The 111003-nt window shown below is 49.3% G+C and overlaps 2 protein-coding genes and 1 pseudogene across 2 annotated transcripts; all 3 read left to right on the top strand.

Annotated features, from left to right (window-relative positions):
* The first annotated feature begins 7188 nt into the window (after window positions 1-7188).
* On the top strand, window positions 7189-7721 carry LOC142456598 (small ribosomal subunit protein eS19 pseudogene; annotated as a pseudogene).
* Window positions 7722-26334: 18613 nt separating this feature from the next.
* On the top strand, window positions 26335-86341 carry ZC3HAV1 (zinc finger CCCH-type containing, antiviral 1). The gene is made up of 13 exons (XM_075558721.1): window positions 26335-27025; window positions 49748-49883; window positions 54289-54565; window positions 56916-57983; window positions 58408-58503; window positions 60202-60325; window positions 65012-65186; window positions 67518-67638; window positions 68873-68975; window positions 75507-75582; window positions 77740-77870; window positions 78164-78297; window positions 80934-86341. The coding sequence occupies exons 1-13, from the start codon at window positions 26730-26732 to the stop codon at window positions 81212-81214; spliced, it is 3018 nt and encodes a 1005-aa protein (XP_075414836.1). The 5' UTR covers window positions 26335-26729; the 3' UTR covers window positions 81215-86341.
* A 1445-nt stretch (window positions 86342-87786) lies between these two features.
* ZC3HAV1L (ZC3HAV1 like) lies at window positions 87787-95377 on the top strand. Its single transcript, XM_075558720.1, has 4 exons — window positions 87787-88171; window positions 89591-89726; window positions 91095-91353; window positions 91800-95377. The coding sequence occupies exons 1-4, from the start codon at window positions 87792-87794 to the stop codon at window positions 91940-91942; spliced, it is 918 nt and encodes a 305-aa protein (XP_075414835.1). The 5' UTR covers window positions 87787-87791; the 3' UTR covers window positions 91943-95377.
* Window positions 95378-111003: the final 15626 nt, after the last annotated feature.

Here is a 111003-nt window from a genome sequence, read left to right as displayed (position 1 = left end):
CTTACTCTTGAATCCACTTAGCTCAAGCGCAAGAATAGGATTTAAAGACGTCCAGACAACCTCGAGAAAGAAGGAACCCACTGAGGAACTAGCATCTAATGTAATCCCCCGAGTTTATATCTGCAGAGTTGGCATGTTTAAGTCCCATTAAATACCCCCTGAGTAACTCGTATTACTATGCAGACCCAGGTATTGCATAAGATCCTAAAAAGCAGATACAATTTTTTAGATTCTTTTACATCTTCGTCATGCTCAAGACCTCAACCCCCTTCTGTGATTCAATGAATGAGAGTCAATGAATGACTTATTAGCTTGTCAAGGATGTCATACTAACGGAAGTCAAGAGAGCAAACAGTGCATTGCATTGGGTAAACCTGCTGCACAAGACCTCCCCTAAGTGTTGTAGGTTGTTACTTTGAGGACTAAGGAGTGTCTTACCCAAGCCATGATTGTTTCAGTCATATCATATGAATGTGAAAGTTGGACACTGAATAAGGAAGACCTAAGAAGAACCGTTGCATTTGAATTGTGCTGGGGAAGAATGTTGAAAGTACTATGAACTACCAAGAGAATAAACAAATCTGTCTTGAATCAAGTACAACCAGAATACTCCTGAGAAATAAAGATAGTGAGACTTCATCTCACACAATTTGTGCATGTTATCAAGAGAGACCAGTCCCAAGAGAAGGACATCATGTTTCGTAAAGTAGAGGGCCAGTGGAAAAGAGCTCAGTGAGCTCAAGGGTAACAAGAGGATGATACAAGACTAGGTGGTGTTTTCATCTGTTTTACATAGGCCCCCTGTGAGCCAGAACCAACTCAAAATTTCAAAGAATAGCTTGAAAAGACAATAACTGAACTGCAAAGTTAGAAAACCTAAAAGAACATCACAAGCTGAAGGAAGTGAAGAAAGATTCAAGCTCTCATTTGCAATATTAAATTATTCTGTAAGCAAAATGCTGAACAATATAAGAAGCATAAAAAATAACAAATACAAAGTCACTATATCAAAGATAATTGTTCCACTTCTAATCATTTCAAAATGTGAATCTTAAAAGAAGTGCAAGCTGTGCTAGAGGCATTAGCAAAACCCAAGGTTTCAGGAATTAATGGATCACCAACCAAAACAAGTTGATAAAACACTGGAAGCACTCAGTCTATGCCAAGAAATTTGGAAGACAGCTACCTGGCCAACCAACTGGAAGATATCCCTACTTCTGAGTATTCCAAGGAAAAGTGACCCAACAGAATGAGAAAAATACTGAACAACACCAGTAATATGACATGCCAGTATAATTTTGCTGAAGATAATTCAAGAGCTGCACTAGTACATCAACAAAGAGCTCCCAGATATTCAAGCTGGATTCAGAAGAGGATGTGGAACAAGGAATATCATTAGTGATGTCAGGTGGATCTTGATGGAAAGCAGAGGATACCAGAAAGATATTTACTTATGTTTTATTGAGTATGCAAATACATCCAATTGTGTGGATCATAACAAACAGGACAACCTTGAGAAGAATGGGAATTCCAGAATACTTCATTTTGTTCTTGTAGAACCTTGCATGGACCTGGAGGCAATCACTTAAACAAAATAAGGGAATTCAAGGTGGTTTAAAATCAGGAAAGGTGACTCACTCACTCTCTCTCTCTCTCTCTCACTCACTCACCCTCCCACTAAATCACTCACTCACCCTCCCACTAAAAGAAAATAAAAGAAAAAGAAATCAGGAAAGATTTGCTTTGGGGTTTGTACTTTCTCATCATACTTATTCTCTCCGTATGTTAAGCAAATAATCTGGGAAGCTAAACTAAATTAAGACATAAATGACATCAGCATCAGAGGAATGCTCATTTATAACCTGTGATACTTAGATGACACAACCCAGCTTGCTGAAAGTGGGGAGGAATTGAAACACTTATACACCACAGCCTTCAGTATGAATTGCAACTCAAGGTTAAAAAAACACAAAAAATGCCACAATTGAACCAATAGGCAGCAACATGATGATTGTGTTAGTCCGAATTGACTAGAGAATCAAATGTGTAAGAGAGAGCTTTATATCAAAGAGCAAGTTATACATTAAAGCATTCCAACCCAATCCAGATCAAGTCCATAAGTCCGATATTAGCCCATGTGTCTGATATCAATCTATAAATTCCTCTTCAGACTCAGACAACACATGCAATGGCGCTGAATGCAGGAAGATCACAGGCCAGTGGGTAAAAAGACTTGTGGATCCAGTGGCAGTGGAAGAATCTTAGCACTGGTGTGGGTCTTCATGTGGCTCCTCCAGTTCCAGGGCCCTGGCTACATCGGCGTAGCTACATGTGTCTTATCAGCAGGAAGATGAAGCAGAGAGATTTTGTCTGTATCTGGCCTCCAGTGAGCTATTTATCCCTATGGTACTTTCAAATGAGGTCATCAAGCTGTGACCTAATTGACAGGCTAGACTCCACCCCTTTGCAAGATGACACCAGATTATGTAACTACCACAATGATAGAGACAAGTTTGAAGTGGTCAAGGATTTCATTTTACTTGAATCCACAATCAATACTCATTGAAGCAGCGTAGTCTAGAAATAACAAGGCATATTACATTGGATAAATCTGCTACAAAAATTTTCCTTACAGTGTTAGAGAGCAAGATTTCAGTCTGAGGATTGACCAAGGTCACGTGATCCAAGCCATGGTGTTTTCAGTCTCCTCGTATGCATGTGACAGCTCAACAGTAAATAAAGAAGACTGTAGAAAGATTGATGCAATGAATGTTGGTACTGGCAAAGAATGTCAACATCACCATCAATTACTAGAAGGACAAATAAATCTGTCTGGGAAGAAGTACAGCTGGAATGTTCCTTAGAAGCAAGGATCATGAGACATCATGCTTGGTAAAGAATCGGGTCCCCCACCGACTATGATGATCCCAATTATACCTTACAAATCTGGCTAGACCAGAGTATGTACACTGGTACAGATAGGAACTGGAAACACAGGGAATCCAGGACAGATGAACCTTCAGGACCAGTGGTGAGAATGGTGATACTGAGAGGGTAGAGGGAAGGTGGGCAGAAAGGGGGAACCAATTACAAGGATCTACATATAACTTCCTCGCTGGGGGACGGACAACAGAAAAGTGGATGAAGGGAGATGTCAGACAGTGTAAGATATGACAAAATAATAACAGTTTATAAATTATCAAGGGTTTAGGAGGGAGGGAGAGGGAAAATGAGCTGATACCAAGGGCTCAAGTAGAAAGCAAATGTTTTGAGAATGGTGATGGCAACAAATGTACAAATGTGCTTGACACAATGGATGGGTGTATGGATTGTGATAATTGTACGAGTCCCCAATAACGATTTAAAAACAAACAAAAGGCTCTGTGAAAAGAGGCTGAGTGAAAGGAGGATGTGTCTCCGTGAGATGGGGGATTGGCTCAAACATCAATTGGAAAGGACTTGAGGGTAACAGAAGAAGAAAAAATGCAGTTTTTCCCCCAATGGGCGAATCTGCTACACCAGACCTTTCCATTAGTATGTATTTTTCTAACTTTGTTATTAGGACCTAATCCCGCTATCATGCCATTCCATAGCTTAATCATATCCAGCAGTGCTGTACACTCCCTACCACTGGGTATTTGGTTTTTAATACTCCATTGTATCCATTCATCCCATGGTAGCCAGATTCCTTTTACTTTTGTTGACTGCTTTTGAACATTCATGCCCAAGGTCTTGCATGCCCCTATAGCCTCAATTCACTTTGGCCTGGGATGTGCCTAGCCCTACATATTCCTGTGTCTAATTGATTGAGGAATTGGCAACCTTTTTCCACACTGGCTGTACCACTTGACACCACCACCACATCCTCCACTTCCTCTGTGGCCCTTGACCTTGCCTGTTTTTTGTATGACTGCAAGTGCCGTGGGCGGGAAGTCGCCTCCCTCTGGGGTTTGATTTTTGTATCTGGATAACGAATAAGCCAGTGATTTTTTCATTTGCCTCTTGGTGTATCTTCTTTACAGACACGGTTATTCAAACGCTTCTCCCACTCGCCTTTCTTAGGATGGAGTTATAAGAGTTCTTTACCTGCTGGCTACCTTCAGCAGTCAATGTGAAGCCAGTCACTTGCAGATTTCATTCCTGCCAGTCTGCATAAATGTCCTCACTGTTGGGCAGCTGACCTCCCGGAGCCAGTGAGCCAAGAGTGGGCGAGGTCAGGAGACTGTGCTGTTTTTGTGCCTACTTCAGGAAGTCACGCTGTTGTTTCTGTAATATCCTGTCCATTACATGGATCAGCCCTATTTTGTGGGGGAACAGGGACTACCCCAGGCCAAACCCACAACTGTGGCGTCAATTCCAACTCAGCAACCCTGCAAGACAGAGGGCCACTTCCCTCCTGGGTTCCAAGGCTGCCATCTTCCCAGAAGCAGATGGAAACATCTTTCTCCCATGGAGCAGCTGCTGACTTCAAACTGCTGACGTCTTGGTTCGCAGCCCGGCACTTTCCCCATGGCACCACCAGACTTCCTGGAGAGGAATACCCAAGGTATAAAAAGGTGGTAGTAACTTATAAGAAGCCAATGAAAGATTTACTTTTTCTTTTTTAAAAAATTAGGGTTAGTAAACTCTCATTCACACATCCTCCAAGTCAATAGCTCCATCATATTAAGAAGGATGTCGCACTCATGACCACAATCAGTTGCACCCCTTGGTGTTGACATCCCTTTCTCCCACCCTCCTCTTTCCAGCCCCTGGGGTAATTATTGCTTCAGTGACTGTCTTCCTCAATCCTCGCTTCTCTACACAGAAAAATATATGAAACAAGGACATAAATAAATAAGTAAATAACAGTGATCATATGAAACAGTGACAGACTTCAATCTAAGAAAAAGCAAATGACATTAAGCATTCTAGGATAGCTTGAAGATAGGTCCAAAGGGGAATCTAATGGCAAGGTCATAGGCCTGAGAGCCTCTTGATAATGGTCTTTGTCTGATATCAGGGCTGTTCCTATTGCTCTTTGGTGGGCACTGGGGACCCCCCAGGTGGGGGCCCTATAAATGGAGTTTGGACTTCCACTCTCATCCATAGCATTCAGAAAGCCAGGTGTTTAGATTTTAGGCACTGGAACCATTCTCTCCTCTGAACTTAGATCTTAAGAAAAGATTTTCACACTAAATAGAAAAAAAAAAAAAGGTTCTCTGATAATCACCAGTGGTGGGAGGGGAACAGCCCAGGGACGTCTCCAGCTAAAGGTGGACAAGGGACAGGTGAAGAGGAAGGTGATGTAGAAAGAGAGCGGCTGGCTGGACAACTCGGTGGCCAGCGTTGCGTGCTATGTCGTGTTCCGCCCTCATCTAGACACCACTTGACTAAACAGTCAATCATGGTGTTCAAAGGACGCCAAAAGTTGGTCTCCTTCAGAACACACAATATTCCTCTAGTTCTTTTTTATTATTATTTAATATTGCATGTTTATTTAATATACACACAAGATAAAGGCAATTAGACTAGATCCTCTAGTTTTTTTAATGCTTCCTCCCCCCAACCCATTATCATGACCCCAGTTCTACCTTACAAATCCAGCTAGACCAGAGCATGTACACTGGTACAGATAATAGCTCCTGACACACAGAATCCAGGACAGATACACCCCTCTGGAACAGCAATGGGAGTAGTTATACCATGAGGGTAGGGAGAAGGTTGGGGAGAAATGGGGAACCGACTATAATGACTGACATATAATGCCCCCTCCCCAGGGGAATGAACAACTGTAACATAGGTGAAGGCAGACAGCAGGTGGTGTAAGATATGAAAATAAAAATAATTTGTAGTTTATCACAGGCCCATGAAGGTGGGAGGGTGGGGGAGGGAGGTAGAATAGAGAAGCTAATACCAAGGACTCAAACAGAAAGAAAATATTTTGGAAATAATGATGGCAACATATGTACAAATGTGCTTGATACAATTGATGTATGGATTGCTATAAAAGCTGTAAGAGCCCCCCTAAAACGATTTATTTAAAAAGAGAAAGAGAGACTTCATGTTAACCATAAAGAAAGAAAAAATCAGTCTCCTGTGTAAAATGTGTGAGTAGTGAGGAAATCATCTTGGCATCAACAGCCAGCTAAAGCTGTTACATATAGGGACTATACCATACTGCCCACATTTCTTCAAGGTGCATACCAACCAAAAAACCTCCGTAGGCCCGGCTTCCAATGGAGATTATTCCTCTTGTGGGAGTGAGAACCACTCTGCTTACCTATACTGCACAGGGGTTTCTAAGACCTTGTTCACGTTTAAGTTTGGCTCAATCAAAAGTAGTCTGGACAGAGGTAGAAAGGAAGGTGACGGAGACGCATCTGTTCCTGCTGTGCGCTGGGGGCCCTGCCAGAGGTGGCAGGTGGGGTGGTGGGGGATGGGGGAAGCATACTGGTCTGACTGCCTCACAGGGTACAATTAAGGGCTGAAATTGCTATGAAGGATTTACTCAAGTCCGAGAGTAGTGGAACCTGCTGAAGTATTTCTGCAGTTGACACTAAGAGAAGGTTCAGTCTCTGCCCCAAAGTCACCGGGTGTTTTGGTCCCCGCCAAGTTCTCCCTTGGCCTCAGCTTTCAGCAGGAAGCCAGCCCGTGGCTCAGTCTCACCATCCCATAATCTCGGCACTTCCACACTTGTTCTGTCCCATAGTCTCTGTGCCACAGTCTGTTGCCTCTGGCCTCACCCTCTGCAACTTTAGACAGAAATCTGGAATGTGCTTGTGATAGTTAAGGTTTAGTGTGCCAACCTGGCCGATAAACACATGTGGGTTTAATTGAAGGGCAGGTTAATTGAAGGGCGCAGAGAGACACGGCTCAGAGAGCCTCGCCTTTCTGGTTCTCTGGTCTCTTGTTCTCTGATGGTCCGACCAGTGAATGGCTGCCTTTGCTAGCTCTCTGCCTCAGCTGGCAAGGCTCACTTCCACTGAGACATCTGTGAGGAGAACCACATAGACTTACCCCGATGCAGCCCTGGGTGCTGGAGAAGCCACGTGGAGACCCCTGCCAGTGCTGAGATGCTTACACTGCCATTGGATTCAAAGACATTTTACCCACTGCCCTGTGATCCTCCTGTATTCGATGTCATTGTATGTGTTTTGTGAGTTTGAGGAGGATTTTGTAGATCAGTGTTGGACAAATAGTATAAATCAGACTTAGGGGCGCTTTTCCCCTGGCCGGCAGCGCGGAGGCCGCACGATGCCTGGAGTTACTGTAAAAGACGTGAACCAGCAGGAGTTCGTCAGAGCTCTGGCAGCCTTCCTCAAAAAGTCCGGAAAGCTGAAAGTCCCCGAATGGGTAGACACAGTCAAGTTGGCCAAGCATAAAGAGCTTGCTCCCTATGACGAGAACTGGTTCTACACGCGAGCTGCCTCTATAGCACGGCACCTGTACCTTCGGGGTGGCGCTGGGGTCGGCTCCATGACCAAGATCTACGGGGGGCGGCAGAGGAATGGTGTCATGCCCAGCCACTTCAGCCGGGGCTCCAAGAGTGTGGCCCGCTGGGTCCTGCAAGCCCTGGAGGGGCTCAAGATGGTGGAGAAGGACCAAGATGGCGGCCGCAAACTGACACCTCAGGGACAGAGAGATCTGGACAGAATCGCCGGACAGGTGGCAGCTGCCAACAAGAAACATTAGAACAAATGATGCTGGGTTAATAAATTGCCTCGTTCGTAAAAAAAAAAAAAAAATCAGACTTAGGGGCTTGGATGCTTTCCAAGTGTACACTTACCCTATACATAAAACTCTTTCTTATACATCTATGAGTGTCTGTGGATTTGTTTCTCTAGTCTGCCCAGACTAACACAGGCTCTTCCAAAGTTCCTGGCTTATCTCTCTCTGCTGCTGCTTCAAAGATGGTTCATCCATATAACTAGGGGGTGGGTGGGGTGGTGGTAATGAAAACTGACCAATCCCCTCTATTAGTGGTACACACACCCTCTTAGTATAGTCCCACCCAGTTACTTGGTGGTGGTTCAGGTTTGAGTAAATGACCACTACAATGTCCAATTTAATTATGTGAAGTCTTTATTTTGAGGCTAGCCCGGACTGCAGAGGGAACCTTTAAAAGGAGCTGTCCACCTGTACTGCAGCACAGGTTGGTCTTTGGCCATCCCTTTTATATCATTAAGGGAGCAAGCTTAATATAGAAAGAAAAAAAAAAGTTAAAAACTCATATCAAAAAAACCCCTCACCTCTCATATCACTAAGCAGTATTGACAGAAGTAAAATAAGAGTATTTTAAAAAAAAGAAGAAGGTCTTTTCAGGTAAAGTCTTAGGTGCCTTGTTTTATGATGCCAGCCTCCCTGGTGATGGGGGAAAGACTTAAGGGAGAGAGGGATCCAGTTTAAACAAGAATTGGTCTAACCACAATGACAAGCTGACATTCCATTGTGATGATAAAGCACAGATGACAGATTACCATGGCTGGTCCCAGGGAGGAGGAAGTCTTTAGGAGTGAGGAGGCTTTTGTGGCAGTTTAGCTTAGCCTTTAGGTCAATTAAAGAAATGGGGTGACATGAGTTTGTCTATTTGAGATGGGAGTTCAGAGACATGAAGAAATTTCCCTCCAGCACAGGAGTGAGGAGATACAGAGATTTGGCAGGGACATTTGTATATGTGATGCAAACTTCTCAAACATAACCAAACACTTGGAGGAAGCCTGAAGGAAGGAGTCCCTGGGCCTAGGGGCTCGGGACAGGACCATAGTCTCAAGGAACACCAAAATCAGTTGGCGTAACATAGTTCACCTGGGAAACGTTCCACACCCTAATTTGGTGTTGGGGAGTCAGGAGCTGGGGTCTTAAAAGCTCATGAGTAGCCATAAAATGTGTAATATTGACAGAGGGAGAGTAGTGAAAATCAAAAGACTTATGGAAACAATGAGTCCAGTGGACTAATGGACCATGCAAACATCATTCTGTAAAACTCAAAATCATAAAAGCGATCAGGCTTAATTGACTGGATAAAGATAGGTGAGACCTGCCCCCCAACCTCTCCAGACAATGGTCCTTAGTCACTCTTCAGATCTAAAACTGAACTCACACCCATGTTAAATTACTCAACCATTTAAGATCAAAAGGGCAGGGGGGAAAAGACAGGAAAGAAGGTAGTGGCAAACCTACCTGCCTTCAGAGAAAAGAATGCAAATCAAGATCAGTTCAAGGAAAGCTGATGGCAACAGATGTACAAATAAGTTTGATACAATTGATGTATGGAATGTTATAAGAGCTGTAAGAGCCCCCAATAAAAATGATTTTAAAAAATTAGTCCAAGACTGATTCCCACATGTGGTATAACTTAATGCCACAACCTTTTAATACAGTCCCTCATGGTGTGGTGACCCCTCAACCATAAAATTATTTTTGTTGCTACTTCATCACCGTAATTTTGCTACTGTTATGAATCAGATGACCCCTGTGAAAGGGTCATTCAACCCTCAAAGGGGTCTCGACCCACAGGTTGAGAACCGCTGGTCTAGCTGCTTCAGCCTGAGGGGCCAGCTGGATGACTCTGCCTGAGGGTCATTAAGACATCAAGGAAATTGCTTGCACAACAGCAATGCTAATTGTTTTTTCCCCCACCCCACCCCTATGCTAATTGTTTTATCTGACTTTTTTCTGACTCTTATAATGAACATTTATGCTTCATATCTCTTGTGAGGAGAGTAATGGAAAATTATATGATTCCCCTCAAATGGGCATGATGGTGCAAAAATATATAAACTATGTATTTGGAGCACAAGCAGGTCACCGCCAAGACCGCCTGCACTGCTGTGGATCTGCCCACGGCACCACCTTCCAATAAACACTTTCTCTCCAACTCGGAGTGAGTGAACTGCCTCTGCTGCTCCAGGGCATGAACTGGTGAGAGAGCGGTAACAGTGGACGTGGTAGACATTGGACACACCTGCACTTCCCCAGCTTTTTACCAATTCCGACCACAGCTGTCCCTCTTCTGGCGCTCTCCTCCTCTGCAGGGTTCAATAGTCGGTTGCAGTGGCCACACAAAACTCACAGACAGTACTTACAGCTAAGTGGCTAGTAAGGAAATAACTTGGGATTGGGATCAGGATCAGGATCAGGAAGCATTCAGGCAATGTCTCCCTTCTTTCACACAAGCAGGCTCTCTCAGCTCCTCTCAGTTATGTAGGCCCGCTCTCAGCCCCCTCTCCCACCCCAGGTCAGCCTCCTCTCAGCCCTCTGGGACAGGCTCTTCTTGGTGTTGAGTTGGTCACCGTGGCTCTGCTACCGGGGCCCCTTCTGGACCGCTCTCCTCTCCCTGTTATAGCCCCTGACTCCTGTTAGAGCTCTTTCAGGATGTTCCTTGTCTCCTCTCCCTTTCTCTACTTCTCTCTCCTTTGTTCTTTCTGCTTCTTCCTGTTGCTCCTCCTCCTCTTCTTTCTGTCTGCTAAACCTCTGTGGGACCAGCTACATACATGCACAACTTCGTGGCAATTTGAAGGGATGGCCTCACCCCACACACACACCAGTGGGGCCACAAAGTAATCAGTCCATGCTGGGTAGACCATGCACACTTCATTTGTATAGTAGGCAATGGTCACTTCTTTTGCATAATCCATAGTAACTTCATTTGCATGGTCTATTGACCAATGTCTATAAGGTGCCTAGCAGTCCAGGGGAGGCAACAGCCCAGGGCCAGGCAAAACAGTTATATAAACATATAATTTGGTAATTATGTAATGGCTTCTCCATGATGTGATCTGATATGATCAGCCAGTCAGGGTGGGATGCAGCACCTTTAATCAGGGTTGTGAATATCAAGGTGTTTCCTTGGAACATGACCTGAAACACTTGTTATCTTACAAGACGTGACAGGAGAGAGAAGCCAGCAGAGAGGCAGACATGACTATAATCAAACAATAAGAACCAGGGGCAGGCACAATATTTGCCTGCTGAGAACCTCTTAGACTAAGAGAAAGATTGATCCCAAGACATACAAATGGACTCTAAAAGGTTCATGGAAAAATGGAATGAAGGGAAGGAGATGAACCAGGCAAGGTGCAGGGTAGTAACGATGAAACATAAAACATATAACTTTCCTCTAGTTCTTAAATACTTCCTTCCCCCCATTATCATGATCCCAATTCTACCTTGCAAATCTGGCTAGACCAGAGGATGTACATTGGTACAGATAGCAACTGGAAACACAGGGAATCCAGGACAGATGACTCCTCCAGGACCAGTGGTGAGAGTGGTGATGCCTGGAGGGTGGAGAGAATGTGGGGTAGAAAGGGGGAACTGATTACAGGAATCTACGTATAGCCTCCTCCCTGGGGGAGAGACAGCAGAGAAGAAGGCGGGGGAGACGTCGGACAGTGTAATATATGACAAAATAATAATAATAATAATATATGAATGATGAAGGGTTCATGAGGTAGGGGGGAGTGGGGAGGGAGGGGGAAAATGAGCAGCAGATATTAAGGGCTCAAGTAGATGGCAAATGTTTTGAGAATGATGATGGCAACAAATGTACATATGTTCTTGACACCATGGATGTATGTATTTATTGTGATAAGAATTGTACGAGCCCTCGATGAACTGATTTTTAAAATGGAATGAAAAGATAATTGAGGTTTTTTTTCTTCTTTATTTTTTTTTAGATAACTTTTTCCTTTTTCTATGAACTCTTTGGAGTCTCCTTGTGTATGAATCCTGCATTGTGCTGGGTTGTCTAGCGAAACAAACTGAATGACGCTCATATACATATAAGACGGAACGCTATCTCAGGAAGGAACTTTCTATCACGGAGGTTTCCCAGCCCTGTGCACCTCAAGTCTCTGGGTCTGATGCTTGCCAGGGCCCTCTGCAGATGTCCGTAGTTGCAGACTGATGATGCAGCAGGGTGAAACAGGAAGCAGGGAGACGACAGGCCAGTGGGTGCAGCACCAGATGGATCCAAGTTCAGTGGAAACCTGGCAGGGCGCCAACTACTCTCCAGGTTGGAGGCAGACAAAGAGTCCCAGTGAAGGAGGAAGGCGAATGTGATAGTTACATAATCTCGTGTCAACTTAAGGGTATTAAGAGGGAAGGGGTGAAATTTAACCTGTCCATCAGGTCCCAGCTGGATTGGAGGGCGACCAGAGAAATGGCTCTCTGGAGGCTGGCTTCCCTCTCTCCCTGCCTTTCATCATCCTGTTGACAAGCCACACAGAGACTTGCTGAGCCCTGCGAGAGCCCCTCTCTCTGCTTCACCTTCCTACTGACCAGCCACTTGGAGCTACGCAGTCCTGAGAGAGCCCTGCAGATACTTCCACCACCACTGGAGCCACTGGTCTGTGGTCTTCCTGTACATCATTGCATGCGCTATGTGAATCTGAAGAGAGATTCATGCATGAGAATCGGACTTGTGGGCAAATATTGGACTTATGGACTTGATCTGGGCTGGGCTGGGACGTTTTCTTAAAATACAATTATTCTTTGATATAAAGCTCTTTCTTACACACATATGAGTGTCTCTGTATTTGTTTCTCTAGTCAATCTGGTCTAATAGGGAAGTGCCAGAGAGAGACAGAGAAAGACCCAGTTTCTCCCTTATCAATAGGCCACACCCCCTATGGAGACATCATCAGGCTTTGGCCTGATTGACAGGTTGGATTTCACTCCTACACTCTCATACAAATTCAAGTTGACATAAAATCAAACTGCCAAAAAAATTTTTTTTTAAATAAAATAAAATCGAACTGCCACAATGCCCAAGGGATTTTGGACCCACCGATACTGAAAGGTGTTAAAGATCCCTTCCCCATCCCCACCTCCCAGTCACACAGAGAGAAAGCCTTTTCCCTAACCAACACTCTCCATTTGGACTTCCAGCCTCAACTAGCAGGGAAAGAGTTCCTGTTTGCTAAAGTCATGTGCTTACAGCATTTACCTTATAGCAGCCCTAGGTAGCAGACACCTGGCAAGCTAACAAACCCTCTCCGAGAGAACTAGGCCACAGGTAAGGCCTCGGGATTTAGCGGTAGAAGGATCTCTTGAGTTGTTTTTCCAACTAAGGCACATGGCCACACAAAGGAACTCATTTCACCCCTCAAGGATAGCACAGGGTACCACCCCAAGCACCTGCTGCCCACCCCAGGCGCTGGCTCCCCCACCCTGCTGCTCTGTGTACGAATGCACAGCACCTCTGCTCTTGGACCAGTGTCTCTGGAAGAAGGCTGGTAGCCTGCAGGTCTTTTCATTTAGCATCGCTAATTAATGCCTGTCCATTTGTCCTTGGCGAGTGCTGTGTCTCTCCTCCAGCCTGAAGGGAATCCCTCCACCAGTTCCCCCACCTTCATCCCTCTCAGCTCAGTTCTTCCTAGAAAATATTGGTGCTAGGCAGATTCAACCATAGGGCAGCACCTGTGTCTCCTCCTTGTCTGCGCCCTCCCCTGAGGGCTCTTCGGACCATTTGACTCGTGCGCCACCTGGCTTTCACAGCTGCCTGGAACACCTGGTTGGCATGGACTTTGGACATTCCTTTTGACCCAGCCTCCTGATGTGTGTGGACTTCTCCTTTCTGCTTTCTGTGATGCAGCAAGATGACTCATTGCTGTCTCCTGGGGGTGGGGGGTTGTTTTCCTTTCCTGTTGCTGATACAACTGGTTCGGATGACCTCGTAGCACCCAGATGTGCCCCAGCAACGTCAGCTTGGCATGCTCGCCACACTTGATTTTGATGAAACTTTCCCACACACCTGGACCTTCCAGGAAAACAACAGTGGTAAATAAACAGACCAAAGAAAATTGTTTTTAATTCAGCCTCTCGCTAGGTAAATAATGGTTCCCTTTCTTTCTCCCCCATCTTCCCTCTTCTTGTCAATCCTCGCAAACGAGCAGGGGGCAAACTTTGGGGCGAGTTCTTGTTGTGGTTGTTGGTGCTGTTGGGTGCATCCAGCCAGCTCATCCACAGTGACCCCGTGCACAACAGAAGGACACACTGCCCAGTTCTGCATTTCTCACAAGAGTCCTTGTGCCTGAGCCCATGGATGCAGCCACTGTGTCTGCCCATCTCATGGAGGGCCTGCCTCTTTTTTGTTGCCTAATCCGCTTGACCAAGTATGATGTCCTTCTCCAGGGACTGGTCTCTCCTGTCCAAACATGTCCACACTATGTGAGACTAACTCTTGCCCTCTTTGCCTCTAAGGAGCACTCTGGCCTTACATTTTCCAGTAGCAGCAGCCCATGGTACTTTCAATATTCTTCTCCAGCACCACAATTCAAATGCATAGATTCTTCTATGGTCTTCCTTATTATTTCATGTCCATCTTTCTCATGTAGGTGATGCAATGGTGAATACCATGGCTTGGGTCAGGCGCACCTTAGTCCTCAAAGAAACCTCATTGCTCTTTAGTACTCAAAAGAGGTCTTTGCCACAGGCTGACCTAATGTCATATGCCTTTGGATCTCTTGACTGCTGCTTCCACGAGCATTGATTATGGACCCAAGTAAGACAAAATCGTTGGCAACTTCAACCTCTTCTCGATGTATCATGATGTTATCTGCTGGTGTGGTTGTGTTTTGGTCTTCCTTACATTGAGTTGTAACCCATACTGAAGGCTACAATCCTTGATCATCATCAGCAGGTGCTTCCAGTCCTCCTCACTGTCGGCAAGCACAGGTGTGTTATCTGCATGCCACAGGTTATTAACAAGCCTTCCTCCACTCTTGGTGTCGCACCCTTCTTCATATGATCCACCATCCCTGATTAACTTCTCTGCATACAGATTGAACAAGTATAGAAAGAGGACACAACCATGACCACACCCCTCCTGGTTTTAAAGCATGCAGTCCCCTTGTTCTGTCCACACAACTGCCTCTTAATCCACGTACAAGTTCCAAATCAGCACAATCAAGTGCTCTGGAATTCCCATTCTTCTCAAGGTCATCCACAGTTGATGATGGTCCACACAGTTGGATGTCTTGGCATCGTCAATGAAACACAAGCAAACATCTTTCTGGTGTTCTCTGCTTTGAGCCAAGATCCATCTGACATCAGCAATGGTATCCCTTGCTCCACGCCCTCTTTTGAATCCAGCCTGAACTGCTGGCGGTCCCTGTCCATGTGCTGCTGTAACTGTTGTTGGATGATCAGAAGTGAAATTTTACTTGTGTGCTACATCAATGATATTGTTCTATAGTTTGAGCCTTCTGTTGGGACACCTTTCTTTGGAATGGGCACAAATATGGATCTCTTCCAGTCAGTTGGCCAGGTAGCTGTCTTCCAGATTTCCTGGCAGAGATGAGCGAGTGCTTCCAGTGCTTCTTCAGCCTCCTGAAACATTTCAATCTGTATTCCGCCAATTCTTGGAGCCTTGTTTTTGGCTAGCGCATTCAGTGAAGCTGAATGTCTTCCTTCAGCACCCTTGGTTCTTGCTCATATGCTACCTCCTGACATGGTGGGCAATGCCTTGTTCTTTCTGGTAGACCACTCATCTGTCAGTGTGCCGCCGCACTGTGGTGGCGTGTGTGTGGCTGTGATGCTGGCTCTGTCACTGGTATTTCAAGTGCCAGCAGGGTCACCCAGAATGAAGAGGTGTCGGCGGAGCTTCCAGACAGCATAGCCAATGAGGAAGGACTCAGGCTCCCCACTTGGGAGGAAGAAGCTGCTGAAAACCTTGTGCACAGCTTGGAAGCATTTTCAAACTTTAGCCAAGGGGCATCCTCAAAGCTTGGAGAGGGGATGACTCATGATGAGCGAGGTGGGAATGTGTATGGTGCCAAGGCAGTCAGCGGAGCAAAAGATAGATGATTCAGCGAAGCAGAGCGGCTGGAATCGCTGTCAGGCTGGAAGACTCAGCAGAGGATTAAGTATCACAGGTCATCTCAAGGAGCTTCCCTTCGTCAAGAAATGCCCTGGTGAGGAGGACCGTGCTGTCACAAAGAGGTTCGTTCAGTCGTGACTCCCAGGAGCATGGATTGACGGAAGGAAGAGCAGAGACAGTTCTGCCAGCTACAGCAACAAAGTGGCAGAGAGGCTGGTCCCACCTTGGTCACTAAGGGTCAGCAGGGATCCAATTCTTGCAAGTGAATCTAGGCCCCACCTTCCCAAATCCCCACACCTCAACAACAGTCACTTCAGAGTAAAAAACAAACAAACAAACTAACTAACTGAAAAAACCTCCCTCTTGGATCCCAAACACCCAGAGTTAGAGCTCGTCTCACCGTTGGCTATCCCGAGCCAGCTCCAGACATCCCTGGCCACCTGAAGCTGAGTTTGCACATCACCCTGCTTCAGACCAACTAGACTCCCTTTCTCTCTTTCTCCTTTTCTCTCTGGTCTCCTGGGGCCAGGTCACCAGCTAGAAGGACTTGATTCTTTTTCCTCGATTGCTCATGCCATCATCATCCCATCGCCCAGAGTCCAGACGACACAAATCGACTTCCGGTTATCTCATTGTCCCTGTTGGTTGGCTAATTTTCTAGAACAGTTCACAGCACATTCTGATGACAGTTACCCATTTCTTCTAACCAGAAGGAATACGAGTGTAGAGACACCCCAGGCAAGGTCCGGGAGAACTATAGACAGAAAGTCTCCCCGGGGACGTGCAGCACCCTCTCCCCTGCATGGCTGTTCTCGTCAATCCCAGACACCCTAAAGAGAGAGTGCCAAGGGCTAGGACACCCTAGTCATTGGGGCCTCGTTGAACATTCATGGTGGGAGCCTTAATGCGTCGTTAAGATCAGACAGTCAGTGGACAAGTATGGCCCCTTCCTTCCTGAAGTTCATTCACAGGTGTAGTAGGTCTTGGGGAATCCCTACTTGCTTGGTTGCTTTGGAGAACAAGGAACACCTTCATTGCGGAGACTACAAGCCAGCGACAAGCCAAGTCTAGTTGTTCCGTCTCACGGATGGACTGTCGTGAAACTTGGCTCACTGATAGCAATGGGGATGATGAGTGTGTTAGTCAGGGCTGATAGAGAAACAAATCCACAGAAACTCATATGTATAAGAGAGAGTTTTATATAAAAGGTACATGAAGAAAGCATCCCAACCCAGTCCAGTCCAACCCATAAATCTGACATTGCCCCATATGTCCGGTTCCAATCTACAAAGTCCTCTTCAAATTCGCAAAACACATGCAATGACACCGACTACAGAGGGAAAGCCGAATCAGTGAGCATGTAAGCATCTCAGCGCTGGCAGGGGGTCTCCACACAGCTACTCCAGCACCCAGGGCTGCATCGGGGTACGTCCATGTGGCTTCTCCTCAGGGATGTCTCGCAGGATGTGATCCTTGCCAGCTGAGGCAGAGAACTAGCTAAGGCAGCCACACACTGGTCTGACCATCAGAGAACAAGAGACCAGAGAATAAGAAAGGCAGGTTCACCAAGCCATTTATCTCTCCACCCTTCAATGAATCCCACATGTGTTTATTGGCTAGGTTGGTACAATAAACCTTAACTATCACAATAAGACTGATGAAACCAACACCAAGAGATGGCACTCAACAGCAGAAGCCAGGGGGTTAGAATTCGTACGACAGCAGAGTCTGGAGAGCAGGTAAGGGCAGGGACTGGCTCGTGGAGGGTTGTGGAGATGACAAAGAGAGCATGCCTGGCCCCAGGAATAAGACAGACCGTGTCCAATAAAGCACTGCTTCGCAGGGATAAGGAAGGAAGTACAGGGTGGAGGGGTTCAGAAGTTCATGGGAAAACTCCATGAACTTTTCACTTCATTTCTCCATGAACTTCTTGAAGCACCTAGCACAAGAATGAATATGCAGGACAATGAGGATGGTCCCAGGAAAAAGCCACGATTCCTACCCCAGTTCCCATCTCTGAATCAGAACTAGTCAGAGTTCCCGGGGGTATGCTGAAAAAAAGATGGGCTGTCGCATTTCCTCATTCTGAAAAGAAATCTACATCTTTTTAATGACAGAATGCTGGGGAACGGGGATACCTAGGTATTTGAATGACAGCTCTGCCCAGTGTAGACACTGATGCCCAGCGTTCTAAAGCATTGCCATGCCTCTATCATGAGAGTGGGAAGAAATCAAGTCCTGTCCAAAGTACAGTTCACAGTGGAACCATAGTTGACCTAGCAGTCATCTCCCTGCCCCAAAGATTTGCCATTACTTTGATAAAAGTTTATCATTAATTGGGAGTCAATGCATATATCATATCATGCCATAGTTCAATCGTGGTAGGCAGTATTGTACAATTGCTACCACAATCAGTTTTCAAACATTCGTTTTCTTCCTGGATGCCTTGACATCCTCTCCCTTTTATGGCTCCCCTCGCTGTACCCTCCCTCCCAAACCCTTATTCTACTTCCTGTCCCTATAGGTTCATCAATCATGGGTTTCATATACTGAAAAACAAATATCACAACTTCAAGAGGGTGATTCCCAATGACATAACACCTCTGAGATAAACCCTAATGTGAACCAGCCCAAGCCAAACAAAAATACAGAAAATGTTGAAAACCAGATCAGGTCCAGATGCATCAGAGCGGGGATCAACTGACAAGGTTTGAAGTGTTCAAGGCAGGTTCATCCCTTTGATTTTCTCTACTCATCTCTCCAGTGCAGTCTGTTTAGCAGCCACTCTCCTCAGTCGTGGATAGAGGGAGCTCGCCCCAGCTCCTTTCTTATGTAGTTCCTGGGTTGCCATTACTTGACTTAATTCTGTTTCACCCTAAGCTTGTAGGGTGAGCGCTAACGTGGCAAGGACAGCCCAAGGAAGCATCTGAAAGTACACCCATATTGCTCACTTTGGCCAAACGAGTCGTCACAAAGCAACATTGAATTTTAGGGTGTGGCTAGCAACAATTCATCTCCCTGTTAAATAGGTAATGGATGGATGAAGATATGTGGTCTCTATCATGTCTGTTTTCATTAGCCATTGTGCGTCTTGCAGCGACTGAGTTGATCTTGGAGAATGACTGCAAGTTCACGTTCAGCTAAGTCGCAGGCTAGTCATCTCTCGTGTGCCTGCTACAGTAGCTTTCCTACAGCAGGTCAATGCAGCCCCAGGCCTATGGTTTGTGGAAAATGCCTTTTTTCTGTCCCAACCACTAAAGGAAACGAACGGTCCATAATCACATAGAAAGAACCTCGGCGCTGTGTTAACCATTCTCAGGCACAATGGAGCCCTATGAGAACTGGGAGTTTTGGCCACGTTTCATAACTTCGCATCCATCACGACACCTGAGGCAGGAGGAGAAAGAGTTAGAGAGCACGCGCTAGGCTTCATAAGGCCTGTGAGCTCCAGAGAGTAGGAGATACGTTGTACAACGGTTCAGTTTGTCCCTTCACCAAGGGGACTAATGGTAAGCAGCTGCTGGGACATTCACTATGAAGTCAAAGGACATCTGCATCTTGTGTACCTTGCTGAAAAAAAGGATGCACAGACCTGTTAGGTCTCTGGGTTCTGGAGGAAACATGGTACGCACCTAAGAATGCTACTGCTGCCCGTCTAGTGAGCGCAGAAGGCTGAAAACTCTGAGTGTGGCCTGGAGCAGAAAGCAGCTCTGTGGTGGGTCAGGCTGCGACACAAACAGCCCTTCTGCTTGATTCATAAGCCTTAAAATGAGAGTGTTGAGGGGTCAGTGATAGAAAAAAATGTCAAGAGGGATTATAAAAGAATCTCAAGGCAGACACCTGGGACTTGAGGACGAAGGTCATGTCCACCAGGGTAAAGAATTACAGCTTCTGGGCCCTGATAAAGATTCCAAATAAGCGTGGATTCGGAATTGGCCATCATGAGCTTGGCCTTGCTGGACACACCAAGTCCTAAAGGCTTCAGCGTCAGGTCATCATAAAATAGACCCACGACAGCTGGGATGGAGCACATGTGGGACCAGAGGGAGCATGCAAGCTATATGCACAGGTAACCCAAACCTCTGCGCTCCCAGCCTAGATGGATAGCCATACGGGGGGTGCAGCATCTCATATAACCAGCTAGAGAAGAAAGATAATGACCAAACCTGGGTTATGGATGAGCCTCGGTGGCGCAGTGGTTGAGTTGAGCTGCCATCCGCAAAGTCAGCAGTTTGAAACCACCAGCCTCTCTGAGGGTAAAGAGTTAAAGTCTCGGAAAGTGGCAGGGGCAGTTCTCTGCTGTCCTGTAGGGTTGTCGTGAGTTGGCATCAACTCGATGGCAGTGAGATTAGTTTGGGTTCAGGGTTATGGACGGGCCAGCTCAGCATGTGGGGACAAGCTGGAAATGGAATGTGGCTGTAACGGAGCCGCCCCAGTGGCAAAGCTCTGACACACGTGCACTGGAAGGAGATGTGACCCAAAGCCAGAGCAGAGGAGAACTTTTGGGCAGTGATGGCTGATCTGGCTAGCTGATCAGGGGCCTGGAGGGAAAGATGGGAAAATCAGAGACAAGGAGGCAAAGGCAAGCGACTGGAGCGTAATAGTGGACAGTAAGTAGCTAGACGTTGTTTGTGTCCCATGCTAAGGTCGACTGGTGAGCGTCTAGTTGATGGAGGGCCCGACTGGATGGAATAACTTGCTCGTCTATGTTACTCAGCCTTGACAAACCTCACACCCACCACGTAGCTCCCCTGCCAGCCTCCGAGCCCCACCGCCGAGCTCCACTCTTGGAGGGCCCCCATGCCACGTGGCCTGCACTGTGGGCCTGCCAGGAGCTGGGTTGGCACTCGCAGGTCTAGACTGTTACTCTTGATGTAGGGTTTCCTTCCACGCCCACAGGACCGTAACAGGACATGAGGGTCAGAAAGACTGCCTCATCCGCAGGCAAGGGATCCCACAGAACACAGGAGGACCAGATGACTCACTTCACAGAACAGGAAGTAGCATCATAGATCATAGGCTTCGGTAGGGGGGCGGGGATCACGCGGCTCACCACCCAGAAGCTACGGGACAGCGAAAGGGTTGAGCTGATCAGTGGAATGAGCACCTTCAATAAGCACTAGCAAGGTGCCACTTCCACCCAAAGTGGGACTCCAGCCCCGGTCCCCTCAGTTGGGCAGGCAGGCACTTGGTCAGCTGAGCTGTGTCCTCTGACAATGGCTGGGCCCAGGGCTGCTTCGGCCCTTTCCTCCATAGAAATGGGATTGAACCCATGTCAACCCAGGGATTATCCTTCAGCGGATCTTCAAACCCTCACGCAAGATGAGCGATAAACCAGATTTGTCCGCAGTGGAGAATCGTGGCAAGTCAAACTACAGAAAACGAACACTGAAGAAAAACAATGCTCTCCCTTGAAGGAACCCGTCCCGCAGGAGAAAGAATGTGTGCTAACATCAGAACATGGGGACGTCCTTCCAGGAACAAGTTGCAACAGTGCTTGAGTGTTGTCTTAGTTTCACAGGCTTCATTTTGTAGACCCATGTTTGTAGAGATTTCAGGAATTTTCTGATGCCTTCTCTGTATTCTCTGGCTAAGGGTAGAGGTAGCCCATGGTCCATCATCTTTGTTTGACAACTTCCCATTGGCGTGTCAATCTCACATGGCCCGCGCTATCAAGGATCCGCCATGTAAGCACTTTGCGTGTGTGGTTCTTGCCTTCCCTGCAGGATGCGCCACTTTCACTCAACCTCCGGCGGGGACCTCCGTGATGCAAAAATCGCCATGACACTGCATGCTCTTCCTGCCTCTCACAACTCATTTTCATTGCTAATGGCGTAATAAAATAAAAAATACGATCATTTAAAAAAGAAGGAGAAATGGGATTTGCTATCCTTGAGTAGATTCGGACCTTTCCACCCCATGGACCAGGGCATGCGGAGAAAGTCGGCTCCATGGGGTTTTCCACGCTGTGGGCTCTGGGAGTCAATGTCTTTCTTCAGAGGTCCCTCTGGTGCAGTGCTGCTCCTGCCACAACCCTTTGGCTCTTCAGTGTCCGCTGCCCATGGACACCAAACAGTTCCAAGGTTCCCCACAGGTCAGTCTGTCTGTTGTGTATTTCCTTACCACAACATCTTAGTTTTGTTTGGCTGCAGCTTGAGGAAGATTTCATACCTCTGTGGGGTCCTGGTTTACAACTGCCGGCACCAGCACCATGACAGGCCGTATAAAACCAAAGTCTGGGGCAGGCTTAAGCTCTAATTTCAGATTCCTGGGCACTGAGGTAATTCTGTCAGAGAAGGCATCACCTGTCCCAGACTGACCAGTAGGGTGCAGCGACCACCATCCCCAATTGACCAGTCAAGAGAATACGCGCGGAACTACTCGCCCACCACCACTGGACAACGGTGAGGCCAGAAGTTTTCTCCAATAAGTTTACAGAACAGCAACACTGGACTGCCCCCCGTCCCTGGCCCCATAAAAGCCCAGGGAACAAAGAACTTGGGCTAATTCCCTTTTGGACGCTGGGTCCCGCTGCAATGGACAGTGGAGGGGAAAAAGCCCTCGCTCGAGCTAGAAAAATAAAACTCCTTTTGCCGTGTTTGCATCTCAACTGGTCGTAATTCTTTCGTGCGCCCAAGGTGAGCTCGCGTTCCTTTCGCCAATCCAACACCTCAATTCCAAACCATCCCAGCCAAACTGAAGAGCTCTGGCAGTGTAATAGGTTACTCGCTGACTGGGCAAAATCCACGCCTCAAATTGCCTAGCTACCCCAAGGGAGGAAGCAGAGGCTTTCCTCTCAAAAGATGGATAGCCTCGGGCAGTTCTACTGTTTGTCTGTCCTGTAAGGTCGCTCTGAGTGGAAATGAACCCCATAGCAGTGAACTTTTTGAGTTTCTCGGGTGACGGGGTGGCGTAAGCATTGAACTGCGATCTGCAAAGTCAGCAGTTCGAGACCACCAGGCCCTCCTGGGGAATAATGATCGTGTTTTCAACTCCTGTAAAGAGTTATAGTCTGGAAAACTCACAGGGGCAGTTCAACCCTGTCTCATGGGGCCACGATGGGTGCCCATGGACTTGATGACAGTGATTTTGTTTGTTCAGCCAAACTGGATTCCTCGTTCTCTGATGAGCTCCTGTAATTGCTATGACAATATTTAGTCTTTAGGAAGGAAGGAGCCAGCCAGAGTGCAGTACAGCACTGACTAAACACACAACATCCTCTAGTTCTTTGATGCTTCACACCTTCACTATTGTGACCCCAGGTCTACCTGAAAAATCCGGCTAGACCGGAGCATGTACACTGGTACAGATAAGAGCTCCCGACCCATGGAATTCAGGATAGATACCCCCCTCAGGAACAATACTAGGAGAAGCAATACCATGCGGGTAGGGGGAAGGTGGGGAGAGAAAGGGGGAACCGATCTCAATGATCAGTGTATAACCCTCCCCACCAAGGGTGACGAACAACAGAAACATGGGTGAAGTGAGACAGCAGAGACATATGTATATTTCTTGATTCGAAGAGTACTGCTACCAGGGTCTGGTTGGCACAGGCACAGGTTTATTCCAAACAAAACTCACTTCAACAAGTCTCGGCAGTCAGTGGCTGGCTGCAGACAAGTCCTCTCAGCCGTGAGAGTGTCTCCGTCCATTAGGGCGCCTTCAAAAGAACAAAGAAAGGTCCACTCAAAACAGTGGCTTGTGTGGGATCTCCAGGGCCCATGAAATTCAAGGCAGAGATGCCAGCTGACAAGGTCTGCCGACTATCACTGGAGCTCCAAGGGGGGTGTGTCCTCCTGATACCTTTCCTCAAGGGGTACAAGGAAATCCCCAGGGCTTATTAGGACGAAATTTGAAGAAAATTAAAAATGGCACTGGACAGAAAATGATTCTGAGTACATTTTCCCCTCCACCGCCTCAATCCACCTGCCCTTTCTTCAAGGGTAGCAAGAGCTGCCTCATGAGGATTTAATTGGGAAAACTTATTCCTTCCACCCCATGGTCCTGAGCTTGTCCGTTCTGACTTCAATGTGTTCCCCACAGGCAAACATTAGAAAGGACCAGGATGTGAGTCCCTTGAGGCTGTCCAAACTGCTGGCAGAATTCTCAAGGTGGGGGCAGGGTTAGAGATGAAACCATCCTCTATGGAAGTGAATAGACCCAGCACAGCTTCCGCCTTGATGTTTTTGTTTAATAAAGGTTTCCATGAATCTGTGGCCATAGTCTGGGACTTACATTCTTACGGTGGTTTCCTGCCTTTTCAAACACAAATTCCTGATCTGCAAGGATGCCCGCCCCCCCCAGCAAACCTGTTACTTATGTTCAGAAGGATGTATGCCTTCTTGGAAAGGAGGACACTTTTTGCCTTTTTATTCATTTTATTGGGGGCTAATACAACTCTTACCACAATCCATACAACTGTCCATTGTGTCAAGCACATTTGTACATTTGTTGCCATCATCATTCTCAAAACATTTGCTTTCTACTTGAGCCCTTGGTATCAGCTCCTCATCCCCCCCCCTCTCTGCCCCCCTCCCACATGAGCCCTTGATAATTTATAAATTATTATTATTTTGTCATGTCTTACACTGTCCAATGTCTCCCTTCACCCACTTTTCTGTTGTCTGTCCCCCAGGGAGGAGGTTATATGTAGATCCTTGTAATTGGTCCCCTCTTTCTACTCTTCTACCCTCCTGGTATTGCCACTCTCACTACTGGTCCTAAGGGGTTCATCTGTCCTGGATTCCCTGTGTTTCCAGTTCCTATCTGTACCAGGTTTCATCCTCTGGTCTAGCCAGGTTTGTAAGGTAGAATTGGGATCATGATAGTGGTGGTGGTGGGGGGGGAGGAAGCATTTAGGGACTAGAGGAAAGTTATATGTTTCATTGTTGCTACACTGTACCCTGACTGGCTTGTCTACTCCCCAAGACCCTTCTGTAAGAGGATGTTCCCAATCTACACTACCCCCTCATTCACAATGATATGATTTTTTTGTTCTTTGATGCCTGATACCTGATCCCAACCACACCTTTGGATCACACAGGCTGGTGTACTTCTTCCATGTGGACTTGGCTGCTTCTGAGCTAGATGACTGCTTGTTTATCTTTAAGCCTTTAAGACACCAGGCGCTATCTGTTTTGATAGCTGGGTACCATCAGCTTTCTTCACCGCATTTTCTTATGCACCCGCTTTGTCTTTGGGGAAGGTGAGCCTCATGGAATGCCAGTTTAATAGAACAGTGTTCTTACGTTGAGGGAGCCCCAACGTCCATCTGAGACCTTAATACTAAACCTATAAATATATGTACATAGATCTATTTCCCTATCATCATATATAAATATATTTATATATGTACATACCTATATTTAGATCTCTATAAATATCCTTTGCCCCCTAGTTCTTTCCTCTATTTCCTTTTACAGGAAGGAGAACTCTTGGTAAATCTAGTGAACCTAATGGATTGGCTGACAAGGAAAGTCCACGTTCCTGGGAACCTGTCAGACCACAAAATAAACCAGAGGAATCAAAGGACAAGTGTGGTCGCAGCAGTAGCCAGAGGTCCAGGAAGTAGGAGCTGAGCACAGGTTGGCTGGCTTTCTACTGAGGCATGTCTGGTCACCTGAACCCCTATAGACATCCTGTTCCCCAAAGCAGGAGACTTTCCAGAGGGTGACTTAAAAGAACTTCAAAATTGGCAACCAAATCCTATTGTGTTTTAAAGGTTCACTTCTTATCTGATCAATGACCCTATTCAGTGATTTGAGGGAGGTACTAGGAGGAATATCTCTTCCAGTTGCTGAAAGAGGTCAGATCTGAAGTCCTGTGGTGCTGAGATCTGAAGTCCAGAGGTGTCAGCTTAACTTCTACAGTTGGGGGGATGAGTGGGGTGGTGGTAGGAGGATGAAGAGGGGTCTGGGAGCTGTCTTCAGCAATTATAATTACATAAGCAACAAGGGGGTGGGGGGCGGTCCTGCTTGGTGCTTCTAAGAGCAGATGAGAAGGCAAAGTAGGAGGGGAAGAATCTGGGCTCCTTTGCGGTTCGAAACCACCAACAGTTCCGCGGGTGAAAGATGGGGCTTTCTACTCCCCTAGAGTCACAGTCTCAGAAACCCACAGGGGCACCTCTACGCTGTCCTACAGGGTTGACTTGATGGTAGTGAGGGTTTTTTGTTTGTTTGTTTGTTAAGGGACACAGCAGTGTGGGTACATGTACACGTGGGTCCTGGACCCTGCGGGGCACCAGCTGGGGCCCGGGGAAGATTGGGGGAAGCCCCGGCCTGCTGCCGGAGCGCTGCGGGTGCTGGCGACCGCCCCTTCCTCAACCTCAGGCAGGGAGGCGTGACAGCCAGGCGCGCAGCGGTCTTGCGGACTCGCTCCAACCCTGCGGGCCGCGCGCCCCGCTCCAGGGAGGCGCCCCGGGCGGGCGCGCTCATTCCGGGAAGGGCGCGTGGTGGGGAGCGCGCGGACCCGAGTCCCGCGTCACCGCCCCCCCCCCCGACCTCCGCAAGCCCGCACCCCCTCCCCAGCTCATCTCTGTGCGCTCTCCGTGCGGATCCGCCTCGGGGCCGGGTCCTCGCCCCGCCGCGCTCCGCCAGTGGCCACGCGATCTTCCGACCCGAGCGGGGCCCTTGGACCCCCGGACCCCGGGGCGGTATCCGGCCGAGTTGGAAACCGAAAGCGCGGCCAATAGAGAGGCACGCCCCTCCCCGCCCCGCCCGCGGCCCCTGGTAAGTTTCGGTTCCGGACGCTTGCGGGGCCCTAGGACCCGCGGACCCGGCGGCCGCATCCCGCCGAGTGGGAAACCGAAAGCAGGACCGACGGGGAGGCACGCCCCGCCCCGCCCCGCCCGCGGCTCCTGGTAAGTTTCGGTTCCCGGTGCCGCGGCGACAGTCGCGCTCGCTGCAGCCCGGGCTCGGACGTCGCCATGGCGGACCCCAGCGTCTGCAGCTTCCTCACCAAGCGGCTGTGCGCCCACGGGGGCCGCATGGCGCTGGACGCCCTGCTGGGAGAGATCGCGCTGTCGGAGGAGCAGCTCCGCGAGGTGCTGACCGCCGCCGGGCCCGACCGTTTCGTGGTGCTGGACACCGGGGCCATCCGCGACGTCGTGGCCACCACGCGGGCGCGGCTCTGTCGTCGCAAGTTCTGCCAGAGTCCCTGCGAGAACCTGCACCTCTGCAAGCTCAACCTGCTGGGCCGCTGCAACTATTGCCACGCGGATCGGTGAGTGGGGCTGCGGCCGAGGGGGGGAGCGCCGCTGGGGAGGGCACGCGCCTTCACGGGGACCTGCGCCCCACAGCCCAGCTTCCTAGCCCTGCTCTGGCCAGCCGCCGCTCTATCCACCCAGCAAACTCAGTGGCCGCGGAGGCCTTGGCGGGGTTGGATCTCCGGGGCTGGGGGGCGACTGCGCACAGCCCCTCCTCGAAAGCTGAAGGGCTTGAGGTCAGCCCCAGGCCGAGGAAACTGGAGCCAGGGTCGTGGTCGAAGGGAAGGTACTCCCAGTCTCTGAAGTCTCCACTTCTGTCCCTAGACGCTTAACGGTGTTCCCAGCACCCCCGCCGCGCCCCGAACCCAGGCGCCCCCACTTCAGTCTTAGCCTGTGGTCTGCACCTACATCAGGCGCTGGCCCCCACTCGCTGATCGGGGTGACCCTCTCCTGAGTTACTAATGAGATCGTGTCCCCCTCCGGCGGTGCCCCCGCCCACTCCTTGGGACCACTCTCTTAACTGGTCTTCTGAGCTGCGCGCTCACATCCCCGGGAGCCGTGCCGCTTCCACGGGCGCTTTTCTAGGTAATAAGGGGTGTTCCAAGGTGCCGGCGCCCCTTGGGATGCGGAATCCGCCGCAACGCAACTGCGCTCTTTCTCCCTTGGGTCAGCGGTCCCACCTACAAAGATGGCTTCCACCCATAAGTCCGGGTCTAGGCCTTTCCCCTTGGTCCAGGCGGGGGTGGCAGGGCTATCCTGAGCGCCCTGCCAGTCCACCGACCTCCCTCTTCGCCTTTCTCCAGGCAGTGTCATTTGTACTACCTTTCTAAATCCATTCCGTGCATCCTGGAATCACCCCAGTCTGGTGGGTGTCTCCAGCACCCCTTTCACTTCTGAATGAAGGCGAGCGAGCTTGACGGGATCCAGGGTTCCTGCTGGCCCATGCCCATCTGCCATCTAATCCACCCCTGTGACTTCTGCTCAGTTGTGCTTCGCTGACAGTCTCAGGGTCCTTGTTGTTTCTCCCACCCCCCAACACCATCTGTAGGCCCTTGTGTCCAAAATGGTTGCTCTCCAATTGTCTGATCAAGTACTTTGCATCAGCAAAGGCCTTTGGAACATCGCCCACACGTGGTGATAGCATGCATCTTAGAAGGACACTGGACACAGGGAAGGTAGGCTGAAGCCTAGAAAGAAAATGCTTAACTTGAGAATGCAATGACTTTCTGCTCACTTCATATGAAAAAAAGACCAGGGTGAGTGGGGTGCGCTTGGAATGAGCTTCCGTGTTTTAAAGAGGAAGGCATTTAGTAGGTTGTGAGTCAACACTTTAAAATTCTGTTTCTGAGTTGCTGGAATTTAGGTCTATTGAGGGTCGGGTCATCTGAATCCCAGAGTGGAAGAAAGTCCAAAGTGGGAGGACCTAGAAAGGGAAGGGGCAGTGTACCCCAAGCTGAATAGCCATGGGGTTAGAAGTTCTGCTTTGTTGTTTTGTGTTAAATTGTGCTTCTTAGAATTAAAAATAACACGAAAGAAAACAAAAAAAGTTTAATGTGATCCAAGGACATGTCTTCAGCGGGGGAAAAATGGCTTTCCGCTCAATAATTCTGACTCAGTTTGTTTCTTAGCAAGTCCCATTAAGTGCACTCTCCCTGTCTTCCCTGTAGTAGACGCCCTTCCCCAGCCTCTGAGTTTTCTCCCTGGGCCAATGCTGCCCTTCTGATCTCCTGGGCTTGACTGTCCTAAATTGGAACCTCTGGTGGCATTGTACACCCCACAGCTCCACATCCCACCCACTGTTGTGAGCAGACTGCCTCATCTTTCTCCCTCAGAGTGGCTGGTGGGTTCAAACTGCTGACCTTTTGGTTGGCAGCCAGCCCTGTGCTTAATCCACTGCATTACCCATGCTCCTTGTTCTGCAGATGGGACCTATTTTTTGGCCGGAAGTTGAGTTGGAAGTTCAGTTGTTAAAGTTCCCACTTGAGTGACTAAGGTTCATAACCTTGGGGTTCCAGAATCCTCATTAGACCAGTAAGACTGGTCTTTCTTTTTAAAAAATGATTTTGCATTTTGTTTCACATCTCCAAGTCTCTTTAGAACCTTTTCATCTGGTCCCCTTTCGGAGATGCCAGCAATGATAGCCGGAGCCCTTCTGGAGTTCTGTTCTCAACATGTGGAGACTGATGTTTTTGTGGCCCTGAATCTTTGGGCTAATTGTTTCTTCAGGTTTTGGTTTGCTTTGCTTTGCTTTGCTTCCGACCTGGAGAGACCAGTAGTTGCACCTTTGATGGATTCTGGCAAGCTTTTGAGACCTCAGTCATTGACTGTGTCCATTGAGGAGCCCTGGTGGCTTAGTGGTTACACGTTGGCCTGCGATCCACAGGGCAGCGATTCAACATCACCAGCCTCGCAGGCTTTCCACTCCCATAAACAGTTATGTTCTTGGAAACTCATGAGGGCAGTTCTACTCTGCCCAGTGGGGTGGAGTTGCAGTGAATCAGCATCCATGGCAGAGTTTTATGCCAATGGATCACCCAAGTTCTAGGCCTCCAGGCCCATTGACCCAAATCCTCAGTGTTTGGTGGTTTTCTGTTCTTGAGGCGATGGGCTGAACATTCTCTAACAAGTATTCATGACTTTTTGTTCCCCATAAATATGCTTTTTACCCGTTGGATTTTCACTTCTCTTTCCAATCTAGCAAACTCTGAATGAAGAGGGGATGAACTCCCCCTGTGGCTTTACCGTGTGGATGTCACGTGTCACTAACCAAATGGCTAGTTGTGTTTGGTTGTCCTCCCGTCCTCTTATCTGCCCTGCCCACCACGGATTTCTTGAAGGCAGTTCAGAGATCAGTGGTCAGTGTTCGTTGGCAGAAACATTACTAAAAACCCGCTGACTTTGAGACAATTCTGACTCAAAGTGACCCTCCTGGATAGAGTGGGGCCACCCCATGGGAGTGGTTGGTGGGCTACTGAGTGCTTTAACCACTGCACCACCAGGACACTTCTTAACAAGGATGACCTCTAAAAAAGTTACAATATTAACATCATCTAATATTTCAGTTACGGAGCCCTGGTGGCATAGTCTTAACCTAGTTAATGTAGTTATCGGGCTACTAACTACAAAGTCAATGGTTCAGACCCACTAACCAGTAACTACTCCATGAAAGAAAGGAGGCTGTCTTCTCCGGTAAAGGCTCTGGCGTCCAAAGGAGCAGTGTTCTACTCTGTAGGTTGCTATGACTTGAAATCTGCTCAATGCCAGTGGGCTTGGTTTGAAATCCAGTTGTTTAAATTTCCCTGATTGTCTTATAAATCAGATTTGCAGTTTCAAGGAAAAAACTTACACACACATCCTCTGTAATTGCTTCAGTGTGTTGTACGTATAATGCATTTAGAAACTTTGTATCCATTTGTTACACAAAGTATCTGTAGACATTTTCCATCTTTCCTTTTATTATGGTGAGGTTTCTTTTCCCACCCTGATTTGAAACATGAAAATCATCTTTTAACTCATATCATTTTTAACAAAGTGGGTTGTTGGATTGAACATTGCTGTATTTTACAAGCTTATATAGAACACAAGTATCATTTAGTCTATGAATTGCCCCCCTCCTTTTATTTTTAAATGTAAGTTGAGTGATATATTTTAATTTTGTACATTTATTGATCTAGTCATTTTTATTTTGCTTCCATTTTGAGTTGACGAGTTATAATTTTAAAATTCATCAATGTTCAGGTTTACTGTTCATTTCCAGACCACCCCAGTGTAGCGAACATCTTTTTTTTTTTTCACAAACATCTTAATAAATTGAGTCACACAATGTTTTTGGTATCTCGGTGGACATAATAGTTTCACACATTATGTTTTCAGTGCATATAATTTTTACATTTATATTGTAGTTATGAAGTGTGCAGTTACATTAAGAAAAAGCTTGGAGGAAAAAAAAGAAAGAAAACTTTGAAAATATTGTGAAAATGACCACAATGAGACACAGAGACACAAAGAAAGATGGTGTCAATAGACTTGGTCGGTGTAGAGTTGCCCAATCCTCGAGTTTTTATAAAAAGATGCAATATCTGTGAAGCACTGTAAAGTGAAATGCAATAAACAAAGGAATTCTTGATCTCTGGGAGACGTTTTTTTCTTGGCCTCCCCAAACCTCTCTGCCAACAAGGAGAATCCAAATAGTAGTGTAGACACCATACAACAGAGTACAGGCGGCCTGGATATACTGGTTACACATTGGGCTGCTAACTGCCAGGTCAGTGTAAATCTTTTATGGGAGAAATAAGCCTCATAGTTTCCCTTCAGAGCAGCTGGTGGGTTTGAACAGCAGCCCTTGCAGTAACAGCCCGACGCTTAAGCCACTGTACCACCAGAGCACATTGTTCTAGCCTTGGGGGCCAGGAAATGTTTCTTCAAGCATGTTTTAAAATCTTCTCACCTATGTAGCGATTTACAAAGCCTGGTCTTTCAAACCTTGACTGGTAGCAACGTGTGCACTGCCTTTGTGGGTTGCTAGCTCACTGTATCCATTGACCTTCTGATGGGGAAGTGGACACTGCCTTCCAGTTCAGCAACCTCATAGTTACATGTTGACGATAATCCTTTGGCTAGACTTAGAAATTTAGATTGTAGTGCTATTACTTATGACAGCGCCTCTCCAGTCCAGATTTTTGTTTTGTAAACCACAGCTGTTGCGTCAACCCCGACTCATGGGGCACCCAGGTGAGTGAAGGTAGAATTGTGTCCCGTAGGCTCTTCCAGGGCCTGCTTTTGGGGGGAGCAGGCTGCCAGGCCTTTCTTCCACTGCATCTCTGAGCGGACTCAAACCTCCAGCCCCTTTTGCACCACCCAGCGACTCCAGCTCTCTTCTGCAGCCCCTTCTTCTCTGTTGTTTGGGCCGTGCGTGTCAGCTGAGAGCAAGTTGTGCTTCCCTATTGAGTAATTATTTGCTTTGGAGCATCAGTTCTGACATTTCTGTTTGCTCTGCTCAAACACATGTCCACTTCCGGAGCCCCAGTCCCAGTCCTGACCCAAACAGTAAAACCAGACAAGGCCCTTGATGCTTTTGTGGGTTCCAGCTCTCATGGCACCCCTGTGGGATAGAGTAGAACTGCCCAGAGAGGTCCCAAGGTGGTCAATCTTTTGGAAGACTACATGGGTTAGAGGAGGGTCACAGGGCTGGTGGACGGAGCGTTTGAACACACACCTGCCTGACTGCTTCACCGGTCAGAGAGGCCAGGCAGCCATATGGAGTGTGCACTCAGGTTATTTTGTTTGTTTCTTTCTTTATGAAATTTAAAAAAAGAATCACTTTATTGGGAGCTCTTACACATATAACACCCTATCGCTCAATCACATCAAGCAGCACGGTACAATTGCTATCATAGTCACTTTGTTTGCATTATTATTTTTTGAAATCATTTTATTGGGGGCTCATACAACTCTTATCACAATCCATCCATACATCAATTGTGTAAAGCACATTTGTACATTCGTTGCCCTCATCATTCTCAAAACATTTGCTCTCCACTTAAGCCCCTGGCATCAGCTCCTCATTTCCACCCCCTCCCTCATGAATCCTTGATAATTTATGAATTATTATTATTTTATCATATCTTACACTGTCCGACATCTCCCTTCACCCACTTTTCTGTTGTCCATTCCCCAGGGAGGAGGCTATACGTAGATCCTTGTAATCGGTTCCCTCTTTTTTCTTTTGCGAGCCAGGATTTCTCTCTTGTAAAGCAGGCTATGAACTGGCCACCGTTTGTGGTGTGAGCCCCGCAGGTGGGTGCTCCGGGCAGGCATCTTCCTGTTTGCTGGCGACATCTTCCAGACAATTGAAACTGTAGGACGGTGGGCCTAGGTGGGCCAGGTGTTAGCTGGCATTTTTTATAAAATATCAAAAAGCCCAAAGGATAGTATCACAAGCATTAGCAGGTTCACTTGCTGCATTGAATGAAATGTTCCCCTTGAGGGCTGCTGTCTTTTAAAATAAATTAAACGTACAGGCCTGACAGTAAGCTTCACTCCAGAAACAACCCTCACCCCTCACCCCAGAAACAACCCCACTGATGTCCCTGGTGTGTGTCCTTCCTGTCCATATGTCTCCACCCCCCCCACGTTTGTCAGGTTTGCCGGGGAGCAGTGCTGCTCTGCCCTGGAGGGTGGAGCTGTGAGTTAGAATGACTCCTGGCGGCTAGATGGTTTGTTGGTTTAGTTCTCAAGGGCAAGTCAACAGGGATTGCTATAAAATCACCGGGACCTTGATTAATAAAGCACAAATGCCCAGATGTGAAGCTCGTGTTTTCCGACAGAGCCGCCACCTAGCTCAATTCACTTCTGCAGGTGACGTTCCCATCCCTTTGACCCTTCCCCGAAAAATTCTGCCCCCTTTTTTTTTTTTTTGCCCCCTTTCATTGACAGTGCACAAAGTGGCTGTTGGACAGTGTCGAGGGACTGGGAGCATAGTCCTTTGAAATGTTCTTTGGGTTTGGGAGTTAGCAGTTTGAAGGCACAGGATTAGGGCTGGAGGGGAGGGGAGGTCAGGTTTCCCAATGATATTCTCTTAGGACTGGCCTCGAGACCTTTGAAGAATGAACAGGCAGATTGTTGTGATGGATGAAAAATTCCTCAATGCAAGTTTTGTTAGATCTCTCTGGAGAGAGTTGTACCTCGGTCCTTGGCCCAGCGCGAGAAGGAATTCACGCTGAAGCCTGGTTCACGATCCAAGTGAGTTTTTTGAGCGTTAGAAGAAGTTTCAGGTTTACACGGCACCCATGGGACTCCTCCCGACCATGCAGCCTGGCGGAAGCTTCTCAGCATCACGCAGACAAAGTCTTGGTGTCTCCACTCTGGACTCCTGCCTTTTCAAGGATTCCAGGGGGAGGCGTGGTGGACTACCCCTGATCGACCCCATTGGCTGAATTGAATTCACCTGGCCCAGGTGGGCCAATCCAGGTTCAGCGCCCACCCATGCCTACCGGCGGGAAACCTGAACCTCTGAGCCTGTGCAGTACACCACTCCTTGTTCCGTGCTTGGTTCTCTGGGCATGCGTTAATGGACATTTTTTAACCCTGCGCTAGCTTGCCTAACAGTTTCTTGGCCTTTTTCTCACCAATAGAGGTTTCTATTTTCTTAAAACTTTTTTTTTGAGTTCACAATACTCCAGGTTATTATCAAGGACCAGTAGTCCTAAAGGAAGCAATCCAAACTGCATTGAAGACATTGGTGAAGAAAACGAGGCCGCAGGAATTGGTGGAAGACCAATTGAGGCCTTGCAACAAACCGCTGCCATGTTGGCTGTTCTCACGCGTCTGTGTTAAGAAATCTGAAACCAACTGCAAAGGGGGTGCCCAGAAGCATGGGCAACAGTAGGCACACTGCTTCTGGCCCCACAGTGCTTTACCAGCAACATTAACATTGTCTTCCCGCCTTTTGAAATGGGTGCTGATAAAGTAGCAGTAAAGGCTAATATTCACCATCTAGCAGTATTAGACATTAAGGTATTGAAACTAAATTTAAAAAATACTCCAAGTTATATGGTTTTCTTCCTTATTTTACTTATTTATTTTCCCAACAGTTTTATTGGCACACAGTTTACATATCATAAAATTGAGTACTTTAATCCTTAATCCTTAGCAAGGGAAATTGTAAACTCACCACCACTCCTATCTTAGAGCATTCAGCAGTGGGGCAGAGCCCTGGGGGCGTTGGGGGCTGGGCACCTCCAAGGTTCACCATTTGAATCCACCAGCTGCTCCTCAGGAGAAAGATGGGGCTTTCCATCCCCATTCATAGTTATAGTCTCGGAGATTCACAGGGGCGGTCGCACCTTGTCCTATAGGGTCACTACAGGTCGGCATTGGTGCGATGCCCGTGAGTTTGGGTTATTTTTGGTTTAGTCCTGTCCTTGGAGAAAACCTTTCCAGCTGACCCCTTTAAAAGCCCCAAATCCAGTCTCCATAATCTTCTGAGCTGCCTGGAAATCTGGAATTTCACTGGCCCAGCAGATCCCCTTGGCAGCCGATGTTGTAATTGGACCTTTTATCTGAAGGCATTTCAAGGCAACCAAGATGAGGGGAGGACTGAGAGAACTGTCTGCAGCCAACCTTTGATCCCAGCGACCTGTTTAAACATGTTTTGTTTCTAATGAAAATCCACGCCTGTCAACTGGAACCCTGGTCACAAGACTTTTTAACTGCTCTTTTTCTTGGTCGTGAAAAACTAGGCCGTGTTGTAATCGACAAAGGTGCCCTGTGACACAATGGTTTAGTGCTTGGTTGCACACAGAGGGTCTGCGGTTCAAGCCTCCCATTGGCTCGGAGGGAGGAGAGACCTGGCTCTCTGCTGCTGTACACACGGGGGGTCAGGAAATCCTACATGCTTGTCTCACAAAACAAAAGCACCAAACTTGCTGCCACTGAGTCATTTTGAACTCTGAAGGGACCTTGTAGACTAGGGTAGAACTGCCCCTGTGCGTTTCTGAGACTGTAACTTTTTACGGGAGTAGAAAGCCTCGTTTTCCTCCTTTGGAGCTGCCTGATGGTTTCAAACTGCTGACTTTGCAGTTAGCAGTCCAACATGTAACCGAGACTCCATCAGAGCTCATTAGAGATCAGAATAGACCCAAGGGCACAACTGATTATGGACACAATAGCTACAAGAGTAGGCTCACGCAAGCCAGCGGGTCACGATAGTGGCGCCAGACCAGGAGGCGTTTCAAGAGGTCTCACTCACTCGTGTGTGCGAACAACAAGACTTTTCAAAATGTGAATTCAGTGCCAGAGGTTATACACTTTACAAATCAACACACACAGAACATACACAGATACACACCTGCTCCAGATGTCCTCCTTCTGTCCACAGGCGCAGACTACCTAAGAGGTAATCCAAGCTGCCGCAACCCATGTGAGATTGTTCACTATAGATTAATAAGTAAGCCACTGCTTACCTTGCTTCTTGGGCGCTCTGTTCGTATGAAGGATGGTCAGTTGGGAAAGAGGCTTTGATCCCGTGGAAAGGAGGGGATGGGAGGTCGGGAGAACTGGAAGCAAAATCTTTGATACGGTGAAAACATGAGATTGCTCACTATGGACGGACGGGTAAGTAAAGGCAAGCACCCCGGTGTTTACCTTGCTTCTTGGGTGACCTACCACTGGATGAGGGGTCAAGATGGCTGGAAATCACCAGGGTAGATGGCTGACCACACTTCCTTGATGTCTGAGTTGGTCTGAGTTGTGTGTGAACCCCGAGTTTGGTTCTTCCCACCCCAACACAGCTCTGCTGTTCCAACTGGGCTACATTGGCCTGAAATCCTAGAGCCTTCTGGATCCTTCCACCATTTCCCATGCTCATCTTTTTTTTTATCTTTTAATTAAAAGATCATTTTATTGGGGACTCTTACAACTCTTGTCACAATCCATACATCGCTGGTGAATTTGTACATATGTTGCCTTCTTTCTTTTCTAGACATTTACTTTCTATTGAGCCCTTGGTATCAGCTCCTCTCCCCCTCCCCTCCCATGCTCATCTTTTAAAATGATTTCGATTTATTTTCCTGCTCATCCTGCGGGTTAGTTTATTCAGTGTGGCTTGGAGGTCACAGATAAGCCACTTGCTGTTAACTCCCAACTTTGCCAAGTGCAATGTTCTTCTCCAGGGTCTGGTCTCTCCTGCTATAACATGTCTAAAGCACATGAGATGAGGTCCCCCCCATCCTCGCTCTAAGGAGCATTCAGGCTATACTTCCTCCAAGACAGACTTGTTCTCCTGGCTAAAGTTCAAGGCCATCAGTTCTTCAGTCTTGCCCTCCACTCCCGGGAGGTTAAGAGGAGGCTTCATGTAACCTTGTGACTTCAACTTGAGGGAGGAAAAGAGATCTGGATTCTTGAATTCAGAATGAATAAAAGCTTGAAAAGTATTGCTTTCCCAAAGGTCGTGGTGACTTTTCTGCTGCTTTATAAGACAGAACCGCGGACAGGAAATGCTGGCCATGCTTAGCTCCTCAAGTAACAGATACTTATTGGGCATAGAGTTCATGTCACCAATTGTAGATTCCTCTGGAGACAGGCTTCCATCTTTTTTTTCCCTACTGTAATATGCTCCTCCGTCTTTCCCCAGAGCTTAGTGCTGTTAACTACTGAGGGGATTTGGGTTTGGTGTATGGTGGGGAGAAGGTCATGCATTTCTCTCTCAGCATCAGGAATATGGCAGCAGCATCCCACCACCTGCCCCCTTCACTCTCTCCACTGCCTGCTGTGGCTTTCCAGGTCACTGCGTTTTGGAGTCAGAGGGACAGTCTCCTCAAACTCTGCTGGCTGGCTTTCACCCTCACACTTTGATTTTATGGCTCTGGGCTGTGTCCTGGACATTGGGGCGATTCTAAGGGGCATTAGTGGCTCACAGGTGGATTCGACCCTTCTGTGAAGACAGCCTGGGTTTGACTCTAGGCCTGTCTGTCATGTGCGCTCCCCATCTGTCCATCAAAGGGGACTCATCTGTTGTGAGGATGCAGAACCCGAGAAAGACAAGGCTTTCTACTCCGGTGCATTTATAATCTCAACAAAATCCAAGATCAGAGGAGGGAAGTGTACTGGAGCTTAAATTCTGAGCACCCAGTTTGCAGAAGGCTATCTATATAAGACAGTGAAAACCCAAAATCCATTTGCAGAGAGTCTACTGGGAGTGTCTCCATTGAATACGCTGGGACCATTGACCAGGGATGGGGAAAGCCCTGCTCACAGAGTACAACAGGAAGTTAAGGTTAACATTTAACATCAAATCATTTGTTTTAAAAAAAAGAATGAATGATTTGTTTTCCTTTTAACTCACTCTTCATCCATTCTATTTTTTAAAATTATATTCTGCTTTCTTTTGGAATGAAAAAATAATGGAATTGATATCACTGAACAAGTTGTGAGCTGCTGTCCCAGAAGTCTGCAGGGCAGTTCTACCCTGTTCTGTTCTGGAGAGTCTGGAATCTACTCCACAGCGGTGAATTTTTTCTTTGAGAATGCCAAGAGTCGGTTTTGGTGGATCAATAAAACTTCTTAAAATTAGCCAGTGAAAATTAATGCACCGACACCTACCAATCTGCCCCCGCCATTGTGGGGAAGGAGCGGAGGACTGACACTGGCAATCAGCTTTCGGGGCTGGGCGAGAACCGGAACTCAGGACTGGGCAGCTCCATCACAAGTATGGACAGAGTTGGGGATACCTGTTTGAGTCTCCCTATTCTTAGAACTGTATGAAATCATGCCAACACACCACTCCCCCTCCCCTGTGGGCTGCCCTACTTTGGACCCACTGAGACCAGTGATTAAAGCAGGCCTCCCACCCCCTGTCTTCAACCTCGCCCTTGCCCCCCCCCCCCAGGTTTGTAACCTTGCCCCAGGGTTCACTCCTTCCAGGTCAGCAGCCAAACTCCCCATTGTTTCCTACTTTATAGGAGTTCTGGATTCCTGTCTCCCACTTTGTAGGTGATTTAATCCCCAAGCCTTCCACAGGTACCCTCCCACCCCATCCCGCAGTCTGAAAGAAGTAAGCATACTTACTCTGTAAGAGTCCTACAAAAAAAAAAAAAGGAAAAAGAGTCCTTCCTCCCTCCCTCCCTTGGGTTGTTTTTGAGGGTAGGCATTCAGGCCTCAGACCATGATTTTCTAGATTTTATCTTTCACATCCGGTGCCTTTTGTGCCCTGAGCGACTTCCTGTTTTCTGGGCAAATTGGAGAGTGGTTTTCTTTTCACTACCGCCTTGGGGGGTTGGAAGGCTGAGTAAGAGGTTTAGTTACCACCGGTGGGCACTATTCCCGGGACTTCAGCTCCTTGTCCAGGATGCTGGAGTTAGTTCCAGAGCACCGAGGGGACCCCACTGTGCTGGGGAATTGCCAGTGGTCCCCTGGTCAGTCTTGGGTGCAACCCGGCCCCAGGGTCCAGCACACACTTAAGGGATTCCACCCACAGATGTGGGTAGACGCCTTGCCATAGAATAGAACTGCTCCCGAGGGGGTTCCGGCAGCCTCACCTTGCTCCGGAGTATGGCTAGTGCAGTGGTTCTCAGCCTGTGGGTCAGGACCCCTTTGTGGGTTGAATGAACCTTCCACAGGGGTCGCCTAAGACCATTGCAAAACACATAAATATTTTGCAGTATATAATTACCTATTGTTTTGTAATTAATCGCTATGCTTTAATTGTTAGATTAGTAATAATGAAAATACATCCTGCATATCAATTATTTACATAACGATTCATAATAGTAGCAAAATTACAGTTAGGAAGTAGCGATGAAAATAATTTTATGAAAAAAAAAAAGAAAATAATTTTATGGTTGGGGGTCACCACCACATGAGGAACTGTATTAAAGGGTCGTTTAGGAAGGTTGAGAACCACCGGGATAGTGAGTTTGAATGGCTGATCTTGGGATTTGCAGCCCAGCATTAACCTCTGTGTTGTTCCTTGGTGTGGGGGCCGGAACTAAAATCATTCCCTGCCTGGAGGCCAGAAGGAAAGGGTGCAAAGGTTATTGGCTTTGGGGCTTTTTTTGGATTTCCTAAGAGAAGCCATACCACCTCTTTGTTGGCCACCTCTGCTCTCCTCTTTTGAAAAGTCAGTGGGCTCCCAGAACTTTGGCCCCCTGGACGGTTTTTGGATGGCTCTGATGCTGGTCTCTTGAGTACCAGGAGGGGGTAGTTAGGTGGGAAGTTTTATCCAGTCTGAAGGTGGTCTGGAGCCTTCCACCCCCTGCAGCTCAGCATCTGCATCCCCCTGGGTCTGTTAGAGATGCAAATTTTGGATTCTACCAGAGATCTGAACCCCAGGCCACTGGAGGTGGGGTCTGTGGCCAGTGTTGGCTGAGACGTGGGGACTTGGATTGCCTCCGAAGTGCTGCTGATGGGGCAGGCCTGGGGCCCCCCAACCTGGACCACCTCTGGCCCAGGGAGCCCTGGGGTTTTCTTTTTTTTTTTTTCCCCTGGGGTTTTCACAGCTCTTGCCTTAAGCCAGCCAGTCAATATTACTGGCCAGTAGCTGGGACACAGCAACCAGAAGAGAATGGGGAAGCCGAGCCCCCCTTAAGCTTGAATAGTGACCTTGTCCAGCACTATAGAGAGTCTGAGGCTGTCTCCACCACGCTGAGCAGAACAAGTATTTCCATCAGGTTTGTGTCCTTACACACCTTCATGACTCAGTGGGTTATGCAGATGCTGCTCACCTCAAGGTCAGTGGTTCAAACCCACCGGCCTCTCCTCGAGAATATTGAGGTGGTCTGATCCCCAAAAGATGTATAGCTGTCGAAACCCAGTACGGGGACTCTGAATTCTATTGGACTACATACCTGTGGGTAGTAGCCACACTCTTTAAAGACCACCAGCTCGACACTGGCCGAGCACTGGACGACTAACTGGAAGGTCCTTGTGTATGAGAGAGAAAGCCCTGGCATCTGCTTCCATAAACACACCCAGCCTGGGAGACCTTTCTTTTGAGGAGCACCTGGGGGTTTCAAACTGCCGACCTTGAGGGTGGCAGCCCAACCACGACTCCACTGGGGGATGTGGGCCTAACTCTGCCTCATAGGGTCACTATGAACTGCGAGCCCACAACCCTAACCACTACAAAGTGTGTGTGTGTGTCTGTTAAGATTAGAAGTTTCCGATCGATTTTTTTTTCCCTTCCCAATTTTTTTTTTTTTAAGTAAGAACTGTATTCTGGTAAGAGTCTGTAGCAGAACCTTGGCACCACCTGGGGGGTGGGTGTGATAAGGTGAGGTTCTGGGGGCAAGGAGGGGGAGCCACTATCTGAAACAGCTGGGAGGGGGGAGCTGAGGACACTTTTATCTAGGGATGACAGACCAGCACAGGAGTCAAGGACAGTGGGGAGAAAGCCAGGAGGGTCCAGCCTCGATAAAAAGGCGGTGCAGGGGCTGATGCTGGCTGCCGACTAGGAGTCCTTGATGGCGTGCTGCAGCTGACAGAGGGGTCATTCCTCTGAAACCAGGCTGAGGCAGTCCCAGAGCCTAGGCAAGCCGTCACGATGGACAGCAGCATCAGAATAAGTGACTTTTAACCATTAGCTTTTGCTTAGACCCTGGAGCTGTGCTGGCATAGCGGTTCCGAGTTAGGCTGCGATCCGAAAGGTCAGCAGTTGGAAACCACCAGCCATGCCATGGGGGAAAGATGGACTCTCTACTGCCATCAAGAGTACTAGTATCAGAAAGCCACAGGGGCTGTTCTACCCTGTCTTCTAAGGTCGCTGTGAATTGGTATTGAGTGTCCGTGGCAATGAGTTTAGCTTTTTTTTTTTTTTTTTTTAACTGAGCTGTTTACATTGGAGAGGGGAAAAAAACCACCTACAACCTCAGTAGAATCATTTCCTTCAACGTGATTTTGCCATTCTGTGGCCAGGTGTCAAAGCCGCTAAGAAAAATAGAGGCAACAGATGACTTTTAGTCTTTAGGGACAAAGAGAGCTAGTCAAGGGGAAGGTACCCCGGGTCTCCACAGGTCAAGCTTGACAAGGCCCAGGGAAAGGATGGTGGTTCGAACCCACCGACCGCTCTGCGCTCTGAGGGGGAAAGGTGAGGCAGACTGAGAACCCCTATGGGGTAGTTTCTCTCTGCCCTTACAGGGCCGCTCTGGGTTAGCATGCGTTGCACGGTAGTGGGTTTATTAAAGGATTCCATCTAAATGGGAGAGAGAAGACAAGAAAATAAACTGAGAGGTCTTTGCTGTTGCAGAATCTGAAGATTTTCTGTCGGAGCGGCGACAGACTTCATAGTCATTCAAAGTTTAACGCCGCTTGAATTTTCAGCGTGATGTTTTCCGTTGATATCTTTGGTGCCGTTGGGTCAGTACTAAATCGTAGCGACCCTCCTCTCCACAACAGAAACACCGCCCAGTCCTACACCATCCTCCAAATCCTTCTTACGTTTGGGCCCATTGTTGCAGCCACTGTGTCGATCCATTGCATCAAAGGCCGCCTTTTCACTGTCCTTCCACTTTATGGAGTGTGATGTCCTTCCCCAGGGACTGGCCTCCCATGACAATGGATTTTACGGATATTGACACAAGGCCAATAGCACTTACATCTCAAGCCAAGCTCACTGCCATCGAGCCCATTCAGACTCATGGTGACCGTGTAGGACAGAGTAGAACTGTACTCGTCAGCTGCCAAGACTGTTAACACGGGATGGCCGTAGAAAGCCTCTTTTGTTCTGGGGAGCGGCTAATGGATTTCAAAGTGCTGGCCTTGTGGTTAGCGGCCCAGCTCCCCTCCTGGGATCCCAGTAGTACGTACATAGAGAAACTAAAAGTTTAACAGTGCCTGGGGTGGTGCGGGCGGGTGGGGGCGAACAGGTAAACACTCAGCCACTAGCTGAATGGTTGGCAGATCAAATCCACCCAAGAGGCGCCTCTGTTACTGACCGTGACCTTAACCCCCACAGAAGGTAATCTTGCCCTCCACCGAGTCACAGCCGACTGAGCCGGAACCAACAGGCACCATGAAGCCACAAAACCAGAAGGGTCTTTGGAAACGGATCGAGCCATTGATCTGGGAGATGACTTGGTTAATATTTAAACTGATGCAAAGGAGGCTTGGATTCGACAGCCTTGGGTTAGATTGGCAAAGCCCACTAGGGAAGTCTGTATTTTCCGTCTTGTTAAAGATTAGCATACGGTAGCCCATGATTAAAAAGGAACCCGAGAAACCCAGTCGCACAGATGTCACCGGGAGTCCTTGCTGCCAAACCTGTCTGCTCCTCCCTGCCCGCCCCCGCGCCTCCGCTGGGTCATCATCATCTCCAGGTGTGTAAAAAGAAAAAGAAAGTGGAAAAATCTCTTGTAAATTCAACAACATGGTCCGTTCCAGGTGTCCTGCTGTGGGACTTGAATGGCTTTTGCAAATATTTAAGCAGACTTCATGGAGGATGGTGAGTTGGAAGGACCTGTCTATTAGAAGTTCCGCGGCGGCAGCCTCGTCGGCCTCTGATGGATAAAGGAAGGGGACTGCTCAATGGGTGCTAGGTGCGCTACTCCCACCTGCCTGCTAAGGATGACGGTGGTTGGACTTCCTCTAAGGCAGATCCATTTCTGCTTGCCGTTTCGACATTCACCACCCACACCCTCCTTCGAGTCTGCATTGATTCTTGTGCAGTATTTGTCATCCATTGTCCCCTTCCACAGACCTCTCAGGTGATGGAAAATGCCACGCTTTGGGTCAGGTGGGCCTTCACCGTAAAGGGATATTTTGCTGCAGGATTGTCCCAGGCAAGGCTCCATCCACCTGATTTCCTGACTGCCGCTTCCCTGCGCATTGTTTGTGACTCCAAGTCCGGGGAGGGACCGCCGGCCCGCTGGCCTTCTTACCAACCCCGGCTAGCATCACTGCCTCACCAGAGAGCAGCGCTTCCAGCCATTGTATTAGGGGTGAGCTAATGAAGTGTTTGATCAGTCTAAATGTATGACCCTCGAATGGTGTTAGAAATCCCCAAATGGCCTTTGGCAGAAAAAGGGCTCCCTGCTCCTGAAGTAAAATGAACTCTTTGAGACATTCAAAAGAAAAAGAAAAAAAGCAAGGAAAGGGAACAAAAGGGCAGAACGATGTGAACTGAAGATGGCTGGTAAAGCCAATATTCAAAACCTAAGAGGTCGGCAGCCTCCCCTGCTTGCTGCTGTTACGTGCAGTCTCGGCAGTTCCAACCCCACGACTCTGTGGATGACCGAAGAAACACTGCCCTGCCCTGTGCCAACCTGATGCACAGTGGCAGCCACTGTGTCCATCCAGCTTGTCGAGAGCCTTCCTCTGCTTTTCCCTGCCCCTCCACTTTACCAGGTCTAGTTCCCAAACTTATTTTGCCCATTACCCTCTTTTTTGGGGGGAAAACACAAACAGACTCTGCCCCTCCCTTCAAGCTCAAGCTCAAACTCACTGCCCTTGAGTCAGTGCTCATAGAGCCTCCGGTGGGTTCCAGTAACTGTTTACAAGAGTGGAAAGCCCAGTCTGTCTCCAGAGAAGCTGCCGGTGGTTTTGAACTGCTGACCATTAGGACTTTGGCCCAACGTGGAACCACTACACCAACAGCTCCTTCAGCACCCCACTTCACCACTACTTTCCCCTCCCCACCCCCATTGATAAATTTTAGTGCTCTAGCCCAGCACTGGGGATAAAGTGTAGATACCTGCTTTTGTAGACCTCTGGATTAGCCCAGTGCCCCCAGGGGGCAGTATTGTCCACTTGGCAAGCCCTGGTCTGGATGAGAGGAAAAACAAGCTCCAGGCCAATACTTGGGAGTAGTCTAATCTTGTTAACAAGGTGTGAATTAACAAGAAGGCCTGTTTCATTCTTGGAAGTACCTGGGTAACACACATGGTAAAGCTCTGGATTCTTAGTTTCCTGGTTCCATCCCACCCTGAGGCTTCTGGGAGGACGGGTCTGGCACGTGGCTTCTGAAAGGTCCCAGCTTTGCAGGCCTTGTAACTGAGTCATCATGAGTCAGGATCAACTGACTCCCAGGCAAGAGCAGGAAGGCTCACCTGAGGATGATGTTGAAGGGCAGATTTTGATTCGGGATGATGATGGTGGGGCCTGGGAGCCTGACTTTCTGACAAGTTCTTGGGATAGGGGTGTTGTTGGGCCTCCCAGTGTGATTAGCAGAGACCTAGACAGTCACCACGCAGTTCTGGTGGTGTACTGGCTTGTTGGACTGCTAACCAAAAGGTCGTCATTTCGAAACCACCAGTCGCTGCGCCTGTTGTTGGGTGCCATTGAGTCAGCTCTGCCCCATAGCGACCCTATGCACAACAGAAGGAAACGCTGCACGGTCCTGGGCCATCCTCACAGCCATTCCTATGCCCGGCTGATAGATGCAGCCACTGTGTCAATCTGCTTCCACCTCGTAGAATGCCTTCCTCTTTCTGGTCGCTATGAGTCAGCGTCAACTCGAAGACGGTGAGTTTGCTTTGAGGTCTTCACTGTATAATACTAATCATGAGTGGCTATTTAAGTTAATCAAAGCTAAATAAAATTAATTTGGTTCCTAAATCTCACCAGAGGAGCCCTGTAGTGTCTTGGGCGATTTGTTCGGCTGTTAACCACAAGGTCAGTAGTTCAAAACCACCAGCTGCTTCAAGGGAGAAAGATGAGGCTGATGGAGTTAGTCTCAGAAACCCACAGGGACAGTTCTGCGCTGTCCTAGAGGGCTGCTGTGAGTCAGAATCAAATGACTGATAGTGAGGCTTTTTTGGGGAAGTCCCACCGAGGAAACCGGGCGCAGTGGTTGGAAGTGCTCAGCTGCTGACCAAAAACCGGCTGCTTGAACCAACTGCCAGTTCTGTGGGAGAAGGAAGTGGCGGTCTGTATCCAGGATGATTTTGTGTCCCTGGAGAACCCTATAGGGTGATTCTGCTCCTTCCTGCAGGTTTGCTGTGAATCAAGTGGATTCGGCTTGGAAGTCTCATCAGATGGTCTCAGCAGCGGGCTTTCGATCTTTGTCATTAGTCCATTAGTACAGAAAGTTCTGTTGCACTGAATTGTGAATGTCTTAAAGTGCCTTACAAGGCCCCTTCCCTCCCTAGAGATTACTTTTAAATGTACACATTTGGAGCCTATTCCATTCTTTTGTCTTCACACAGAATAAATTAGGCCGAGTCCTCTAGAGAAAAAAACCAGTGAAGCTTATATTTCTGCATACAGGTTTCCATCAGGGAATTGGCTCACGCACCTGCAGCTATGGGCTAATTCCATGCTTGTAGGTCAGAAATCAGATTTGAAGGGTTTCCTGCTTCATGTGGCCACAGGGGCTGATGAACCTGAGATCCACTAATGAAGCTAAGATGGGCAGGTGAGATGGCAGACTGCTGATCTTTTCCATGATCCGCCTGCAACGTGACAAGCTGCTGGCTCCATTTAAAGACTTGGTGGTTAGATGAGGAGCCAGATGCAGGGTCCAGACTCAGCAGAGAGCAGGCAAGCTTCTCTCCAGCGCCCACTTACCTTGGAAGCAAACCTCCAGACATTCTTTATTTGGTTGGCTGCTTTGAGCAGCGCACATCGAGGAAGTGATTACATTATGCTGGACTCATCCGTGGGGATGACTTAGTATTAACTGCCAACCCAATGAGAATCCCGACACAAAGCCTCTTACCCATCACAGGTAGACACTGGACTGGCAGACAGGGAAGAGTTGTTAGAAGCTGTCAAGTCGATGTTAACTCACTGGCACTCCCTGCGACAGCATAGAGCTGCGCCCATGGGGTTTCCTACCTTGTAAATCTCTTTTGAAAGAAGAATGTATTTCCTGTTGTGGTTGTTATTGGGAGTGCATGTAGCCGAAGGGTCACTGATTCGACAGCTTCCACATGCACGGTTCAGTGACGCTGACTGCATTCTGGTTGGGCCACTGTCCCCACGGTTCCTTTCTGAGTTGTTCCTCCCTCAGGCACATGAACCCACTGCCCCTTTCCTGTCTAATCTTCTGAGTTGCTGTTGTCCACTTAGGTTCACTTTCACAAGTGAAGCTACCCTATTGTTTGCCTTTCAGATGACTTCGTGGGCATTTCTGGTTTCAGGTTTAAAGATGATCTCAGGGTGCTAGTTTCAGGGGTCATCTAACATCAAGGGCTTCAGCAGCCTGCAACCTGTCTTCTGAAATTGAAACTGTTTTGCATTTTTCCTCTTTTGGTCAATGTTCTTCTAAAGCAGGGGTCCTCAAACTTTTTAAAACTGGGGGCCTGTTCACTTTCCCTCAGACCCGTTGGAGGGCTGGACTATTGTTTTAAAAAAAAACTATGAACAAATTCCTATGCACACTGCACATACAAAAACACCCAGCGGGCCAGATAAATGTCCTCGGCGGGCTGCATGTGGCCCGCGGGCCATAGTTTGAGGACCCCTGTTCTAAAGCATGGGTTCTCAACTTTTCTAATACCGTGACCCTTTAAGAGTTCCTCATGTTGTGGTGAACCCCAACCATAATATTATTTTTGTCGCTACTTCCTCATTGTAATTTTGCTACTCTATGAATTGAGCGACCCCTGTGAAAGGGTCCTTTGACACCCCACACACCCACACACACCCAGAGGGGTCGTGACCCACTGGTTGAGGGGTCGTGACCCACTGGTTGAGGGGTCGTGACCCACTGGTTGAGAACCACTGTTCTAATGACTCTTTCCTCAAAATGTTTCAGTTCAGTCGTGGCCTCAAGACAAAGGAAGAAGTCTTGCATTCATTTCTTCTGCAGTTCCTTGCTCCAAGTGAAACCGTGGTGCAGCTTGACTGACCCCCTGAGAGCTTTTAAGGCCCCCTGGCACTCTGCAGTAGGCTGGGACCTTCATCTGAACACAGTGCCACGTCTTTCTCCTGTGGAACCATTGGCTGAGTTTGAACCACCAACCTCTCCAGTAACAACCCAGGCATCTGAGAAGAGATACAGCAGTGGCAAAAGCAATGACAAAATTTTGTGTAGTTCAACAGCATTCTCTTTTCCTGTTGACTTTTATTGTCAGTCAATAGGAAGAGGTTTCAAAAAGTTTTTTTGAAAAGATCCATTATCTTTTCACTCTACTTTTCCCATGAACTTTTGGAAGCCCCTTCATAGATAGAGGGTACCTTTTATTGCTTTTTGTTTCTCAATGGAGTCATTTCTGATCAAGCCCTTATTTCTCGGTGTTTTCCTCTTATTTTCTGAGCTACACACCAATGATCACATGTATATGCTGAGGGAGCTATAGTTAAAAGCAGTACCGTGTTAGTTTATTATTGTAATTTAAAATATCTTACTGTGAATTAGAGGGGGCCTGATGGTATAGTGGCTATGAGTTGGGCTGCAGTCTTTAAGGTCAGCAGTTTGAAACCACCTGCTGCTCCTCGGGAGCGAGATGGGACTCTCCACTCCCATAAAGAGCTCCAGCCTCAGGAATCCACAGGTGCAGTTCTACCTTGTCCTCTAGGGTCGCTGGTGTGGGAGGAGGTCAGATGCTCACAGGCATCTTCCCTGAAGGCAGTCTCTGCCAGACTGCTGTCTCCCCACACTACAGGCGTGGGGGGCTGCAACCATTAGCTTGGTTCCTGTAGGTGGGCTTCACACCCCACTGATAATGGTCTCTGATCAGTTGAGCCAGGGAACAGGCCAAACAGATCTGTGACATCCAAGGTTAGGCTGCCATCCTGTACCTCGGATCCGCCCATCTTGTCACATGTATACCCCCATCCCTTCTCTTCCTATTGTGTATATTTCCCTGGACCACCCCCTCATTACTGTATTACCTCTAGCACAACCCCTTCCTGTGACATATGTCCTCACCTGTAATTAGGGGGCTTGCATGTCCCCAGAGAATATAAAAAGCCTGGGCTAGCATTAAAGATCTCTCTCCCTCCACATGGACCACCAAGCAGAGCTGAGGTGAACATGCTACCATGAATTGTGTCTGACTCCATTTATTTCAATACTTCTATCTCTCATGCTCTTTATAACTTTACTATGATCGTTACTTATTATCGCTGTACAATTGCGCCTACCGGACCCGTAAGGATGTGTTCGGGGCTGGCTTCCCCGACACGCTGGGAGGCGGCATCGACTTGATGGCAGGAAAGGAGCACATGACGATGAATTAGATGAAGGTTTACAGAGCAGCCATCAATCTTCACCTTCAACAGTTCATGGGCATTTCACTTTAGCTTCCTCTCTGCAGTCATGACTTCAAAGGTGCACGTGTGTGTGTGCGTGCGTGTGTGTAAATGGTGAGTGAAAGGGAGGTGTGGTGCTCTGCTTCCATAAAGACTGTGGTTGTGTGCTCTGAGTCAACTCTGACCCCTAGTGAGTCCACGCGTTACACAGCAGAGCTGCCCCAGGGGAGTCTCTCGGTCGTCGCCATTTTTTTAAAGTAATTTTTCTTCCCTCTTGGTGTTTTCTGTGGTCTTTGCTTCAGGGATTCACAAGCACCTCTTCCATCAGTGTGTGCCCTCTTTGATTTGTTTATTGCGAGTTGGGGCGGGGGGATTACAATTCAGGCCATCAACTTTGCATTTAGCTGTTCAAACCACTCATTAACTCCCTAATAGTAAGGTGACCAGATTTTAACATTGGTAAAGCGGGACACCATCGATAAAACTCATATCCTGACAAAATAGCCACATGGCAGCCGAAAACCGTATACCCTAGCTTGTCACGTGTTCTTTCCAAAAATTGGGACTTTTTAAAAATGCCACGGGACGTGGGAAAAATTGTTAAAAATCGGGACATCTGGTCACCTTACAATAGCTTCCCCCACCCCTGACTCTCCCCTGATGTTGTGACCTTCCATCTTCCCTTTCACCCAGGTGAATGCTTGCCACCCCTCTGCTTCATCTTTCCTCCCTCCCCCCCTTTGAGTACTTCCAAAGTCTGTTTTCCTTGGCATGAACGTCTTTGTTTTGATGTTGTGTCGTCTCCCCCCGCCCCCTTGTAATAGTGGTCTCTTGCAATAGTGGCCTTCTGTAATTGACTTCACTGGGCATCATGTTGTTGTCCAGGTTACTCCGTGTCATGGACTACTAAGAGCCTTCTTCACTGTCTGTGAGTGATGCGTAGTGTTCCATTGTGTGTGAGCATTCTGGCTGCGCTCCGTCCCAGACTGATCTGTCTGTTGGTCCTTTCGGAAGTGCAGAGTACTTCAATCAGCACCCTTCAAAGGCATCGATTCTTCTTTTCTTGACTTCTGCAAGATGGGAACGCTGACGCCTTGGGTGCTTTCTTCCAGGAATCTCTGCAAATATTCTCATGAGATTCTCTCCGAAGAGAACTTCAGAGTCCTGAAAATCCACGAGCTCTTGGGACTTAACCAAGACGAACTAGCTGTGCTCCTCATCCAAAGTGACCCCTTCTTTTTGCCGGAGGTAAGTTCTGCCTCCATGCATAAATCAAGGCTGCGAGAAAGCCCTTCCGATTGATCCTGTGCTGTGGGGACGTGGGCACGGGCGCCTCGAGAGTTCCACCAGGTCTTTCTCTGCAGGTGCCAACTGAGGCTGCTGCCCAATGACCTAAGAGATTCTAGAATTTTCCTCCTCTTGGAGGTTCTCTAAGAAGCAGAGCCTGGAATGCCAGCAGGCTGCTAGGACATGAGGGGGGTGCAGCAGGGTCTGAAGAGCTAACTGGAGAGGGGTGGAGGCTTCACCAGGCTGATGACCTTGTGGGAGAGGTGGCCTTTGAGAAGCAGTCCGGAGGATGAGCGGCTGCATTGATACAGGCTAAGCTGCTGGAACCAAGCCCCGGTGGCCCAGTGGTGAAGCATGCGTCTGCCCCCCCCCGTCCCCCCCACCCCAGCCACTCTGCAGGAGCAGAGAACTGGCCCAGCAAGTGTGCGGTTGTTCGGTTCCGACTCAGGGCGGTGTTGTGTGCAACAGCACAAAGCCCGCCCGCTGGGGGGGGGGGGTGCCCGGCACAGTCGTTGCTGTGCTTGGGCCCACAGTGTCAGTCTGTCTGCTTGAGGGTCGTCCTCCTTTTTCCTGACCTTTTCTTTACCATGCACGGTGTCCTTCTGCGGGGCCTGGGCGCCCCCCTAGCACCATGAACCCCAATGTTGGCAGAGGCTATCTGCTTCCATGAAGGTGTCCAGCCTCGGGAACACTGCACAGTCCCTGTGAGCCAGACGCCACTCGATGTCAGCAGGTCTATTTGGTTTTGGTCCCCCCACAAAGACAGCAGCCTAGGGACCACCATGAAGGACACATGGGGGGGGGTACGAGACTACGATCGACTGGTCTGTACGAATGGTCACAGCAATGAGTGTTATTACACAAACACAAACCAAGCCAGTTGTCATAGAGACGGTTCTGATTCATGTCCACCCCTTGTTTACAAGCGAGGGCGTGCAGTGGCGGGGAGGGGAGGAAAACAAGGAGCTTTGAGGGCCACAGGGAATGCTCAGACCTGTCGTGTATCTTCCCGCCCCCCATCTTCCCTCTTCCTTTAGCTGATACATCAGCGAGCACCCGCTCCGGGAGCAGGAATTCTGTGGGGTTTCCTGTGGAGTAATCAAAGGACTTGCATCACATGGGTTGTTTTTTTCTTTTTTGGTTCTCTAAAAATTTTTATTTCTCTCTTTTTTTTAATTGACAGATCATTTTATTGGGGGCTCTTACAGTTCTTATAACAATCCATACGTCGGTTGAATCAAGCACATTTGCACATATGTTGCCATCATCATTTTCTAAACATTTACTTCCTATTTGAGCCCTTGGTATCAGCTCCTCTTTTTTCCCTCTCTCCCCGCCTCATGACCCCTGGATAAATTACATTATTATCTTCATCTCTTACAGCGGCCGCTGTCTCCCTTCCCCATATCACACATTTTCTATTTTGTACTCCCATGTGCTTTCCTTGATGGTAGGACTATGGTGAAGGGAGCAGTGGACATTCCCCGCCCTCCAGAACCGGAAACATGTTCACACTGGTTCTGGTTCTCTTGGCCTTCCCTTATGGGAACCAAGAGTGTTAGGTAAACCTGGTTTCCCGGTACACAAGAAACCCAAACCAAACCCGTCATGTCATGGAGTCAATTAATTCAGACTCAAACCCCTGGTTTACAGCTAGAACGCCAAGCGGTTGTCTTGGTGTAACCTTCTCATGGGAGGTTTGAAGGTGGGGAGGGGTACACATTGTGCTCCTAACCTAAGAACAGCAGTTCTATCAGCTACCTGGAGGGCAAGAGGAGGCTTTCTACTCTCTAAAGGTTTACAGCCTCAGAAACCCACAGGGGCAGTTCTGCCCTCTCCTTCTAATCCCACCATGATTCAGACTGGACTTGTCGGCAGTGGGTGAGTTAGCTTGTTTTGGGGTCTTCGTTGGCTCTTAAAGGACCCCTGGTGGTCCTTAATGCATTGTACTGCTAACCGAAACGTTGATGGTTCAAATCTACCTGCCAGTCCTTGGGAGAACATTGAGGGCATATCTGCTCTAGTAAAGATGTACAGTCTATGGCTAGGAACTCTGGACTCTATCTGGGGTCACCATAGTTTGGAATGGACTGGACAGTGGCAGATTTTGGTTTAGAGAGAATGTGACTCAGCATGGGTGAGCGTGTGCCCTTTGAAACATGGCACCAGTTGACTTGCTCAGAACAGGTTTGCCACAGACATTCAACTGCTAAACTCACTGTGTCTGTAAATTGCCGTAAAGCCGAGCCCAGCGAAATAGGCTGTGCCCACGCTACAGAGCACGAGGACCTGTGTTTCTGTGTCTGAGTTACGTTAGGAAGAACAGGAACAAAGATGTTTAGACGCAGAATGAGCACCTGGAACTGTGTAGGCAAAGTGGCAGAAGTGTAGGTAGTAGTTAGACGATCATATGCCATCCGTGTGAGGCTGGGTTGACTAGAGAACCAAATCCAAGGACAGTCATCTGTGTATAGGAAAGAGCTTTAAAAAAAAAAGAGAGAGAAAGAGCTTTATATCAAAGAGAAATTATATGTTAAGAAAACATCCCAGCCCAGTCCAGATCAAGTCCATAAGTCCATTATTAGCCCACAAGTCTGATGCTAGTCCATGAATCCCTCTTCAGACTGATGCAACCACATGCAATGATGCAAATGGTAGGAAGACCACAGGCCAGTGGGTGCAGTCTGGTGGATCCAGTGGCAGTGCAAGCATCTCCAGGGCTCTTGCAGATCTTAGCGTGACTTCACGTGGTTTGTCAACAGGAAGGTGAAGCAGAGAAAGTGTGACCCACCTCCAGGGAGAAAAAAGTTCCCAGAATCCTCGTGAGAAAGCCATGCCCGCCAGGAGCCAGCATCATGCTGTGACCTGATTGACAGGCTAGACTCCACCCCTGCACTTATTTATCAAGTTGACATGAAATTATGTAACTGCCACACCATTGCAAGGGGGGATGATGTAGTCATCTCGGGCTGGCCTCTCAGCAGCTCTGAGCCCGAGGGTATGGGCAGGGCCAGAGGCTTTGTGCTTCTGGGGACCACGTGCTGAGAGGCCAGGATGGAGGTTGTAATGGAGACCGGAGCCTCCATGGCAAGCATCCTACTTGCAATGGCCTCAGTAGGTGTCTGACAGGCAAGGTCATGACTGGAGGTGGGCATGGGCGCCCTCTGTGGAGGCTGTGGAGGGCCTGAAGCAGCTGACAAATGTTTGCATCAGTTGAAGGGGACTCCGTAGCAACATCCTCTCTCTTTTCCAGGGGCTTTCCCTTTTGAGGATTAAACACTTGAAGCCCCACTTTCAATTTTGTACATATCGCTTCCACGTATTTTATTTGGTCTGGTCAATAACTTGGTGTGGCCCAACCCAAACCCATGTTCACTGGGGCAGTTCTAACTCAGCAGTAGATCTGCTCCCTAGGGTTTCCAGGGCTCAATCTTCTTGGCAGCAGACAGCCTCATCTTTCTCCCGAGGACTGTGCGGTGGATTTGAACTGCTGACCTTGTGGCTAGTAGCCCAATACCTAACCCACAAAACTGCAGCCTGGAGTCGAGTTATAGACAAAAATCCCCATTTTAATGGGGGAGGAAACAGGCTGGCTGCAGCAGACTGCCTGGCAGTCCCACAGGGATGGTAAGGTCTTGGGTTTGAGAAAGAGAAGACAAAACAAAAAAAATCCAAACTCACTGCCATGGAGTTGATCCCGACTCATAGCAACCCTATAGGACAGGGTAGAACTGCCTCTCTCTCTCTCCCCCCTCCTCCCTGTGGTTTCTGAAACTGTCACTCTGTAGGAGGAGTAGTCCCATCTTTCTCCGAGAGCAGCTTGTAACCACTACACCCCCCAGGGCTCGTTCAGAAAGAGCCGTGCCTGATAAGAGAAGTCTCAGTTTGTAAGAGCCTTTGAGGAAGTGACTTTGGAAAAAGGGATATAGACAGGTCCTGGAAGTTGTCATTGAAGCCAAGGCAGGTCCTTTAGAAGTGGGGCAAGTTTGTGATTGGACCCGCCCTTAAATCTGTTGGTCCTGTGGGCAGGGTTCTGGTCTTTATTTTATTTTTAACCATTTTATTGGGGACTCTTACAGCTCTTATCACAATCCATCCAACCATCCATTCTGTCAAGCACATTTGTACATATGTTGCCATCATTTTCAAAACATTTTCTTTCTACCCGAGCCCTTGGTATTAGTTCGTTTCCTCGCCCCCCCCCCCCAATTTTCTTGTCTTTAGAAGGTACCAGTTAAGTAAGCTTTCTAGATGGCAGAATTTGCCGGTAGCAAGATGACTGCTTCGAACCGAGCCCAACCTGCCCTGTCCCAAGGTGGCCTGGACAGCTCCAGCACTGACTCCGTCCTCTGTCCTCCTCCCGCAGATTTGCAAGAGCTACAAGGGCGAGGGCCGGCAGCAGATATGCAGCCAGCAGCCTCCCTGCAACCGCCTGCACATCTGCGAGCACTTCACACGGGGCAACTGCAACTACACCAACTGCCTGCGCTCCCACAACCTGCTGGACCACAAGGTGCTGGCCATCATGGAGGACCACGGCCTCTATCAGGACGTCGTGCAGAACATCCAGGACATCTGCAACAACAAGCACACCCGCAGCCGCGGCCGCCGCCGGAAGAACCCAAACCCGCCGGGCAGGAGAGGTGGGGCTGGGGCACAGGGTCCGGGGAGCGGCTATAGGGAGTGGGTGATGTCGGTAAAGATGAGCAGGCTGGAGGGCTGGGGGCTGAGGGCATATGACGGGGTGGGGTGGGATGGAGGAACCAGGGGAGGTGAGGGCCTGAGGGCGATGCCCGTAGGGTGAGGGTGCTGGAGATGCGGTATCCGCCGCTTTTAACAGTGGGATTTTCGAGTGAACAGAAATGACTGGAAAAGAAAGGCTTTCAGGGTCGCCTTGGTTTTCTAGAGCCGCCTTAGCAGAAGTACCACGTGGGCGATCTAACAAACACACTGTCTCCCGCATAGGCCTGGGGTCAGAGGTCAGGGTGCTTGTCTCTCTGAGCTCTGCTCCTGAGAGGACCTCCATGTGGCCTGGCCTCTCCTGTCCTCATCTCTGCTTTTGCTTAAGCTGCCCCTTTCTGTCTTAAAAGGGATCGGTCCCCATCAATGCAGCCTTGTGAACAATAACAAGAGCCGTTTCCACTGGGACTAAAACCTCCCGCTAGGGGTGAGGGGACGTGGCGGTCACCTACCCCCTGTCTATTCCCTGTGCTTGTTCTCGCAACAGGGGCAGGTGTTTGCTGTGCCTCCACGGCCCCGTGTGAGCGGTGTACATGTGCAATCACACCCCCCCCACACACACACATGCACATACACACACCTTGGGTACATGGCACACAAATACACCACAGACTCCAACCTCACACATGCACCCACCGCTCACACAGGCAGGCCTCACCCTACCAGGCATACCACATACAGTGCATAGACCCCACTGCACACACGCGTCACACATACCGTACACAGCTACACCCCCCCCCCAACCGCCACACGTAGATCACATACACAGCACCTATGCACACCACATACATACATAGGTGATATGACCAAAACGAGAAGTAGAGGTGGACTTGATGTATATCAAAACCCCAAGTTAAATGTTGGAAACAGAACCCAGCATAATTGTAAAAAGCCAACCCTCAGGATCAGGCGAGGGCTAGTTCCAGAAGACTAGGTTGAAAGATCGCAGTATTTGTGATGCTGGCAGGTGTTTCCTCAGAGTCATGTTCCCCACTGAGCAAATTGGCAGAATGAAACGACACCTTGTTAGTCTGGGTACTGTAGAGAAATGAATCCACAGAAACTCATGTATAAGAGAGAGTTTTATATAAAGGTTAAATGCACATCCAGAAAACATCCCAACCCAGTGCAGCCCAAGCTCACAAGTCCAACACTAACCCATATGTCTGACACCAATCCACAAAGTCCTCCTCCATCTCACAAAACACACACTATGATGCCAACTGCAGGAGGAAAGCTGAATCAGTGAATGTGTAAGCATCTCAGTGCTGGCAGGGGTCTCCACACGGCTGCTCCAGCACCCAGGGCTGCATCAGGGTAGGTCAATATGGCTTCTCCTCGGGGATGTCTTGTAGGAAGTGAGCCTTGCCCGCTGAAGCAGGGAACTGTCTAAGGCAGCTGCACCCTGGTCTGCCCATCACAAAGCAAGAGACCTGAGAACTAGAAAGGCGAGGCTCACCGAGCCATTTATCTCTCCGCCCTTCAATTAAGCCCATATGTGTTTATCGGCCGGGTTGGCACAATAAACTTTAACTATCTCAAGCACCAATGTCCATTTCTCTTGGGTGAGGTTTTAAAACAAGCAGTCCAGGTAAAAATTGAATAGTGTCACGGGTTGAATCTTACCACCACCCCAAGTACATGGTAACTTGGTTGGGCACGATCCTTGGTGGGTTGGCAGGCATGCAACGATAGACGGCAGTTATGTCATGATTCACGCTGGCCCTGCGATGTGATCTGGTGTCAGCAGTCAGTTGCTTTTAAAGGGCTTGGGGTGAGACGCGTCCTTCTCACCCCGGTCGTGTTCCTGAGGTGATGGAGGGGAATTTCCCTAGCAGGTGACCTGCATCACCTTTTCCAAGAGTGAGAAGGGGAGAGAAGCAAGCAGAGAACAGGGGACACATTACCACCAAGAAAGAGGGGCTGGGATAGGAGCATGTCCTTTTCCCCTGGGTCCCATGCACTGAGAACCTCCTAGACTGGGGAAGGTTGTTGCGAAGGCACACGGAGGTCTCCAAAGAACATTGGGCTCACAGGTGTTGAAAGGAGATCAGAGATTTCCCCCAGAGAGGAAAAGCATTCCCTAGAGCTGGTTTCCTGAATTCACATGTCTGGCTGCCTCAACTGCGAGAGAAGGCGTTTGTTTCTGTGTTAGACCCGCCCACTCAGGGTTTGTTCACTACAGCACAGCACATGAGATCCACTCACGTGAACCCTGAACTTTGATGACTTTGTTTGCTGTTCTCTTCCTAGCCCCTCCTCTGTACCGGCGAGGCATGCCACACAGAGGTCGAAGCAAGAGTCGAGACAGAGCCTTAAAAGACAGCCAGGAATTTCTTCCACCTGCTCGAGACTCTTCCCAGAAATCCTACTCACCTGATCCCGAGAAACTCAGCCGCAGGTCCTCCCTGTTTGATGACGATGACGCCGGCGATGACTGTGATAGCGATGGGACGATGGAGGCTCTCACCCACAAACTCAAGCATCTTGGCAGCCCTCATAGCTCTCCGCCTCCACCAGTCTCAACCAAGGCCACCAGTCCTGCAGGCCAGATGGGCGCAAACTTCAGGCTTTCAGAGAACGATCTCTTTTGTGGGCATTCAGGTAGCGTTTACCCTGTGCCCGATTCAACACCAGCTTCCATCTGGAAGGAACCCACGTCGAGGGGGAACAGCTCGGGCATCTGGGGAGAAGGGGTGTTTCCTCCGACTTCACCTGTCCCCTTACCCCGGAAAAACTTGAGCACGCTCTCCTCAGACATCAAGGGTGGGAATGGAAACCAGGTCCCCTTTCTTAACAGAGTGGACAGAGTGACCACAGATCTCTCTTCCACAAGACCCCCAAGTTACAAGACCACAGCCAGCAGAGAGCATGAAGAATCACTGTCTAAGGACCCGGATCCTGGACCCCTTCCCAGGACTCCACGAGGCACTGGCAAAATTCCTGAGGACAGGGCGGCCGTGGCGTCTAAGAATGAGTATATCACCTCAAAGACCTATTGGTCTACCAAGTATGCCAACAACCTGGGGAACGAGCTCCTGAAAGTGGAGAGGGAGACGGCGCTGAGAGAGAAGACGGGTGGTCCTAGTTTGGGCTCAAGAGGGGATTCAGATGCGTTGCCCTCCTGCGATCAGAGCATGCTTAGCCAGGACCGTCCCACACCTGGGAAGGCAACAGTCTATGCTCAGGCTACCAGCCGCCCAACGCCAGCAAGTTCTTCCAGCAGGGCTGCCGCTTTGGGGGTCAGTACTCACAGCACAGCCCACACCCCAATGACCACGACCAGCAGGCTGAGCAGCCAGACCCATGACCCAGCGCCGTGTAAGTCTTTGTCGAGGAAGGGCGGGTCGCGAGGTCTTACGCACCCAGCTGGGAGGAGCAGCTAGAGGCTGCTCCTTGAGCGCTTACCAGGGGTCTGAGGTAGGGGCTTTGGTGAAGGGGTGGCACTGTTGAGAGGGGACCCATAAAGTTCGGGGAAGACCACCCAGGAGAGGCAGCAGATTAAGCTTCCACCTTAATGGAAAAGAGTGATTGCCTGGCAATGGTTTTGAGAATGAGTATGAGGCTCACGTGCTTCCTTTCCCGGGAAGCCATCTGGACACTCGCGAACAATGTGGGGCCCAGTCATGCCCTCGGACACAACCAAGCATCAGCGATTCCACCTCATGGTCTGGTCGGGCGTCTGGTGTAGGGGTTACAAACACGGGTGTCAATGTATGGAGAAGCCCTCTTTTTTCCTTTTCAGATTCCAACTCCAACGTGACCAGCCCCTCGCCTTCCAAGAGAGATGGCGGCTCAAAAGAAATTTGTCTCGACTACCTGCACGAATGTTGTCCACAGGGTGAGTACCCTACATACTCTCTCTATAGCGAGACGGAGCGAATGGAGACGTCGCCAACCTCTGCTGAGCCCTCCTCAGCCTCGCCAAGGTGACATCGTGAACCTCACCCGCATCCTCTTTAAGCTTCACCTCAACCAGGAGGCAGGTGCTGCACATCAGCCGCTGTGCAGATGTGCAATCTGGAGGCGCACAAAGCGAGCTGAGCCAGGTGATGCCTGAGTTACGCTGCCTTCTGTGTTCATCACGGCACAGTATTGTCGTAGGGGATGTATTTCACTCAAGCAGGAGGCCGTCTTTTATCTCTACTAAGAACCAACGAAATCACAAAACTAAACCGAAAGGTCTTGGCAGGCGTATATATATTTTTTGTTTGAATTAGACCATCAATTCTGAAGTCAACAGTCTAAGCTCCTCTCAGACACCACCCCCACATCCCCATATTATTTTCCAGCACCACCACCCCCTCCTGCAATTTCTCTTCTTCTGGCCCTCCATCCTTCTTTCCCCCAAGTCCACACCTGTCCTTCTTCTAGTCTGGCTTCCTCTCCCCACCCTCACCCTCCTTCCCTGTGTGAGCCTCCAAAGTCCGTTCCTTTGGGATGCCAGTCTGGGACTTTGGTTTTAATCCTTAGTTTATTTTATTATTTTTGTTTTTAATCCTTGTTTTAAAAAAGAAAAGAAAGCAAAAACCTGACCATTCAGACTCAGTCTTGTCACATTTCACTCTCTTTCCCCCACCGTGTTTTTCTTATTTTGAATTGGAAAATTGGGAAACAACTGTATCAACAGTGTTGTTTCCCAGCTTTTGGTAATATTCTGAATACTTTGTTTCATTTGACATTCTAACATTCTTTTGGCAACCTTTTAATGGGTAAGGCCATTCTGTATTTTTTATCATATAGATAGGCCATTCTTCTGTTTATATATCATACAATTCAATAGTTCAATCATATCAAGGAGATTTGTGTAATCATTACCATATCAATTTTAGAAATTCCTCCCCACCCCCCAAATGGTTACATCACCTCTAAGATGAATTATGCAGTCACAGTCCGTTCTAATGCCCCCTCCCCGATGACAGGCCACTCTTCATATGCCTTTTGTGTTAGTCCAGGTAGCCTAGAGAAACAAATCCAGACTCATGCGCGCGCACACACACACACGTAAGTGAGGGATTTATATCAAAGAGCAATTGTATATTGAGAAAAGCATCTCAGCCCCATCCATATCAAGTCCAATATCAGCCTATATGTCCGATCCTAGTCCATAAATTCTTCTTTAGACTCACACAACACATACAATGCCGCTGAGTACAGGAAGATCACAGGTCAGCGGGTGGAAAATCTAGTGGATCCAGTGGCGGTGGAAACATCTCAGTGCTGTCAGGGGTCTCCATGTGGCTCCTCCAGTTCCAGGGCTCTGGCTTCATCAGCGTTGCTCCATGTGGTTTGTCAGCAGGAAGATGAAGCAGAGAGAGTGTGTATCTGGCCTCCAGTGAGCTATTTCTTTTCGTGGTGCCTCCAAATATCAGGCTGTGACCTGATTGACAAACTAGACTCCACCCCTTTGCAAGTTGACACTAGATTCTGTTCTTCTTCCAAGCCAGAAGTTGCTTGTTTCTTCTGGAAGCCCATAATTTTGGGAGGGGGACACCATTCAACCCATGACAGGTCCTCTTGACCTCCTCTCTCTCTGTAGTGAATTGCAGCAAAGTGCATTTCTACCTGCCCTTTAAGTGGCAGATGCTGAAGATGGAGAACACCTGGATTGACCTTCCAAACATAGAGATCGAGAAGGCCTACTGTGACCCAAACACCTTCAAGTAAGTGGAGGACAGTGCTCTGGTTGGTGGGTCCCCAGCAGCCTCCCGGGAGAGCTTCGTGCTCGGCTCCAGGGGATCGGAGAGCAGAGAGCACAGGGGATCCTGTTCATGCAGGAGAGGTGTGCTGAGACAAACCTGGCCATGCTCCAGGGAGCTGTGGAAAGAGAGTGGATTTGAAGAAGCCCAGACATGCCGGGGGTTCTGGGAATATTTGCTAACTGTACTGAAAGAGACTGTGACTCCGCTGTGTGCTTACTGAATCTTTTCCCATGGGCCCTGCAGAAACACACCATGAAGAGGCCCTCCCCTGTTCCCACGAACTCGTGAACTAATGAAATGGCTTGGGAAAAGATGACCTCTGGCCTGGTTCCCTAATGTGAACATAGTGTAGGGCAGAATTCTGCGTGGGATTTTTAAAATGAAAACAAACTCCTTGCCACTGGGTTGATTCTAACTCGTAGCGACCCTTGCAGGACAAAACAGAACCATCCTGGAGGGGTATCCGCGGCTGCTGTCTTCACACAAAGACTGCCTCAGCTTTCTTCAGTGGACCAGTACGTGGGCTCGAACTGCTGAACTTCCAGTGAGCAGCTTAAGCACTGAGCCACCAGGGCTCCTTCTGCGAGACGCACTTGAGTATTTCATTTCTTTTAGTTAGTAGCCCTGCTGGCATGTAGGGCGGTGGTCTCAACCTTCCTCAGGCCCGACCCTTCCATACAGGTCCTCAGGTGGTGGTGACCCCCCAACCATAACATTATTGTTGTTGCTACTTTATCACTGTCATTTTTGCTACTGTGATGAATCGGCCGACTCCTGTGAAAGGGTCTTTTGACCACCACCATCCCCCCAAGGGGTCGTGGCCCACAGGTTGAGACCTCTGGTCTAGGGGATTATCCATTGGACTGCTAACCTCAAGGTCTGCAGTTTGAGCCCACCAGCTGCCCCACCGGAGGAAGGCAGGGCTTTCTCTTCCTGTCAAGCTGTACAGTCGGACACCCACAGGGGTTCCTCTGCCCTGCCTTAGCAGGTCACCATGAGTTGGGATTGACTCTGGGTTTTTCGGTTTCCCCCCAGCTGTTTTCTCGATCTTAGAGAGTACGTTACAGTTCTGCTTTTGTTACAGCTGAAGTGGGGATGCCACGTGGGACCATAGCTGCCAGTCTCATTCACAGGCACATGCGATGTGTCTTCGTATTATGTAACTTTCATTATGAATGAATTCCGTGAGTTTTTGGTGAAAGCTGTATTGCTGCACTTTACCCCTAGAGGGCGACATCAGCTATCATCTTGTTTTAAAACCTGATTTGGGGGTGCTCGGGGGCTAGCATGTAACCTTGTGCACCATCCGATGAAATCCAAGACAAGTGAGTTGCTATCAAAGTCTATTGTAGCCTAGGGCAACCCCGTGGGAAACCCCATGTGTGTCAGGGCGCCCCGTACTCCTTATGATGGCGGTCGTCTTTCAAAAGTTGATTGCCAGGCCTTTCTGCCAGCCTGATTTCTGGATGAATGACCCCCCTACCCGCACCCCCCCCACACACGCACAGGTACATCTAGAGCAGGGTTGTCATTGTAGGAGGTTATTTATTTAGGAACGCTGGTTAAATCACTTTGCTGCTAATTGCAGGTTAGTGGTTCAAGCCCACCAGCCAGCCACTCTTGGGAGGGAGCTAGATAGGCAGACTATTTCAGTAACAATGACGGTTTCTCTATGGGATGTTCATCTGCCCTGATGGTTGTTGGGAGTGAGAATGGACTGGTCTCAGAGCATTTAGCTACGTAGAGTAGAGTTCTCAATGCATACTGCATTAAAATGGAAAGCTGAGGGGCACACGGAGTCTAATACCAGTGAACATAAATATCATTTGTTTTTGAAAATTACCTATGTTTTCCTACACAAAGGAAATCTTGATTGAGAAAAGTGACCTGACTTTATCTATTTAAAAAGCTTGTTTGCACAGATCCAACTCTCTAGGAGCCCTGGTGGCATGATGGTTACGCGTTGGGCTGCTAGCTGGTGGTTTTAACTGTCACCTTGTGGATCACAGCCCTGTGTGTAACCACTCCGCCACCAGGAGCCCTGGTGAGAGCCCCGGAGAAGGGCAGGGTTTGTATTCTTGTGAGCAGTCACAGGGCAGATCCGTCTGTCCTAAGGGTGGCTGTGAGTCAGAATGGAGCTGCAGGCAGTGGGTTGTTGGTATAGTGCTACGTGTTGGGCTTCTAACCACAGCGTCAGTGGTTTGAAGCCACTAGATGCTCCCTGGGAGAAAGACAAGGCTTACTTTTGTTTGTTGGTTTTGTAACAGTTTTATTGGTACATAATTTACTAGTCCAATCATAGCAAGCAGGATTGCGCAATCATTGCTGTATCAATTTTAGAACATCCTCCTCCCATGGTTAAAGTACCTTTAAAATGAGTTGTGCAATCGCAGTCAGTGCTAGTCCCCCCTCCCCTTCAATTGTGACTCCTGAGACGCCCTTTCCCTTCGTGTCACCCACCCCCACCCCTGCGTCCCCTATCAACCGTTGTATCAGTTAGTCTCACTCGGCAGCTACTCCCCGTGTGCGTGACAAGGTGAGAAACCCAACAGAAACCATACAAACCAAAATCGAAATTAGGTGGCGAGGATAAAGTAATAGTTGTATAAAGACCAAAATACAAGTAATAAGTTAGAAAGAAAAGACCCCTCCCCCCCACCATCAACATTCAAAAAGGCAGGGACAAAATATCTGTCATGGAACAGGTAGGAGATACTGGCCCCTTGAACCAATTCAACTCGGGCTGTAGTGAGGTCATCAGGCTGAGTGTCCAGTTCCATTCAGCTTACTCAAGATTACAGTGATCCCTCCCTGATAGCAATGGCTTTGGTCGAGCAGCTCCAGCGGCTCAGTCTGACTAGATCCTTTGCAGAAGGGTTTTGGGCTCTCACTGTCCTCCACAAACCGGGTGTTCACAATTTATACACCGATGCTTTTCCTTTTGCCATATTTGAATTTTGTAATTGTCATCTTTGGATCACACGAGCTGGTGGGCTTCTTCTGTGTGGACTTAGTTGACTTCTGGCTTAGATGGCTGCTTGTTTGAGTACAAGCCTTTTAGATCCCAGACACTATTCTGATCCATAGCCGGGGCCTGTCTAGTTTCATCACCACACTGTGGTGTAGCACCTTATCTTCGGTGATCATTTCATGAAGGTGAGTATCAAGCAGGGCCATGTGATCAGAGTTATGTTCTTGGATTGGGGCTAGAGTTAAGTAAGGGCCCAGACTCCATCTTCTTGTCCGTGGGGTTTGCACGTCTCAGGTTTACTTTGGTTGTCGTAATATGACAAAATCACAACCTTGTAAGATCGACTGCATCAATAGCAGCCAAACAAACCGACCATACACATCCAAAAAGAACAAACACAATAAAAGCAAGCTACAGCCAAGAAAGCAAAAAAAAAAAAAAAAAAAAAAAACCAAAAAAACAACAACAACAAAAAAAACCTTCTAAACAAAGCAGTACAGCATTGTCAATCACCCCCTGGGGTATAAGTCCATTGCACTATTTTCACCATCCACTTTCTCAGTGACCCAGCTCTCCAGACCCTGCCGGGTGTGAGGAGTCTATGTGAGTACAGCTCCCCCTTGAGCCGCAGCTCCTGAGTTTTTGTCCTGCACAGTTCGATTTCTCATTGATGGGGCTCTGTTGGCCCTCAGTATGGGGTTTGACCGTAGTGGGGGTCTTGGGTTGACCCAAGCCAACACCCCCAGTATAGACCTGTTCTGTCATTGCAGGGTGGGCACTGAGGAACTGCCTCCATGGTGATCCTGAGTCCCCTTCCACCAGATACCCACTGAGCCAGGGGTTCCCCCCAAGGTCCAACAGCTGCCACTTCCATAATCCTGGGGTGGCCACTCTGCTTCCTCTCCTATCCAAGCACCCCGGCCCTCAGTCCAAGGGTGCAGGCACCCTCAAGGCACACTCCTTTTCATTAGCGGGGCCTCTATGCTTAGGCCCTCCTGGTGTAGCCCCTGCATCCATCATCCTGGTGCTTAGTCCGTGGTGTGGGTCACCGAAGGTTGGGTAGAAATGAATTCGTAGTGTTTACCCAGGTATCTAAAATCTGGCCCGTTGTCCCCCTAGTTCCCTGCACTCACTGTTTAGCATCCCATCCCGTCCCGCTGGCTGCCTGGTTAGTTCTCATTCTCCTTAGTCACCCCCCCAGCCCCCCCCCCCAACAGAACTATCAGCATCTCCTCCACAATGTAGGTGGTCCCCTCTTTTGGTCTTGGTTTGGATTTCTGGAAAGATTCTCCTTCCACTCCTTTGGGGGGCCCATTGGTTCGCCCCAACTTAAGACAAGGGTTTCTGTTCATGGAAAGTGTTAGAGTCTTGGAAACCCACAGCGGCTGTTCTGTCCTGTCCTGTTGGCTCCCACTGAGTCGCATCTGACTTGATGTCCCCGAGTGAATATTTTATGGATCCAGACACTTTCTGATGTCACTGACTATGTGGTTGGGCACATGCCCTCCCTGCATTTCCCCTTCTCTTTCTTGACTGCCCTCCGGAACTGTAGGAAGTGTTAGGAAGGTTCCGGCAGCTCCCAGGGTTTCACTTGGCGCCCTAGAGACGAGAGCTCGGAGCTTGGAGACCAGAAAGGCAGCGAGGCGTTCTGCTAACGATTCCTGTTTCTCTCTCAGCTTTTCTGTGATGGATTATAGCATCGATTTCCAGACTATGACGTGTAATTCCAAACCCCTTCGACGCCTCTCCACCCCATCGTCCCGCACCAAGATGACCTCGCTGGTCTTTGCCACCCAGTGGGTTTGGTACTGGAGAAGCAGATCTGACATTTGGGTTAAATATGGAGAAAAGGTGAGTCCCACTGCCCCCATTGGGGGAGCTTGTCTAACCCCGGCCCGCTCAAGGAGCTGCCTCAACCAGGCAGGACCGGCCTCGGGGGAGGGTGAAGGGTGAATGGAAATGGGGATGTGGGAAGAACGCTGTTGAAAGGACTGCCTGCAACCAATGTCATAGAGAAAAATGGGGACACACTTGAATGGGCAACTGATGGGCTCTGTCACTTTCTACCCAGGACCATGCACATGCACGCACACATGCCCTCTCTCTCTCACACCCTGCAGATGAAGCCTAGAGGAGGCAGCTTGACAAGGTTGATGGGAAAAGTCCATTATCTTTTCATTTCCCGTTTCCATGAACCTTTTGACTTCCTCTTATACATTGAGATGCATGAGTCAGTCTCCTGTCCCTTCTCACTACCCCTGATGCCAGGAGGTGCCAGGCGCGCTCACCCAGAGAGAGCCCCTAGGAAGCAGAGGTGGGAGTCGGTTGAGGAGTGCTGGCTCCGTGCTCCTTCTTCCGTTCATGGTATTATCGCTCGTGGTCCTCGAGCTGCCTCTGTCTCATGGTGACATTGAGTCAGTCAGGCTACCTTGTTGCCCGCATCATGATGGTCATTGCTGTGGCTGTTGGGTGGGTACACATGGTTAACACCTGTGGCTGCCCACTGAGATAGTGGAGGGAGGAGACCACCTGCAGATGCCTTAGACCAGGGGTTCTCAACCTGTGGGTCTCGACCCCTTTGGGGTCGAACGACCCTTTCACAGGGGTCACCAGATTCATCACAGTAGCAAAATGACAGTGATGAAGTAGCAACGAACATAATTGTATGGTTGGGAGGTCACCACCACATGAGGAGCCGTATGAAAGGGTCACGGCATGAGGAAGGTTGAGAACCGCTGCCTCAGAAGAAGGGCAGGCTGTCTATTTCCCTGAAAGCCCCATGGATCAGTTCCACTGATACTTTGCAGCTGCCAGGAGTCCGGGACAACTGAACAGCAATTGATAGGTTTGTTTGTTTGATCTCCAGTTGATAGAAAAAAAGATGAAGGTATCTTACAAGTGTAATGAAACTAGAGTGAACAGAAAGAAATAAAGGATATTAAAATGAAGCAGGGAGTTGGGGAGGGGTAGATGAAGCCCAAAATAGTTAAAAGCAACCCAGAGGCCTGCCTTGCACACAGCCCTGCCTTCCACACAGCCCCAGCTTCTCCCCAGAACCCCACTTTCCACAGAGAGTCCAACCCGTGCAGGGTCATTCTGACTCTCAGCAGCTGAACTACCAATGCAGAGAGAGAGCCGACTTGGTTCCGAATTCACTGTGCCTCTCTGGCCAAGCCGCCCGGTCTCTTGGGAAAAGAAGGGATTTCCTGTCAGTGGATGATGATCCTCCCCACAGTCCTGCTGATACATAACTCCAAGGTCTGCAGCCTGTGTTAGCTGCAGAGACCTGTTATGAGACAGCTGTTCCCGGGGCAATGTTAAATATGGCAGAGCTGCCCTGCGACAGTGGCCGTGGGGCTCAAAGCCCTGCCTGTCTCTCAGCCCCCTTCCTTCCTTCTGTGGGTTACAGCTGGGGAAACTCCTGGGGTGCTGAGCACGACGGCTCCTCCTATCAAGCCAGGGAGACTTTCAGGGTACAGTTCAATAAAAGTGTTTTGTGGATGAAGAAGTTACAAACTCGAAGTAATCATTCCTGTGGTCGTTAAGGAGCCCTGGTAGTGTAGTGGTTTAAGTGTTGGGCTTCTCATTGCAAAGTCAGGAGTTCAAATCCACCAGCCACACTATGAGAGAAAGGTGAGATTTGTCTACTCCTGAAGACTTATACAAGTGATGGAGCAGTTCCACCTTGTCCTATAGGGTCACTGAGTTGGCATTGACTCGATGGCAGTGAGTTTGGATTTGGGGGTTGGGAAAGTCTGGCGAGCTGGGCCTTGACCCATGCCTCTAAGTTCCTCATTCAGAGCATTCTGTGCAGAGCAGAACACTGGGTTCTGCTCTGTGGCCAATGTAGATGCCCACCTCAGAGGGACATGCATGTCACTCTGCCCCGTGTGGAGAGTGACAGAAGTACCACAACAAGCATTGTTTTCCCAACAACATCAAGCGCCAAAGTCCGCTCTGGCCCTGCTGAGTGCCCCATCTCTGGGCACCAACCAGCCTTGCATGGGCTCTTAGTCTCGAGTGCTGAGTGTCTGGTTTGGGGGACAGGATATCCTCTTCTTCAGACTCCACGCCAGAACGAGAGTGTCGTGATGAAACTTTAAGATGATGTCCAAAAGACCGAATTTCTGAAAAGCCTGCTCTGACAACTTTTTATTAAATAATAATAATTTTTTTTATTAGTCGAGTAACCAGGAAATTTCGAACATCGACTCTTCGTACATCGAGGCTATGTTTCTTGCATACCCAAAAGGAATTGTGGGCTTTCAGGCAGGCTCTAAGGCATATGAACTGAGTTTCCAAGGTGAGTGGGTGTGTCTGGCGGGGAGGGGTTGTCGTTCGGGTCTGGGGGGTGGATAGAAGTGAGGAGGGAGCATTAGCAGGCACATGGGGGGCCCAGGTCTTGCCATCTCCTCCTCCAACCTTGAAGAAAGGCTCACAACCCGTGGATGCCAGTGCCTGCTGGACACCTGCTTTTCCCCGTGGGAGTGTCTCCCGGCCTCCCCGTCCCTCAGGCGTTTCCTCTGTGGGCTGAGCCCTGGGCTCTGTCTCAAAGTGGAGGCAGAATTTTCAGGAGCTTCTGGCCACCCACCACAGGGACCTCAGGCCGTGGGGCAACCTTCGGAGTGGCAGGAACTTGGCTCTTCTCCTTTGGCCCTGTCTTTTGGCTTCTTCCATCTCCTGATTAGCACCCCTGCCTCTCATCCCGTTCATCTGAGCCATCGGGACAGGCCCGGGGAGTCTAGTCAGCATCTAGTCCACTGACCTCCCTGGTCTCCACCCCAGGGCCCTCCCTGCAGGTGGTCAGGCGCACACCCTCGCAGGACACCCTGCAGGCCCTTGAGAGGAGGGTAGGCGAAGACCGTCTTGAGTCCTTGCTGTTTCGAGGTGGCACCTACAATTAATGCGCTCGGCCACTGATCAGAAAGTTGGAGTTTTGAGCTGCCCCATGGGTCCCTCAGAAGAGAAGCCTGGTGTTCTCCTTTGGAAGACTCCACGGGCAAAATCCTACTCTCCACACATGGGTCACTGGGAGTCACGTCGACTCGTTTGCTAAGGTTCTTTTTGGTAAAACCTGAGATCTGAGAGGGATTTAAGTAACATAGCTTAAAACAAACAAACAAAAAAAACCGGAAAAAACCCCCCACTCCACCCCCCATAGTTTTAGAATGCTATTCGGCAATACATGTCACGATGCTAGTTTTTCCTTAGGAAAGAACTCACCAGATACGAAGCTCTTGATTGAAGTCTTATTCTACAAAACAAAACAAAACCAGGAACAGCCTTGTCTCACCTACTAAGGCACTTCAGAAGATTTGTGGGGCAATCCCATGACCTCTCCATTCCTCTTGTCCCCAGCCTTGTTGAGGCTCCCCTGTATTTTGAGGTAGCTTCTCCGCCTTGAGGTCCATGCTTTTGAGCAACTCACAGCTTCTCATCCAGTTCAGCAGAAGCTTCCGTCGACCCTTAGAACGAGGAGTTGTTTTCTGCGACGAACTCGTGATTCCGGTGTGTTTGCCCTTTCTTCCTGTCTACAGCGATGATTCAGACAAACGTGCTTTCCAGGACTCAGAAGCGTGTCCTCAGAAGGCCCACATTTCTCTCTTTCTCTGACCTGGAGGTGCTCAAAATGAGACGAAAGTAAGTGTCCTGAGCGACGACCCTTTGGCTCAAGATGCCCATTGGCACCGGAGGCCTCGCGTTCTGGAACGTTCCTGCTGGCGGGATGCTGCGCCTCATTTTCATTGCCGATGAGCCCCGGGAATGGTGTAGTGGAGCTCAGCGTAGCCCAGAGCCCGTGCCCTGTCTCCTGGCCCTGGGTTGCGCCACGCGCCTCTTCGTGCCGGGGCTGAGGATCCCTTGTGTGCCCCGAGCTGGCTTTTGTTCCTGGCTGGGATTCTCAGTGTCTCCATCTCCATGGGTGGGTCTAGAGAGGGTGGGGCATGTGGGAGGGGGACAAGGCGCATCCTGGAGAGAGAAGAAAGAGACCAGCCGGCGCTGGGCTTGGGCTTGGGCTTGGGCTTCCTCTGGGAAAGGCAGAGCGGCTACGGGGTGCTTGGGGAGGGTGTTTTGTGTGGGGCTGGGAGTTCATAGAGGACTCAGCTCGATGGGCTTATGAAACCATCAGTAAACGCTACCCTGTGCATGAACATGTTTGAGTTGGATTTTTCAATTCTGAATGATATGATTATGCGCAAACCACGGTGTCCTGAGGAGGCATTCTTGGTTTTAAGAACTCAACGCGTGTCCTTGAGACGGAGGGGACGCTGAAGAGAAAAGACATCCTACGAGAACCCAAGAGTGAGAACTGAGCTTGATGGGGTGGGTGGGGGGGCGGCACGGGAATGGGGGTGCTTCAGCTTCTGCCGTTGGAGCCGCGCCACCTGAGGTGCTCTGCCCCTTGTTGCAGTCTCCCAGTCCCCCCTTATGGTGACCCCATGCACAGTGAAATGACACACTGCCCGGTCCGGTGCCACCCCCATGCCTGCCTGCCGAGCCCAACATGGGAGTTCGCAGGGTTTCCACTGGCTGATATTAGGAAGTTACCAGGCCTTTCTTCCTCATCCTGGTCTGAAACCTGTTTAGCATCATAGGCGCACGCCAGCCTGCAGTCGTGGAGTGGGTTTGGACACAGCCACTACTGTGGGCACCCGCAAGACGGGATTGGGCGGGGCAGCGGGGAGTGCACCAGAGTGCTCCACATGTTTGCAGCTGTTCTTATGAGCACGCCCCAGGCCCTGCTGTTAACAGACTGTGCCCAGCCTAGTTGTTTGCCATTCTAACTCTCAGTGACCGTATGCACAGCAGAATGAAGCGCGGCCTGGCCCTGCCATGTCCACACAATCACTGCTATCTGAGCTCGGGCCCACTGCTGCCAACACTGTGTCTGTCCCTCCCGTTGAATTGCCGACCCTCTACTTTACCAAGCATGATGTCCCTTTCTGGGAGCTAGCTCCTTCCGATAACACATCCAGAGTGTGGGGTGCCGGTCTCACCATCTTCCAATCTAACCAGGGTTCTATTCTAGCCAGTCCCAGATAGGTTTGTCCACTTGCCTGGCAGTCCATGGGCCATTTCACTCAATCGTCTACCCCAAAATCATTGGTCAAATGCTTCAGTGTGTCTCTGGTCTTCCTGACTCATCGTCCACCTTTCCGATGCCTGTAAGGTGATGGGAAACCCTGGGGCCTGTGACAGAGGCATGGTAGTCCTCAAGGGGATACCTTTGCTTTAGAGGAGTCTTTTTGGCAACAGATTTGCTTACTGTGAGTCCTAAAGATCCTATAGGTTCTGGCCTCTGGCTAATGCTTGACCTATGATTCAGTTTTGAGTATTTTATTGTATATTTATTGTAAGTTGGCATAGCCAATCTGTTTTCCAGCCAAGCAGCCACTTGCAGATTGTTCTGTGACATTGGTTGCTGATGTGTCAGCTTGCTCTCTGCCTTCCTCTGGCTCTTCCTTGGTTTGTTTCCGGGCTCCATCCCCACCCCCGCCCCATCCCCTACCCCCCTCATCTTGGCTTTGGGTAAATGCTGCCCTTTGGGCTCTTAAAATTGATTGCCCTGAGGAGCACTGTTATTAAGGGTGTTTTGTTTATGTCGCAGCCTTTCGTTTGGCCTAGGGTTTCAAGATAGAAGGTTTTATTAGGGGTGGTCATCTTGGGGTTTTCCCCAAAAACCTTTTATTAGGAGTCAGGGTGGTAATTTTTCTATTCAGATCATCATTTTTGCCTCCAACAACGTGAACAACTTATCAGTCCTCCTGATGACTTTCCCTGTAACTCTCAACGCCTCCTCTCCCGCCCTCCCCCCCCCCCCCCCGCACCCTTTCCCCGCCATCTCCCTCCTGTAGCGTGTTCTCTGCCTTCTTGCCTATTGCTCCCCCTCCCAGCCCTGGTAACCATCGAGATCTGTTCCTTTGGGTATGAAGACCTTCTGTGTGTGTGTGTGTGTGTGTGTGTGTGTGAGTGTGAATAACAGTGGTCCTGTAGGATCCTCGCCCTGTTGTGATGGACCCACTTCCCTTGCTGTAATGTCCTCCAGGTTCATCCATCCACATCACGAGGGGTTCTCACAGTCCCACCATTTTCCTTTTGTATCCTTGCGTGGCCTTCCACTGGGGTATGTATGGCACCTAACTTTATCCATCCGTTCTCCCCCATGGCCACTTGGGTGGTTCTGAGCTTCTTGCTACAGCGAATAGTGGGGGACAGATGTGGGTGTGCGTGTGTCAGTCTGTGCTGTGCTGTGTCCCTTTTTTCCATTGGGTGTATATCAGGTAGTACTGTGGCTTAGTCCCTGACTAACTTTTAACTTCCGAAATCCAGTCTGCATTTCCTCGAGCCTCGCCTCCCATGGGCTCATTTGCTCTGAAGCCCTTCATTCGTATTCCCAAGAATTAGACTCTGATCGGCCTGGCTAGCTATGATTCGCCCAGTTAATAAAGTGAAGATGGTGCAGGGCTCAGTGGAGGCAGAGACTCCTTCGTGTTGGCTGGGGACTTACACTCCTATGGTTGTGACAGTGGAAGTCACCATTTCGGTTGGTGACTCATGTCCATGGGGAAATCGCTGCGGAAGAAGTAGGTGCTGTTTGCAGTCAGCTGATGAAAGAGAGATTCAGTGCTGCTTCATTGAGTCCCTGGGGGTGAAGGCTGTTAAGCACTTGGCCCCTAACTGAGAGGCTGGGAGGTCAAGTCCACCCAGAGGAGCCTCCAAGAAAGCTCAGGCACTCTCGTACTGAACTCAGCCATTAAAATCCCCGCGTGAGCATAAAGGTGACGTTCTGCAGCCTGGTTGGTGGGGTGGCTGCTGTGGCCTTCAGTGCTTGGGAGTAGCCCCTAAAGATACAGCTGTGGTCTCTTCCCGTCTGGACCAAAGGAGAGGGAAGGGAACCAAAGACTGCAGGGATCGAGCATCAGTCTCGTGGACCACGTGAACCAAAGCCTACACCGCCTGGGGCCGGAGGGACTAGAGTGCCAGCCACCACTGCCGCCTGCCCTTAGCCAGAATGCAATTGAACCTCCAGGTTAGAATGGGGGAAAATTGTAGAACAAAACTCAAAAAGTGTCACAAACGGTGCGATCAGTAGTTATTTAACGCTCTTTGACATTTTCAAATGCTCAGTTTATTCACTGCAAACATATCAAACAATCTCACAATCTTAAAGGTAATCCAAATGACCAAATACCAGAATATAAGGGCAAGTATAAGGACATAATAACAGCACACGACACATATTATTTCAGCCTCAAAGGCCTGCTAAGCTCTGCTTTCATCAATGTACTCACCCCGGGGAGAGAGCAGGGGTTGATGGCTCCTTGGTTCTGAGCTCTCTGAAACGTCAGTGTCTCTACCTGGTTTATACAGGCAGCTTCACTGGCCGGTTGCTGTCACTCTGGAAATTCCGCAGTGTTCAGCCAAGTTTTATTGGGGTTCCCTAGACTTTCTGGGTTGGCTCTTAAGAACATCTGTTGGTTCTTGGCCATGGCTCAGCATTCAGGCTAGGTTTTATAGTGCTTTTTATTTCGCTGTCAACATGGAGTTTCTTGTGTTCATCCTTTGCTGTCTTGTAAGGCTTGCAAGGTAGTTCCATGACGCTCTCATCAAAAACCAACCAACCAACCAACCCAGGCATGTGGGTCTGATGGAGAGTAAAGGAAGCAACCTTCTAGACACTTGCCCTCAGTCACACTGCTAATGCGGAACTGAAGCCACACCCAGAGGCCACCTGGCAACCAAAGAATAGATTGGCCTGTAATGTGAACAATAACACCTGGGAGGAAGGTGTGTCAAAAAAACAAACACCCGAAGGCTGGGACATCAGACAAATGGAAACAATGGAAGTGTTGCACACTGCAGGGGTCACAAACAGTGTCATGGGAGAGTTGTGTACTGAAAATTCCCAAAGTCAAACTCAAGGTCAACTCATAGCAGCCATATAGGACAGTGGTAGAAATGACTCGGTGAGTTTCCAAGGCTGTATGTAACTCTTTACTGGAGTAGAAAGTCACATCTTTCTCCCAAGAGACTGCTGGTGGTTTTGAACTACTGACCTTGTGGTTAATAGCCCAACACATAACACCACCAAGACTACTGAACTACTTAAAACCAATAGACTGAAGCTAGGTGCCACTGAGTCAATTCTGACTGACAGCAGCGCTATAGGGCAGGGTAGAACTGCTCTATAGGAGTAGAAAGCCTTGTCTTTCTCCCTAGGGGAGGATGGTGGTTTCAAACTGCTGACCATGTAGTTACCATCCAACACAGATCCCATTATGCCACCAGGGCTCCTGAACTCCTGAAGGGGAAAGTAACATTGTCATGTTCACTTTCATCTCATGCACAATAAAATGTTCAAGAGCCAATCAACCTCTTGGAGCAAGGTTCTATTCTGCCACAGGGAGCACCATGCGTGGAGTTGGTGCGTTGGCAACGGGTTCACTGGTCTCACTCCTTCGTGCTCAAAATAATTCTGGTATATTTATTTAAAGGGACAAAGCTACATCTTATTTATTTAATTAAATATTGCCACCCCCATTGCCATGTCTACAATGCTTATTCCGTTTTGAAAAGGCAACAGAAAATTACAATTAAAAAAAGATAAGGCCTTTGGTTCTGACTTGGCAGCAGTTCCTCCGCTCCTCGGCTGTCTCTACTCCAGACTGACTGGATTTCCTCTCCGACAGCAGATTTCACCCAGTGTGGCAGGGATCCCTGATCACATTGGGCTTCTAACCGCAAGGTCAGCAGGTTGAAATCACCAGCTGCTGGGGGGTGGGGGGACAGGGGATGGGGCTTTCTACTTCCGCAAAGAGTTAGTTTTAGAGACTCTCAGGGGCAGTTCTAACCTGTCCCGTAGAGTTGCCATGGGTCAAAATGGACTCTGGCAGGGATAAAGAAACAGCGAGAGAATGAGCCTCTGTACCTGGCCGCTTGGGACCCTCACTTCAGGGGACATCAAGGCCAACTGGCATGCCAGAGTGCACAAAGCATGAGTGGCAATGGGAACCCCAGGAGGAGGAGGGGAGAGCGCCTTTACATTGTGGGGAATGCAATCTATATTACGAATCAAAATATGCACGAAGGGTTTGATAGATAAAAACCCGTATTTCTGAAAAATATCGCCCAAATGCTGATGAGAAGTTAGATACACATATAAAACATGTAGGTTCTCCTAGTGCCGAGCTGGGCGGCTCTCTCCATACACCTCTGTTACCAAGAGAAGACTGGTTTATGGCATTGAAGACCTCTCATGACATCAGCCCGCCACCTGTCTCCACGGTGTCCAGCCGTCACTGTCGCCCCACGGTCTTCCATCTGCTCCTCCCCTTGCCAAGGTACCTCGTCCTCGCCTTGCTGTGCGCGGGAAGCCAGCATCTGCATAGCCCGCTCCAACACCACCCTTCCCATAAAATCCTGCCTGGCAAGTGTATTTTTAAATTTAAGTTATCGCTTGGGTGAATGTTTGCAGAGCCAATTAGTTTCCCATTCAGTGGTTCACATGCACTTCTGTTCTCTGACATTGTCCTCCCCTCCGGGTGACACCATTCTTTCTCTTCCTCTCTGAGTTCCCCTTTTCCATTTGCCCTCTTTCCTCAGGTTGGGGAGGGGCTGGGCAGGGCATGTTCTTCACAGGTGGTGATGCGCCCTTGAGAGGCCTGCCTGTGGTGGGGCTGACAGTGGAGGCTTGGAGGTAGGCTCAGTTCCAGGTTCGAAGGGTGTCTCAGGATTCTGCCAGTCTTTGCAAGACCAGTGAGCCTGGTCTTATTTATAATTTGGAAATGATCTACATCTTTTCCCCGTTTTGTCTAGCACCTTCTTTTGTGGCCCCTTTCAGGGCAGTCAGTGGGGTTATCTAACACCTCCTAGTTACTGGTTTCAGGCTAGTGGACGCTGTGGTCCTGTAGCCCGTTGGACGAATTGCTTCAGTGAGTGTTGGATTTTCTTGGGAGAGACCAGTAAATGCATCTGAGATGATTAGTGGGGGCAGTGGGAAGCACAGTGACGGTGCATCTCTGCCAGCAGATATGGGTATGTCAGCCCAGAGGAACGTATAGAAAGAACCATCCCTTCTTGTTCCATGTTGAGTGGCTGGAGGTTGAGACGAGGAAGTCTCTTGGGCCCGTGAGCAGGGATTCATGTCAACCTTCACTCTTTTTTTGCCTGTAGCTGTCAGCGGGCACCGTCCCTGCCCACCCCAGACGCTTCTCAGCAGGACCGACCCCAGCGCCTCAGTGCATATACGGTAAGGGCCGGGTTGCGCTTTCGCGGGCAGTCCTTGGAAGGTGGGCATGGGAACTTTGGTACCAGAGTGAACATTGGCCTGTTCCGCTGAACGTGCTGCTTCCAAAGCTCTTCAAGGATGGGGTCCCACTGGTACCACCCTCGCTCCTCTCCTCCAGGGACAGCCAGCCCACAGAGTCCAGCGCCACACGGTGACGTCCCGATCCCGGGAGGGAGATAGGAAGATGGGTCTCCCGCTGTGCGAAAGGAGAGGGTGCCCAAGCAACCTCCCGTAACCCAAAAGGATGCAAAGCGAACCAACCGCCCAGACTCTTAAAAGGCTCACTGCCTGTTGTTTTTCTCCCCATCGGAGTGGAAAGCCCTCCGCAGATTTCTTCCGTTAACGACAGTCACGTGGGTCTTTTATAGGGCGAAGTGGCAGAATACGAACTTGTGTAAGCAAGGGCCTTCCTCTGCTTTTTAACCTGTCACTTTCCCTTTTTTTTAACATTGCTGTGAGCGGTCCCATAGCAAAACCCACATCATTTTAAAGTGGATAGTTCGGTGGTGCCGATTCATCTCACAATGTTGTTCAGCTGTCTCCATCGACTTCCAAATGGTTTTCCATCCACTTTACAGGACACCCCCTTCCCCATTAAACCATGAAACCTTCATCCCCGCTTCCCACCCAAACTACATCTACCCCTAACCCCCAATCCCTGGCAACCACTAATTTTTTCTTGGTCTCCAAGGATTTAGCTAATTTGGATTTTTCATATAAATGGAATGAGTATTTCTATTGTAAGGGTGACTATGAGTGAGTCTATGCACTTTTTTTGGTCTATGCACTTTTGACTGTGGTTTTTCCATCTCCAGTCCTTCCCCGAGTCCTGTGCCCCTTGACTTACATCGCATCATAATGGCCACCAGGGCATCTCCAAGGGCCTCATTCAGGTTCTTTTGCATGTGTTTTTGTGCGTGTTTTCAGAACCAAGGGAAGCCTGAGGGGAAAGGTTGGATGGGGCAAAGTTGCCCAGTGAGATCCTCATAAGACAGCCCTTCCCCCTCGCAGAGGGAGCCAGGTGCGTGGTCACCGTGGGGAAGGATCCCTTAGCTCAACTTCCTGCCTGGCACAAGGCCTTACCTGTCACTGACATCTGCCGGATCCCAACTCCTAGCAACCCTACAGAAAAAAGTAGAGCTGCCTCTAGGGATTTCTGACGTGCTAAATCTTTTTTTTGAGGTGCTAAATTTTTAGGGGAACAGAAAGCCTCTTCTTTTTCCTGCGGAGCTACTGGTTTTGAACTGCTGATGTGGTTAGAACAGCCCAACTTGTAACCCAATACCCCGCCAGAGTTTCTTCTCACAGATGCAATTTTTTATTTTCTTAAATGTCTCCTACCTGATAAAACTAAAACGAAAATCTTCCTAATAAGCATCTGTGGTTGTCTTGTGTGCTTTGAGATTATCTATTTAAGATAACCTCTTTAGCAGCCCCTCTCAGTCTCAAGAATCTTCTGAACTTACCTTACTGCCTGAAGTTGAACTAGCCCACTAGAGTCCCTTGGAGCTACTGTATTCACACACACACACACACACACACACACACACACACTGTCCTCTTTTAGGGCATTCTAAGAAGGTGGACAAGTGTATCGCTAAGAGAATTTGCCTCTAGCCATCCGCTGACCACAGGGCCCTGTGCTCACATGACTTTTTGGAATAAGTCCTTGCACGTCAGAGCTGGAACCACGGGCAGCAGTACTTTTTGACTCGCTCGCATCAACTGGAGCTGAGAGGAAGTGCTTTGTCCATCAGCTGCAGCGAAAGAGGAGACTTCTGTGGGAGCCAGACAAATGGCGGCCCTCCCACCTAATTGGGGTTGATTTTTCCTTAGGCTGTCTCCTCCATCCCGGTCGTCCATGGGTGGAGACAGCTCGGCTCGGGCTGCAGGCACCTCTGGCCCGGCCCTCGTCCAGCAGCATTCGGACATGCAGTAGGTCAGTGGACTCAGACATAGAGTTGGACCTCTCGCTTCCTTCCACCGTGTGTGTTGGCCTGACATGGTCCTGAACAGCTGGCCGGCTGTCAAAGCACCACGCCACCCACCCCAAGCCGACTGCTTCTTTCCTTCCTCGCCTTCGCAAGGAAGCCAATTCCATGTTTTTTTATGTTTCAGTTGTCGCCCATCAGTGACCAACATCCGGAATATATTATGATAAGCGCGAGTTTTAAAGCCTCCATGAAGAACTTCAAGATCCAGAAGATTCAGAAGATTCATAACTCGGAGCTCCTGACTGCCTTCCAGAGGTTGGTGCCCGGCGCGAGCTGGCTACCTTCCCTCTCTCTAGATGGACACTCCTGGGCTTGGCCAGCTTAGCCCAGCCTTCTGCCTCTCGTGTGGTTTCTGGCGGTGCCGGGCTGTGAGTCAGTCCTTTCATGAGCAGACTTCCTCACGTCCTCTTACCTGTTTGTAACTCCACTCTGACTGGCGTGACAGTAACATGAGACCGCGGCGGGTCACTGGCTGGGGTGCACACTCTTAACCAGAGTGGGTCAGCAGCCTGCTGGGGCCTGCCTGAGTCTCTCCTTTCTGACCGTAGGAAGAAAGCCCTTATGAGGAATGCCGGTGAAAAAACGCTGTTTCACGCGACGGACCGCCGCTATGTGGAGTCTATATGCCAGCATAACTTTGACTGGTCCTTGCATGGAACATGTGAAGCAAAATATGGAAAAGGTTTGTGCTGAACATGAGAAGCGTGATTCGAAGAGTCGTGAGCCTTGTGTGTTTCTATTAGAGGCATGTACAGTTGACAGACATCTAATATCAGGCAATGTTCATTCTGTTGGCCATAAGGTTGCCGTGAGTCAGGACTGACTCAATGGCACCTAACAACTGTGGACCCTGACTAACTAATGGTGTGCGATACTGCCCCGCCCTTCACCCCACAAGCAGGTGAAAATCCACCTGTAACTTTTAAGTCCTTCAAAACATAACTGTTAAAACCCTATTGCTGATGGACATCTTAATAAGTAACAAACAGCTAGTTGACAGATCTTTTTATATTGCTCACAGTCAGTACACGCGCACACGCACACACACGTTTAAACACGTTTGACCAGTATTTCATGCACTTCCCATACAAGTCAATAGTTCAGTCATATCAAGGAGAGGGTACCATCATCACCACAGTCAATTCTAGAACACTTTCTTCTCCCTTGTACTCATTGTTGTTAGTGTAGACCCAGGTGTATTTTGGATGTCGTGTGTATTGTATATCACACTCACATAGAAGACCGCCTTTGCATGACGAGATCAGAAAGGATAAGGTGTTGGCCCCTTCGGCAGACCTGCAGCACGCTTCCCCCAATCACTTTCTTCCTCACCCATGGTCCTCACACTGACTCACGTGTCTTGAAATGGCAGCTGTCATGCGTACAGACCTCCGTCCACGGTACGTCTCACGACCACTCAGCCTCTTCTTGTAATGCCAAGACTTTGCTCTGCTCTGCTCCTTGGGCATGCTCCTAGCATCACCACGGGCACTCTGACCTTTTTGTCCCGTGCCAGATATTGCCCTAAACACGATGGAAAACACTTGCTTCAGTAGATCGATTTTTTACTGAGATGTGCAATCGACAGGTGAGACAAGCTGCTCACATGGAGGTGATTAGGGTCACACTTTGCTTTTTTTTTACAGTAGGCACTAAGTACATATTTATTGGTGATTTAAATATTTTAATTTTATCTTGATTTAAATTTGTTTTAAAAAGAAATGCAGAAATGTAATATTTTAGGGAAATATTCTCATTAAGCTGTCTTCTCCCATCCAAAGCATTTGTACCCAGTTCCAGGCCTTCTCATAGGTTCTCTAATCCACCCCAAAATTCCTCCTCTATTGAGATATACTTAAAAATTTTTTTTTATTGAGTCATTTTATTGGGGGCTCATACAACTCTTATCACAATCCATATATACATCCATTGTGCCAAGCACATTTGTACATATGTTGCCATCCTCATTCTCAAAACATTTGCTTTCTGCTTCAGCCCTTGGCATCAGCTCCTCTACACTTTGCTTTTTACAAAACTCACTATATAAGTAGACCCACGCAGCTCAGACCTAAGCGGTTCAAGGTTCAATTGTCATAATAAATTTGTATATAAATTAAATCACCAATCAACAAAGAGATTGATTTACTTTCAAAAATTGTCTCACAAGATTGTGGGTCTGGCACTTTTCCAGTCTGTAGGTCAGGTGAGAGTTCTCTCAAAATGTCGGTCCATCGACTATTTTGAGAAATGTGGAAGGCCGTAACCTTGGCCAACTGATTGGAAGAGGTCCATATTGGGACCACATTGGGACCCAAACAGAAGGTGGAAACGACCAAACCAGAATACTGGAATCCCATGGAAGCCAAATGTTCCTGAAGATCCCACCAAACGTTTTCCCCATATAAATCACTTGGTAGGGATTGGTTCTTCGCTTTACACCATTTCAGCCTATGAAGAGTTTTATAGGGACACCCTACTTTTAGATCATGAGGAACCCTGTGCACAGAAAGGTTCGAAAGAATCACTCGGGGCACCGTGAGGAGGAGCCCTGGTGGAGCGATAGCTAAGTGCTGCTAACGGAAAGTTCAGCAGTTTGAAACCTCCAGCTGCCCTGGAGGAGGAAAGGTGGGCTCGTCTGCTCCCCTTCAGCTTGGTATTAATTGTCCGATGCCGTCCAGTGAGTCCCTGTCCATGGAAAGCAGAACTCAGCACCTCCTGGTCCTGCGCCACCCTCACGACGGTGATGTTGGAGTCCATTGTGGCAGCCTCTAAGTCCCTCCCTCTTGTCCAGGATCTTCCTCTGTATTAGCGGCTCCTCCAATTTATCTTTCTCTGGATGCTGGTCTCTCCTGATGTATGTGAGACAAAGTCTTGCATGTTTTCAGTTTTTTGTTTTTTATCTGTGCACCATAATTCAAATGCATAGATTCTTCTCCAGTCTTCCTTATCCAGTGTCCAACTTTCGCTCACCAAGGAGGCAATTGGCAACTCCATGGCCTGCGTCCGGCTCTCCTTGGTCCTCAAAGTCATATCATTGTCCTTCCACACTTGAAAGAGCTCGTGTGCAGCAGATTTAGCTCATGGAATGAGTGGTTTGTTTTCACGACAACCGCTTCCATGAGCATAGCAAACCTTGGTGGGGGTGGTTGGATGGGGATTGGTCCACGTTGGCACCTAACAGCCAGCAGGTCATGTTGACATATCTTTAGTAAACACCCATCACCTGTCGCACAGTGGGTAGAAAGTCTCAGGAACTAGAGGTGTGTTTTCATAATAATGCTTGATTTCTTTTTTTCCCTTTCCTCTGATCACCCCTAGGAAATTACTTCACCAAAGAAGCCATCGTCTCCCACAAGAACTGCCTTATTGACCACCAGAACATAGTGATGCTTGTGTCCCGGGTCCTAGTTGGTGACTACGTTGAAGGAAACGTAGTGTACACGCGACCGCCTCCCAGAGGCTATGAATCAACTCTGTACGACAGCTGTGTGGACACAAGGTTGAATCCCTCCGTTTTCGTCATCTTTCAGAAAGATCAGGTCTACCCACAGTATGTGATCGATTATTCCGAGACAGACAAAGCCTGTGTGATCAGTTAGGTGGATGACGACAGCGGCTTTGTGGACGCGCTCCCCTTCCCTTCTTGAACCAGGTGTCCTGGATAATCTGTATCCTCGGACATGTCTTGCCTCTGTCCTAATGTCTTCTGTCCAAACCTGGCTGCCTATCTGCACCACCCAGTGTATCCATTAGGTGGTGCTTTGGGCACCTAGTACCACCGTCTGAGTGGCTCGATACAGCACAAGTCCACATTTCCCAGGGGCCGAGTCAAAGATGAGGCTGTTGGTTCTTCTCAGGACTCCAGGGAATCTCTTCCCTGCCTCACTCCCGGCTCTTGGTGGCGCCAGGAATTCTTTGTCTTGTGGCTGGGGTGTCACCTGACATCTTTGCTCTTTCCCCAGTCTCTGTGTATCTTTTCTTCTTTAATGAGGACACCAGCCTCTATAGGATTAGGGCCCACTCTGCTCCAGTGTGACCCCATGCTAACCTAACCGATAACATCTGCAAAGACCCCATCTCCAAGCGGGGTCTTAATCCGAGGTACTGGGGTTAGGACGCCAACATACCTTTTTGGTGGGATACATTCAACCCCTAGTACCTGCTAATCTCTTAATCCTGATGCCCAGCCAAACACCCGCTGGGCAACAGTGGGTTTTAAAAGAGTCCAGGTGATTCTCAGGCCTACGAAGCTGGGGCACCACCTGCTTCGGATGCATGTGGGCAAGCCTCATGTCTCAGTTTTCTCTGCAGAGTCCCTGGGCAGGAGTGATTTACCCTGCGGGCAAGGTAAGCACGGCCTCACTTGTGCTTACTTACCCAGTCTGTGGTGAACAGTGTCTCATGTTTGTCACCCCATCAAAGACACGTGAAGCTGCCTGTAGTGACTAGTAGTTTTGCAGGCAAGGGAGTAAATCCCGTGTTGACCTGACCCGCTGTCCCTGTCTGGAGCTGTCCATTTGAAAAGAGGCTTGGCTTCTGTGGGAAGGTGCCATGGGCTTCGGCCAGACCTGGATCTTTGATTTGGTGCAAACATGGGCAGTTGTTCATTATAGCTCAAAGAAAGCACAAGCCTCGCCCGTGCTTACCTTGTTTGTTGATGAGACGGGCCACTCGTATTTGCCCTTAGAACCAGTAGCTCTCCCTCTCTTGAGCGATTGGAGCAAGGCTGGCCTGCAACCGATCTTTGATCACAAGCACCTTTGCTTAGAGTGGGCCCCGGGCCTGTTCTTTCTCTGACGTGAGACCGTGTCCCTCCCATTGGGTTTACTTACCCACTCGACTTAAAGGCCCACTTAGGAGCGTATCTCGTTTGCCACCTAGGGACGGCCTATTGCTACAGCAGCCCTTCTCCCTGGACTGTATGTGTTGGTTTGCTTAGGTTTAAACACGATGCAAGCGCATTGGAGGACATGCTACGTGTCCTGTTGGAAGTGGTGCGTGAGCCCTCCCAGCCTTGCCCAGGAGGCGGTGGGGAACTGCCCCATATGGCCTGCGCAGCCCAGCCAGGGGACATAAACGCGATTATAGACACACCACGGCACTGGGCACACACTTACGTATCTTGACGTTATGTTTATTGGCAGCAGACTCCTTCCCGGTTGGCTCTTTCAGTCTCAATACAAGGCTGCCAAGCAGGACGCAGCGAGGAGCAACCAGCTAGAGTTCGCTGCCCTTTAGTCTTTGCACAATTATGACAATGCAGATATTAATCTTCTACTTACTATGACTACAGAGAGAGGAACGCTTTCGGATCAGGCTTTCACGGAGTGGCTGGGTGTTGGGAGAGCCCACTGCCGTATCTCCAGGTGTCTCCAGAAAAGCAGGAAACTGAGCACCAGTAACTCGATTCCTGTCAGCAGGGATTATTTCTTGATGAGCACAAGTTAGGCCAGAGAGCATCCGCCCCCTCCAAACAGCCTGCAAGGGGCCCCCTTTCTGTATATAATTGACGGTGTGGGATCGCAGACAGGTTCTTGAACTTGGACCAATGTTTTATTCCGTAGAACAATAAGCTTTACCCTTTTTAACATTCCCTATCGGTCGCCCAGCTGTCCTGCTGCTCTGCATGCCTTGCGTCCAGCTCTGTACAATTTCCTACGCATGTCTCTACATGCGTAGCTCCCAGCCTCACTCTGGGTGGCACAGCTTACTTGCTCAGCTACCAGCTGAATGGTTGCTGGTTTTAATCTACCCAGAGGCACCTCAGAAGAGAGGCGTGGTCGGCTGCCTCAAAACCAGCCAATAGGAGTCCAGCTGTTCACACATGTGGGCTTGCCACGAATCGGCTCAGGCCAGACTGGTTTCCAAACCTCTTCGTCTGTCGTGGTGGTTGTTAAGTGCCGTCGAGCACCTCCGACCCATAGCGACCCCTCTGTGCACAAAGAAGGAGACACTGCTTGGTCCTTCCTTAGCAGGCTCATCCCATGCCTGAGCTCATGGCTGCAGCTTCTGTGTCCATCCAACCTCTTCTCCTGCCTCCCGTCAGTTAGCCCCAGCCTCCTCTGGGGTTCTGTCTGTTGGTGAATGGAATCCCATCTGCTCGAGCAGAAACCCAGGTGCGTGTCCCTCGCCCGCCCCCCCCCCAGTCCAGCCTCACCCCTGAAATGCCACCCTCAAGTCCAGCTTTGCCACTTACACACCTCCCTCTCCCCTTTGGAGCTGTTCACTATTTAGTAGAAAGGCTAGTCCTTTTTATCGCCCCAAGAGTGAGGTTTACAATCATGGTCAGGGCTCTGCATGAGTTTCTCCTCGTCCCTGCCCCAGCTTGATTTTTCTGGGCTCCTCTCTCTTCCAACTCAGTGATTCTCAACTAGCAGTCCTGCCTCTCCCCACCTCTGCCCCCTCATTTTTCTTTTTTTAAGGACGAAACCTTGGTAATGTCCCCTGTATTATCTGAAATATAATTCCTAGGGAATATACTCTAGCTACACATATCTGAACAATGAACTCAGATTCATGTTCCTGGACCGGGGAGCTTTATGGGGTGACGAAGCAAGGTGCTTAGAATTACCTGTCATGAAGAGATGGGTACAGTGGCCCTTGAACCACCTCTGCACGAGTGGCTCACCTGCCCGTGCCTGCCCCTGCCTCCCCGCTAGATAGACGGCCTTTTCCTTGAAGACTGCAATCAGCACATAGTGTTTTGTGCAGGATCTCCCAACACCAGGATCGCTGCAGTAGCCACAGAGGAAAAGAACACCCCCCCCCCCACATGCAAGTGGATCCCCACAGTTCAGATCACTATTCCTTGGGCCGAGCAGGCTCCCAAGACGGCTGGAAATCAGAGCCCCACTGTGGGCAATGTGGGAAAATCGAAACGATGGGATGTTTAGACTGAGAAACCAGTGAAACTATACTTTATTTGTACGTGATAATACTTTTATAGGCTACATGGACAGAGCAGCCTTACATGAAACAGAGATAATATGCGTGAAAACGCTCATGCAAGTGGAGCCCTCGGGAACAGCCTCGTTCTTGCAGACGAGCATGGGCCATACAAGAATGTCCAGGGGGACATTCCAAGCCCACCCGGGCCACACCTTCAGTCTTTACTGTTCGAGACGCCCAGCCTGTTGCGGGCTGTCCAGCAAGTGATACCGGTTCTTTCACAGCAAATGCCAGCAGCACCTCACGCCCACCTCTCCTGTCAGATCTACCAATCGACTTCCCTTCCTCTCCTCTCTTATTTGGTGGGGGGAGCGCGTGATATTTCGTAACATCCCTGTCCTCCCCTGAGTTAATCCATTGGCAGTTATTTAGATACATGGATTTTAAAAATCTACTTGGTGCCCAAGGACGATGGCAGTAAAGAAGTAGAGTAAAGGAATGTGTAATGGCAGTGAGTTACGTTCCCATCCGTAAATGCCGTGGATACGTCTGACCGTGCCCTATCACAGCAGGAAGTAGCCAGGAGTTTACGTGGAGTTTCTATGATGAGGTTGCATCCAAACGTCGAAACGAGGCTACCCTGTAAAGAAATACAGGAAATGGAAAGGTGAGGGGTACGGGTGGCACAAAGCAGTAATCGGGGCACGTCATCACACCACGGACCTTACCTGCAGAAGGTCAGGGAGAGAGCGAAGTTAATGTAAATGAAATAGTGACAATAGGCCAAAAGCACCTTCCAGACGATAGTGAGGAATTCTGTGTTCTCAGAAGAGCTGTAGGCCCTACGTAGATATCCTGACAGACAATAGACAGACGAACAGGCTACAGAATAAGTCTTCCAAGCATGGGACCAGCCCACACATGGAAGCACATCTGACGCCCTGGCTAGGCACACGCCCCCACCTCCCTCTCACCCATCAATTTCCAAAGGACTGCTGCTTGAGAACCACTGATCTAGTTAATGTCCAGCCCCTTAAGCAGTTGCCCTCTCATTGATTCCAGCTCACAGCGGCCCTGTGGGTGTGCTCTTGGTGAACAGCATCATGCAGTGATCGGTTACCTGGTCCAGAGACCCTTTAGCATCCTTAGCTCAGCTCTTACTTCCACTGGGAGTCCCTGAGCATTGCAGACAATGGGTTAACATGCTGATCTAATGAGAAGGTTGGAGTTCATCCAGGTGTACCTAAGAAGAAAGGCCTGGCCATCTACTTCCAGAAATGGCTAAAGAGCCTGCAGAGCGCTGTCATTGTTGCCTCACCACATGCCAAGGATCCAAGTCTACAGTCATCTGCTTGATAGTTTTTGGTTTTACTTCCATTTACTCTCCTCTAGGTTAGCTGCCTCTCAAGCTTGGGGTTTTTGTTATCTTTTTAAATCTTTTTATTAGGGGCTCGTACAATAATCCATCCATCCATTGTGTGAAGCACATTAGTACAATTGTTGCCATCATCATTCTCAAAACATTTGTTTTCCACTTGAGCCCTTGGTATCAGCTCTTCATTTCCCCCCTCCCTCCCCGTCCTCTCCACCCTTTCAAGTTTCAGGTTTTTGACAATACTCTGTGCCTTGCTCTGTGCCTTTGTAGCCTTTACCTGAAACAGCTTTGTCTGCTTTAGAATGGAAGCCCAGGAGGGCAGAGTTTCGATCTCTTGGGATTATCAGCCATGTCTGTCTGACAAATTCTGTTGAGTGGATTCGGCTCAATTACTTTCAGTGCTTTAATTTCTTCTTGTTCTTGCCCAAGCTTAATTTGACATTGCATAATAAAAAGAATTTCACTCCAATTTTGTTATTCTCCCATGATTTGTCTAAGTGTCTCCCAACAAGATGACCAACCACAGGCACCCGTTTGTTGAGTGGTGTGTGTGTGTGTGTGTTGTGAAATGCTTTGGATTGGTTCCAACCTACAGTGACTCTATGTCCGGCAGAAGGAAACACAGCACAGTCTTGTGCCTTCCTTGCAATTGGCACTGTGTTTGAGCCCATTGCTCCAGCCACTGGCCATCCATCTCTGCTGGTCTTCCTCATTTTTTTCACTGATGCCCTGGGTGGCGTAGTGGGTTATGAGTTGAGCTGCTAACCGCAAGGCCAGCAGTTCAAAACCACCAGCCACTGCACAGGAGAAAGAAGAGGCTTTTCTACTCCCATAAAGAGTTACAGCCTCCAGAATCCACAGGGACAGTGTAATCCTGTCCTACAGGGTTGGAAGGATCGACTCAATGGCAGTTGAGTTTTCAAAAATGTGACCAAGCATGATGTCTCAACCATGATGATTCCCAGTTGGGGACAGAGGATGTGTGGTCCATTCAAGGAGCCCTAGTGGTTGCCCGTTAAATTGGAAGGTCAAAACCACCAGCCTCTCCACAGGAGAAAGATGAGGCTTTCTACTTAAGTTAAAGGTTATGGTCTTGGAAACCCACATGATCAGTTCTACCCTGCCCTCTAGGGTGGCCTTGAGTCAAAATTGACTTTACCACGGTAAGTGTGAGTGTGTTGTCCATCCTGGTGGGGCCTGGTGCACAGTGGCTGAAGCACCGGGCTGCCACCCCCAGGGTCTGCCTTTTCAAAAGCCACTCTTTCATCGGAGAAGGATGCAGCGCTCTGCTTCTGTAATGGTGACCACCTTGGAATCCCCGTGAGGCAGTTCTCTGTGTCTTATGATTTCCTACTTCCTTAGTTTGGGGTTTTTCTGCCCCAAGGCTGCCTGGCCAGGGAGCCACAGCCTCAGCAGGGCCTGGTGGGTGCTGCTGTGACACGCATACCACGGGTGAGTGGCTTTAGTTCTGGAGGCTGCGTACCCACATCAGGGTCTCAGCTGAGTAGATTCACACCATCAGAACCCCTCAAGCCGGGCGTTCATCCTACTCGGTCCCTTGCCAAGTACGTGCTCTTGGCTGGGTGGCCTGGGAGGAACCCTGGCTCTAGACTCAGGGTTGGGGGACCCTGGGTAGCCATCATCCCCCACGTCCCCACCTAACTGGGTAGGGATGGAGCTCTCTGGCCCTATATATATGGGGTGCTCCACTGTTTCTGCTGTCAGGGGTGTGGTTCAGTAGACCCCGTGCATGAGTCCTTCATTATCCCTGCTGTCTGGGGTGACGGTAGTGGTGGCCTCTCTCTGTCTCCGCCCTGCGCCGGACCCCCACTCGCCCAGTGGCCCGGCGGGCGGGCCGGGCGGCGCCGTGTGGGGAGGAGCCTGCAGCAGCGCGGGCTGAGACTGGCGGCGGCATGGCGGAGCCCACGCTCTGCTCCTTCCTCACCAAGGTGCTGTGCGCGCACGGCGGCCGCATGTTCCTGCGGGACCTGCGCGTGCACGTGGAGCTGTCGGAGGCGCGGCTGCGCGCGGTGCTGCGGGCGGCGGGGCCCGAGCGCTTCCTGCTGCAGGACGTGGCCGAGCCCGAGCCCGAGGGCCTCCCGCCGCGGGACACGGCCGAGCCCGGGCGCCACGATGGCCAGCGCGGCGACGGCGGGGGCGTGGCCTGCAGGGTGGTGGCCGTGTCCGCGGCCCGCCTCTGCGCCCGCTACCAGCGCTCCGAGTGCCGGGCCTGCGACCAGCTGCACCTCTGCCGCCGCCACATGGCGGGCAAGTGCCCGCACCGCGACTGCTGGTGAGCGAGCGGGGCCCCCGGGGCCACCACTCCTGCGCGCCCTGCGCGGCGGAAGGAGGGCCGGCCTCGTCTGGATCGCGTACCCCTACTTCCTGTCCCGGGGTCCCTAGAGCACGGCTGAGTGGATCGGGAGTGAGACTGCGCCCCTTAACTCCGGGGACATTTGGGGGGTATTTGGGGCCCTGCGGACAGCCGGGGGCCTGGTCTCAGAAACTGCGCATTCCCCCAAACACAGTCTTGTCCACAGCTGGCCTGCGGCTGCAGATTTAAAAGCCCCAGCTAGTGGGACCCCGACGGGCTGGAGAAGTGAGGGCGGGGATCCAGAGCTGGGTTGGAGGTGCCCTCTGGCTCCAGCCCTGCGACTTCCTTTGTTCTGGTGACCCGGGAGCGGAGTGGCAGCCGTGGGAGAGGTAGCTGTTGGCGCTGAGGCCAAGGGCAGCTCAATTGTGTCCATCTGAGGTCAAGGTAGGTGGGCGGGAGGGGCGGGGCGCTGAAAGCCAAGGGGCGGGGCTTCAATCCAATTCCTTTGTTGCTGGTGGAGCACTGGTTAAGCATTGGGCTGCTAAACACAGGGTCATTTGTTGGAAACCACCAGTCGGCGGTAGGGAGAAAGATGAGGCTTTCTACTCCGGTAAGGGATTTCGGTCTGGGAAACTCAGGAGGGCAGTTGTTTCTCCCTTGCCCTATTGGCTCACGATGAGTTGAAATCCACTTGTTGGCAGTGAGTTTGAGCTGAGTTTATGAGGGCCCTGGTGGTGGAGTGAGTGATGAGGTGGGAGGATCAAACCTACAAGCTGCTCACCGGGAGAAAGCTGAGGCTTTCGCCCCCAGTGAAGAGTTAGTCTCGGGAACCCACAGAGCCAGTTCCCCCCTGTCCGATGGGGGCGCTCTGAGTCAGGATGGAGCCCGGCTGTGAGTGTGTGCGCTGCAGGCTACAGAGCAGCTGGGCTCCATGGGCTTTTCAAGGCTGTGCCCTTTCAGAAGCAGATTTCCAGGCCTTTCTTCGGAGGCATCTCCGGGGAGGTGAAACAGCAATCGTGGCGCCCAGGCTCTGCCATGTTAGTGGCTGGAGGCACTCAGGCGAGGGCTCAGCCACATCCTGCAACAGGAAGTGCTCCGGCCCCCATGCGCCAGCCCACTGCCTTTGTGTCTATTCCAGCTCAGAGCAACCCCCATAGAGGGTGGCTGAGGCTGTAAGATGGGCACATCCTTCTCCGTTGGAGTGTCTGGTGGGTTGTAACTACTGACCTTTTTGGTTAGCCACCCAATGTTTAACACACTGCGCCACCAGGGTGCCTTTGGGGCCTCCCAGGTGTTCTCCAGAGGCTGAAGTAGATATAGGTAGACTCACTGTGTGTTGGAGAGCACCCAGGCCCTTCCTCACGTGGCTGCCTCAGGAAGGGCTATGTCTCCTCCCAGGTCCACCTGCACGCTCTCCCATGACATCCACACGCCTGGCAACATCCAAGTCCTGAAAAACCACGGGCTCTTCGGCCTCAACGAAGCTCAGCTTCAGATCCTGCTCATGCAAAACGACCCCAGCCTTTTCCCGGAGGTGAGTCTCATCAGAGGCCCCCCTGGGTAGGTGAGGGCCATCCTGAGTGGTCCCCAGAGGACAGCCCAAGGTGTGTGGCTGGACTGCAGCACAGTACTGGCCTTGGGGAGGGCGGGCAGGGATGAACAGAGCTGACTGCTTTGAACACGAAGCATTTTGTGTGTGTGTGTGTGTGTGTGTGTGTGTGTGAGAGAGAGAGAGAGAGAGAAGACTTCTGAGCGGTGCTCCGGTTGGCACCTGGCAGCGCAATCCATCATGATAAAGTTCCCCATCAGTGGGTTCTGGTTTGCCTGGGCCAGGCTCGGTTCCCTGGCCTGTCCTGGTATTACTAACACTGCTTCCCTTCAATTTCACACTTCCTTAGGACATGGTGAGCTGGGTGGGGGTGGGGCTCTTCTGGAAGCCAAGGCACAGGCTGGAGGGGAGAACGCACCAGGTAGGAGCAAGACTGGCCTTGCCTGGACCCAGGGGAGATTGGGGTAGGGCAGGCTTCCTGTGTGGAACCATGCCCCCCCCGCTTGTGGTGGTCCGCCAGTGCTTGGACCTCCCTGACAGCCCCCCAGCATTCATGCAGTGAAGGCAAGGGACAGGGCCCTGTCAGCCCTGGTTTGCCTGCCCGCCACCAGCCTTCTCTGCTCAGTGGCTGTAGCAGCCGTTGATCCAAACCACACCCACTGCTTGATTCTGATCCTAGCGGACAGAGTAGAACTGCCCCTGTGGCTTTCTGGAGCTGCACATCTTTATGGGAGCAGACAGCCTCATATTTCTCCCTCAGAGCCGCTCGTGGGTTTGAACCACCAACCTTTCTGTTAGCCAGCAAGTGCTTTTACCAAGTTGCCTTCTATACTAAAGATATACAGGTAGCCTGGGCGGGGTGGGGAGAACCATGGCCACTGAATTGGTTTGGACTCCTGGCTAGATTAGACCTGCTTTATAAGGCTCACAAGGCTGTGGCCCTTTCAGAAGCACATTGCCAAGCCTTTCTTCAAAGGCACCTGAGTGGACTCACACTGCCAACCTTCTGGTTAGCAGATGCACACGTTAACTGTTCATACCGCTCAACAATTCCACCAAACCCACTGCCATCCAGTCCACTGTGCCTCATGGCGACCCTGTAGGACAGAGTAGAACTGCTCCTTAGGGTTTCGGAGACCATCCATCTTCCAGGAGCAGACAGCCTCCTGTTTCTGCCTCGGAGCAGCTCGTGTGACCAGCAAGTGGTCCAGAGCTTAGCCCACCATGCCACCAGCGCTCCAGCCTCTGATCAGAAGATGCTTCTCGGTGTCCAGTGGTGCCCGGGTGGCAGGCGCTGGTAGAGTTTATGTGGAGGGGGAGCTTACAATTGAGTGTGCCTCACTTCCGTGCCAGGTCTGCCTGCTCTATAACAGAGGGGAAGCCCTCTACGGCTACTGTCAGCTCAAGGACAAGTGCCACAAGGTCCACGTGTGCAGAGCCTTCATCCGGGGGCAGTGCAAGCAGAAGAGCTGCAAACGATCCCACCAACTGGTCGACGCCACGTCGCTGGAGGTGATCGAGGACCAGGGCCTGAACCTTCCGAGTATCGTCAACTTCCAGATCATCGCCTCGTACAAGCACGCGGTATTACACAATACCCTGGAGGATGCAGGTGGGCAGCTCCCTGCCAGCCACGCAGAGGGGAGGGGCGAGCACATGCTCTTTGCAGATGCCACTTTGTCCCTTGGAAAGCTTAGGCCAGCCAGCATCACAGGCCAACCAGTGACTCCCGTTCGTGGAGACCCCAGGTGTGGCAGAGTAGAATTGTACTCCCAGGGCCTTTTCATTGGCTGGTGTTTAGAAGTAGCTAGCCAGGCCTTTCTTCCTACTAGCATGTCTAGGGACTCTCCTTGCCTCCAGCTAGGCTTGTGTAGTGGATTTCTCCTAACCATGAGATGGTGACTTTCTGATTGCTGCAGCTGCATTTTATTTACTTACCTGGAAGATGGTCTCCAGACTGTGCTGGACCAATCGATGTGTGTGTGTTCCTCCCCCCACCCCCACCCCCGTGAGAAGTGGGTATCAGCAGTGAACCTCATGGCTCTCTCTTCTTTGCAGCCAGTTCCATTTCTGCTGCTGCGCCTACCCAGGGCCCTGGGAGACAAGGCACGCGTGGAGCTGGGCCTGCCCAGGCCAGCCCCCTGGTCTCTACCCCTGCAGCCAAGGAGCGGGGTCCAGTGAACCTGAAAGGGCGTCGCTGAGATAAGACGGCGCTGGCCCAGTTTGGAAGGCGTCTGAAGACCAGGCTTCTTTTGAGCTGGGATTGTTACCATTTCATCTTTTCCCAACGTTGGTCCTGGTGGCAAGGGGGCAAAGCGCTCGGCTGATCACCATAAGGTTGGCATAGGTAGCCGTCTGCTTACAGTAATGATTTCCAAACCAAACTCACTGCCGTTGAGTTGATTCTGACTCACAGTGGCCCTACAGGTCAGGGTGGACCTGCCCCTGTGGATTTCCAAGATTATAACTCTTTATGGGAGTAGAGCTGGTGGTTTCGAACTGCTGACCTTGGGGTTGGTAGCTCAACATGTCAGTAAGACAGCCTTGGAAACCCTAGGGGGCAGTTTTTGCTGTGTCCTACAGGGTCTCACGAGTCCATTACAGCTCAAGAGCAGTGGGTTTGCTTTGGACTTGACCCTGAGAATTCCTTCTTCACAGGTGAGTGTGAGAATTAGCGATGATGTTTGGTTGGGGGTGGGGGCAGGGTAAGGATGAGTGGGTAGAGCCAGGACCCTGGGTACAGATGAGCTTTGTCATTAGGGCAAGCCCAGGGGTGGGGGAGGGGACATCTCTTGCAGCCCAGGGCCGGGTTTCTATGCACGTTGCTCTGTGGCCTGCCAATACCGTCTTGGCCTCTCCTCTGCATGGTTGTCATGGTAACAGAGCATCGGCCCCTTGAACCCAGCTGTGTGGACTCTACACGGTCTGTGGCAATATTGAATTTCTAACTGCTTTTCCTTAGCCTACAGGCGCTTGGATGACACCATCTTTTTACATGTGTTTCTCATTGCTGTGGCAGCATAGTGGTGATGCGTCGGACTGCTAACCCCAAGGTCAGCAGTTCAAACCCACCTGCCACTCCCCGGGAGAAAAATGGGGCTTTCTACTTCTGTAAAGAGTTATAGTCTCAGAGACCCACAGGGGCAATTCTACCTTGTTGTGTACAGTCGCTGTGAGTTGGCATCCACTCAGTGGCAGTGAGTTTTTCTCCTTCCTGGGACCCTTTCCTGGTGTGAGATGGCCTTGGCTAGCTTGACACACAGTGACCACGGAAGGCAGGGTCAAACTGTCCCAGGGTTTCTTTACAGAAGCAAAGAACTTCACCCGTCTCCCTCGGAGCGGAGTGGATTGGAACCGCTAGCTTGTAGTGAGCACTCCACTGCTTATCCCATTGCACCACCTGGGCTCCTGGCCCCTAATTAGGCTCTCTCATTGCCCTACAAGGAAGCCAACCATTTCCTACCCTTGGGGTCCAACTGTGTGGCCCGTATTCTCAGCCGGCATAGACTGAGCGGCCTGTCACAGATGTTACTACCTCAGTCTGTCTGCTCTTTCTCCTGTGGACAGTCCACCAAAGCCCAGCTGCTGTCGCTTGGATTGGCGTGACCCACACACTCCTCTTTCCGTGGCTCACGAGGGACCAGCAGACGTGGTAGTGGAGTTGGTTTGGACTTGCAGAGACCAGCGAGGACAGGGTTGGATGCCAGGTTTCCAGGGCTGGAGCTCTTTGCGAGCCGGACGACTACCTCTGTGGTGCCCTGTTGAGCTGCTGGCATCTCGCTAACAGCCAGGCGCTTAACTGTCAGTCACTAGGGCTCCTTGGGAGCCGACATCTGATGTCCTGTGACTTCTCCTCCTTCTTGTTTCCTCTCGACTCGCCAACCACCCACTGCCTGCCCTGCGGTGCATCCAGGCGCTCGTGCCCAGTTTTGCTCTGGGCCGACCTCACCCACAGTTACCTCATCCTGGTTACCTCACCTTTGTGTTTCTCATCACCGGCTCACTGTCAGAACACTCCCCAAGGCCATTGAGTAAACGCATTACAAGAACCCCCCCCCCCCCCAATTCTCCTTCCGTCACATTTGAGGAATATGACATGTGAGAGAGGCCCAGGGTCCTGAGTTCCTGAGAAAGTTGAATTTATTCAGAGAAAATTTTATCAAGTAATGCGATCTTTGATGAAGCGGTGTGTGAGAAAGTGCTGTTTTCTCCTAAATCTCACGCAGCTCAGGTTACCTGTTCCTTTTGTTGTCAACTCTCCCCCTCCCCAAAACCTCCCACAACCATTGAGTCTGTTCCACCTGAGTGTCCTGGTTACTGAGGCGAGGACATTTTATGGAGCAGACAGCCTTGGCTTCGCCTCAGAGGGTCTGGTGCGTTTGAACCGCACACCTTGCAGTTGGTAGCCCAACACCTAACCCACAGCGCCACCATGAAAGCCTTTATGTCTGCACATTTTATTCTTTTTCTCCTAGCTCCGACTTCACCCTGGTGCTATCTTTTTAAAATGAGTTTTATCTATTTTATGATGATGATTGACATTTTATCATTTTACCAGGAGTATTTTTGTTTAACCAAATCTCTGCTGCTGGGTCTCTTCTGACTCATAATGACCCTCAAGGACAGGGGAACTGGCCCATGGCACTTCCTCATCGTCCTGGAAGCCCACAGCCTCATCTTCCGAGGAGCAACTGGTGGGTTGGAACCGCTGACTTTTGATTAGCGGCCAAGCGCTTAAGCCACTGTGCTACTGGGCACCTTCCCATGCTGGTTGCCAGCCAGCTCAAGTCCAGATTCTGCCCCAAGGCGTCCCTCCTAATCTGGTGCTAACATAACTAGAATACCTCATAGAGATCTACTTCGCTCTCACTCACTGCCGTCGCTATGGGTATCTGTAAATCCAGCCGCTTGTCACATGCGCTACCAGTTCTGTCCGCCAAAGAATTAAATCTCCCCATTACTGGGGTGCTTCCTCATTTCTTTCACTATGATGTGCCTTTGTTTTGGTTTAGGTCTTATATGTCCCATATTAATTTTTGGTAGGTGTTTTTAGAGATGGATTGCTTCTCAGTGGGGGACTAGAATGCTATTATTTTCAAAGTGAGGGGCTTCATGGAGTTGGTGGAAAATGGGTTGAGACGAGAATGGGATTTTTCCCGTGAACTTTCTGAAGCCCTCAGGGATCTCTCTTTAGGTGAGTTGTCTCCGCTGTGGCACTTTTAGACGACAGACTTGATTTTCCTCTAAGAATAAAATCATAGCTATAACAAGTTTGTATTTTTCAATGTAGCTCTTATTTTCATATGAAATATAGTGATGAAAAAGATAGCTGCTATTTCCTCATTAAATATGAAGTTATTTGTTGGCTTTAACCATTTTTTTAATATGGAGGGAGATCGTATCCCAGAAGCTTTTAGTAGAAATTAGTATCTTTTGATATAATCATATGATTTTTATTACCCAAATCCTCTCATTTGACACTTTATATTAATGGTTTCAGTTATATGAAAAAATGCTCTTCCATTCACTCTTGATTATGACATTTATTCTTTTTAATGTGTCTCTCATTTTGTAACTTTTATTTTAAATTTACCCTTGTATGTATCCATGAATAAAATTCGTTTCTGCTCTGTGGATGCGCCCATTTTCTTTGTACTTTTACTGCCGCATGTGGACAGGGTCTGTTTTATGATTCATGCTCCTTTGAGAGGTTAAATATAATGTCTTATTATATCCTTTAATTGCTCTCCACGTTACTTATTAGAATATCTTCCAAAATAGTTTTTTTGAAATATAACAATATAACATTGTGGAAACTTTGGAGAATATGGGGAAGTATTAATAGCTCTAAACCAAAACAAAAACCCTTTGCCATCAAGTCGATTCCAACTCACAGTGAAGGACAGAACTGCCCATAAAGTTCCCTTTGTTCGTTCTTTTTTTTTTAAAGTTTTATTGACACTGCCCACATATCTATCATCTGATTCAATAGCTTGACCATATCGAGAAGAGTTGTACAATCTTTACACCCAGTTATAAAACAGTTTCTTTTTTTCCCCATACTCATTGTTATTCATATATTTTTAATATATTTTTTGGCAAAAATATACACGAAACATTCATCAATCTAACAACTTCTACATGTACAATTCAGTGCCATTGGCTGTACTCTGCATGTTGTACAACCATGATTATCACCCCTCTCCAAATTGTCCTCTCAGCATGAAAATGAGCCCAATGCCCCCTAAGCCAAAGCTCTTCCTGCACCCACGATAGTCACAGGCTGTTAGGTCGTTTTTTGAAGTAGTCTTGATATAATAGTCACATATCATACACTTCCATGGTCAAACCACCCATTAAGAGTTTATGAGGCTGTAAATCTTCAGGGAACTGTCTTCTGTGCAGCCAATAGTAGGTTTGAATCACCGACTGGTTAGCAGCCCAATGCTTACTTGCTGCCAGGGATTCTTCCCCACATCTCTCGGTAGAGCTGACCAGAGTCCTGGTGACATAGTGGGTCATGGCCCATCCTTGCTTCTCTGACCGGACCACCTACGTCCTCTCCTTCCTTCCAGGTAAGATGCTGACTGTGTGGTGAGGACCCATGAGGAAGCTTGTCCTCTCAATCGTGTTTCCACACACCACAGTCCTTTCCCAACTCGTCCCACCACCTCTGAATAAGTTCAGTACCCCAAGCAGAACCTCCCTTCTTCCCCCTTTGCTCCTCCCCAAACAACGCTATACATCGCTGGTTTCCACGTGCTGGCTCAACTCATAGAAGTGAGGTCAGGCAGTGTACGCAGTCCGTGTCCTTTAGTGATGGGCTGCTTCTACACATTGGAGTGCTTTCAAGGTGGTTCGAGGCCACTAACTGCTCCTTAGGGGAAAAATGAGGCTGTCTGCAATTAAAAAGGCGATGGCTGATGACGCCCTAAGGGCCAGTTGAACTCTGTCTTTCAGGGTCACATGGGAGACCTGGAGGCATGGCACTTAGGAGTGGGGCTGCGATCATCAAGGTCAGCAGTTCAAAGGCACCAGCCACTCCACTGGAGAAAGACTGTCTAGTCCTGTACAGAGTTGCCGTCTCGGCAGTTCTGCCCTGTCCTATGGGGTTGCCGCGAGTTGACATCGGCAACCACTGTGTTTTTCTGGCGAGTCTCTGTGACTGAGGCAGTGGGTTGGGTTTCAGTCTTCAGTTGTGTAGACGGGCTGTTTTGTGTCCAAATTCATCTGGCAATGCCCAGCTTCCTTGTTTCCACCTTTTGGCTACCGGAAAGAGTGCTGCCGTGCACGCTGATGTGCGAGCTCCAGTGGGGAGTGAAGGGAATCCAGTGTGTGCAGAAGGACTGGGATTCGTACACAGCATGGAGATGTGTCCCTGAGCTGGGGCTTAGTGCAGCAGCAGATGACCCCCCAGGTCTCAGAGCAACAACAAACCCCACGCACTGCTCCTGTGGGCCAGCTAGTGGTTTTGAACTGCTGCCCTTGCGGTTAGCACTCTGCCACCAGGGCTCCTTGATCTCACAGCCTACCAAAAGGTAGGTTTCTCTTCTAAAACATATTATGATAAGGATTGCACAACTCTTCTTGATATGATTGAACTATTGAATTGTATGATATTTGGATTATAAAACTTTCTTTTAAAAAAAGAGATAAACAAAGGTGGGGGGTAGATTGGTTTCTCCCTGGGGAACATATTCATCACAGACCGTGTCAGGCTCCACACCGTCACAGGATCCCACATCAAATCTCCGCTTTAAATTGGTGCTATTGGAAAACTCCTTTAAAGATAGTATGAGAAGCCAGTATCTGGACATTGAAGATACAACTCTCTGTTCCAACTATTCATCTGGAGCAGACACAGTGAAGGAATCCAAAGGCTCAAGGAAGAAATGGGTCCACAGGACCAGTTGTCTACGGATAGCACACAGCCGCTCCTAGCCTGAGACCAGAAGAACTAGATGGTACCTGGCCACCACTGCTGATGGTTCTGACCAGGGACACAATAGATGGGCCTGGCTGGAAGGGGAGTAAAAGGCACAACAAAAGTCAAAGTCCTAAAGAAGATCAGACTTACAGGATGGATAGACCCCAAAGGGAGCCCAGAGACTATTGTCCTAAGGAACCTTTTGAACTTGGAATGGAAGCCATTGCTGCGGGGGAGGGGTGTCACCCTTCAGCCAAATAATAGATTGGTTGATAAAATCTATCACCTGTTAGTAATGGGCTCCCTTACACCACCAACTACATGAGACTGAAGAGTGGACTTTCCCCAAAGGCAAAAGGAGAAAACAAGGAGGGAAAGGGAAGCTCGCTCAATGGAAAACAAAAAGAAAAAATGCTGACACCTTGTGAAACTGTAACCAATGTCCGGAGAACAATCTACATAGAAATCATTCGATGAAAAACAAAACAAAATGAGGAGCTGATACCAAGGGCTCAAGCAGAAAGCAAATGTTTTGAGAATGAGGATGGCAACTAATGTACGAATGTGCTTGACACAATGGATGGATGGATGGATTGTGATAAGAGTTGTACGAGCCCCCAATAAAATGATTAAAAAATAATAGTAATTTAAAAAAATCATTCCGTGGGTACCCAATTTCCTGTGTTAGTGTTCACCTGGAGCCCAAAGGTTTGCAGAAAAACTCCATTACCTCTTCATTCCTTCTCCTTATAAACTTTGAAGTCCCTCTTATTAAAAAAAAAACACAAAACAAAAAACCATGGAGCTGGTTGCAGAATTCTTAAACAAAATGCCATCAAAGAACGGAGCAAAAATAATAGTTTCCACTGTATATTAGACTCGATGCAGATGACAACCCAGGGGACTGGCCTGCAGGCCTGACTTCCTGTCAGAACATGCTATGAAGCCAAGGATCCACATAGCCAGGTTTAGGCAAGGAGGACGAGGCTGAGAAAAATGATGCCCAAAGTGACATGAGTGCTGAACTGAACAAATGCTGACATGGATGCTGAACTTTTCTGCAAGGGAAAGACGGGGCTTTCTAGGCCAGTAAACAGATACAGTCTTGGAAACCCACAGGGCCAGTTTGTCCCTGTCCTATAGGGTTGGCACTGACTCAATGGCAGTGAGTGAGTGAGTGAGTGAGTGAGTGAGTGAGTGAGTGAGGTATGGGGACAGACACAAATAGAACACCGCTCAGTTGGTGTCGTCCAGTGAGCTCAGACGCATAGGAACCCCACGTACGAAACCACGGAGCCCGGCCCAGTTCTGCCCGGTCACTGCAATCTTTGCTGCATGAGCCATGGCTGCAGCCACTGTGCTCCTCCATCCCACTGGGGCTCGCCCTCTTTTCCCGCTGTTGCTATGACACAAGCCCCACAGGCAGGTGGTTTTAGCCCACAGAAATCCATCGCCGCCAGGTCTGGGGCCATAGGGCAGCAGCCATAGGACGGTCTTCCGGGGGTTCCTTGGCATGGCGGGGATCTTCGCCTGTCTTTCCCAGTGTCTGCCCACTTCCGTGTCCACTCTGTTTTCTTTCTTTCTAGATGCCGATTTTATTTATTGACGGTGGCAAAGCATTTGACTGTGTGGATGATCACAAATTATGACTAGCCTTTTGAAGACCGGGAATTCCAGAATGTTGCTCGCACGCAGAAGCAGGGCGTGGATCAAGCCAGTTTTGCAAACAGAACAAGGGGACGCTGCAGCCTGGCTTCTCGGGAGCACTCTGGCTGGACTGATTCCCAGGCAGATTTGTTTGTTATTTGGACACCACAATTCAAATGCATCAATTACTCTTTGGTCTTCCTTTTTCTTCTTTGTCTACTCTGTTTTTGACTTCATAAGTGATTAGGTTTAGACACCTCCTAAAACTGCCATGGACCCATGAACACCTATTTTAAAAAACCCTATTTAAAAAATACCCCATCGTTTCAAACAAACAAACAAACAAACAAACAAACAAAACTCTATTTCCAACCCCCCCATTTCAAAACAAAAAAGCCTATTTCCAAAAGGGGTCAGTCCACAGGTATCTCCCCCAACCCCTGCTCCACTGCTACTGAGCTGATTCTGACTCCGTGACCCGGGGTTGGGGGGTGGGCACACAGCAGAGTGTCCAAAACTGTAAGGCTCTGGGGAGGCCGATGAGTGGAGCAGTGGGTGGGTGGTTTGAACTGGTGACCTTCTTGCGAGCAGTCGAGCCTTCTGAAGGCACTACCAGGACTCCTTCTAGAGGTTAGGGTTCCCGCACACATTGCCAAGGTGACACAGTCAAACCACCACTAGACCTGCGCAGCTGGTTCTGCCTTGTGACCAGTTGGGGGCGCCAGAAAGTGAGCTGGACAATTATGACCAAGCTGGTCCAAGTCTGAGCCCAGGGCTGGAAGACACCTCATCTGTGTGTCCGAGTGAGTAGACTGCAGCCTACAGGATGGTTCTAAAAATAGCTCCCGCAACTGTTGCTGTGGCGACTCTCCCGTGGACTCCTGGCCGCCTCGGAGCGCTGCCCGTGGTGGACTTGGGGCTGGAGGAGGAGGTGGCCATGGAGAATTTGGCCAGTGCGCCCTGGTTTTGAAGATGCCACTCTTTGGTCATGAACTCTCTGTGGATGCTGCTCGCTCCCCGCTCCCATCTCAGTAGGTGACTGTGTACTGGAGGCCCGCCCCGGGTGGCTTCGTCTCCTGGAGCTGCCAACACAGCAACACAACCACCAGTGGGTGGTACTTGGAAACCATCTGCCCGGGCTGCGCACCAACAAGGCAGGAGTGGGAGCCTTAGCATTCCAGAGGCAGCACATTGGAACCAGGGTCCTGGTGGAGTTCGTTTCCTTTCTTGTTGGTAGCCCTGCATGGTCCTGGCACGTATCTCTCTGTGTGTGTGTGTGTGTGTGTGTGTGTGTGTGTGTGTGTGTGTTCTAGTTTTTAGAAGTGATGAGGTTACTGGGCTCCTTAAGAGATCAGGATCTCATCCACATGAGACAGACAATAAAACCCTATTTCCAAACAGGATCACGCCCGAGCGTACAAATCGAAATTCACTGCCCTTGGTCAGCCTCAGCACGTGGTGACACCCCTCTCCCCTCCAAAAAAATAAAAATAAAAAAAGAAATCCACTGCCCTCTAGTCGACTCCAAGTCAAAGTGACCCTCTCGGACAGAGTCGAACTGCCACACTGGGTTCCCCAGGTGGTCAGTCCCTGAGGGCAGCCGGGAGGTTTGAGCTTGTTGACCTTCCGGTTGGCAGCTGAGTACTTCAAGACTGGGTCTCCAGCGCTGCTCCACAGGTACAAGGTCCAGGAATTTAACACAAGTGAACACGCAGTTCGGTCCATGATATGAGGGCCATGGTAAATGAGGAACTTACCTAGTTCATGAGAACTGGCTAAAAAAAACTATAAGCCTGCCCGATCCATGGCGACCCAGCTCGACGTGCGTGAGTGCAGAGCTGGGCGCCACAGGGTGTCCGTGGCTGATTTCTCAGAAGCAGCCTTCTGGGAACCCCAACGTTCTGGAAGCACATTAACCGTTTGCATCACCCAGGCACCCCAGTTCAGGCACCCCAGTTCACGCTTTGCTTTCTACAAGCGGAACTTTCCCCACCACTGTCTTTCTTTCCCCAGTGGGCCTCTGAATGGATTTTCCCTCTGGACAAGCAGCCACATCCTGTGACCACAGTCTGCTCCTCTCTCCATCCTTCCTCACCTCCCTGCCTGTCCCGAGAAAACGTTCCCCATCGCCCAAGGCCTCGCTCGAGTCACCTTGTCATCACAACCGCCTTACCCACTGTAGCTCACACTGACCATGTCCTTGTTCACATGGTCATGCTCGCAGTCCAAACCCTGCAGCCTCGCGTGGGAGGCCCACAGTCGTGAAGAGAGTCAAGCTGCCTCGAGGCCATGGGAGGCCGGCATTTGACCATCATCCCCTGCCCCTTGGAGGGCGGCAAGGCGCTGCCTTCTTCTGAACACGCTCCATCGACGGGACAGTCGAAGAGCAGCAGGAGACACCCAAGGCCAGCCGTCCCATGATCTCGAGTCTAGGTTTGCAGACTTTTCCAGTCACACAAACGGCTGTGCGCCATCTTCTCTTTCATGTTTCGTGTCTTGGCGTTTTCACTCGGGCGCTTGCTTTGGTTTCTTCTCAAATGTTGTGACGCCTACACGGCCTTCTGTCTGCTACTGGCCTGTCAGTCTGTCCAGCCGCTCCCCTGAGGCTGGATATTGGAGTTGTGGCTTTGCCTTCTCAGAGGTCAGAAGTCTTTTGTGTGGTTCTTCATTTGTTTATATATATAATATATCTTTTTATATAATATATGTATATAATAAATATATTTATTTATAATATATTACATCATATATGTTTTATATTTATATAGATTAATTTGTTTTATATATAATTTATATATTCATGTTTTATATATAATTATACACACACACATATAAAATTGTGTTTCCCGTGACAGTTTACACAGGAAATTAGATCCCCCTGGACCACTTTCCATCCAGACTGCTCAGTGACATGGGTGACATTTTTCACTACATGTCAACATTCTCATTTTTTCTGGTTGTGCCCCTGTCCCTGCTTACCTGCTCCTGCTTGCCTTAGAGCAGCGGTTCTCCGCCTTCTTCATGCCGAACCGCAAGGGTTCGTACAGTTCCTCACGTGGTGGTGACCCCCTAACCATAAACTTATTTTCGTTGCTACTTCATCACGGTCGTTTTGCTACTGTGATGAATCGTCATGTAAACATCTGATAGGCAAGATGTATTTTCATTGTTACAAATGGAACATGATTAAAGCATAGTAATTATAGATTGTGAAATATTTATTTCTAATGAAAAATAAATTAAATTTTGTCTTGAAGCATGGTGTAGCCTGGGTCACAGTCTTCACACCGGGTACTCCTATGTGGGTGTATCTGCCTGTGGGCGGACCCGCCTGGAGACGGATAGAGGAGTGGTGTCTTGGTTCCTAAGACCATCAGAAATATGTTTTTTCAATGGTCTTAGGTGAGCCCTGTGAAAGGATTGTTCGATTCCCAAAGGGGTCGCGACCCACAGGTTGAGAACCGCTGCTTTAGGGTAAATGGTGACCGTTTGATCTCATGTAGATGGTTCTTTAAAAGAACACAACACTCACAGGTGACACTGTCTATTTTGTAGGCCAGTGTGTAAGTTACCTGAGAGGTAACTTCTAGGAGGTGTTTCACTTTACGGGTTAAAGAGTTTCTCGGGATGAGAGTCTTGGGGGAATCCTCTAGTCTCCGCTGATCCACTAAGTCTGGACTCCTTGAGACTTTGGATTTCGTTGCACATTTTTCTCCCAGTCTCCAGAGTCCATCTGTTGTGTCCTTGATCAGAATGGTCAGGGTGGTGGCAGGACACCATCGACTTCTTCTGAATAGACGAGGCTCTGGTTCATGTAGGCTATCAGCCTGGTACACCGGTTTCTTCTTCAACTCTTTGCTTTCTTTCTCTCTGTTTGGATCCAGTTGAGTAGAGACCAACAGCTTTATCTTAGATAGCCACTTACAAGCTTTACTTTCAAAAATTTTTCCTAAATTTCCCCCCATTTTGTTGTTGATGTTGCAGCTGGAAATCCAGACAGCAAAAAGTTATATCAATTCAACAGTTTCTACATAAATAATTAATTCTACATAAATAAGTGACATTGATTACATTCTTCTGCCCTGTTCCTCCCATACTAACGCAAATAAGTCTCGTCTTTTGAGGTATTATTGTTAATTTGATCTCACATAGATTCCCCCCCCCATTTTATTGAGAGCTCTTACATATATAACAATTCATAGTTCATTTAGATCAAATATTAATTGTACAGTTGCTGCCACCATCATTTTCAAAACATTTTATTTCCTTTTGAATTCTTTGATATCAGCTCCTCTTTATCCCCTCCCTCCCAATTCACAAGCTTTTAAGACCAGATACGATTCCCCCACAGACACCTTATTTCAGTTAATGCCGACTCATAGCGACCCTACAGGGCAGAGTAGAGGCCCCTGCAGGTCTCTGAGACTGTACATCTTTATAGGAGTAGAAAGTCCCATTCTTTCTCTTAAGGAGTAGCTGGTGGTTTTGATTGGCTGACTTTTCAGTTAGCAGCCCAATGCATAAGCCAGTACGGCACCAGGTCTGCAGGCCACACATCTTATGAACTACACCAATTGGCTGAGTTGTCCTATGAGACAATGGTCTCAAGTCTTCAAACCCAGTGAATCAATCCTGTGAGGTGTTTGGTGATGTCTAAAGACATATCCATCCTTAGGATCTCATTGGGCTTGACTGTATTGATGAATTTATAGGCTTACAGATGCACGTGTATAGTCACACATACATACACCAAGCAAACCTGAAGGAGCCCTGATGGGGCACCACGTAAGCTCCGCCTGCCAATTCATGGGAGAAAGATGTGGTGATCTGCTTCCCTAAAGATTTACAGCCTTAGAAGCTCTGTCCTATAGAATCATTATGAGTTGGAATTAACTCAGTGGTAGTGGGCTTGGCTTGATTTCCCTTCCATGCGCTTATACGCACATGTACCTACCATGTAACCACATAGATAGTTGGGTTGCTGTAAAAGTGCACATGTCACAGCACACACTCCTGCATGGCTTTTGCTTCTCCCTTTGGCTTGGAGCATTTACTTCATCCAGTCCCCTCCCTGTGTTGTCATTTCCTCAGTGTCTTGGGCCCCACCTTCTCCCTATGTCCAAGGATGTGTAATCTTTTTAAACCCAGTTTTATTGACATATGATTCCCATATCATAAAATCCCACAGTTCGAGCATGTGAAAAAGAGCTGCACACACACCACCACAATCAATTCCGGAGTAGCTTCTTCTTTTATGTACTTATTATTAGTTCCCCATTTCCCTTCAACCTCCAACTCCCCTGCCATAACCTTAGGAAACTGTTGATCCAATTACTGTCTCTATAGATTTACCTATCCTGGACTTCATGTACAGAAAAACATACCCAAAAAACAAAAACAAAAGACCCAACATTAACCAACTAAAAGAGAAAAAACTCAATAAAAAAGAAAGCAGAAAATATTAAAAAATAGGATAGACGAAAAGTGTGTTAAAAGGGAGAGCAGCCGATAAGGTGTTAAATTTTAACACAATCACATCTACGGTACTCCATCTTCCAATGCACTCTGTCTGATACCAAGGCCGTTCGCGTTCCTGGTCTATGGTTAGAGGGGGGTCATGGGAGGCTTAGTCCACGTGGGGTCCCTGCAAATGGCTTTGGGGCTTCACGGCCCTCCATGACCTTCTGCACACCGGCTGGGTGCTCAGAATTGAAGCTGTAATACGGTTCCCTCCTCCAGTCTTAGCTTTGGTAATTGCCGATCTTTGGATCACATCGATGGGTGCACTTCTTCTCTGTGGACTTAGCTGATGGCTCACTTTGATGGCTGCTTGCTTTAAGACCCCAGACACTACTCTTTCTGAGAGCCAGAAGAGAAGCAGTCTTACCTGTGCTCAAAACACCTCTCAGCTCTGCCACATTCTTGGTGACCTGTCACAGCTCCCCAGCCCCACGTGACTTCCCCACCTCCACCCTTCAGCAGGTGTCCTTGAAGGACTCAAGTCCAAGGCGGTCTTCCCAGTCGGTGTCCCCTGCCACTGACCAGCTCCATCAAGTTGAAATCTCCTTCTCCCTTCTTCTCATCTTCCTCTCCGTCTCTCCTGGCCTCTTTAGGGGACTTCTCTTCTGCTCTATGGGTTTGCTATGAGCAGGAATGGACCTGCAGGCAGTGAGTTTTGTGTTATGGCCAAAGCCTAGTGAACCTGGGTGAATGTGCGTGCCACTGTGTGTGTGTGACTCCTGGTCTGTGTTGGTCTGGGTGGACTCGAGAAACAAATCCATAGAAACTCATATGTGTATACAAAGAGGTTTATATGGGGAGGGAGGGAGGGGAAAATGAGGAACCCAGGAGGTACTGTTTTTGACTTGGAGGTCCGGAGAGGCTATCAGTGGGTAAAGTCATGGTTCCCTGTGACAGAAGAGCAGGGAGGCTTCTGGGGCGTGTTCAGATGGTTAAACTTGAAGCAGCCCATCCAAGCAAGGGGCTAAAAAGGCCCCTGGGGACGCAAAACAAAGAGGGGGTGTGTGTGACAGTCTGAGGCACCGGATGGATTTGAAACCAAGTACTTCCTTCCAGACACCAACTGCCTTCCACCAAAATCCCAAAGTGAAGACGGAATTGATTTTGGACCCAGGATACACTGCGAATTTATTAACAAGGAGGATGTATTGCGACCACACTCGGGCCGCCAACCACAAGCTCACAGAACCCACAGGGAGGGGGTGACAGAGACAGGGCGGCCACGGCCACAGTGAGAAAACGTCACCCGGCACAGAGAGAAAGATGATCATTGTGCGATTTTCCACTGGGGGAAACTTTTATTTTTAATGTGCTGGAATGAAATTTAAAAAAAAAAAAAAAAAAAGGAGCCCTGGTTCCCTGGTTCAAAGCCCCCAGCTGCTCCACTGGAGAAAGACGAAGCTTTCTGCTCCCACAAAGAGCTACAGACTCGGAAACCCACAGGGGCAGAAACCCACAGGGGCAGGTCTACCCTGTCTTGGAGGGTTGCTCTCAGTGGGACTGACTGACAGCAGTGAGGTTGGTTTTGAGGTTTGGGAATGAAACGGAACGCTGTCTGCCCAGGCTGGCGTAGCTTCGGCAGGCCTGTTGGACCAGCATTAGGAGTTCCTGCACATTTTAGGCCGGGCCCTTCGTGAGGGCTCCTGGCTCAGACACTGCTGGGAGTGGCCCCTGCAGTGGAGGAAAAGATAACCACCAGCCGCTCCAAGAGAGAAAGACGAGGTTTTCTACTCCCATAAAGAGTTGTACAGTCTCATTGTGTGCTATGTGGATTAAGTGCCAATTACACTGGTTTTGGGGGAGCGGGGAGGGAAGGGAAAAAATGAGGAGCTGATACCAAGGGCTCAAGTAGAAAGCAAATGTTTTGAGAATGATAAGGGCAACAAATGTGCAAAAGTGCTTGACACAATGGTTGTATGTGGATTGTGATAAGAGTTGTACAAGCCCCCCAGAAATGATTTAATTATTTTTAAAAAGAGGTTTATATATAAGAGCAGTTGAATATTGAGGAAACATCCCAGCCCAGTCTAGTCCAAGTCCATAAGTCTGATATTAGTCTATATACCTGATATCAATTTATAAAGTCCTCTTCAGAATCACGAAACACATGCAATGATGCCGAATGTAGGACAATCACAGGCCAGTGGGTAGAAAATCTTTGGATCCCATGGTGTTGTAAACATCTCAGCGCTGGCAGGAGTCTCTAACGTGGCTTCTCCAACTTCAGAGATCTGGTTGCATCTGGGTAAGTCCAGTGGCTTCTCCAGCTCAGGACACTAGTGTAGTTTGATGTATCTTGTCAGCTGCAATGTATCTCCCAGGGAGTGAGGAGAAAGAGAGAGAGAGAGAGAGAGAGAATCTCCCGCCTCCAAGGAGGAAACACATGATTTCCCAGAATTCTCAGGAGAAGGCCATGCCCACACAGAGGCCTCACTGGGTATGATCTGATTGACAGACTAGACTCCACCCCTTCACTCTTAATCCTCTCAATTCCCAAATTGACACCAGATTATGTAACTACTACATGGTCCTTCTCCAGTGTCTCTGAGGCTCTACCTGATGGAATCAACAGTTTTCATTCCGGGAAGGAACGATCCTGCCTTTGTTCCTTGGCCAGGCATCTGTCCATCCTGACAGTCTAGGGAGAAGGCATGGAAAAGCTGGGAGGCAGCTGCTCGCACATGGTGGTGGGGGAAGGGAGAGAGCTTGGCCTTATCTTATCGTCAATAATCCTCACAGAAATCCAATCAAGCCCATCACGCAGAGAAGACAGACTGGGGGAGGAGAGAGACTGGGGGGGAGGGTGAGCACAGGGCTCAGCTGTCCACGCCTTCCAGCCAGCCTCAACAGTTCTGTCTGACCTTCCTTTTTAGCACTTTGCCATAAAGATAAAAGTCTTTGCAAAAACACAGATTGAAGGTCTGTGGCAAGCTTGCAAGGAGCAAGACTATGGGCAGTCTGGAAATGAAACCTGGGATGCTCACACATGCATAAGAAAGGCAGTGCAGATCAAGGAAGGGATGTTTGTCCAGAGGGTGGCTCACACAGTCTCCGCATGGGGGGCCCCAGCCAGGCTCCAGTCTGTGGCTCAGATGCTAAACTGTGGACACTTCCCAACTCACGCTGCTCATGGGCGGATGAAGCAGGAAACCGAAGCAGGCGGGAAGCCCACAGCTCTGGTAGAAGCAGAGTTAGTGGATCCAAGGCAGACAGCATGGCAGGCTGCTGACTGCTCCCAGGGCCTGCAGGTCACATGATGAGTCACTGGCCTAGGTCCCAAGGAACCAGCCGCAGGATCCAGGTTAGCAGGAGTAAGGAGAGAGAGAGAGAGAGAGAGAGAGAGAGAGAGAGAGAGAGTCAGTTCTTCACAGTATCTATTGACAGATATGCAATAGGCCACACCCCCAAGGAGAAGTCATCAGGCTGTGACCTACACCTTATGGGGGAGGCCTTCCAAAATACCAGACTCAGTCACTGAGTCCATTCTGACCCCTGGTGACTATAGGACAAGGTAGAACTGCCTCTGTGGGTTTCCGAGATTGTAACTCTTTATGGGAGTAGACATCTTCATTGTTCTTCCATGGAGCAGCTGGTGGTTTCAAACTTCTGACCTTCGGATTAGTAGCCCAATGCATAACCCACTGTGCTACCAGGGTTTCCATGGGAGGAGACATTATTGATACACTACTGAGGATCCTGGCCCAGCCAAGTTGACACATAACCTTAATGACCACAGGTCTCAACATCATGTGTTTGCCTCATGTCTCTGTGGCCCATTCCGACAATTCTCACAGTATTTCAAACCTGTTCATCCTGCTGTTGCACACACGCTATAGACTTATAGTATGAAGATCACTTTTATGTGTCAGGGAAACCGCCCCCACCCCACACACAAAGGAATTAAAAAGAACAACGAGGAGAACATAGACATCCTGGTGGTGTTGGTGCAACAGCAATCTAGCCGAGAGCAATGACTAAGAGGCAGAAGTAGGGCAAGTGATGGCGGGGAAGGAAGAAGGTAAAAGAGGAAAGATCTAGAAAGCAAAGCTATGGATAGAGATATAAACAGGTGGGCACTTGTGCAAATATATTAATTCATAAAAATAAAATGGAGGTATTGGCCTATGTATATCTATTTATATGGCAATAGATTGAAGAAGTGGATGGACTTTGGGCCTCTGGCTCAAGCCCTCCCTCAACGCAAGAACACTTTGTTCTAACAACCTGGCAGTCTGTGATGCTCACCTTCCCTGACAGAATCACTGAAGACAAAATGGATGCACAAGCAAATGTGGTGAAGAAAGCTGAAGGTGCCCGGCTATCGAAAGATATAGCATCTGGAGTCTTAAAGGTTTGAAGGTAAAGAAGCAGCCATCTAGCAGAACAGCAACAAGCCCACCAGCCTGTGTGATCACGAGGTGTTGAAGGAATCAGTTAATAGGGACCAGAAGACCCAAACAAACAAAGAAACAAAAAGCATTGTTGAGAATGAGGAGGGCTGGAGCAGAGACCCAGAACCCATCTGTAAACAATAGGACATCCCCTCACAGAAGGATCACAAGGAAGGGATGAGTCAACCAGGGTGAATCCAGTTAAGATAAACTGCTCAGGAACAGAAATGGGAGTAGCAATACCAGGAGAGTAGGGGGAAGGTGGGAAAAGGAGGGGAGGAAGGGGAGACCGATTGCAACGATTGATGAACAATCCTCCCAACCCAGGGGGATGAACAACAGAAACATGGGTGAAGGGAGACAGAAGTCAGTACATCATATGAAAACAATGATCATTTATAATTTATCAAGGCATCATGAGGGTGGGAGAGGTGGGGAGGGAGGGAAAAAAGAGGAGGAGTTGATATCAAGGGTTCAAATAGAAAGTAAATATTTAGAAAACAGTGATGGTAACATATGTCCAAATATGCTGGATACAATTGATGTATGGAATGTAAGAGCCCCCAATAAAATGATTTAATTAAAAAACAAACAAACACCTCCCACCCCACCCCGAACTCGCTGTATCGCAACACTTTCTTTTTCGTGTGGTCCAGAGCGAGCCTGCAGGAGCTCTGAGGGCTGACTGTGCACCTAAATAGCAGAAGATGGCTGCGGGCCCTGTAGGCACCTGCAGAAGGAAGCACGCTGGGCTCGGGAGGGCATTCCAGGTCCCAGTGCAGTGCTCTGGACACCTGGGCTGAGCAAGAACGTGCCAAAGGCGTCTCCTGTCGAACTGGCTGCCTTTCTTTTCCCAGTAGGTCCTGGCTCTCCCTTCTCTCTGCATCTGTACATCTGCAGATGCCTGCTGGTAGGTCCAAGCCCCACCGCCTTCTTGAAAGCAACACACCAGCTCTTCTGGCCACTGTGAGGGACAGATTTGGAGAAGGGGCTGAGTTGGCCCTGGAGGTGAGGCCAGCCCAGTGGGGCAGGGGACTGGGTGGCTAGGTATCTGGGGGGTCACTGGGTAGCACCAAAGGTTTGCATTCAACTAGTAACCTAGGTTGGCTGCTGGAGCCCACTGGGTGGTGCCAGGGAAGACAGGTCCTGGTGCTCTGTTTCCATAAAGCTGATGGCTAAGGAAGCTCTAGGGAGAAGTTCCACTTTGTAAGCCGCGGGGTAGCCATGCATTAGAATCCACTCAACAAGAATGGGTTTGGTTTGGGGCACCTGAGTCTGGGGAAGGTGGGCTCCTCCTGGGCTTCTCTTTACCATGTGGAGAGAAGGTCCAGTGGGACAAGGCCTGGGGGGACCCTCTGCTGCTGGGGTCCACTTCTGCCTGGATCTAACCATGGACCCTCGCGCTGGTGGAGTTGTTCCATGGTACAGCCACGCTGGAAAAGAGCCTGGCAGTTTTTCATGAATATTAAAACAAAAACAAGCGCAATGCATTTGCTGCCCATTTGATTCTGACCCACAACGACCCAACAGGACAGGGCAGAACTGCCCGGTGGGGCTTTCCTAGGCTGCCACCTTGCCAGTCTGGTGAAGTAGAGGGTCACCAATAAGAGGAAGGCTCTCAACAAGATGTGTTGACACAGTGAGTGCAAGCATGATACCCTGTGAGGAGGACGCAGGTCCCGGAACCGTCTCCTTCTGCTTTCTGTAGGCTGCTGTAGGTTGCGTGGGCACCAAACAATACCCACCAGCGCGACAGAAGCGGGCTGCCACCTCTTCC

Source organism: Tenrec ecaudatus, chromosome 9, assembly GCF_050624435.1.
Source record: "Tenrec ecaudatus isolate mTenEca1 chromosome 9, mTenEca1.hap1, whole genome shotgun sequence".
Classification (NCBI taxonomy): domain Eukaryota; kingdom Metazoa; phylum Chordata; class Mammalia; order Afrosoricida; family Tenrecidae; genus Tenrec; species Tenrec ecaudatus.
This window is presented reverse-complemented; position numbering and strand designations above follow the sequence as displayed.

Bases quoted from the DNA above. Each gene is read 5' to 3' on its own strand.
- ZC3HAV1 (XM_075558721.1), top strand. From the start codon at position 26,730: ATGGCGGACCCCAGCGTCTGCAGCTTCCTCACCAAGCGGCTGTGCGCC. The intron at 49,884-54,288 runs GTAAGTTCTGCC...CTCCTCCCGCAG, and splicing joins ACCCCTTCTTTTTGCCGGAG to ATTTGCAAGAGCTACAAGGG. The intron at 67,639-68,872 runs GTGAGTGGGTGT...TCCTGTCTACAG, and splicing joins ATATGAACTGAGTTTCCAAG to CGATGATTCAGACAAACGTG.
- ZC3HAV1L (XM_075558720.1), top strand. From the start codon at position 87,792: ATGGCGGAGCCCACGCTCTGCTCCTTCCTCACCAAGGTGCTGTGCGCG. The intron at 89,727-91,094 runs GTGAGTCTCATC...CTTCCGTGCCAG, and splicing joins ACCCCAGCCTTTTCCCGGAG to GTCTGCCTGCTCTATAACAG. The intron at 91,354-91,799 runs GTGGGCAGCTCC...TCTTCTTTGCAG, and splicing joins CAATACCCTGGAGGATGCAG to CCAGTTCCATTTCTGCTGCT.